We start from the raw sequence: 142,435 nt of genomic DNA on the forward strand, positions 1-142,435 counted from the left end.
TCTTCTTTAGATCAAAAAAAAATATGTTTACACATTTATTGTCCATTTTATCTTCCTAATGTTTTTTTATCTCCTCCCAGCCATAGTAGGACTATATACCCTGTTCCTAAATATTTTATTAACCAGCTACACTTTTGTTCATTGTTACATACAGGTTGCTTTGGGGTCTTTTCCAGCAGTGTGTGGAAAAAATGTTTTTTGTTCCGTGATTACACATTTTTCATACATGATAGATATTCCATTTAGAGAACCTGAGGGCCAAGTGTCTTAGTGCTTGTTAGTGGGTGCTAGCAAACTCTTGAGAATGTGCAATCAGAAAAGACCAAAGCTTTTAATGCCCTTCATATAAATGTGTGCTTACTGAAATACATATGATTTAGTTGAATGTACAGTTACTTGATTGAATGACATATCTCATGGTAGACGAAGAAATCTGTGAAATTATTTCAGGATAGCTGAACTGGTTTTGACAAAATCAGATATAATGTTAGATTTAGGCAAAAGTTTTCAGCCACATTGTTTACTAGCTGAAAAATCAATTTCTGCATGACCTAAACAATCTCCCAGTAGGGAACTAAGTTCAGAAGAAAATTTCCTTCAGGAAAATTGAGGACTTTATCATAACACTCCTTTCCATATTTCATGGAACATTTTCAAAGTGAAAACCTTTTCTCTTTTTAAATCCACATTTTAGATTATGATAAAATTGAAATTTAAGAAAGAGATAACCAATGCCAACAAAAAAGTGCAGCTTTAAATTCTAAAAAACGGCTTTGGGGTTTTTTTAATCTAGTGAGAAGTTGGAGGATGAAATATTACAGATCAGAGCACCTCCTCCAAATTAAGTTTTGTTTATTGCTGGCTGGTTTATGGTTTTAGTCATTAACCCTAAATAATCAATTATTTCTGCATCTCCATTTTTCCAAGTGCTATGATGAAAAATAGCTTAAAAGTTTTGAGACTTTCATTAATTATTCCTACATTCCTACAGCTGTGGATTTTTGCCTTTATACAAAATTGTAAAATAGCGGAAGGAAAGCTGTCTGTCTTTTATGTCTGGGACTAGAAGGATGAGTCTGAGCAACTCATGAGAGGACCTATTTTACCAGGCACAGAGGACTTGGCCAAAAAAAAAAAAAAAAAAAAAAAAAAAGCTGTAAACTTTCAGAGAAGTATTCAAACAGCCTCATCCAGCTATAACTGATTTCTGAGCTTCTCACCTTTTAAGATTCTGCCAACCTTGGATGAACTTGTTTCATTTAAGCAAAAGCAACCTCCTCCCCTCTACTCCTCCCAAAAGGAATAAGCTGTAGGGAAGAATATAAATTGATAGTATTTCTTTTTTGGCCAGGAGCTCAGATTAATTCTTCCATGTGTTTTACTGGAAAAGAATTGCCATTTTAGAAAAGTGTGCTTGATTCTGAAGTGATATAAAATTTGTTATAATAGAAAATCAGTTTCTTTAACTTCTTTTTGTGTTTTAGTCCTAGTAAATACACTGTTTTGGCTACAGTGAGAAAAAATCAATAGCAGGAATTCATCATACAATTTCCTTGTCAATCTAGGTAGAAATTAGCTGTCAGCTCAAAAAAACCAAACCAAAACAAAAAAACAAGACACAAAAAACCCAGCATGCATTCAGGCCAGCAGTAAATAGTACAGAAACACCAGAAAAGCTTATCTGGGACCTTGTTGTTTATCCTTCTGGCTGTGAATCTGTAGAAGTGCAAAGCGCTTTGACATTTCATGGTGGTGGCTGTGTCTACATAGTCCTGTAAGTCAACCCCAGCAGCAAGTTCAAGGCCGAACACCTCAGCTGTCTGCCTGCTGTGAAATTCTGGGAACTGTCATGCAAGCACAGCACCTGACATGCTGAGAGTCCACAGAGGATATTTTAAGTGCACCTTGCCCCTGGTGTGCTGACAACAGGAGCTGGTATGAACAGCATGGCTGATGCTTGTGCAGAAAGGCCACTAATCCCCTGTCCCCTGGAGCACTGTGCTGACCATGTTCCTTGAGAAACTTTGAGCCTTACTGCCCTTTGCCTTACTGGGCAGCCCCCAGGACTGTGGCAACACCAGGCTTTCTGCTGGAGCCATGCCTTTTGCAGGTGCCTTTCCTACTGCCCTCACCACGGGAGAAACATGTCCCATCCACATGTGTCACCTGAACTTGCTTTGCAGCTACAGACCATGGGTGACAAACTACCCCAAAGAACTTGCTACTTGTGAAGGCAACTGGCACACTTCTGAAGGCCTGGGTTTTTTTGGTTTTTGTTTTTGTGCAGGTTGCCTTTGCACAGAGATCAGGTTTGATCAGGGATCACAATCTCAGTGTGTGATCCCAGGGTGGCATTGGCCATCCCCCTGTGCTTTTTTTGCAGATGTGTTCATGCACTTTAGATTATCTTGGGCCTGTTCAGCTCCTTTGCATAGCCATGACTGCTGCCATCTCAGCCTTGCCTCTCTCTCTTCTCATCCTCATCAGCAGACCCCAGTCCAGACAGTCTTAATAGTCTCAGATAGGTACCAGTTTTGCTTCTGGCAAAGAGCTAAAGAAAAGTTTAATCATTATGGTTTTCCCTGACATACACCAGTCGCTCTTTGCCTAAACTGAGCCATGCTCATCTGCTCCACTTCTCTGAGCTGCTACTGGCTTCTGCTGGCAAACTTCCAGCTCTCATCTTCTTCATAAACACGGTTTTGGGAAAATCTCCTTCCACCTCATGGGAGTTAGTCAAGTGATGGGATTGAGTCATACCTATAATGTCCTCAAGAAGCAGGGAAATAGACATTTGTTAGAAGGCTAGTTTCTCACTCCAACTTTTTTTTGTTTTCCTTTTTTTCATTTAATGAAATATTAATTAATTTTAAAAGTGCTGCATCTCTTGCCTGTTTTAGTCAGTGGTACTCAGACCATTTGCCTTTGGGAATCTAATCTGAACAAAAGTTAGGTGGTCCATCCATTCTGAACCAGATTTTACAAACTGAGTAAGCATTTAGGCACCAGCCTAAGAGTCTGGATTTTCAAAAGAGCTCAAGAAGTTGGATTGTGTAAATGTTTAAAATTTCACCACAGATGCTACAGCAGGAAGATGTTGCAAGTTCTCTAGTTTTCAAAACAAACACACAACCAAAAATAAATTCTTTGTCTGGGTAAGGGAAGAGGTAATTTGAAAAATCATCTTACATTTACGGACACTAATTGCTGGAAATGGTACTGCAAATACTCTTGGATTGATTGTACAACATCCTTGGTAAAAACTGAGATCTTCTTATCACTAATAGAGAATTGTAAGCCTTGTGTATTCTGGTAGATGAGAAAGTTTGTATGCCTTTGTTGCCAAGTTTTCTATGTTTTATTTTTCAGAATTTAAATCAAACTTGTTTTGCAATCCAACAGAATAATCAGGTCAGTGCATTTTCACTTCTAGTTTAATTGGAGGGCAGTGTGTCCGGCTGGCTTTTTTTGTCTGATGGAGTTTTCAGTTCCTTGAGGTTACAGTGGTTTGTGATGTCTTTAACTTGTAAGTACTTAAAGGCACAGTCATCATATAAGCTTTTATTCAGGTCTTCTTATTCTCATATAAAGCTACTATGTTCATAAAGGAGTCAGAGCCTATTGATAATGAGCAACAATAAATACTGTCAGGTAGCAAAGCCAACTTCTTCTTCTTCTTGTCTTTTTATCTTGTCTTCAAAGTTCCCTTCTCTCTCCAAATATTGTGTTTGGGCTGAACAGTTGCTGGTGCTCAGTGAACACAAAAATAGTGAGGTTGACCTACAAGGTAGGATGGATCTCTAATCTATCACTGAGAGGGCAAGGCTTTAGCATAAGATTATACAGATTAGATTTGTGCTTGGGACCACAGGTCAGAAGGGTGCTGGCAGTGGGCTACAAGGTTAAGGAAAAGTTGTGCAAGTGTTGATACTGGCTGGAAATGATGACTCACTTCTTTCCAAGCATGATGCACCACAGTCTAATGTTGTTGTGGAGGATCTCCTGAGAGTCCCCTTGATCACAGATTTCCTTTATAGACCCAACTCACCTACTGTTCATGCATCACTACATGGGTATGATGGCAACCCTAAAATAAAAATTAACAGAGTGGAACTTCAACTCCACTTACAGAAAGGAGAAAGTATCAGTTTTATATTGAGGAAATATATTGTTTACACAGAGTGGTAGCATTAAAAAAAAAAAGTCTACATCAAGACACTAAAATGTTCTGTACGCAGCTGGGAGGGAATGGGGACTGGGGAAATGGAAAGCATAGAAAACTGAATCCGAAGATTGTAAGAGCAGAACTGAGTGTCATTTTAGATCATTTTTGATAATTTAAAGACAAATTTTTGAAATCCCTCACTCCTTTCCCTTTCCCCCTTTCTCTTTAAGAAGAATCAGTTCTTCTCACATGCCCTGTTAAAGACATTGTGCTGTTTCTTTGTAGTCTCTGTCACATTCAGGATTCTTGTCTTCAGTTCTTATAGTTGGTATTAACAGGCATTTTTCAGGTGACTTTCTGTAGAGACATCCTCACAGAGGTGCTCTAAGAAGTCTGTTACTCAGGAGAGAATTATCAAGTAGCGAGAACAGCACAGCAGGCAAGCATTTCAAAATGGAGTCGAAGACGTAGTGAAACATTTGCCTCAAGCTAAAATAAACCAGGTAGACTAGAACTAAAGCAATCGCATGCTGAGTAGATGTAGCATTGCTATTTTATCATAAAATCTTCCACACTTCATTGTGTAAAAAGGCATCAGCTACTCAGCACTATCATTCTCTACTCTCTCATGGCAGATTAACACCATGTACTAGCCCAGGGCTCCCCAGGTATCAGCCAAGTACACATACCTATAAAGTCACTCAGAGTGAACCCAATGCATGCTGGATTTATCAGACATACTGTTCATATGGAAGTTGATTCTACAGTGAATGCATCTGTGTTTCTATCTGGGACTATAATTTAGTCTATTAGATGGACATTTAGGTTATATACAGTTGTCCTGGGGCAAGTCTGTCCCACCCAGAGCATCCAGACTCTGTACGTGTGACAGGCATGTGGCTGATGCCTGTAGAAGGCCTGTCCAGACCTCTGGATTTTGTGTAGTCCACTCAGATTTAGTGCCCCAAGGGGAAGTCTGTGTATGTTGAAATCTCAGCAGACTAGCTAAATGCCTTATCTCTTCCTGAACAAAATGTATGAGGGACAAGAGGTCATGCCAGGAAAATTCAGACTCTTGGCAGCTTTTTCCTGGGAGAAACAGGTTCATCATTTAATATACCCACATTATGAATACTCACTATTTTTCTGATTTCAGAAGAATTTTTTTTTTTAATTTTATTTTTAAATTCTGTTGCCTATTTTCTCTCCCCTATTTGTTTTAAACCAAAACTACTGCTATAGGGCAGCGCAGATGAAACATGCTGAGCTTTGGCTGAAATTAATGAGGGCTTTCCATAGCAGCAGGAATCCTGGCATGCTTGTGTGGCTCCACTTAAGAGCCTGTGAGCTGGACGGTGGCTTTTAAGCCAGAGCCCTGGTGTCTAGCTCTTCACAGGCAGTGGGAGTGCAATCTTTTTCTCACCATTAGCAGTTCTCTTCTCATCCTGTGTGTGGACCTGTTGTATGGGCCGTGGAAAGGGTAGAAAGCCCTGTCACTTCTCCAGACTTCCTTAAGCATCCTGTTTCCCCCTCCTGAGAGCAAGAATGAAGGAATAGTTTCTGAATAACCTAAAATACAGGGATTGCTCTTGTTGGATGACCCTCTCAACTGACTGCTTGCAGGGAGGAAAAGTCTGCAACTGAGAGGTGTCAAAAGGGTAGCTGAGGTAGATTTTCTCTTTTTAGTTGGCAGCAGAGAGGCATAATAGCACTTGAGCATATATCTTTCTGGATGATCTTTAAAAATATCCTCAGCGTTTAGCCCTGGAGAGAGACACTTGTACCATTTTACTGTATACATACCTTCTTTCTGCCTGACAGATGAAAACAATTGTTGATTTTAATTGTACAGCAAAAGAGGAAGGAGTATGTATAAATACTTGCTTTTTCCACCTTTAACCCTCCTGTAAGGAGATGCTAGCATTTGAGAGCAATTAAGCTTGTTCTGGTCATACCCTAAAAAGATGAGAGTAGTAGTCGTTTCTAAGATTCCCATTCTTAAATGTTACAACAGTACTTGAAATGACTCAAAGTTCAGTGTAAATGTTATGTGCTGGCTGCTCTATGTTGATATTACTGTGGCATATTTGCCAGTAGCAAAGTAAATAATTAGCACATGGGAAGAGGTTATTTTGTTAATAAACAGCATACAGTGCCAGTTCGTGCAATATAAACCTATTGCATCTGTCTGTCTAGACAGCACATATACTCCATAGGGCCATGGCCTCATAAATTCTAGTAATCTGGATAAGGGTGGTTGCTAAGCGGCTGGAAACTTGGAACAATGCAGAAAGAGATGATTCAATAGCTGTGCTTCTTCCTCAAATTCACCAATGATCCAAAGTAGCTGTAGGGGATACTCTGCCTCTGGACATGCTGCCAGATTAATAACATTTAAAACAAAGGCCCTGATGAACAACAGACATAACATAGTCTAATATGCCTTGCCATGAGAATGGAGTTTTCTACCCATTCTAGTGAGGCTAATTGTATTCATGCCCGTTTCAAGTTCACCTTCCAGTCAAACTGAATGTGATGCAGTATAAATGCCTGTGAAAACTGGATCAGACCTGCTCATGTCAAGTGGGAAAGGGCAGTTTAATTCAGCAGAGGATGCAGTGCAGCACCTTAGAAAAAGATTCCTAGCAGACTCTGTAGTACAAGTAGATTTGGCTGAACAGTTGGTCTCTAACCCTCCTCTGACCTCCTTGAGAAGAGGTGTGGATCTAGCTTTTCATACAGGTGTCGTTGTCTGAAAGGAGGAGCTGGAGACTGAAGCCCACTGCCTGGCCAGCCACCAGGCAATTTCATTCTGAGTGCAAGGAAGGAGACATGATTATCAAGAGTAGGGTGATGAGCCCTGTTAGATCAATCCACAGTGATGCAGACATTAACAGAGCTGTTTCAGCCCCTGAACTTATCACTACTTAATGGTGAAATGAACAAAAACACCAGCAAATTTGCAGAGCATCCAGAGCCCAAAGAGACACGTTTTGAGTTAACATTTGCCCAAATGCGAGACATGAGGAGGAGGGGAGGGTGTAACAGGATGGCAGTGAGGTTCAAAAGAGATACGTAAATTAAGATGGCTCCTTTTCTAATAGGACCAATGGGGACAAGTTTCATTATTCTTGAAGATGCAGCTTTCCAAAATCTGTGACACTCTCTTAGTCTGTGGCTTCTTAAGGCTGTTTCATTTTCCTTCCATCTGTCATGCAGCCACCAGATGAAAGTGCAGTTGCCGCGAGCTTGAAAGTGAAGCTTCCCTTACCTTCAAAGTACTATTTCTCACTCCCTTGTCACGCTTTGAATCACTGTGACAAGCAAAGCTGCTAACCTTAACTCTCCTCCTCCTAATTAGGCAATAGCATTAAAACTCTTTATTAATGCCACCCCTCCCGGGTGGTTGCAGATATATATACTTTCACAGAGTAATTGCTTTCTGTCCCTCATTTTAATTGGAGTCAGTGGGGGGGCCTGTGGAATTCCAAGGCCTTCATCTCCCACCGGCTCATTGTGCCTGTGACACAAATTTAGAAACGGGGAACTACTTTCCAGATCTGCATCTGAAAGAATGTGTAATTGAGGGGAAAAAAACCCAACAACATCTCTGAGGTATATGAGGAATTACATTGGGAAAAAAACAAAGTCTTTTGCTTTGGTTCCTTTTTTTCACTTGGAGGAAAAAAAGAACAAAATGAGGAGGAATAAATTGGTGAAAAAGCTTTCCAGCATTTCTGTTTTCAGGCTTTTGTCTAATGTGGTGCAGCTTGTAACTAGGTTAACAAGATCCTGACTGAGCTTAAAGACCATTTGAGGCTAAACTTTAATGTTAGTTAAGTTTACACCTATTTTGCAGAAATGGCCCTCACTTTTCTGGGTCCTTGGAGTCTCATACAAAGTGGGTAGGGAAATGCAGCATCATGACACAAAGGAAATGTAACATACAATGTTACAAACCCAAATATGAAAGAAACTGCTTCCCCTATTTCAGATCTTCTTAACTTTAGCTTCGGTAAAATGTTTTCATTTTATTGAACATTAATATTTCACTGGAAATGGACCTCTTTTTGAGGAGTGGAAAGAAACCATTTGCCAGAAGAAAACATTTGTGTCAAAGAAACCCCAAGAAACCAAGTAGTTCGTGCTTGATTACACAAAATATAATAAAGGGGGGGGTGGGTGGGGTGTATGTTTAGAGAGAATATAAGTTTTTGGGATATATGCTTTAGCTAGATATTTCAAATGAAATGAATAGTAGTGAAATGGTAACAGTATTGTTATTATCACTCTTCAGAGTTAATATATACTAAGGTAGATTAAGTAATTCATATCCATCCAAGCTATTGTTTCAGACAGTGACTGCAGACACTTCTACTCTGTATAGTGTTCCAATTAATGTTTTCTAAATTTTAGTCATAATCATCAGGGCTAGAAGCTATAATTATTCAAAAAAGTGTGCAGATATGACAGCATGAAAAGAAATTCTGTCTCTTATTTCAACATTTTAAAATAAGAAGTTTTGTTCAATTCTTTTTCTATTAAAGTAGAAGTAACTTCATGAAGCTGCAGGAATATAACTGTCTTTTTTGAAACTTTTTTTTTCCCCCAACATCTCACAGTTTTGACAATTTTCAATTAATTCTGCTAGAATTTACATCCATCCTTCATCTGTCTTTTTGTCCTTTCTCAGTAAGCCTATCTACTGGAGCACAGTTTCACCACAACCTAAAAATTTCCCATTGCCACACACAACGATACACAAGGCTCTGCACCTGAGTGTCATTCAGTGGTAATTGTGATGGTAATGTTTTGCTTCTTGTCTCTGATAAAAGGCTGATTACTGTTGCCAGCTCTATGCCCAGCTGGGTGTTTCTAGAGAGGACAGTAACTCCTCATCACAACTGTCTAATTAGGTTGATTGGTTCACAGTGCCGAGCCAACCTGATTGAGAGGTGTGCTTGGCTCAGTGTCCTTATTTCTAACTGCTTTTGCCTTGTGTTAAATGAACCTTTGCTGAGGTTCTTTGTGAGCCACTCTTCCATCTAGAAGCAAAGATGCCATGACCAATGTAATGCTGAAGAAGTAAAACCTGTCCTGCAGATGTGTTATAAGTAATGCCACAAATATGCTGAGGTCTTAGTTTTCAATTGCAGTGGCATCGAGAGAGAAAAAAAATGTCTGGGGAGATTGCAGATTAAGGATTGGAAGGACCTTCACGTAACAGTGATACGTACATGGAGATTGTGGAGGTTAATTAATCTGATTTTCCATTTAAAGGTAGTTTGACCACCCCAGATTGCTTTAAATCTGCATTGTAGAAGGTATAAAAAAAAAGATCTGACGGGGCTGAGCTTACAACAGATGTAGTTTTGGGCCCCAGTTCTTGCAGCCCTTTCATAATTCAGCGATCCCATTCAATTCTCCTCCGGGGACTGAGACATTTGCTTAGGACCATTGACCTCGGAAATACAGCTTCCAGTGTTGCATAAGAAATAGATTTTGTAGCAGCAGCAGGATGAAAACACATGAGAAGGGTATGCTTGATAAGTTACACTAGAGCAACAAGAAGGATGGGATAGGGTTGTACCTGGAACAACCTGTCGGACTTCTGGGCTGCAAAATCAAGTGGGAAGCAGGTGAGAGGAGGAGACTGCATGGTGTGAAGTAGAATTCATATGTTGACTTGTCTTTTAAATCCCAAACCTTGAGATGTTTAGATTAATGAGATTTATTCACTTTGTGGTGGTGTCCCAGGAGTTAATTCTCTGCTGGCTATAATTCTTGTAATCAAAACAATTAGTACAGCACACCATGCCCAGAAAAGAATTTGCAGCATTCATATGTATACATATAATTGGATTTTGAACTCTCTCCTAAATGTGAGCTTGCCCTACTCACAAAGAAAATGTAGCTCTTACATTACAGCTTTTAAATTATCCATTGACTTTGACAAGCAGTCACGGGAATGCTGTGGTAACATTGAATTTAATATGGGAAAATGTTCTTTTTTTGTTGACCCTTGTAAGGAAAATGGGTCTAAGTGCCTGGAAACCTAAAACTATCAGGTGCTCTACTGGGTGAAAGTTCTGTTACAGTTAAGTTGCAGTTAGTGTCAAGTGCATCAAAATTTGCAGAAATCATGTTCCTCTAAAACAGATGAACCACGTGACAGATTTACATCAAAATCAGAGACACATTTTGCGATTTCCTTTGATTGCATGTGAGAGTGTTTCATAATCTGATATTCCACTGTGCAAATTTAGACTGCTACCATTAGCTTTGGAAGCACTGCAGTGAATTTCACCATCCCTGTACCCGACCCAGCAAAACTAAACCCAAACAGCACATTCCTTTGTCAAGATCTGAGTTCTTAATATTCTGCTCTCTTAACTTTATTTATTCCTAAGAGATTAAAAAAAAATACAAAAAAAACCCCACCAAAATTGTTCCATTTTGAAAAACAAGGAAGCTGATACAGCTGCAGCACTGTGCAACATTTGATCCATTTTCCATTTCAAACATGCATCGGTATGTACAGCTGACATCCAAGAAGAATTTTGCATTCAGAATTAAAAGCTGATTGGAACACAGTATACCCAGTGCATTCCCTCCTTTTATAGAAAGATCATTGCTCTTGAGCAGTTGCCTAAAAAAAGGCTTACTTCAGACACACAACAGATAAGAAAGCAACGCATTTCCACAAGCACACTCCTTCCTCCTTTCATAAGCTCACATGATTTTATCAAACTGTAATGACTCACAGTTTGAAAGGTTTTGTCCACGTCATAAATGACAAATACTGGAGAGATTTGTCTGAAGAAATGAGATAAAATATGCACAGCTATTCTGGTCAAAAGTCAAGGTAGAGTGTAGGTGGGAGAGAGTAGTTTGCACTGGTCTGAGAGTGAGGGAATTAGGAGATATGTTTGGTGATTCAATAAGTAGATCCAGGTATTAGCCATCAGTGTATTACCTAATGTCTTGATGCCAACATGACTAAGGCATTACAACTGAAAGGCTGGGCTTAGGAAAGGCTCAACCATCATTTATAGGATACTTTACATTCTTGATTTAGAATTTCAAGGAGTAAAAACACACTTATTCCTCTTCAGTTTGAATGACAGACCTTGATGACTCTTCTGGTTCAGCTAGGATAGGGTTAAGTTTCCCCAGCAGAGAGGGGGAAGGGATCTCCAGCCAGGTCATTCATACCATGCTGACTTGTGGCTTTGGTGACGGGGAGCACACGGCGGGCTGTCCGTAACCATTGTGGTATTTCTCTGTATACCTGTTGTCTTGTTCACTGTTATTACTGTTTATTGTTGTTATCATTGCTACTGTTGTCGTTCAGATTGTTTATCACACTGTTGTATTAAATTTCTTCTTCTTTTAACCTGGGGTTTGTGCCCTACTTGTGTCCAAGGGTGGGGGAAGGACAACGGCAACGTGATCTCCGGTCCCGGCAGGGCCTAAACCAACACAATGACCATCAAGCCAAACCAGCCAATGACTCTGTGGTGGATGGATAGGCATTCTTTTCTAATAAATAAGAAGCAGTTATTCCTCTCACCTCCATCTAAGGAGGCAGCTAATCAGTGGTCGAACCCCAGTTTTCTCCTAAACTTGTTCTGAAATCTTTCTATGGTCTATTCCTGAGTCCATATGGTGTAAACACAGGTTTTGTGTAGACAAATTACTCTATAACTTCATGCTTTTTCATCCCCACCTGAAAAAGAAGGGAAGATCCTCTGGCCACTGTTCAAAGGGGCATGCTTACATACATTCAGAACCTGTCTCCCAAGAAGCCTTACTGTTGATGACTCTCATGAGTCTTTGATAAAGGCCAAGACACCAGCAGTCCTCTCACTGAGCAGCAATTCACCTCCTCCATGTTGGGAAAACCTGTCCAGCTGGTTACAACACTGCCTAAGCTGACAATCATGCTTCTCTACATCTGCCAGTAAACCCCAATAGAGATTATAGTGTAGTGGTATTCTCTAAGTAAAAAAATTGTAAGTTAAATTTGGTGGGGAGCCCTGTCAAACTGTTTACTAGATAAGGCCCCAAATACCAAAGCTAGCCTTATAGGACTACATAAATCGTTTACCTGTCCAGGACTGATAGTGGAATATAAGTTGATAACGAAGATGACTAATTAGAGCAGAAAATCCTTGTTTCCTGAACTAACAGGTAATATTTGAAGGGAATTAATAGGAACCCCTGAGGCTGAAATAGGGACATGGCTTTTAAATTGTTCTGAAATGCATTGGAATAGTTACACTTCTTTGTGAGACAGACTATACAGAAAAATACAGAGAATAAGAACGTGTGCTAAAAACAGGAATTGTCCTTTCTGAGTAGGAATGTCTGACAGCTAAGACGAATTGGTTCTGCTTTGTCGTTTAAAATAGTAACTGATATTTTGTCAAGTTGCTCCCCCATGGGTAAACTCTTAGAAAATGAGAGCAATGATTCCATTAATTTGTGTCTCTTCTGTGGTCCCAGGTGATGTAGTTAATATAGTTTCTGTAATGTCAAGTTAATACTCGTTCCTCCTTTTGGTGCATTCTTCTATAAATTTGCCCTCAGCTCATATTATACCCTCTGGTAGTAGAGTTGTTGAAAGCTGAGAACGGATACTTTAGGCTTGATCTAAAAAAAATTATAAGAGTTATCAAAATGTAACTTCCACATGTGTCTTCAGATGCAACTTAGGTTCTATCTCACCTGTTTTCCAATGCGACCTCATGCTTCTAAACCCATTGGTGTAAATTAACACAGCTCCTTAAATTCAGTTGAGCTACGGCTGTTTAACCCAGCTGAATGCCAAGCAATATCAGGCCAATTCAATACCACAGAATTTCACAGAATTTTCCCTCTTCTTCCATCCACCTTTGTTTCCACTTTTTTTTTTTTTTTTTTCTCTGAAGTGTTAAATTTTTGAAGGAAAAAATTGTGAAGAGCACAGTCTTATAGTCTCTTGACTCATGATAATGACAGGGTATTTCAGAAGGAAACCTTGGGACAACGTTGCCAAACGCAAACATGTTCTTGACTTGGAAAATGCTTTCCAAGATGCCTGGAGAAATAGCTGGTACTCAATCCAGGGAATATCTAGGCAGAAGATGGAAAGGACCTTAGTAGTAATGGTCATCAGAAGATCTCCTAACTCAGATGTTTCATTTCTTGAATTTGGTGAAACAAGCCAAACACCTATGCAAAGAAAACTTCTGTTTTCAGGAAGGAATTTCACCTAAATGCTAATTTCTGGTTTATATATCAATCACAACTGATGACCTTAAATAGTTAACAGAGCAGTTACTGATATTTTTCATGGCTCTAGGAATTTGTGAGTGGTCTCCTCAGAAGTGAAATGAATGCTGGTATATTTTGTGTGTTTCCAGAGATGCCTTTCTCACACTGACTGTAAAAAAAAAAAAAAAGAAAACCAAACGCACACACAAAAAAAAAACCCAGGGTAATTTGGTATAGTCAGATCGTACAAGAAGCTCTGGAAAAAGTGCATTTGAAAGCAGTATACCCCAGGATTATTACTTCCTTTTTCCTTGCCACTTGGAAAAAAAACCCAAACCACAGTTAAAACAGTCAAAATTGATGCTGATCTCTCAGGTTAGCATTGTCACCGGTGAAAACTTCAGGGAAGTTTGGCTGTATTCCATTTTTCAGTTCTGTGCTCTTTTAGGAATTTTAATTTTTTTCTTGGATAATTAGATCTCTGACATTAGATGCATATAATTAACAGGGAAAATGGTTTGCATGCTGACTATAATAGCACTGTCTGATCTGTTTGCCAGATAACTGTTACGGCCTGTTTTTTCAGAATAATTTTATTCCCACAGATAACAGCAAACATGCCTAACTGGAACCACTTGGATTTGTTTGCAGGGATGAAATCCTGGGACCTTTTACTGACTTCACTGGTCCTAGGATTTTGCATGTATCCTCAAAATTTTCCTTTAAGATAATACTCTCCCAAGTTATTTATTCTTTTGATAGTTGAATGTGAATGACTCCCACTTATCAATAGAATTGTAGGACTGAAACTTCATGTACAAAGCTGTATTTCTCAGGGAAGGTGTTTTTTAGAATTGGCACAGAAGCTTTTACTGTAATTTTCAAAATGTGCCTCTCTGGGTGGGAGGGAGATGTACTCTCTTTAAACTAAAATTTAGCTTTATCTGTCTTTTGTTAACCAAAATTCAGGACTCTGGTGTCATTCATGACTTTTGGAAAATTGCCCTTAAGTCTTTTTTAATAGCCTATTTACCAGCTGCTAAGCAAACAACACCTTAAAGTAAAGGACTGGAAAAAAAACTGGTTGCAGCTGCTTATTATCATGCATTTTATGCTACTTACAATTTACTTTCTACATTTAGATCAGATGAAGTTTTGGTTTGGTAAAGCTTTCAATTCTGACTTTTTATGGAGTAAAAATATGGACATAAGGTAAATGAAGCCATCACAAGATTACCTTTATTTTCATTTCTGAGCATGGGCTCCAGGAGTAGTTTTTAGATGCTTAATAATAATAATTTTTAAAAACAAACAAACAAACCACACAAGGAAAATAGACCTAAATTGTTTTGGGCCAAAATGGTGTTAGGATTTTCAGCTAAGTACTCAGTCATAGTTCAACTTTTCTGTTCAGGTCAAAGGAAGGCAGCTTTCATATCTGTGGAAGAAGAGAAAGCTCCATGAAATATTTTTGAAAAATCCCATGATGATCTGAGCACACTGTATTTCAGTTCATGGACAAACGGCTTTTAAGACATATTGCAAACATCCTTATAACTCCACTGGGTGCAATGGGATTAAAAAAATACCCCAAAGAAGTCAAAACCTTTGCCAACTATCTGCAGTTAAAGCATATCATTCACAGCTCTGCACATTCTTTGCTTTTCTATGTGGAAGATAAAAATACATTTCCTACAAAAAGCTCTCATTAGGGGGTCACACAAATAGACAGCAGACATTTTTTTATAAATCAGATCATTCTCTACACTACTTCTTTTTATGTATGGAGTGCTTACTGCATTGATCTTTCCTGAGCATTACTGCCTATTATTGTCTGTCACTCAACATGACAACACTATATGAAGCCATTACTGTGTTAAGTATGCAGTATATGAACGTGTGTATATATATAAAACTACTGTTTAGCTTCTACATTTTTACTTCAACGTCTTTGTTTAAGCTTTCAGTCTTGAAAATGCCATTTAAGGTTTTTATATTTTTTAAAATAATTTTATATTTCTTCCTCCAGTTTTTAATAATCAGTGCAGAAAAGCAGAACTTTGTTTATAATAACATAATGATAGGGGGGAAACAGAGGGAAAAACAAAGGGAAAATTTTGGTAATAAAATCTTTGAACACAGCCAAATATTGCACAAGTTAGATTTACAGTGCTGCTGGGATTGAGTAGACACATACCCACTTTTTGAAATTATTATTTTTTTGGTTTACTGTAATACCTAAGACCAGATAGAAAGCAAACCTAGCTTCTAGATGTTGTACAAACTCAAAATAGAAGGATGATACCTAGTCTGAAGAGTTCAGAATTTAGATACAACCTTTCTGTGTTTGCAGGAGTTCATATCTAAGGGCTGGTCACATTCCCTTGGAAAGACAATCTCATCTGTTGCATTCCAGCTTCATTACTAGTACTTTCTTTTTCATATTTTCTCATGATCCAAAGGTTTTTCCTGACTGAAGTTATATCTTCTGCATCTCTTGAGTGTTCTGATCATGTAGACTACCAAGTGCTGGATTTCCTTGTATCTGGGATCTCAGAAGAATGCCCCAGTTTGAGACAATCCCTGACATTATGAGGTGATGGTTATCCCTTCTGTTATAAACTGCTGCTTTCTTTAATTGTTGGTCTGCCCAGTTTACATATGTCCAACCACCTGTGCTCAGTTGTGTTAGTTCTGCATTTGGTTAAATCAAAGCATCCCAAATATTAGCCCGCCCTAGGAATTTGTAGTAACTTGCTTTTCCTCTAGATTTCAGCCATCCTGATGCTCATTGTTCACTAGTCTTTTTTTTTCCCCATGGCAAAAGAGACTAATAAGACACAGAAGTATTATGGACTACAATATGAAAATAGAATTTTAAAATCATACAGAGATATATTAGCTAAATCATTGTTCATGTAACTGTTTTAAGTTATCAAAGTCAATTTGACCAATTACATGGATAAATCTACAACATACTTCAGTACCCTGCTTACTCAAAGGCTGAAACCACAGAGCTCAATTATTAGGTATTTGAATTTAAAATAATCCATTCCATGGAAGCAGCAGGAGAGGTCTAGCTCTTACTGGGTCTGGTGTTCAACCCCTTTCTGCCTGAACACTTCAAACACTCTGAGACATCAGAATGACAATTATAGAGTGATACTACTGCAGGTGGTATGACTAACAAACATAAGGAAACCTTGGTTGTTTTTTTTTTCTTAAATCCAATGAAGAATAGAAATAGTTATGAATGTGGAAGGTAAAAGCAAGCATACTTTAGAAAATTTTCCCCTCGTTTTTCTTTTATTTCTCTTCTTTTCTGACATAGCTACTTCTAAAAATCTTTACTATCTTTGCTAGTGAGATTGTTTGCTCTTACAGCTGAGCTTGACCCTTTTGAATAATAAGAGGCAGTAATAGGTACTTATCAAAAGAAGCAGTGACTCCAGATGCTTTGTGTTGACATTTCAAATGCAAGTAAGTGATCACATTCTTTCCTATTGCTTTAAGCAACAAAGTATAACAATTGTATGCACTGGAGAACTTTAAAAAATTGATATTTCTATGAGGAAATCTGGTTGGAAATGTTCCCAAGCACAATGCTTTGTGGTTTTATCACTGCTTGTAGACTTAATAGTGAGATCTGATTTTTTCTATGCAAATTGACCTGAATCCTTTTAAAAATATATTGATTACATTTGATAGGCTCATAGAATAGTGATAATCTTGTCTTTGTCAAGAAGACAAACTTACCTTCCTATTATCATTTTGCACGGGACTCTCAGAATTTTTATTGCTTTAATAAAATAATATAAATCATTATAGATGACCTTTTGCAATGTTTTTAAGGATTATCTTTTTTTTTTGCTCAATTCAAATTTTACTTCCCATTTTTATTTTGAGCTTGTAACTATGTAGAGAGACCAGCTACCATCAATATCTAATTTTGCATCTTATCAAGATTCAAGGAACAAAAGCAATATATTTGGACTGTAAGATAGCCACTTTTCCATCAGATTTCTAACAGGCTGAACATTTATATTCTTTATTCTTGTTTGAGAGCTGTAATAGACCATTATAATAAGTTATGTAATGGTGGGCAGCCCTCATCATACACACTTCTATTCCAGTTGACACATGCACTAATCTGATAGAGTGTAATGTTAATCTTGATAATGATAATTTCTGATATTTCTACAAAGCTTTTCCTCCTACAGGGTCTGCAGATATTTAAAAGATTTGCTGTGCATAACCACGTTCTACCACACCCTGTAGAAAAGCCCTACTTTCCTGACTACGGTCGTTGGCACACTGAGAAATCCTTTTTTCTTCCAAAGCAAAATATGGTAGCACAACTGTTGCAGTTGATGGTAAGGTTCATTTTGCATTCAGCATGCATGTTTGTGCCTAAATATTAGTGACAGACATACTGTAACTACCTAAGACAGGAAATACTATGAATGCACAGCCTTTTAAAAATTGGTGCATAGCCATAAGTTATCTGTATGAAAAAAAAAAAAAAATGCATATACATATCCTTGTGTTCACCACCAGCTATGCTGGGAATGTTTGCCAGATCTTATTTTGGATTCTATTTACAGTCTAAGCAAAACGTTGCTCTCAATGCATTTTTACTGACATTAGTTAAGAAATAGCTCATGATGACGGTATTCAATGCCAGAGTGAATGGAGAAAACAGGAACCTGAGACAAATCCAGTAAAGCCCTGCGAGCTGTAATACCCAGCTCATGCCTGGTAAGTCTTAACAACCAGACAAAGGAATTTAAGGGGCAATTCAGGTCAAGGAAGGTCTAGAAAAGGAAGAGATGATTGAAATCTCCCTCCTATCAAAAATCCTTCAGAAAAACAAACAAAAAAAACAAACAAACAAAAAAAAAAACCAAAACAAACAAAAAAAACCCCTCCAAAATCCAGGGTGGTGACCGTGTGGGGGAACCCTCCCACCTCACCCTGGAAAAGGCTGAGGAGAAATGACTGAGATGGTATGATTATATGAGACCTTTCTGAGTGTTACTGAGAGCCATCAGGAAGAGTTTTAGTGACTACCCAAGGAAACAGAAGTGAGGTTAAAGCAGAATCCAGAAGGAGTGGAGAAGATGATGTTAATTATCATATCTTTTTTATCTCTTTAAATATTTGGAGCATGGATACCCTGAAAGGATTTAGTACATGGCTAAATCACCACTGCAGCAACCTGTTGAACTGGTTCAGGGCATTCCTGCTACAGTTGTATTGGACCGAGTCAGTAAATGGTTATTAAATAGCAGGAATTTCTAGGAGCATCTGTGAGTTGCAGGAAATGGTGCTGCTGGTTCCACAGGCCTCTTCTTTTTATATCACATTCCTATAAAAAGTGAGAAGGAATCATGTTGCCAGCAGAGATGTAAAATCAGGTCGGGACTGTCGCTGGTTATTTAAAGGTATTGCAATGCTTTTTGTAAGACTGAACATATTACATGCTGTATCTTGGCTAAATTCCATCTCTTATAATTACATCCTCTTCTCTCCTTTTCAAACATTTCTTGCTGTCACAAGAGGATGCAGCATTCTTCTTTCTCCTGAACTAGGTGTCTGGGTAGCGATGTTTCGATCTCATCATGATCTGTCTGAAAGACAGATTCAAGGTGCCCAAGATGCAGCATGATTTCTGCATCACTCCCTGTGGCATTACTGCGGATGGAGAGAAAAGAGGAGTTTGAAATTAATACTCAGGCAGAGGTTCCATTTTCTCCCTGCTTAAGTGCAAATCTGTTGGTTTGGCTTCCTCCACCATTACTCGTTTGCTACAGTATAATTACTCCCTTGGAGCAGTGGAAGGCTTGATACCTCAAAAAGTACTTAGAGTCCATTTTAGTCAAAATGCAAACCAGCAGTAACCCATTAGTATTGGGAATGCTTTTAGAGCATTCACCAGCTCTTACTTTCAGCTTGATGAGCTGGTGATTGTAGCCTTTAGATGGCATTTTGATAAGCACAATCCGGGGAGGTTGTTACTATGTTATCTGCTCCATGAACTGCCAAGGTTGCACTGAAAGCAAACAAACGGTGTCTGAGTATAAACAAAAAACCTCAGCCACCTGATAACTATTTTACTATCGTTTCCTTTGTGGATACAATGTTTGCTGGTGAGAAGTGCCCGCAAGCCTACAACTTGGAAACACAGGCAGATGCTCCACTAGAGCAATGGTCTGGTCTTTGCAGACTAGTAGCCAGCTGTGGGTGATAGTAGGTATTTGAGAGGACAGCCTAGTGAAGATGTCCACCAGTGTATCTGGCCAAATGCACCATGCTAAAAGGAAAATTCCCATCAGAAATGGCACTTAGAGGGGTATTCTGTTGCCAGTGTCCAGAAAGAAAAAATTGAATTGACTATGAAATGAAGCTACTGTTTCCTACCTGGAATGCTCACAAATTGGACTAAGGGACTTGCGGAGATGCTGATCAAGTTTCATCGCAAGTGCCAGAACTACAACTTTTTTTCTGTGCCTAAAAGTTTTCTGTGGTGCTCAGTCTGCATTCTCTCGGAAGCTTAAGATTCAGTAGACTTAATTTCCCTTTCCTTCGAGGTGTCTACTTTGGTGGCAACTGGCCTGATTCCTCACTGCTTTGTACATTTCTAGAGAGGTACATAGTGGTTTAAACAAGTGCCATTTATCGGTAGTATTATCCCCATATGCTCCCTTATATGCTCTTTGCTTAGGAGGATGGGATGGTTTATGCACCAAGCAGTGAATAATGACACAGCTCCCTCTCTCTTTTTGACTTCTTACTTTTCTATAGTAAATACAGGGGGGTCTAAAGGGGAATAATATCTTTTGATAAGTACCGATTTCATATCTTTCCTTTGGTGTAATCCAGCTCTACTCATGTCCCTCTTTTACAGAAAAGTGCTTAAATGTTTCAGAGGAATGTCTACTGGAAAAAGAAGGCAAAAGACCCTGGTATGGGCCAAAACCCCTACATCAGCTTAATATTGGCACTGTGGAGCTTTACAGCAGGTAGGACTTGACAGCACAGCAGTGATGTCAGGAGCCTCTGAGATGCTCTTATCATGCTGGCTGCAGCCAGAGTTTAGAAAGGACCACTGGAGTCCCAGCCCAGGAGTGCTCTGCATCACACTCTGTCACCTTTGTGTGTTTGGCCTCTGAGCGGACAAGGCATAACACCCATGCAGCCAGCCTCAGACTACCAGCAGGAGAATGCTGGGCGGTGACCCCAGGCAACATTCAAGTGCCTTTACACAGTGCAACAACTTCATCTGGGGGCTGAGAATCAGCTTTCATGTTTTATTCATCCAAATTGCCTTTTCCCACTCAAGAAATCTACACTCATCTCTTCACTACAGAATCTGTTCAGTTTCCTCTTGTTTAGCACTGTGCTGCAGTGCTCACATTTCTGCTGAGTACCTTCACTTAGAGACTGATGGGGAGTAATCACAAGTCCAACTTCTCCAGAGTGAAGTGTGGGAGAGGGAGATGTAGGTTCATCTAATTTGATCGGTCTGTTTTGTTATACTGAATATTTGATTTTTCAATAGCCAGCTCCTGTAGAAGGAAATAAAAATATAAGAAATCCAGCTTCTACTCCTTTTTGCTTTTTTGGTAAGATTTTAGGTTTGACTCATCTTTCCCAGGCTAATTGTCAAGAAACTGACAGATCAGTTGTGGTTGACAAGTGAGTAATTGGGAGAAGAGAGGGAGTGCAGCAGGTGTCAGTACTAATTTGGTAAAACAACAACAACAACAAAAAAAAAAAAGTAGAGAGTGGTATGATAGTCACTTACATAGTCATGACGTTACAAGCTTTTCATATAAAATGTGTGCAGGATTTTACAACACTTAGAGCATTAACTATTAACCAGCCACTCCAGGTCCATTTCAAAGGAGACCTACAAGTTATTTTTGATATATAAGATATTTTTGAGCCTCTTAACAGGAAAGACTGGTTAATAACAGTGCTGGGGAACTGGACGAAAATTAGTTTCATGATTCTCACCTGTCACATTGCTGAGCACACAGAACAGACCTTGCAGTGGGCAGACCCCGTGCCCTGGCCCTGACTTGGCTGTGCTAAGCTGGACCATCAGGGAAGGATACCACTGCCAGAGCTGGAGCATTCGATTGCTTTTGCCCTGCCAAGTTCTCCATCGCCCACAGCTGCCCTAATTCTACCAAAGCTGTGACTCTGCCTGGTCACCACTCATTGCTAAGAGGCTGATTTCACAGCAAAGCCCAAATCTCACTTGCTGAGTGGAAGAAATGAGCTTTGCACCTCAAGAATTCCTCTGACTCTGAAGAGAACAGTCTAAGACATTGTTTTATTTTAGAAATCAAACCCTTGGAAATAAATTCTTTTACTCGTCTGCCAAACCTGCCCCTCTGAACTCTGCATTTCCTTGCTTCAATCTCAGTTGTCACTGACACTGCCACAACACCAACCAGTATTCTCCTTTTGGTATCTGTAATGGTGTTAGCAACTACAGGCCAAATAATAGGTTCTACTGGCAGACTCTTAAGATTGCCTTTTTCTCTGAGGTAGGTGTACAAATAGCATTGCAGCATTTAATGTTTATTGTCTGATAAAGATTTCAGTATCTTTACGCTCTTTTTCAAGGAAATAAAGCTTTTTTCCCCATTTAACTGCCAGTCCTGAAAATTCACCGGGGATTCAAAGAAAAGCTGATTTTTTTTTTCTTGGCTTCTGCATAGTTATTAAGAATATGGAGGCTGCAGGGTTTTTTCTGCTCTCTTTCATGCGTATAACCCCTACTATCTTGAAAATTTGCCTTCACTTTCACACATGGATTGTTCTAGGTGGAGGGGGCCTGCGAGGCAGCTCCAGGTAGCAGTTGTGTTTCTAAGGGATGGGGCTGGAAGGGAATCTGGTACCCTCTCCCAGAGCTACAAGGTACTGAAGCTTCTCTGACTCTGACATCAGCAAATCACCTCCAAGTACCTGTACCTCCAGTATAGATCAACTAAGCAACGATTTTAGTCTTCTCACATTCCACAATGTAAGTATAGCTTATTTGAAACACGTTTGGGTTGCTTTTTTCTGTTTTCTTTGGATGAAAGAGGTATCTCCACCAGCCATCCAGAGTGGCTCCCACTCTGCAAAGTGTCTATCTGGTGGTTAGCGCATCCATTCAACCTTTCACAATAAGGACCTTAATTCAGCGGGGAAGAGAGCTGACAGGCACCTTTGCAGCAGATTTACATCAGAGGCAAAAACTCGAGCAATATAAAGCAATCTGAGTCAGCTAGCAAAGTCATGCTGACCTTCTGCCAGTACTACTGCAGCCCCAAGCATGACTTCGGGTGCTGCGTCCTCGGGAATGACAGCACTCTTGAGAGACAGCAGGGCCTTCCTGACGGCTACCCCTGCTCGTCCTGTTGCTGCCCGATGGAGTATTATCACTATGACAACTACAGGTATAGGATGTGCACAGTAGTGGGAGCTCCAGCTGACCCTGATTGTGTGTGCATGGCTCAGAGCTGGGCTTCTTCGCCTAGGAGGGGAGCAGAGAATACGTGGATCCACAGGTGACTCTTCCCTGACTCTGTCCTGTCGCTTGCTAACAAGTTTGGGATGCAAGGCAAGGTGGGAGCTTTAGAGACACTGGGTAGCTAGGATTTTAAATAATCTTCTCTGGGATAAGGTAAGGGAAGATGCTTTTTCTTTTTTCTTTTCTTCTCTGTTTCTAGAATGCTTCTTCAGGAAAAGACTTGTAAGAATATAAAGCTGCCTTTAAACTCTGCCTTCTTGAGCATGTTAAAAGGTAAAATGCTTCCAAACCTCATACACAGCGCCTGCCTCTCTGTGTGCGTGTGTGTGCATGCGTGCATTACTTTCTTTCACTACTATGACAGCACATGCTCCTCCAAAGCTATTCACAGCATTAGAAATACAACTCCTCCCTCCAGTGCCCCGTGTGTGTGTGTGCGTGGCTCAGGCTTTCTGCTTCAGCTCACTCCCCTCTGATCGCGGGGCTGACGGTCACGGCTGCTCCACACCTCCAGGCTTCACACGGAGGGGAGGAGGACTGGGGAAAACACAGAAGCAAGCACACAACTGACCTACAGAGCCATCGATAACTTATTCCCCTCGCAGCAGAATTACATAGGAGAGGGGAGGGAGGGAGGAAGGAGGGGGAGGAGGAGGAGGAGGAGAAGAAGAAAAAAAAAAAAAAGAAAAAAAAAAAAAGAAAATCCAGAGAATTCTAGTCTTGCAAATGTAGTGAAACCAAGTGGTCGGAGTTCATTTGCTCAAGAAGAGCAGAGAAGAAACAGGACATTAAATGAAAAAAAGCGAGAAAGGTCTGTAGCTTTTTTTTCCTGATAGTAGCAGTGTTTTAGAGGTAAAATGATTCCTCCGAGCAGCACAACTGAAGTCAGCGTGGATAGTGTGGAGAAAGAGAATGAAGTGGAGAGCACAGAGCAGCCCCCCTCTCCAGCATCAAGTACCAGCCAGGAATCAAAGGTACTCAGAGAATGAGATTATTTTTTTTTCTTCTTTTTTTTTTTTTACTCTTTCTTTGTTTTGAAAAGAGATATGTTGCTTTGATTTTTATTTGGACCCCTGTGCCAGGATCAGTGGTAGAGTGCTATGAGCCACCTCTGATTGCGATGCCTGCTCTGACACTCCTACTTCTGAATTCTCCCTGTCATCTGGGCAGCTCAGGAGTCTGAACTGGGAAAATACCTGTCTTTTGAGATGTTTGGGCTTGGGAATTTTTGCTTGTGTTTTCTCCTCCATTCTACAGTAAGGGCCTGGGGGAGTGGTGGGGCTCGGGGAGGTGATCGATGACAATAGATGTTAGCTATTTTCACATCAAGCATCAAATCACTTAAAGGGTTTTGTTCCTGGTTGGAAAGACTGATTTTTCTCACAGGTTCAGAGAAGAGAATTTTGCCTGGGGGCTTGGGGTGTTATACCTGCCTCACCTTCTCTGGCAGACCCATTAGTGAACTTTCACTAAGGAGCCAGCAGTTGAAACAGGATGTAGGTGACAGTTTTGGCACAATAATCCTTACACACACTACCCAGAAAAGGATTTTTTTTTTTTTTCCACAGCCTATTATTTATTTATTAATTTTCAAATGTGATTCAATTTTCCTTACTGAAAACCAACTTCCAGCTCAAATGCCATGGCCTCCGAATTTTTAATTGACTTGCATATGAAAAGTTTTTCTGCCTGCCAGTATGTTACTCGGAAGACAGAGAGGTAAAGGAAGAAAAGTAGTAACCTTACATAATGAATGGTCTTTACAGCTTAACTGGATGATGTGCTTTCACTCATCCTCTGTTACTTATGGTTGATATTATAACACCCGTCATATCTTTCTGTGAACTTCATAGTGATGCTATGTGCTGTGTAAACATGTAAAAATAGTGAGGTCCTTGTCACTAGGAGCTTACAGATGGATAGAGCCTTAGGAGGTACTGTATGAGCAAAACAGCTACTTGACAGGGAAGGTTTGTGCTGGCTTGAGTTTAAAGGCAGTGGCTGCCTGGGTCTAACGTAGGAAGACTGCTACGTTATTCCGCAGTTATAGCTGTGTTTCTGGAGAGTGAGTCAAAATTATCTGTCTGTGTGGGTAGAGTTCTAATGTAGGCTTTGGGATTATTTTTTTTTTATTAGATGTTATGCTCCAAGGAGGAGAGCTAAGGTATTCCCTATGTAAAACAGCCTCTTCAAAAGAAAAGAGCTCTCCCAGCAACAATAGCATACACTTCACTCTACACATTCAGCATTACTGGGAAACTCCTGCAGTCTTGCTGGTTAATGGGAAATGAAAAGTAAATGAATTATTGGTTTAACCCAGGCTCTGAAAGGATCTGGTTGATCAGTACCTAAATCCCCTCCTGCGACCACTTCTCTGGAATTGCTGAATTGTAATTTGGACAGTGGGAAACTCAGCTGCCCGGTGAGGTCTCAGAAGTAACTGGAGCCTTCACTGCACTGCCAGCACCAGCTCCTCGTGTGTGCTGGGCTGTGAGCAGGGCCTGATGGGCTCTGTGCTCCCTGTGCTCCCAGCTAGGGTCCTCACTCAGCGCCGGGCAAGTGGTTATGGAGCTCAAAGGGCCGCTCACATGGTCATGCACTTCTTTACAATGGTGGTTCAGAGACTTCCCCACTGGGTCAGAGAGTGCCGTGCCCAAGACAAACTGACCAGCATGAATCCTAAACTGAGAGCAAGTGAAATGCTGCATGTAGGGTTCCTTCTTGGTGTTTGTGCATCCATGCGCTCGCAAGGATGACAACAGGAATTAGGCACTTCTGGCCAGAGAACAAATAGGCTACAAACTGGTTTATAATCAAATGTTATTGTCATCAAATTTTCCAGTCTTGTGAGCATTTGAAGCGATACACTGGAATAGGCAAAAGCTATGACTGTACAGTTGATGCTGTTACTTGCATACAGATATTTTTAGTAAACATATAATTTGCATATTTACGTTTTAGAACTGCAACTATGATCAGAAAGCATTCTGTTTTGTCATTTCAGTAGATGGAGTCAAAAGAACGTTCTGATCACTGTAGTAATAAGATAAGCTTTCTTTTTTTGTTCTTAGTAATCAGCAGGATGGAAAAATTATCAGTGATTTCATAAAGATGTTGTCTGGGTTTTTTTCTAAGAGAATTGAGGTACTTCAAAAGCTAAAGACTTTGCCAGAGGTGTAAATCAGTGCATGCCAAGGGCCTGTGTGCGAGCTTTTATCCAGCAGTGTCCCCTGCTGAGGGAGCTATCCTGTCTTTCACAGAGGGCTAAACTTTGTACAGGTACTCTCTGTTGCATAGATTAACAAGTTCATGTCTGCTGGAGTTACTGCAGAACAGTTTGTGCAGTATCTAATTACCCCACAATGACTTGTTTCTGTGGCAAAACACTATTATGAATCCAAATATAGGAACCAAAACAACATGGATAATAGCAACCTTCAAAATGCATTTGAAAACGTTTCAGCAGAAAAACAGTTTTGAAAAACTTGTGTTGAACTAGTCTAGCAAGCTTGCTTCCTGTGTGATCATAGACAACCATGACACATAGTCCCTTGCAGTGCCAAAGTCCAGAAAAACAGTTTTATCTCACACACTCCAGGTGTACTCAGAAGGTGACGTGGAAGAGATATTGCCATTCCTGACTAGCATGAGTTTGAGAAGCAGAACCTCAGGCTGCTTCCAAATAGCTCAAATTTGGAAGAATGACACTCATGTGTTAGTCACACACCCCTGTCACCAGAAAGCAGCTCACTCTTTAATAAATGCTAAAGCCTCCCACCACCTGTTCTTATGGCTTAAGAGCATATTTACAGGTGAGAACACTCGGATGCTGGAAGCTGAAAGACTAGACTCTTATGCCTGTCCTCATCATGAGCATCTTAACACCTGGACTTCAGTACAACTGCTCAGAATGAGGAAATTCAAATACACTTTCAATTCACCACATTATCTGGGCCCTAAGAGCAGATCCATCTACATGGTCTAAGTACATGTTTGCCTTATGGCATGGTATATATGTTGCTATACGATGTAATTGTGTCTTTTGGATTATGTGTCCACAAGTAGTTTACATAGTGTACTGTCTCATTAATACAACTTCAAAGAGGTGTCCGAAGGGTAGAAAATACGTTGTAACTGAGCCATCCTGTAGCACTATATATACTGCTACTGTGCTAAAAACCATAGAGCTTGAACGGTTAAGAATATTGCAAAATGAATAGTTAATTTATTAATCTACTGGCTCTTGAAAAGATTTACTTCACACCTAAGTATGACTTGAGTGGATTCTTAAGTTTTAATAAGAGAATAATTTTATGAGGGTATCATACACATACATGTGTTTGCTAAATTTATTACATTTGTATATTTTTGTACCTATGGCTCCCACTTGTTTGGGCCCTTCACATCTGTCTTCCAAGAAGGCAAGTTACCAGTTTACCAAAGACTTTTGTAGATTTACAACTCAATGAGGGAGGAAGTCATTAGCTAATGAGTCCTAAGGGAAAATTTCCTCCTGGTGGTAGCAACTAAGGACACGCTGCACATTTGTACAATCACGAACTTAGCAATATAAGCAGAAATCTTGTGGCAGCAATCAGAGATCATCTTTCTGACATCTTTTATGTAAAGGAACCTTGGAATTTAGTAAATAAAATTAACATTTGAAGGAATATGTGTCTAAAGAAAAGATTCCTGCACCTAATAAAATTTCTTTATGTTTTGGCACAGTTGGCACATAACTCTGTTAGCTTTATCCTTCTTATATTTAACTGACATTTCTATATGAAGAGGAAAGAGCCCATCTGCTGATTTCTTTAGGTGTGAGTCAAGTCATTATTGCTGTGTTGTCAGTAATGGCTGGGCATATACATAGACAATAGAGTATATCTCAGAAAATTCCCTTACCATTTTTAAGTTTTAGGAGGGGCTTGAGCATCTGTGATGTTTGAGCTAGTTACCAGCAGGGTTGGTCAGCACTGCTGACCTTCAAGCTATTATTGTTTCATTTCAAGTATGTTAAAAATCTTCCAGACTCTCTCATACACTCCAGAAGGGGTATAAAGCCCTTCCCCTGTCATTGCAGGTATATCTGACATGTAAAAGTTACTATTTTATAGATATCAGTAGATATCTGTGAAGACTAAATGTTTTGGGGTTTTTTTCACAGCTTTGCCCATTTCCCATGTACATTTTAAAAAGTCCAGCTGTAATTGACCCATAAATTCATTGTCCTAACAAATTGTGTACACTTAGGTCAGTTAAGTGAGTTAAATAGCTGAAAAAATGGGGGGGGGGGGGGGGGGGGGGGGGAAGAGAGAAACTAGACTTCCAAATAAGTATAACATCTGGACTATATATTTCACAAAATAATTGAGTCTGTTTCAGTCTGAAACTTCCATACACTGACTGTCCCGTTGCCAGTATTCAGGAAAATGCAAGCCAGTATCTTCAAATTCAGGTATGGCAATTCAGGAGACGTAGCACAATTGTTTAAACGCTAGCTAACCTGATATGTAGTACATAAAATGGAAGTTGGTGAAAAGTAGCAAGCCAACAAAAGGATCAAGCACTGAAGTTCAATATGTAGATTTCATTTATGTATATTCCCACGTTGGTCAGGAAGATTGAACTTACTTTCCCCTGTCCTGCTAGTCCAATACATCAATATCGCTTATGAGAGGTTTCAAAACCAGGTGTTAATATTAGATACTGAACTAACGTAAACAGCTTGAAACTCTTTGGATTTTAATAGGATTGCATGGGGTTTAATGTAGGATTTGTGCTATGCTGTTAAGCAGAGATCTTCTCCACTGAAAGAGTTAATGCTTTATAAGGCTTCATAGATGGTTACTCATCAATTAATATTTTAAAAGGGTCGGGAGTATGGTGTGCCGTTAGTGTTTCACCCTCTACACTAGTGATAAATACCCAGTATGTAAACTACTGCTGTAGTCTTCAAAGGAATACCAAACAGCTTTAAAAAATCCTGTGAAAGGGGAAGAAAAAACTGGTTCTCCTTCTTAATCTTACACCCATGGCTCTGCGTAAAATGGTGAGTACATACTACGAAAGAAAGTAAGGGAAAGAAAAGAGCTTAAGTATTTTTATGTGTTTTGATGAGGTGTTAGGAAAATTTATGTACAGGAAGATTTCATTAAGATCAGGAAAGTAATACTCTACCCTATCAATAATTTCTTGAGCAGAGTCTTTCTTGTATTTACAATTATTTTGACTTTTCTCTCTTTCTTACTCTTTTTCTGATTAAAACACTGGTATTGTTTTTGCTTTGATATATATGTCAGATCAGTTTCTAGGCACAGTGAGAAATCTAAAGCAAAATAGAAATGTGATCAATTCACTCTCTTCTATCCACTTTTGATATTGCCAAAAGGAAGAAACATCTATTACCTTCCAACAACTAAAGATGACTTGACTGAAATCTAGTGTGGTAAAAAAAAAAAAAAAAATATTTACTAAAAAATGCAAATTTTCACTAAAACAAAACAAGTTGTTTTCATAGCTGAAAGACACTCCAGTCCTACCATCTCAGTCTATTATGCTGTATTCCTTTTCATAAAGTAATCCTGTTGAATTCAAGATTTACCACTACTTTTAAAAGTTTCTACAACACCTGGATGTTCTAATGGCTAAGGGATGTATACCTTCTGCACCTCATCCTCTTCTAATTCCAATCTAAGTTTATTTCTGGCCAGCTTGTGTGGCACTGTAATTTTTATAATGTTGCTTTAGCTTGAAGAGCTCTTTTCCATCCTTGATGTAGGTTTCCACCATGTAAGGATAGACTTTTAAATCTCTTCCCAGCCTTTTATTTTTTTATACTAAACAAACCAGGCTGACATAAGATAAACTTTCCATTCTTCATCTTATTCTATTAGCAGATCCATGCACCTGTTTCAGTTTTTAATAATCTTTCTTGAAAAAGAGTGACTGAATTTGTGTATGGTATTCTTATCTAATGCTTCACTAACGTTCCCAGAGACCATGCTTTTGATGTTTGTGTCTCCTAGTCACCCCCTGGTCGAATAGAGGTCACCATTCTATTTCTCTGTAATTTCCAGGGATCCAGGATACATTTGTCTGTCTTCACCTAGAGTGGTTTGGATCTGGTCTCAGGTGCACAAACTTGCCTTTCCACAGCTGAACTTCATCACATTTCCACAACACTATCCCTCAAGCCACAAGTCTCCTCAGTTTTGACAATGCCTCCAACCTCACATCAGAGGGAAATTACCTTATGACATGACTAATCTCTGCATCAAATTCAGTAATAAAAGTACAGAGAGTAAGATTGGCTCTAAGACTAGGTCAGTGTTATTCTTTGAAGAACTCCAACAATGATCTTCCTTCAACCTAGTACTTCTCCTTTCAACAGCAACCATCTCACATTGAGCTTTCCTTAAAATTTCTTCACTACTTCCCATCTTTTCAGTCTTGGCTAATAAATTCCCTTTTGGTAGCATACACAATTTTAATTAAATCCGAATAGATAGAATCTACCTTTGACCTAAACTATTTTCTTTGTCTAGAAAATTGTTCATCTTATCAAGACAACTGGTCTAGGAGGATCTACTTTTTTTTTTTTTTTTTTTTTTTAATTTTTGTCAGGCCCTATTGAGGTCAAACCTACAGATCTGTATTTGCTGGGGCCACTTTTCATGCTTCTTGAAACAGACTTCTATTTTCCTTTGTATCATTTCTGGCTTGATAAATCTTGTTAAGAAAAATTGTTCCTAGACTTCTGAAGTAAAATTTTGTAATGGTGATTAACTAGTTTCTTTTCTCCCTTTCACCTCAGCAGGCACACTGAACTGTTTTTTTAATGTCATACCATCCATTTCTGCAACCTCTTTCCTATTATTCCTATTATTTTCCTCCAGGATCATTGTTCTAGGAAGAAAGTAAGATGAAGTGTTGAAGTTCTGAGCCAGCCTTTTATCCCATCCTTACTATGCCACAGCCTGTTTCTTCTTTTTCTTTTCCTATCCAGAATCTATCCACTGACATTTCCTTAAATGCAAGGACTCAGATTTTCTTGACAATTAACATTCCTAGACCTAAAGAAGTCTGTTTGAAAGATACAGTTTTAGTTGCACTCCAGGTTTTTTTTTTCTCGTTTTCTTTCTCTCTCCACCCCACTACCCCCCATCTTCTTTGTGCACTCTTTGCTTCTTCCAGATCTCCTTTTTGGGGTAACTATTTTCATGCCATTTGCCAGGAGACACATTCACAGAATCTTTTTGTTTTGTCTTCCAAGTAGTATTAACAGATTTGCTTTGAAGAAATTCTATGCCTTTTACACATCCAATCACATCCAGTATCTGACCATTTCTGATCAGTTGTGTTTCTCAGTGAAGCATGCCTCTAACCTGATACTTCAAGGCTAGCAAAGACCAAGGCTGTTCCACAAGCTGTGGTCATCTGGGGTCATCAGCACTCAGTCCCTGCTGAGATCCAGCACATATTACCAGAGGCAGTGACCTGCTTACACAACTGTGTTGCTTTCCAGACCACTGCTAAGACCTTCATACCTTCAGACAGAGACTAGCCTGGGTCCTTCTGTGTCACACTCCAAAGTGTGATGTGGTCTAAAATATATCCCTAGGGAGCAGAGAGCACTGAAAGCTTGGAATTTCTTCAAGGGAATGTAGCACATCATTGAAATCCAAAACACGGCTTAAGGGTTCATTTTTCCCTTATACTTTATTTAATTTAAATAGAAGTGAATCATAAGCACCTGATAGAAAACTCTAATTTCTTGTATGACAAGTATTTCTCCTATTGCCTACCTAAGCCATTGCTGTATACTCTTGATAGGTAGAAGACTGTGTATTTGAGAAATTTTTGCTTATGTTTGTCAGGCAGAGGACTAATCTTTCAGATGTGAGGATATGAGTCGAACATTCTTAACACAATATTCAGTCTTGAACAGCTTCCAGTTGCATAAGCAAATGGTCATTCAGTGTTAAAAGAGCACTGCCTTTTCTAGGCAAGTGAATGTCTATATTCTAGCTGAAGCATAAGTAAACTTTGCATGTTCATTAGCAAAGAGGACCAGCTGTGAAAATGAGAAATCTATCTGTGAATGACTGAAATAACTTGACCTTGTTTTCCTTTGACATATGTTTCTGCTCAAGGAAACTCCCTTGATTCTGCAGACCAACTGATATGATGTACACTGCATGTCAGGGAATTCAACTCAGGAGCTCTGCAAGACATATTTACAATAGGTGTCTGAAAAGCAGACTTCTCGCATCCTTGACACCAGCAGTTAAATATGACAAATGGCTTGCATATCTTATTTATTTTTAAAAATTAGTCTCATGTCTGTAGTCTTGCATAAATGTGCTAGATAGTCATAGAATTTTTCCCATTGACAGGTCAACGTTTCTTATTTCTTATGTTTCTGAACTGTTTTTAACAGATGAAAGTAGTTTGCTAAGCACGATCAGAGGGAAGTGTTACAGTTTAGGGGCTGCAGTGGTGAAACTGAAAAATACCATAGCATGAATAACTGTGAGAGAGAGGTGTTTCCCAGATGCTGCAAGTTTGATATGGAATTGCAGACAGAGTCCTTTAGGCGAGTAACAGTGACAACTTGAATGTTATTCTTTTCTGTTAACGTAATATGCTCCATTTCTGAGTGCCATTTAAAAGCTTTAGTAAAATGCCACACATGCACTGCTTTATTAATAAAGATCATTTTAGCAGTCTAGTGTTCTGAATAGAAAAGTAAAATGCAGCTGACCTATAGTAACTGATGATTAATTCAGAAAGGAGCAAAATACTAGAAACTAGTATTCACAAAGCTATTAAAAACCCAGTATTTAGAATATTTTTTTCCTTAATTTATTCATCAGAGTAAGACAAAGAAATGTATGCCATAGAGGCATAGCTCAGGTGAGAGAGCAAAGTCATGCTGACAAGTTGTTATAGTAAATACTGTTGAATATGATCTTAGAGACAGACTTGCATCTCCATTATCCTGATACTTCATTTGTTTTTTACAGAATTGCTCATGCATAGTGAAGGAAGGGATCAGCTTTTGTTGGCCAAGACTCAGATTTCTGGCATGATGCATAAAAGTCACCTCCTCAAACATCACATATAAAGATGTAGAATTCATTATTGATTTGCCAGCATTTTCCCTGCCAATTTACATGCTGTGGTAGTGATTCACAAAACCAAAATATCTTGGGATTGAACAGAAAACCTTGACCCACCATAATTTGCCTTTGTGCATATACATGGCAAGAAATAGGCTTAGACTGGGTATTCCTGTCCTCACAAGTAAACAGAATATACTAAGCAAAATACAATACGATAAATTTGGCAGAGTGCCACTGATTTCTATGCAGTTAAATTGAGGATGCAGTTGTTAGGATGTTCAGATCACATGTGTTTTTAAAATGCACCTACTGTTATTAACCGGTATCGATGAACTCAAGGATCCAGCATATACAATTTTTGTTGTACCTCTTGGTGTACTTATTTATATTATTTTTAAGTGTGCGTAGCTCATTTCTCACTTATGTTCGCACATCCTCTTTTAATTCAAATTATCTAAGGAATTATTTACAAATAAACATAAGGTGACTTGTAATGATTTGCCAGACATTTCTGGGAACGAACATTCCAGTGAAATCTGTGCTTGTCAAGTGGCGCTTTTTTTTTTTTTCTTTTTTTTTTTTTTATAGCAAAACTTCTATTTTTGAGGAAATGTTCAGTTTTATTGATTGTGTAAACTTTTGTCAGGAAGTTTTCCCTGGCTGCAGATGAAATTTCCAGTCAAAAGAGGAGAAAAATGCATCTTAGGTTAAATCATACAGCCTCACCTGCAATTAGAGACCAGCTTTAGGCAGTTAATAATTCAGTCTACCTATGTTATAAATGGAACACAGACTGAAATTGTTTTATCAAAGGTGATTTAGAGGAAAAACCTGTCTTATGTGCTCTAAATTAGCCTCTCTGAGGGGAAATCTTTTTCCATTGACCATAGTAGGCAGCTACAGCTGAGTTAAAAGCTTGAATTTAAGTAGGGTGAACACCACTGTGAAGCTGTCAGAGTGAGGTCTTGAACCTTGCCGACAAAAACTGGTCGGTCATCTGTTCCTCTGGCAGGTTAGTCTGTCTGACTTGCCCACAGCTCTCTCAAAGACGTTTTGAAAGGCTGCAGTTGTTTTTTATGTCAACATGGAACAAAATCATTCAAACTTTGAAAATTTTTGCTAAGTACAACTGCTGTTTTCCAGCCAGCCCTATAGCAGAAAGTTATGCACCTATGACAAAAATGTGAGCCTATCCAGGCTTCAAAATGTGAAGTGCTGCTATTAAACTGTAGCCACAAGATGAATCGTGTACCAGTTTCACGAAGTATGGGCACACAGGAGTTTGGCAGATTCACACCAGTTAGATCTATCTCCTGTAGTTAGCTGTAATGACAAATGGTCTCCATCCTCTTGGCCGTTAAAGATCCAGGCGAACAGCTAACTTTTCTGCTAGCTCACCTATTCACTCTCTGCCTTTCAAAGTTTATTTCTTGCCTCTCTGTTCCTATTCTCACCCCAATGCTTTAATCCAGGACCAGGCTCTCTGATACAATGAGCCAATGCAAGATCTGTCTTTACAGGAAAAACTTCCAGGTTTTCAAGCTTGGCCAAGTTTAAAGATTCCTGTTAAGAAAATGAATGGTGGTTATTCTGTTAAGGGAGGGACCTTCTATAAACACTGTGTGGATGCTGGCACTCATGCCATAACTCCACTTGGAAAAAAGCAAACCCTACAGTGTGCACTTTCCCTTTCACTTATACCCAAGCTGTGCTTACTTTATTCACAAAGAAATGCCTTAAGTTGCATTTTAGTTTCCTTTTGTTGTCTGGTATTATGTGGTCTGTTCCTTGTGTGTGGATGCTTATTTATCTCGATGTAGCCTCACATTTTCTTTATATATATATGCAGGAAACTATACATAAACTTAAAACCTCGTCAATGAGGTAATAGAAAATACTCCTTATGCAGAAGAAATGAAGCCCTCTTAGTTTCCCCTGTCTTTTTAGTCTCCTCTCTGAGTGGGTAGTTGAAACTCAGGAGATCCCTTTTCAACTGCACTGCCAGTGGAGGGCTTTTGAGCTCCTGCCACCCCAGCAGCTTAGGCTCCCACAGACTTCCCTGGGCTGCAACTCTGAGCTTCGGCAGCACTGGCTTTTTTAGTGGTTCCTGCCTGGTATCCAAGGAAAATGCTCTGGACAAATGATTCCTTAGAGATTATCCAAGTTAAAATGAATGCCAACAGCTGTAGTAGACCTACTTGAATCTTGCTAGAATTTAGGTAAATAAAAGCATTTCACAAAGGTTCAAAAAATGACAGCCAAACCTTAAAACAAAAATCTTAACACTGTGATTTGCCTCTGAGGATAACTTAGCTAGGACTAGATGCTGCCCATAAGAAGTGGCCACTCAGTCTGGTAAAAAAAAAAATAAAAAAAAAATCAGAACTTTTTTAAACAAGATGAGAAAGCTAAACTGTTTTCTCTGGCACTATAGGGAACACACTGCAACAAATAAAATATTCCTGATGTAGCAATAGAGGTATCACCATTAGGTCTTTACCAGCTGCTGAGTTCCAGAAAAAAAAAAAAAAAATCTCATTTCCATGAGTTATCATCCCTCCAGTAGTCATACTTTAGCCACTGCTGCATATAAAAAATCCCCCAACCAACAAACAACAGAACACAACAGACCTGACAGGATAAAATAGATATAAATCTCAGAAGTTAGCACTGTGCCTGCTCTTCAGTTTGGCAGTGGTCAGTAGCTCTGATTTCTGCTGTAATATGTCACACTCCTTATAAGTCAGCAGTACTCTGCCAATACCAAAAATTGTTCCTGCTCTGACAGTAGAATACATTAGACAAAGTGTGGCACTTGATGGAAATTCCACCTCTTATACAAGATTCATATTCTTTAAAAACGTGTACTAACTTGACTTTCTTGTCCTCTTCCTTTTCTATTCCTCTGCTCTCCTGCCTGCCTGAATCCTTCATGGAGCCCCATGCAGCTTGCTGTTCCTGTTGAAGTCACTAATATTATTTTTGTCAGACAAGTCTTCACAGTTTTACTGGTTCAAGATCTCTCATTTTCTTATCAAATGAGTAATTCCTCTTAAATCTGTTGGTGTCTATGTCAATACCAACAGCTCTTTACTCTCTCAACACCAAAAATATGAAGTTTAGATATGCTTCATTTATTAGGTGAGCACAACCACATGATAGTGTTAAAAACGTTTTTCTTCTCTTTTTTTTCTTTTAATTAGCTGTTTATGTGCAGGCTTTCATTAGTAACAGTTTAGAGGATTCTGAGGGACTTAAAAAATTTTTTAACATTCAGAAAAAAAATCTAGTTCTTCAGGAAGAGTTATAGTCTTAAATTCTCTACCTTTCTATTTGTGGTATTCTGTATGGAACTATCTTTTTTAGGTGAAGCTAGCTATCTCAGCATACAAACACATTTTTGCAGTTCAGACAGTCATTTTAATCTTGAAACTTTGATAGAGGTAATTTGAGGAGGAAAGTTGTGCAGCTGGTGAGGATAAAAATAAAATGTTTTTGTTTTGCAGGGTTGATCTTGAAACAATAGCTGGCTAAAGATGTTCAGCGGCTTGGAGGTTTAGGAAAAATATAAAGAAATGAATTAGACTGAGACAAAAGGAATCAAAGATGTGTGATAAATCTCATATATAACAACTCTTGCCAATTAACTCTCCAAATATTTGTATTTACATTGTCAACTTTTTGTTCAAATGTCTCTATAAAGTGCCAAATAACTGTATGTCATATATATGACAATATCATCATCAAGCTACACAGATTCTCCATGTGGAGAGTTGGCCTGTTCTTTATGTAGGACACTGCATGCAGTTTTTGCTGCACATGACTAACATGTAATAATAAGAAGACAAAAGACAGACTGAGATGGAAACTTTCAGTACTAGTGACAGGTTCCTTGGAAACTGGTACTACAAGCATAATTTTCCCCAAAATTATTTGGAAGTACTTTTTGAAAATTAGAAAATGACTAGAGTAGATGTGTTGAAAGGGATAAATGCATGCCATAAGTTGCACTCTGAGAAGAGCTTTAACAAAAAATGTGCCAGATCTGGACTGGATCTGGAAATAAACAGGTCTCTGCCATGGTGGACAGTAAGATAACTGGATGCAGAATGAATAATAAGGAAGATGTTACTGGGATATGAAAAAATTTTAATTGACACAGCATTTGTTATGTATCTAGTAGCTGCTATAGGACTTTAGAACTGGAAATATGAGATGAAGTAATCTCGGTGGGTACCCAGGTGAAGCATGGAGAAGTCCAGAAGAATTAACTATCTTTGCTCTACCTGTGCTGTCACCTCTTCCCCCCAAAACAGGGCTTCAGGACAGAGTGGTACCAGGGCAGTGACGTGGCTGCACACCGGGACCATATGGATCCTGTTGGGCTTGTGGTGTCAGAACAGGCTTTGTCAGGGTGGCAGCATGCCCTGGCCTCCAGAGGGGCTGGCAAGAAACAGGATGGAACAGTGTCAGTCTTCAGGAGGGATGCAAAGAAGATGCAGCAAATTTGCTACCAGATTGAAAAAATATGTACAAGAAGGGGAAGGGAACTGTGAAGAAGAAAAATTGGAAGTGAACCAACAAACACTGCTAATATTCTGTAAGACATAAGTTCCTACCCCATCTCCCACTGAGAAGAGTTTGCAATGGAAATATGGGAACAAGTTGTAAAATTTTGATCTGAATCTCTGTGAACAGGCAGCAAAGAAGGGAGTACAGAAACCTGCGGGATCAAATATCTATGTTTGGGCACTTTTTTTAAGCCAATAGGCCACATAGCACCCAAATTGTGTCATTGTGTTTCTGGTTCTTTCTTGGATTGGCAAATGAGGTAACATCATCTCAGAGTTAAAGGACAGTAGCTAAGCAAGAAGTTTAAACAGAATTAATTCATACAAAATATGATTTTGAAACAAGTGCCTAGGACAGACAGAAGCAGCAAAAAATATGTGTCCCCTTGAATCTATCTGTATTTGGTTGTGGAGGAGCAGAGATTGACAGAGATGGCTTAAAAAAAAAAAAAAAAAAAAAGAGGGAACTGAGAAGGGTTGAATAAAGTCATTTGGATAACAGGATTCCAAATGTAGCCAGGTGTTTTTTCATACTGTGTGCGGAAAGCCTCTGTTTTCAATGCACAGTGTAAACTGGTAAAAAACCCTTTCATTTCAAAACAAAAAACAACCCAGCCAAACCCCAAGTCTTTACTCAGGAAACATGCTCACTGAAGTCAGCAGGAGTTAGCGGTAAGATAAAACCTTCAGCTTTGGCCCAGTGACAATAACTTTGTTGTAGAGCTGAGCACTTACATGTTTTCATTGCGAAGCAATTTTAACAGTGTAAATTTGGAACCCCAGAAGTAGGACTGGAAACACTGACAGAATATTAACTATAACAACTCCCAGTAGATTTCAGTCTTTCTTTTTGTTTTAAGATGGTACAAATGTGATTATATGGTATACGGGATCTTGTGCTGATGTTAATTCGTCCTTGGTTAGTATCAGCCTCCCTGCCAGATGTATTTCCATATTTGCTTCAAGAAACACACTACCATTTAAAGTATTATAAAACAGCTCTGGTTTAAAAAAAAAAAAAAAAAAAAAAAGAGGAAAAACAAACGGGTAAAACAAATTAGTAGAAACTATTGCTATAGGTAGACCAGCACTTTTTAGCAGAACATTGTTATATTTTTTAAAAAGTCCAAGGGAGTCATATCGAGCTTTAATTTCTCATAAGATCAATAATGAAAAATAGTGATGCACAATTCATAGATAGAGGATCACAAGATACGATCAAAGATGATTAATCTTACATTCATAACCACATTCACTGCACATTATTCATGAGAAAGAAAAGGAGCAATACTCAGGCTCTATTATTATTTTTCTTGAATTCTGTCAGCAGGTAGGTACCAGTGTAGCTTCCTTCACCTCAGCAGGGCTGCCTGGATTTACATTACTTTGAAATCCAGCCTTTTAATCTCCAAATTCCCTTGTGCCATTTCCACCGCAGCAAAGATTAGTGAATGACTAAATTGCGAGTTACCAAAGGGAAATCACTGTTACATTTAGAAGCTGAAATGGAAAAGACATATCCAAACAGGGCAGTGAAATGCAAGATTTCCAAAAGGAACCTGAGAGATAACAGTCCAAATTCCTTCTATGTCAAGAAGCAAGAGATATCCACACATATGCCTTATCCTAATGGGCATAAAGTATGGAGATGACCGGCTGCTTAGCAACCAAATGCCTGAGGTGAAACCCAAAGTACAAAACAAGATGTTGTAGTACCCGTCTTTGAAAGTACCGGGGGATTTTTGAAAAATGGAAGGACTATTCCTATCCATCTCTTGCTTTCTTCGTTAGCTTTCCTGTTGGTTTCAGGAGGAAAGACGAGAGACAATTCAGTTGCCAGCCCACAAAAGAGAGACAGAAGCCACACAGAGGTTTGCAGTTGGTTATTCCACCAGCCATCTTGCATAACCTGAATTATAAGAGATCTCCCACAGCTGGTGCCAGCTATGTTGGAACAGCTGTTTAGCAGCAGGGAGAATATAATCCTGAATATAAATATGGGATTTGTAGTATTTCTCTCTGCTCCTGAGAGAAGCAGCTCTTCTTTTGCTAGGTGAGGCAAGAGAGGAGATCTAAGGGACAAAACATTTTCTAATCCTGATATAAAACAAACAACAGGCTTTGGTCATGGCTGAAGTGTTGCTTAGTTTGATTTATAATGTGTTTTGATTTATGCACAAGTTCACAAAGGAGGAGGAATTGACAATCATTGAGCTCAACACCATGAACCCAGCAGATCTTACTTTGGGACTGTTAATCTGATTTTCATAAATCAGATTATAAACTTCAGAAAGCTATGGTAAGATCTGAAAGATCTTGTAAGTTGTTAGCTTGAAATGCTGCAAATTTGAGAAAGATTCACAGTTTTTCCTCCTTGCTAGAAGCAGGCTGAACACAAGCAATGGTTAAGCGATATTGTAATCATTTTCCCTGAACTAAACTTGAATCAAACCTCTTAAGAAGCTTGAAGAAATATTAATAGGCACTAGATCTCTCAGGAAATGTAATACGCACTCTTTTCTTTCTAGATAACTCTGATATAGTTTGATTAAAATAAAACCAAGGAATCCACCAATATAGGACTATTCAAAACCACAACAGCAAAAATGCTGTTAGATAAAAAATTTGAGTTTTGTCTAAATTAATAAAGTTATTAAATGTGTCAGGGAGGATTTTACTTGGGTTTTGATTAAAAAGCCCTAAAATGTTCTGGTTTTGATACGCATACAAGTATGATATTTATTTTGCATTTGTTTCCTCCTTTTTACAAGCTGTTTTCAACCATTTAAATGATTGTGAGTCTTTTGAAGTTAATATGAAAATTTATTTGGCAGGAAAGGTAATATGAGCTCAGGGTAGGTCACAGCAGCAGAATATCTAACACAGAATTTACTTTTTTAAGTCTTAAGACTAAGAAGACAGTTCTAAACATAATGGAGACAAAAAGGATTTCCTTGAGATTTGATGACAATTGTTATAGTTAATAAACTGTTTGTGTTTCCTCAAGTCTATCACTCCCTGGAATGCATTACTTTGTCCTTTCTTGTGCTGAATTTTGAAGATATATTAAGGAATTTGGAGCACAGGGGAGACTTCTTCATATTTTCAGGCCGTAAAACTTTCAGCACTTTATTTCATATTTGTCTCACATATTTGCTAAACGTGGTTCTTTGCAATATTAGAAGAGCCACGCAAAACTGTAGGATAATTTCAAACCAACTGCAGGAGCAGTTGTTGAGAACTAGATGAATTTTTCAGCTTGGTATAAACCAAACCAGAGTCTCATACAGGTCTGCTAAGCAAACACATCGTTTGGCTACACATGCAGACTGTACCTCTTGATAATTTAGAGGTCTGCCAATTAGAGATGCAAGCACACAGCTGTCAAGGATGTAGTACATCAGGAGAGGGCCAAGAACGTGTGATTCACAGTGACATTTGTGGGAGCAGTAACAACTGAGCATCCCTTCAGATTTCATGCTTTCAAGCCCTGAGGCCCTTTCAAGGATTTTTGCTGTTATGCTCTGGCATGCCAATCAGAGCATTTCATTGTAGTTAGGACTCTACACGTGAAACAAAACCACAGAAAGAGCCCTGTCTGAAAAGGTTTATATCCTAAATATATTTGAGTATAGTGAGTGGGTTTCAAAACCATTATAGGGCAGGGAGGAGAATCTGAGGATGACAATCAGAGCAGCAAAAGCCAACCAGAGTAGTTGGAGGTACCCAGTAAATCACTAACAGTGTTAGTGTATTCTTTTGTGTAATGTAGGCATTGTAGAAAGTGTCTCCCCTTTGACTGGTCCAATACAGTATTCAAGCAGATGGCTTTATTTATTTATTTTTTACAACAATAACAAACATATTTGTTCTAATACCAGCTATGCAATCAGTTTGCGAAAATACACAAATATAATAGGTAGCAGATTCTGCAATAAGGAACACTCCCTCTTTGTCTGTAGTGGATTAAAAAGATACAGCTTCCAAGAAAGCTGGTTAGGGCAGACACAAATATATGATAGGGCCAGATTCTCAGACTGTATAAATCAACAACAGTTGAAGCCAGTTTAGCTAATTCAGTTTGTACTAGTAGTGTATTTATACTATTTATTATTTAGAAAGAAGGTAGAAATGGAATCAGCTTTGCTCACAAATTTTATCATGGATGTTTTGCCAATAACTACCAAATCCTTAAGTGTTTGGAATATCCTTTTATCTTGTTAATGCTATAAGACATGGTACTTTCTCATCAGTGGGCAAACACACATACTATTTATGAAATTGCGTACTGGCTCTGGGCATATCATAATCTTATTTTTGCTCATTAAAGTCCTAAGGCAGTGTATTTTCAAATCAAATCCAAAAAAACCCCCACCCTTGTCTGTGTTCAAAAATCATTTAGTTTTGTATCCCTCAATTTTAAGAAGAAAAACATTAGACTTCATGACCACAAAAAGTAAGCACTTCTGTTTGAGCTATTTTGCTGTTTGCTCTTAACCAGCATAGCTAGCTGAAGCCCAGCAATGGCACCAAGCTAGCTTACACGCTGGTAACTTTCAGTCCTTCAGCAAATCTAGTTAACATCTGAAGTATGTTCTGAGGGTTGCTAATACAGATTGAATGCTCCTTGACCCAGAAAATGGTCTGTACTCAGTAGAATAGATGCCATTCATCAAGATTTTTGTTTTTTCCCTTATTTGAAAGGCTTTTGGTTTGAGTCCCTTTTGGTAATATCCCATGTACCTGACATGCTCTCCAGTGAATCTACACAACATCATCTGGGCCCTATGCATTTAATTCCTTCTTTTATAACAATGTGGGAGTCAAATGATTTGGAAACTTACTCTAAGAAGCTGGAAGGAAGAATAAATAGTTCATTTCAGAAGGTGGACGTTTATCGCACAATGGAATGAAATCTGCTGACAGCATTTTAGACTGCATAGCTAAACAAAATAGTTGTATAAGAATTGCAGGAATCAAACTGGCTTGATGTCTCACTCCAGCTTTGTTAATACCCTGTATTACTTGTAATCCATCTAATGATATTGTTAACACTAGTGTAAAGAAAGAGATAGAGAAGAGCAAGCAATATCTTTCTTTTTTTTTTTTTTTTTTTTTTTATTGCTAGCACAGTAGCAACAGAGCTTACAGCTGGTGTCTGAAATGAGGGTTTGGTTTGTCAGTTGATATGTTATAGCTGATAAGCCTGGTTCATTTGTTCATTTCTCATGGAAGATAGTTAAGAGTGGAAATGTATAAAAATAATCTCCCCGTTGTCCCCATGCTGCGCAGGGAGCCCTGTGGCTGGCAAGGATGGTTATCAGTGGCTGAGAAGGGAACAAGACCAAGCATCTTGGGAAATAAACTGGTGTGGGCAGGCTGCATGAGGGTTGCTCTGAATGCCAAAGCTGATGGCCATAACATATAACATAGCATAACATACAGTTTGTCCTCCTAGTAACCACCATTCACTCTGAGATCACTAATGAGGGAGCTTCAGGAAGGGGACTGAAGCATTTGTGTGTAGGATGTGGAGGAAGTGAGGCTTTCCCTGAGCTTTCAGTGGTGAGAAGGTGTGATGAAGTGCTAGAGAGATAGTGACAGCATAGGGGACACCTATCTCAACACTGCAGTTTGATTTAGGAGTGTGGTTTCCAAGAAAATCTCCCAGTTCTTGCTGCTTACCCCACTTTGGTCCTTGTTGTGGTGCAGAGCACTGACTGCATCACTTTGGGGTTTGCTTGTTCTCCAGGTGTGCACATGATGCACGCTTGGACTAATGGGCTGGTCTGGCTCAGAGTGCTCTGTGTCCTGAAATGCATACGGTGTGGATGCTGGGTCCGCAACAGCCCCCGTTTCATTCTCCAGATCCACTTCTACTGAGCCACGCTGACTGCTAATGTAGACAAGCTGGAGAGAGAAGGGAAAAAAAGAGTTTCTAGATATCAGGGAGCAGTTAGGAGCCTGAATAAATTAATTTGCAGTCTGTATTATTATCCTTTGTAATTGCAAAGCTAGGGATTATAAAACAGCTCAGTCATAATCACTGATAACTTCCCAACTTCCATGAGAAGTTCTTGAACTAAAGTTGTAGAAAAGAGTTGTGTGCTTTCAATGCTTAAGTCAAATAAAGTTTTATTGAGGGCAGGTGCAATTCCCATTCACATCAAATGCAGTGACACCTAGTTAACACTAGGAATGAATTTCAACAGCTGTCCTTTTGCTGTCTCCTCTTTTCTGGTTATAGCAGCTAAAGAGTTGTAGTATAGGGGAATTAGGAACAGAGGAGGTGTTGATAAACTTGGTCCATCAGAGCTTCCTGATCCCTTGAAGCCTGAACATAATTTGGAGGAAGATGGAGATTGTGCGGGAAGATACTGGGAAAAAAAAAATGTTAATCAAGCTCTGAGGTTGAGCTATTGCACTTACCTCTCTACCTTGCCTGTGGGGTTAGTATGTGCAGTTGCTGAGATTCTGTATGACTGATAAAATGCTTTTAACTAGAGACAAATTTTTTTCCCTGACTCTTAATTTCAAACCACAGGAACATCCTGGATTTGATATCAAGGGTTCATGTTTCTGAAGTGTCAATATTGTGAAGTCTTGTGATGCTATCACAAGTCTAGAAAAACTCTTGTGCTTATAGGAATTTTATTTTTCTTTTACTTAAATGAAAGCTAATTTGTAGCATTCCTTGCAGAGGAGAAAATTTGAAAGTCTTAGGAGATTTATCTCAAATACGTTTTTTAAGCCTTTTTGTGCTTGGTTTGGTGTTGTTTTTTTTTTTCAGTCCCCATACATCTTTTTTCACTGAAGTGTTGAAGTAAGTATTGAGTAGAGAACAAGGCTTTTCCAGAGTTTGGTAGTGTTTCTTTCTGAGATTTAACTTCAAACTCATCACTCTGCAGAAAGAGATTATAAAGTTTTTGTATTTTCCTCTCTTCTGAAAGACCTGATTCCTGCCTCAGGTGAATGCTATAGTAGCTCCATTAGGAGCCAGTGGCATCAGAAGTGCACTAAATCAGTTTAAGGCAGATCAAAATCAGTCATATATTACATGCCTGTATTTAAATACATTTGAAATCTTCCAAGAAAAGAACAGGGTTAGGACATAGCAAACGTCAAAATGAGGAGATGGTGATATTTCAGTAAGGGAAGTGATGCTCACTTGACTGCAGCATAATAATCACTTAGGCTTTTATGGTTTTATAGTTTATACTGTCTGTACAACAACCTGCCCTTGTCCTTGCTTGGGCAAACTTTTCCTAAGTAAACAAACACATACCTGTAACCTATTTCAAATTCTCTCATGGGCCTAGTATGAGAAAGTTGGATCAAATTTTAAAACCTGATGTCAATCTACTATTGCCTATGTTCTGCATTTTTGCATAGTCATTTCTGTATACATATATAACCTATTTGGGATATAATAGCTGCAGACTTTCACTGGAGCTTTAGCTATGCAATACAAGCCAAATACGTAGATGTTTTCCAGCCTGAATGCAAATGAGTATGAAATCTGCATTTGGATGCCCACCTTGTCTGGAAATTATTTAACCACATTAACACAGGACAGTGCTCAGGGGATCTCAGAGAGCGCTATTAGCTTGTTCAGAGATGCCTGCCAAATTTGTGAATGCAACTCGGTCAACTCATTCTTGAATATGTGTCCTGCTCTGAACACTGTGGTTGAAGAAGCATGGAGTATGCACAGTTGTGTGCTCACCTTAATGTGTATGCATGTGTCTGGATATGCGTAGCCTGAATACTGGACTACCCTTTGGAAAACTTCTGGTACATCCCTTGACTGGTAAATGACTGTGTACAGGAGAACAGGATAGGGATAGTAAACATAGAGCTTCTTAAAATATACTGCATACATCGTCCGAACTAGCAGGACAGCTCTCCTGTGATAAAACAAATATTGTATTGCACAGCTTATCCTTCTTTCTGTGGCAGAAACAGCATTTTGAAATTTAATTAACTTCATGTGGCACTGTAGAAATGGGTGGCAAATCAATAATGAATGCCATTTGAGTCACCTTGTGGTGTTGTAATTCTCTGTGTTTTGCTACACTAATTAGGTCTGACTTCAGTGAGAAGCATTTCAGGAGCAAGGGGGTGAATTACTGCTGAGTTCCTGGTTGTCACAAGGGAGATGAAGTAATCTCAGTACTGAGTAACCTCAGTGATTTCAGGAGACACTGACTTAACATCCAAGCAGAAGAGGGAAGATCTCACATTTTGTTGGTGCAGTTGTACAGTGAGTTTTTGGCTCAGCTAGACTTAGGCTTCCACTGAAAGAACTTCAGAAACCAGAAACTGTGCTCACCTTGTAGTTGGCATTTAATGACTTAATTGCTCTTATTTACACATTTCCCTAGAGACTGAAAGTTTCTTGCAAACAGGTGAGTATTTTCTTCATTTGGATCTAGGGCTCCTCCTATGAACCCAGAGAGTCGTGGGTGAGAATGGTGTATGTAGGATGGTCCTCTGGTTCTGATCCCTTCCTGCTCCCAGAGTCACTGTGAAGAAACAGCTCAGGGAGCAGAATGCTGCTTGCTTCTGTGTAGCAAACCTGGAGGTAATGGCAGCTTTTTGCCTGGTTGTTGGACTGGAGGAGTTTATTGTGAGATAGTGAGAAGAGAGCTGGAGTGTCTCCCTTCTCCAAGAACAAATTGCATGTGTGAAGGTGGACGAGGGGCTTTGCCCCAGACTTGGCTTTCTGACACCATGCTTTCAGCTGCATCATAAAAAAAATGGATGAATCAGGAGTAGAATCTAGGGAGAACAAGTGCTCTGAGGCCACTTACTCACGGTGACAGACCAATGTCATGCTTTTTTTGGAAAGTATGTGAACTCCTTCCCTTTATATTAGTGTGAATTATGATTCCAAATCATCATTGCTTCTAATATAAACAGTTTCTAATATAAACCATTCCTGCTGGTTACCACAGACAGCCCGAGCGGCATGGAAAATTTCAGTTGTTACATCACATTCGCCCAGAGAATTGCAGCAGTGACTGAAATGATTTTGCAGTGGTTGGAATAATGCTGAGTGAAAAGTGATACAGAGGTATTACACTTCAGAGACAGCAAACATGAACTGGACGCAGAACTGTCTTTCCTTTTGCCTGTGCTCTACTTGTGGGCTGTTGGAGTTGACAAACCTGCAAATTTGTGTAGCTGATATCCTGATAGCTTCTGTGCCTCACCTAGCACCTTTCTCAGCCTTACATAAAATTGGGGGGAAGGATGAGAGGACCCCTGATAAGGTACAAGACAGTTTACAGGTAAAGAGTTTGAGTTAACAAATTTAAGTTAATAATGCCTTTTTGTGGTGCTTAATAGTCTTTGTGGTTCTTAATAGTCTGACAGTCAATACACAATACAATATACAGGAATATATGTGAATGTATGTTAACTAGTATTAATTAATGTATTATCTATCAATTGGCTAATTAATTGTGCTGTTACTGTTCCTTAGCCTTCTTTCCCTTAAAAAAATAAAAGAAAAATAATTTCTCTGTCAAGACTGCATATAATTTCTATTTCTGCTAAATTCAATAAATCTAAATATATCAAATATATTTACTGAATTCATTCCTCTTGTACTCGTATTTAACAGCTGTTCCTGAAATGACTTTACAGACTGCCTAAGGACCACGTGAGGATGAATAATACTCTAAGTTCTCTCATGCTTGAATACAAAGGATATATTCTCCAATGTGTACATCTCTCTGTAGTACCTCTTTGCTGTTATACCTGAAAGAAATGACCAATAGAAGCTTTCATTAAGGCTATCAAGTTTATAGTCTATCACTAAGCATATGTAGAGTAGTTTATTTTCTGATTAGGATCTGTTTTCTTTGCTCTGAAATTGCTGAAAGTCAATTTTATTGTTCAGGTTGTTCAAGGTCTCCCAGGTTCATTTATCAACAGCACATCCCAAAATCAGAAGCCTTGCCTTGCTGTTGAAAAGGAAGAGACAGTAATTGTAACTGGCTTATTTCTTGCAGCTGCAGAAACTGAAACGATCGCTCTCCTTCAAGACCAAAAGCTTGCGGAGTAAAAGTGCAGACAATTTCTTCCAGAGGACTAATAGCGATGTGAAACTGCAAGTGGACTTGATGCCCGAGGTGAGCACAAGCACTGGGCAGCTTCCCAACTCAGAGAGCCAGGCATCCTCTCCCACCAGAGCCCAGCAGCTGACAGAAAACAACAAGACTCACATCTTCCAGGAGCACATCTTCAAAAAACCCACCTTCTGCGATGTCTGCAACCACATGATTGTTGGTAAGAAAGGATTTTTTCAATCTGAGTGTCCATGCTAGAACTTGCAGGATGACCTTTCCATAACTTATGTGAGCCCAGATGTCGACTTGAGAAGATACATAGAAAAAGGATATGGACTTACATCACATTTGCCACAGGCTAATACAAGTACTATATTTGTTGACAGATCTCTTTCCTTGCAGACATGTAGTTAGTGAGGGTTACAGCTAGAGTCAGATTCCTCTCTCATTCAGGTTATACTGAGTACCAAGCACAAACTGTGTTGCATGTTACACTAGAACCAGCATTTGTCTGCTGTCCTTACTCTTTGCCACAGCGGTAATTCTGTCTTGCTCCTTGTGTCTGCCCCACACCCTGCAGTGCCCTCAGTTCTCATTCACTGTGGCGATCATGCCTACCTCCTCCAGCTGCCTCACATCTCTCCTAACCAACAGTCGGTCAAGAAGTAGCATCTCCTGAGTGGCAGACTCAGAGCTGCTTGTGTGTGTGTTGGCTGTCTAGGACATATGTTTTGGGACACAAGGCCAGCAGAACAAATGACAGCTGAATTCACACTGCAGACTTTCTTGCGGTTCTTCTGCCTGATTCCTTCTACTCACAAAACCTCACACCAACTTTACACCTTTGAAAGATTGCCCTGTCTTCTCTCTGAAACTGTCCACAGGTATGTAAGTTACTGCCAGGGACTGACTGACAGACATAGGGGACAGAGCTAATAATTTATTTTTCTCTTCACTGTGCAGAGAACAACTCCATACTTAGCCCTAAAAAAGCCAGCCTTCGTGCTGCAGATTATCTACGGGGCTGTGCCAAGGAGAGGTCAGAAAAAAAACCAGTAGTAGGTGGCTGGAGGTTTAGGACAGTTGTGATCACCACTGTGGGAAGCTGCAGGAATTGCTATTCAGAAGTCTGGTCCTAGAAATTCATATCATTACGGCTACCTTGTTAGGTACATGATTTGGACTTCTTGCTACTTATTACCTAGTTGCCCCAGCACAGTAGAGCAGGAATAAATTCAGTGGCAGTGTACCAGTGTGAAAGTGAGTGACACAATTTCCAGGTTTGTAGGCAGGACAAGGAATAAAACACTGGTTTAGCTTCATGTAGAAGCAGTGCAAGTAACTACAAGCTATTGTCTGTAATTTGTCTAGTTTACTACAAGAAAACCATGTCCCTTGGCATGGAAGTCACTGCCTTTCAGATATCAGTATGGTAAGTGCTTGAAAGATGCTGATGGGATTGCTCAAACTTTTTCAGAGAATAGTACCTCCTTTTCCATATGAGGGTGCTCAGTATCCCCACTTGTGTAGGGAACTCATGTTCTTTGAAAAAGGCAGCTGTCTGCAGAACATTAAATCTGATGCAAGACAAACCTTCCATAAATTAAATTAAACACATGAGGACTGATTTCATCCTCTCTGTGCCACAGCTCTACTGAATCCAGGGGAACAGAGGAGTTTTGATCCCAGATTTTTGGTGTTATTTTCCACTCTTTTAAGTTTTTTTCTACTTTAAGAGGTAGAACAAGTCAAAGGGAGAAGGACTAAAGCATCAGTATCAGTTCATAGTCCAGAGATTGAAAGGTAGTCTGGAAGATAGACAGTTGAAATATTTTCTGTATGGAAGCAGGCCCAGAACTTGTCTCCTTCTGTAATGTGGATGGACGTTCTATCAAAACTTAGTTTCACAAGTATACACTGCAAATATAAGTCCTTTGCATTTCTGGCAGCTTCTCAAGAAGTTGTATGGAGATTAGTATTATCAAAAATCTGCATGAGTCAGCAGTACTGTTTCAAAACACTGCTGCTCGAGATGGATTATTACTGGCAGCAAACTTTGCAAAGAGTAACTTCAGTTCATAAACACCCGTGCCCTTCTCCTTTGCTGGGCAATCTCTGTCCCGCCTGGGATAGGAAAATCCTGAAGCATAGCCATAAGCTTCAAAACACCAGCTTTAACCCCACCTGCCTTCTGAACTTTTGCTGTTCTTTCCTATCCTCTGAGGGCTCTCTTTTTCTGTTCTGTATCTTAGCCACTTCATTAGAGAAAGAAGCCTTTCATAGTTGCTGAAGAAGCTAATGCAACCTATTTTGTCTGGTGGCAGGCTGAGTCAGGTGAATTGCTCCGACCACCTCCAGCTCATCTTTGCTTGGAGGTATGACAAAAAAGATGTTAAGAGTTTTACCTTATCATGCCTTAGAGTCTATATGCCCTGATTCTCATAGGCAGATGTCTACTCTATTCCTGTAATCCTCTCTCTTTGATCCTTACTGCAGTCATGCCTGGTGTTGCTGTATTGTATTTCAAGCAGCATGGGAGATCTGGATGTTACTGTTTGCAGCTCAATTAATCCATATAAGTTGTGCAACTGTTGGTTGTGGAGATGGTGAAGCAAAACAGGCAGCTTTTCAGGAAACTGTGTCAAGCCTGCTCCCAAAGGCAGACTGAAAAAAACCTCACTTCTGTGCAGGGACTATGAGTTTACACTTGCAACATGGAGCCTATTCGTTCTCTCTATTTGCATTTTTCATGGGCAGTGACATTTGAGAGTAATAAGTCTATGGCTTTAAATTCCTTATTGATGAGAATAAAGGCAAAGACAGATACATGTTTTGAAGACTGGGGGAAAGAGTCCAAGAAAATCCTGGCTTGAATTTAGATGGTTTCAATTTTGCCACCAAGAATGATTCCAGGTTCACCTTAAATGGCTCTCTGATCTATGAACTAATCTGTTCTGTTTGGTACAAGGCAGCATGATGAACTGTGTGTAGCATGAACGTGCAGTACACATTTCAGTCTTCATTAGTGTGGCAGAATCTGAGCCAGGATTATGCCCTCACAGCCCAGAAAGACAACTGTATCCTGGGCTTCATCAAGAGAACTCTGGCCATCAGGTCAAGGGAGGTGATTCTCCCTGTCTCATGAGACCCCACCTGGAGTGCTCTGTCCAGCTCTGGGGCCTCCAAAATAAGGACATGGACCTGCTCAAGTGGGTCCAGAGGAGCCCATGAAGATGATCAGGGGCTGGAGCTGAGAGAGTTGGGGGTGTTCAGCCTGGAGAAGAGAAGGCTCTGGGACCTTATAGCAGCCTTCCAGTACTTAAAGGGGCTACAGGAAAGATCCCTGCATTTGGGGGCACGAATGAAGAAAAATACAGGAAAACTCAACAGATGAACTTGTGGCTCCAAGACTGGTGTTACTGTCAGGGCTTCAGACTTTTCAATCATGTGTTAGTGTACAGGGCACCAGACCTTTTGGCATTAGATGGGATGCACCTGTCCCAGAGGGGAAAGAGGATCTTGGGGCAGAAGTTAGCTGAAATAACAGAGCTTTAAACTAGATTTGAAGGGGGAAGGGGGCAAAACATCGGCCCATCTGAAGTGCATATATCAATGCATGGGTAACAAACAAAAGGAACATGAAGCTGTGATGAGACAGGAAAATTATGATGTTGTGGCTATTACAGAAACATGGTGGGATGTCTCCCATGACTGGAATGTGCCAGTTGATGGCTACGAGCTCTTTAGGAGGGATAGACAAGGAAGGAGAGGTGGCGGGTGGTGCTGTATGTTAAGGACTGTTATGATTGCATTGAGCACAAGTATAGTGAAGACAGGGTGGAGTGTCATTGCGTTAGAATCAGGGGGAAGGCCAACAGGGCAGATGTTGTAGCAGGAGTCTACTATAGGCCACCCAACCAGGACAGGGAGGTGGATGAAATATTCTATAGGCATTTAGGAGAAATATCATGATCTCTTGCCCTTGTTCTTGTGGGTGACTTTAACTTCCCAGACATCTGCTGGAAATACAACACAGCACAGTGACACCAGTCCTGGAGATTCCTGGGCAGATAACTTCATGATGCAGCTGGTGAGTGAACTGGCTAGAGAAGGTGCCCTGCTGGATTACCTCTTTGTGAACAGAGAAGGACTGGTGGATGATGTGGCAGTTGTAGGATGACTAGGGCACAGGGATCATGAAATAATAGAGCTCTCTATTCTTAGAGAGGCCAGGAGAAGGGGCAACAGAACTGCCATCCTGGACTTCCAAAGGACTGACTTTGTCTTGTTTAGGCACCTGCTTGAAAGGATCCCTTGGGAGACTCTCCTGAAGGGTATGTATGTATGTATGTAAGTATGGGAGCAGCAAAAGAAAGACCAGAGAGAGCCTCCATCCCCTGCTAGACTCAGGAGGAAACATGGTAAAGAGTGATGAGGAAAAGGCTGAGGTGCTTAATGCCTTCTTTGTTTCAGTCTTTAATAGCAAGACTAGTTGTACTGAGGGAATCCAGCCTCCTCAGCCAGAAGACAGAGACTGGGAGAACGACCCCCCCACAATCCAGGAGGAGACAGTCAGTGACCTGCTGCATCACACAGACACACACAAGTCTATGGGACCAGACGGGATACACCCGAGGGTTCTGGAGGAGCTGGCTGGGGTGCTTGCCAGGCCACTTTCTATCATTTACCAGCAGTCCTGGCTGACTGGGGAGGTCCCAAGAGATTGGAAACTGGGCAATGTGATGCCCATCTATAAGAAGGATCAGAAGGATGATCCAGGAAACTACAGGCCTGTCAGCTTGACTTCGGTGCCCAGGAAGCTGATGGAGCAGCTCATCCTGAGTACCATCACACAACACATGTGGGACAGCCAGATGCTCAGGCCCAGTCAGCATGGGTTTATGAAAGGCAGGTCCTGCTTGACAAACCTGATCTGCTTCTACGACAGGGCAACTGCTTATTGGATGAGGGAAAGGCTGTGGATGTTGTCTATCTTGACTTTAGTAAGGCCTTTGACACCGTTTCCCACAGCATTCTCCTGGTGAAACTGGCTGCTCGAGGCTTGGATGGGCACACACTTTGCTGGGTAAAAAACTGGCTGGATGGCCGGGCCCAAAGAGTTGTGGTGAACGGAGTTAAATCCAGTTGGTGGCCGGTCACGAGTGGTGTCCCCCAGGGCTCTGTTTTGGGGCCTGTTTAACATCTTTATTGATGATCTAGACAAGGGGATCGAGTGTACCCTCAGTCAGTTTGCAGATGACACCCAGTTGGGTGGGAGTGTTGATGTGCTCGAGGGTAGGGAGGCTCTGCAGAGAGACCTGGACAGGCTGGAGCCATGGGCTGAGGCCAACAGGAGGAGTTTCAATAAGGGCAAATGCCGGGGGCTGCCCTTGGGCCACAACAACCCCCAGCAGCGCTACAGGCTTGGGGAGGAGAAGCTGGAGAGCTGCCAGTCAGAGAGGGACCTGGGGGTGCTGATTGACAGCCGGCTGAACAGGAGCCAGCAGTGTGCCCAGGGGGCCAAGAAGGCCAATGGCATCCTGGCTTGTGTCAGCAATAGCGTGGCCAGCAGGGACAGGGAAGGGATCTGACCCCTGTACTCGGCACTGGTGAAGCTGCACCTCAATTCCTGTGTTCAGTTTTGGGCCCCTCACCACAAAAAGGACATTGAATGACTTAAGTGTGTACAGAGAAGGGCAACGAAGCTGGTGCAGGGTCTGGAGCACAGGTCGTACGAGGAGCGGCTGAGGGAACTGGGGGTGTTCAGTCTGGAGAAGAGGAGGCTGAGGGGAGACCTCATCGCCCTCTACAACTCCCTGAAGGGAGGGTGCAGAGACCTGGGGATGAGTCTCTTTAACCAAGTAACAAGCAATAGGACAAGAGGGAATGGCCTCAACTTGCACCAGGGAAGATTTAGACTAGACGTCAGGAGTTATTTCTTTCCAGAAGGGGTTGTTAGGCGTTGGAATGGGCTGCCCAGGGATGTGGTGGAGTCCCCATCCCTGGAGGGGTTTAAGAGTCGGGTTGACCCAGCGCTTAGGGATCTGGTGTAGTTGGGAACTGTCAGTGTGAGGTTAATGGTTGGACTGGATGATCTTCAAGGTCTTTTCCAACCTCGACGATTCTGTGATGGGGAGGGAGTCTTTATCAGGGAGCACAGTGGTAGGATGAGGGGTAATGGTTTTAAACTGAGAAATGGTAGATTTAGATTAGGTATAAGGAAGAAATTCTTCCCTGTGAGGGTGGTGAGGCCCTGGCACAGGCTTCCCAGAGAAGCTGTGGCTGCCCCCTCCCTGGCAGTGTCCAAGGCCAGGCTGGACGGGGCTTTGGGCAACCTGGGCTAGTGAAAGATGTCCCTGCCCATGGCAGGGGGGTTGGGACTAGGTGATCTTTAAGGTCCCTTCCAACCCAAACCGTTGTATGGTTCTATGATTAATCTGTCTGTAGCTTCGGAGTGAAGAGAACACACAGAGCAGAGGCAGGAGGCCCCCCGTGATGCTCCTTTCACAGCAAAATTAAAGCAAAGGAACGTGAAACATTATCTTCCTACAAAAAATATGTGCATCATCTCTTCTTGATTGTTAGGCACTATGAGCCAAATGTTGCCTTTGGGATGCAGCACATGTGCCTGTTTGTTCATTTGACAGAAGTACAGTCATAACATAAAGGCCAAATTGTATGTAATTGGTTTCAGCATTCAGAGGAAGATGTTTACTAGGATCATTGTAATGCAAACCTACTCATTCAAATGCTTTTCATGCATCTCAGAGTGCAGTGCAACCTATTCAAAAGAAACTCTTTACTGGTTCAATTTCAAAAAAGGAAAAACAGTAGTAGTGTTGTGTTTCATATCTCACATTAAAGACAGGAGTCCAAGTGTTCCTACTACGTCTACTAGACTGGGGCTAAAGTCCAACCTCAGTTAACAGAAGAAAATTTGATCTAGAAACAGTAGTTTTCTGTCAAATGAAATAAGGGAGAAAATTTCAGATTCAAGGGAACTCTGAGGAGTGCATGGGGTATCCATTTTACATTAATGGGGCCTTCTTGCAATGTCAAACACTCCAATACATTCAACAGTTCTAATACTGAAGTCAACAGTAGTAATTCTCATCATTTCAGACCAAATAAACAGTATGTTGGAGCAGACTGTACTCTTTTCTGACGCTCACTGTTCTGTCACTGTGAGCTCCAGGCGCTGGTTAGTTTAGGACTGAGGTTTCAGTTCCATGCTGGGTTACATATTTTCCTTAATATATACACTTATGAACATCCTCTCATGGTATGACTCTTAGAAACTTGTTCATCTGCTGTTCTTACTGGTAATATTTATTACTATTTTAATATCTAACCTCGGCAAGGGAAAATTTTGCAAATGAAGCATCTTGTGGAACGTATCACTAGATCGTTATTTAGAAGATACTGGTGTGTATTTTACATCACTGTGAAAAGAAAATCAAATCGGAACACCTCTGAGTTTGCTCCATGTTATCTACTATTTTCCATGTTTAGCAAGAATGTGGTAAGCTTTGGCAGTGTCCAGTAAGGGAAGGCAAATCTGCTTAGAAAAGATAGAAACTATTAAATTAATGTTGCATCAGATTACAGTCTTATACTATGCTGATCAGAAGCAAGTTCTTGCTCTTCTTCAGTCTCTGGGGTATCAGTCATCTCTGTGATACTTCACTCTTGAAGAAAACATGATGTCAGTACTCTACTCCTGAAAAACATTGTGTATTTTAAAAAAACCTCCATCTGTAGACTTCTCAACATTTCACTCATTTGCAGTTCATTTCCTGTGCTGACTCATATGGAAAAAATGTTATTTTCCACACATTCCAAGCATATTACATGCAATTAATGTATTCCCATCTAAGTCAAATATAAGTAGTGTAGCAAAAATGTAAGCCACTTTGCTTTTAAAAATAGCTGACTTTGAAGTCAATCCTTTAAAGCTGTGTTTTAAAGAAATAACTTCATTTATAACAACATCACTGTATGTTTCTTTGTGTTTCAAAAGTGTACTTAGCAGTTTAATTCCATGCTTAACCTTAACTCCGAAACAGAATTTTGATCAACCCCCTGTTTTATCAACATACCTGTTGGGATACCTTTGCCTGGAAAACGTGCTAGAGGGCCACAAACTTTCAGAAAGACCAGACAAAATTGTGGATTGCAATGTTCAATAATAGTCAAGACCAGGTCCTTCTGGATCATGCCATTGCTGGCTTAAGTACCTGAGATATATGCATTTATATTTGGTCTCAGGACAATCGAATTTCTGGTTTGGATGCAGATGCTCCAGACCTTTGCAGTTCTGGAGGCAAATAACTCAGCACCTGCCTTCTCAGGGAACTAACTAGGTTCCAGTCCAAGAAATCTGTAAAAAACAAACAAGTAAACAAAAAGTCAAAACCCATAATAAACACCTAGCACAGTTTACTTCCAGTCTACTAATCAGTGGTGCTTAAGCAGTGAAACTGTGCTATCCCTTTAGTATTGATTCACTCCTATCACCGTCTGTTCTGGTTTAGCCAGTCATTCTGGAGTTTCAAACAACCAACAAATTGCCATGAATAATTCTTTCTAGCCACATCTTTTAAAAGCAGCCTGTGTTTCTTTATTTCACTGTGCTGCTGTGACTGCTAGAACTTTCAACTGCTTTTATCCCCAAAGCTGTAATGCATCATCCTCCATAAAGCTAGGCTTAGAGTTGATACATTGGTCCAGCTTTTCAAATGCAGGAAAGAAGGAGAGAGATCTGGATAGGAGCTATGGTCCCGCATTTTTGTTAGTCGCTACATCTGAACCTCTTCTCTTAGACGATCAGTAACTGTGACTAATAAGTAATGGAAAAACTCCATAGTTTGAGGAAGTGTTTATATAACTGTAATTTATGTGGATGTTTATTAAATATAGCAAAATTTCACAGGAACTATGACACAGTGCTTTCTGCCTCCAGTCTGATCAGATCCCTCAAGAATATTCTTTTTTTAAGCTTGCTACCTCACTCCATTAAGTAGGCATTCTGGTTTGATCCAAGACTGCCTTTATTCAGCATTATCTAGGATACGATAAACAGTCACAGGACAATCACCACTGCTTGGCAGCTGGACAGAGTAGAAGTACTCCTGGGAAGCATGATTGTAACTGTTTCCAAACCTATGGTAGTTTGGAAGACTCTTACAGAGCTTTTTTTTTTTTGCTTTTTTTTTTTTTAAAAAAAAAAAAAAGGCATTTTTATTTACTGAGGCTTTTCTTGCAGGATAAAGGAAAAAATGTTACTCATTCAGTGTTCACCCTGACCTCCAATCTTCCCAGTCTCTCTAGCCTCTCCTAGCCTTGATGACCTTGGGGGAAGAGATTTGTGTTGCCACTGTGTCAGCATGGAAGTTGTCTCTTGTAGAGAAGGGTAAAGAGCTGCCAATTTGAAGGAGATGCCCCTGCAGCAGCTTGTGGAGGCAGCTTTTTGTCCACCTCTCCAACGAGATTGTGCAGTCACAGCTGAGCCTTCCCAGATCTATTTTCCAGACTGTGGTGGTTTAGGCCGGGACTGGAGACCACGTTGCCGCTGTCCCTCCCCCACCCTCAGACCAGACGGGGCAAGGAGTGAGATACAAACCCTGGGGTTGAGATAAGGAAAAATGTAATACAACAGTGTAACAAATAATAAACCAAACAATAACAATAAACAGTAATAACAATGAACAGGACAAGAAATATACAAAGATATACCACAAGAATAGAGCAGCAAAGGGGAGCGATGATGAACGGAGTGACGATGAACAAAAAGCTGTCGCTGTTCTTCCCGCCCTTGGGCGCCCGGACCTGATGTCAGCATGTTTTGAATAACCCTGGCTAGAGCTCCCTCCTCACTGCTGGAGAAGCTTAACCCTATCCTAGCTGAACCAGGACACAGATGATAGACTATTACAGTATAGTGTGTGTAATTGTTGTTAATTATTAATACAAGAAGGCAAAGAATTTCCCTATGGAAAGAGGTTTTCAAACGCAGCTGAATCCAGCCTCCTTTGGTTTTGATTGTGAGGAAAAGGGGCAGTTGCATAACCTTGTCAGTGACTGGCACCAGCTGCCCTCCCATATGTTATTAAGTAGCCTAAAGTCCCTGTCTCTCCTTTCTCCTTCTCTCCAGTAAATCCACTCCTAGATTTAGGAGACTTAGGTTCTTGCTCCAATTGATGATGAATAGCTCTGGGTGCCTAAATCGTATAGCACTTTTGAGAATCAGTATGAGTGAGAATTACTTCAGTAGTCTCTGACCTGCTGTGCCAGGGTTTAGGGCAAACAAAAACATAGTATTTTTTAACACACATCTGCAAAAAAATGTTGCAAAATAATAATTTTACCATATCTGTTAGCTTGAAATTGAACCTGTTTTCTCCTATGATTTCCTTCTTGAGTTAGTAGCCCTCCATAAGTGTACTTGCCACTTGTGAGAGGAGCCCTGTAAGAAGACCTAAACAAAAGCTTTCTGGAAATAGGAGGTACTACATTAATCAAATCATATAGTATGCAGTCGTTAGTTACAGACTAGTCAGGTACAGATAATGTCATCTGGAGTTTGCAAAATTTCCAGGAAGTGGACATTTTGTCAATTAAAATACATAAAGTGGTGATGAACAGTTGAAAAGGGGTAGAAAAACATATGGTATGTGCAATACAGCTGTACTCCATCAGTACGTCTTCTATCTTTAATAAGCATGACAAAAAGCATCCAATTAATAAAGCCCCACATTTGTAAAGTAGCTACAGAGGGCAACACATCCCTGCATTAAATTAATGCTTTTGTTTGGTATTAAAGAGTTAAATATCCTTTAAAGCAAATATTGAAAAGCAAATATTTAGTCTGTTTATCCTCTGGGAGGGCTTCCTCCTCTGAGATGAGGCGAGAATGTTATCAGTAAATTGGATAATCAGGAACAGCTTAGCTGAGAAAAGAGGGTGGAAATATATTTTAAATTCTAATTTGTCCTTGAACATCGAGCATGTTTCACATTTGTTACTAGATAATTTTCAAGCTCACTGTAATTTTAGGGAAATTGTTATTAATATGAAACTGTGGTTAATCCTTAGTGAAGAGACTTTAAAGATGTTGACCAACATTTACTACCTAATTAGATGGAAAACAGTAAAAATTTCCAGCATGTCTGTAATCAGTATTTTAATGTGATGTTAGCCAGGATGATTTTTGACCAAAAACTACATTGAAAATCACCAAACAGCCTACTCAGTAGTGGTTCCAGAGATCAGCCCTAGTGAAGAACATAATGGTAAGCTTAAGGTTTGTATTTTGCTTTTTTATCCCTAGGTCTTTAACAAGATTTCTTTTTTTTTTTTGTCCTGCTATGTACTTTTCCTGAGCTGATATGAGACATCGAGTGTTTTCAGATAAGCAAATTAAAAACATCTTCTCTGAAGCTGACCTTCTAGTAAAAACATTATTTTTCTACTTAGAGTCTGTGTCTACCAGAGTATCACTGCTATGTGGATAATTACATTGCCACATAGCTGACAAAAGCGTCATCTAGAAGGGAAATTATTAGGAACTTCACCTTACTATGAGTTGCAGAGGCCATAAAATGAGGCAATTAGCAGAAATGTTTTTGCAAGAAATAGAGCATTGTCATTATGTAGAGTAAAATGCCTACCCACAGTTGCTTGTTGCTGTCTTTAATACAGAAGGATGTCTTGGAGAGCAATGATCCTTGTGGCTCACATGGAGCATCGCATGCTCTTTCTGCTTTGGTAGTATGAATGCAAATAAATGAAACTTCAGCAATTATCTTCTCTAAATTGCCTAAATTTTAGTTTTCCAGGTATACACAATCTGTAACTTTTTTTCTTTTTTGACATGTTTAACTTATATGCTGAAGGATGCTGCACACACACTGATCCCCTCCCCGACTTCTAATTCTGAACACACACTCTGCAGTTAAAATTGCTGTTAAAATGCAATAAAATTGCATTGTAGTTTCCTTTATAACAGGCAGGCAGTGATCTTGAAAAATCTTGAAATATTTTGTTTAGGTGACTAGACTATTTCCTGCTTAATAGAAGGCTGGGAAGCAAGCAAGCAAGAAAAAAAAAAAAAAAAAAAAAAGTGGCTATGTCTTTCCCCCACTCTCTGCAACAATTTTACTTTCCCAGCCAAGAGAGGAAATGGCATGACGGCTGGTATAATCCCTGAGCCAGTATGAACCATAACGTCATAGTCATCATGTTCTTGATTGCCTTTCTCAGCAATAACAAAAGAAAGGCTATATATTTAATGCACAGGAAGATCCCTCCAAACGATGACTGGGTGTATTGATGAGGGAAGTTGTATTTGCAGTGCGAATATTGCCTGTTTTTCCAGTTGCACCTTTCAGAAGTGTAGCAAGCTTTCATATCTGAAGATCTGTGGCGCATGAAAATCTCCAGATAGAGAGTTGTGCTGCCCCAGGTCTTTTTTTTTATGAAGCATGGGGATGAATTTTTAATGTTGCTGGTTGCTTACAGAGCTCCATCATCAATGGGCTTGAAATGAGAGGCTGCTATGTGTAACCTCCTTTTGTTCCACCACTTTGCCTTCCTCTGTAAGCCCAGGCACACATAGCATATTGGCATCATCAGGGTTCATCTGCTCATCTGTTTATGACTGCAAGGTGAGATGTCATCTGTCTTGCAGTGTTCGTTACAGCTGGCAAATATGGAGAAGTTACACCAGGGTGCTTGGTCTGTTTTGCAGATCTAGTCCCTCAACACAGTTGAGCATGGAAGTTAATTTTCTGTTAATAACCTCTGGATGGGTATTGTGGTTTAACCCCAGCCAGCACCTAAGCACCACACAGCCACTTGCTCACTTCCCTGCAGTGGGATGGGGGAAGGAATTGGAAGGGTAAAAGTGGGAAAACTCATAGGTTAAGATAAAAACAGTTTAATAATTGAAAAAAAGAACAAAAAAACTCTCAATAGTAATAATAATAATAAATTGTAGTGAAAAGAAAAATAAAAAAGAGAGAGAAATAAAACCCAAGAAAGACAAATGATGCAAATGAAAGAAGTTGCTTACTACCAACCAGACAATGCCCAGCTAATCCCCGAGCAGCAACCCCCCACCAACCTCCCCCCTAGTTTCATTGCTGAGCATGATGTCACATGCTATGGAATATCCCTTTGGGCAGTTTGGGTCAGCTGTCCTGGCTGTGTTCCCCCTTAACTTCTTGTGCACCCCAGCCTACTTGCTGGCAGGATGGTGTGAGGAGCAGACAAGGCCTTGACTCTGTGTAAACATTGCTCAGTAACAGCTAAAGCATCTCTGTATTATCAACACTGTTTTCAGTACAGATCCATAACATAGCCCCATAGCAGCTATTGTGAAGAAAATCAACTCTCCCCCAGCCAGAACCAGCATTATGGGATAAACAGACACTGAGAATGATGGGTCTCAAATGTCACCAGAAGGGAGGACAGAGGATAGTTTCTCTTGGTGAACAGCAGATGAGCAATAGCCTCTGATGAGCAGTTGTTTTCCGTAACAAGCTGATGACACGCTCTGGCAGACTGAACTGATTAGTGGTGTTCTCCAAGGGCAACAAACTCTTTGTTAGCTGAAACAGAGATTTTTCTGAAGAGCAACAGAAAATTCAACACTTCAGACGTTGATGGGGTTTTGGTGCCTATCTCACAGATGTTGTTTCTAAATGCCCCATCTGGAAATTTATGTGGTTTCTTAACCAAAGAATCAAAAATTACACTGAGTTCTTGTCAAGGGTAAGACAACATAAATGCTGATGTGGAGAGGATCTGGATACCAGATTTTATTGAAGAATCGGTGACATTACTGCTTACCCTACTTATACTTTCCTTCCCTCCTTCCCTCCTTCCCTCCTTCCCTCCTTCCCTCCCTCCTCCCCACCAGCATTTCATTCCCTAGATCTTCCTTTCCCTGCAGGGAGGTCGCTGCTTACCTGGGAAGGTTGAGCAGAAAGTCGTGTCAGTTCCTGCTGTGATGTTGCTTGCAGTTACTGGTCTCAGGCACCACTGGCCAGGGTTCCTGGGCATCCCCTGGTATTGATGTCCATGGTTTCCTCATCTCCAGGATCCTCCTCCATTTCCCAGAACTCTGCCCAGGCCCAGATCTTCACCAATTTTTTCTGGGAACCCATCTCTTGACACCAGTTCTTTCCAAGCTGCAGTTCCTCCAGCCTAAATAGTGTATTTGCATAAGAGCAGCATATGATCAGCCTCTTAACTAGTGGATCAGTCTCCTACCTCTTTATTAATTAGAGGATTTGGGATGCATCACTTTTGTTCAGTCAGTGTTATCAACATTTCCAAGCAGCCCATACTGGTTGCAGCTAGCAAATAGCAGGCTCCCGTCTGAGAGTTCAGGAGTTCAGTTTCAGACATTCACCCATGCACATACAAACTGCTGCCTGATCCTGACCACAATTTCAGCTATTTTTTTGCCTGTGACAGCTCCTAAATCTGAATATGTGTACTGACCCACCTCTCCGTTAGTGAGGTCCAGCTATGTGGCAGTACCTTCAGACATACTGATCTTGCTTTTTTTCCCCCTCCAAATCATGCCCTCAGTGAATTCCCACCAACAGTTCCTGTTGCACTGGAAATCATTTCACTAAAAACAAGGTTTTGCTCCACTTTTGTTATAGGCTGTATCATTGTACAGGCCAGACATTTGTAGCTGCCAAGCCTATTTCTACCCCTATGGGTTTCCTTACCTCTAATAGTGGTAACACAATTATGGTCAACGTTAATTAAGGCTTTTGGACAACAAATCACATAGTCATGCTGGTGCAAACCACATGTGTGGATAAGAAAGCTATGGCTTGAGTTGGCTTGGTTTGTTCCTACCCATATCCAGGGTAAATTTGGATAATGCAAATACTTTCTAAACATGGACAGTTTATGAGTGCTTCATTGAATTGTTCCTGTTGATAGACAAAATCTTAGTAAGCAGATTTTTTGTAACTTTGGTTTAATGATATAGAAATAAAGTAAAATTTCAGCTTAATGTCAATTTTTTTTTTTTGTTCCCCAGATTGACCCCCAGTCAGGTAACTTTTGCATTGCTGAGCTGCAGAAACTTCTGTACAATCATTTGGCAGAAGTTTTTCTTATTAATTCAAACAATAATTGGGGCCACTTGGAAGTCTACCTGTAGGTGTGCTTTAGGCCAGCACTGCTATATGTCGAGTACTAAATTCTCTCGGGTTGTAACAGTGAAGGCTGAGATTGCCTCTTTGAGCAAATGACAGTAGTAAATGAAAGTGTTTTTCTTCTCAACTTGTGTGATTTAATTGAAATCAGTAACTATTTCTGGAAAAAAAAAAGAAATTTTAAAAAACTTGCACTTGGGTTGAAAGGTTTCATTTGAATGTTTTTCCACATTTACCATTTCATTTTTTGTTTTCAAAACAGCTGTGGTAAAGAAATTGAAACACTTTGTTATAAAATGTGATTATAAAATTCTGTAAAGCAGCCAGACATTGCGACTAATTGTAAAAATAACTCCCCTGAAAACTGATCCCACCAAACTAATATAACTGCCCAATTACTTATGGTGGTGCCCTGAATCATCTCTAGTCTGCGCAAATCATGCTGTTGCTTACACCTGCAGCTGCTGCTGAGGTCCTCCTTAGCTACATGTGATCCAAGGGAAGAAGTGACTTTGGAGCAGAAGCCTGTTTGTGGCCAGATCTTGACCAGGCACTAGATTTTAGGTAGAGACACTTGTAGTTATGTTCTGCTGCTTCGCTTTCCAGCTCCATCACTAGCTACTGTGAAATGGGCAGAAGAGGGAGGGAGAGGAATTGTGGCCTCGGGAAGTCAGACATCAGCATTTCATGTACAAGGCCCATTGCTGCAGGCCTGCCAGTCAGTCTGTGCTAACAAAGACCAAGAACAACAAGAGGTTGAGCTGATAAGCAAGTGTTTTTACTACAGGAGCGAAGAGCCAAAAACCTCAGTAAGTTTGAAACAGCAGAAGGCCGGAGAGAAACTGGCTATTTACATACCAGTGGTTGGGTTTTTTTTAACTACACCTTTTATAGTCCTAATTGATTGTCCTAATCTTCTGACACATAGCTCTGTAAGCAAGAGGCAATGTTAAAAATCCATTAGCAGACCAGAGAGAATATTAAATCCCCTTGCTGAGGGCAGATGGTTCTTTTCTTCTGTAACTCTTTTCCCAAATTTTCAGCAAGCCTACAGGCCTGATCTTCATTTGCAGCATAGTTTTTGTTTAGATATTGTTCTTCTGATTTCTAGCTCCTCTATAATGGTACGACATTCTTAAAAGATCAAGGTTTTGGTACATACAAGTGGTCCTACAAAATTCAACTGCTTTTTCAAAGCATCTCAAAACACGAAAAGAAAGCTGTAACTGGATGGCTTTTCATTTCAACACATGTAAGAACACAGGTACAAATAACCTGAGCCTGCCAACATGAAAAACTTATTTGAAATCTGGCTTTCATCATCTTCATCTCAAGAAGAGTCACTGTACACAGTATGTTTAGTAATATTACTGAGACTAAGATCAGGCACTGGCCTCTGCTTGTTCTCCTTTGGGACACCATACCAGGGTTAATTTCTCCATATTCCTTTGTCCTGTTCAGCTCTGATACCATCATCATCCCTGGAGCAGTTCAGCATCAGCTCCCCTAGGCAAGTCTACGCCTATCTTCTTTGAGCTATTTTCCTTCTCAGCAAAGCAACCTGGTGCAAAGATCTACAAACACAGGCTCAGCAGTCTAGAACATTTTCTAGAAAAGTAGGTATTGGAATATCAGTGTATGTTTAGAGCCAAGAACATTAGAAATGATTTACTGTGTTTGGTTTTTAGAGGACTGAGACTTTCTTTCGGTAATAGCTGTTAGTTTATTTATTGTGGCTTTCCAGCATCTTAATTAACATTTAGATGACCAAAAACATTTGATGATATTTTAAGTAGTATGGAGGTGGATATTTCCTTTCAGGGACAGACATTTATAGCAAAGCTACTGAATATGTGAAAAGTGCATTGCAAAAAATCCTCTTGTGGCCAAATCTTTCAGCACACAGCAGTTGAGTTTCATCCTCTTCTGATCACCAGACATCAAGAATGAGAATCACTTTTGCACCAAAAGACAGAAAAGGCCTATTTGCATTTTAAGTAAGTCTCATTGGTCCTGAATCACACATAAAAAGTCTGGCAGCATTGGCAGTTCTTTGTCAAGGAGTTACAGAGCTGATTTGCAAGAGGAATAAAGGCATTTACTCTTGTTGATATGTGATTTAAAGCTATGAATTTAGAAAGGACTTTATTTTAGTAGGGATATTTTTCTTCTTTGTAACAGGCTTAAGAAAAACCTGCCTATTACTGCCTCAGTTTTTTCTCAGCATGTTGTTTCTAAAGAAAACTATGTCACTAGGAAGTCAGTTCTAATTTTATGCACTGTTTTGTAGCCTGCCTACATGCAAAGCAACTTTTCTTGCTATTTAAACATTGGACATTGTTATGGGGAAATTGGGTGGAGTAGGCACTCAGACCCACACCTCTCAGTGACATATAATCTAAAATATATCAATCTGTCAAGACAGGTACCATGGTTGGATATCAAGTCCTACTATACACAAACATCCAAGTCCCAGCTTGTCCTCCACACCCCGTTTGGTTTAGACTGACACAAGGTGGACTCAGGGGAACAGGACACTCCAACCAGTCAAGGTGTCAGGTCCAGATCTGGCAGCTTGGTCCCAAATGGAGGGGTTCCTCCTCTAGCTCCCACAAATACCAACACAAAAAAACCCCCTTACTAAAGAGTAAAACCTTTTAAGTCAATCCCATGCTGCCATTATTCATGAAAACTGCCTAAATAAGACTTTTGCCTAACGTTTTGAACTTTTTCATCCTAGACATCTGTTACTCATGCACAGAATGCCTTTTGCCACAGCATTCAAATGAGCGTAGACTGTCTAGTCAGGTCAAATGAGAAGGATATCCATAAAGTGCAATTTAATCTCCTTAAAAAAGGAAAATTGATCCTTCTGAATCATCAAAATGACAGTGCCAAGAGCTGCCATAATACATTTATCTGTGGTCAGTTAGGAACAATACACAGCAGACCACAAAATTATTACATCCTCTTTTTATTACTTTTTTGAACAATCCATCCAGTCCTGTATTTAGCAGTGGAAAATGCAATGGGAGGATTGCTAATATTACTGATTATTTTATGAGGTGAATATTTGTCTATCGGTCCATGTACCTGGCAACTGTGCATCCAGCAACTTGAATTATCAGTCAGTCATCAGGTAGCAATGACTTCCAGCCATTTAGGGTGGCTGAGGACATCTGGTCATCAGGCTTTGATCTATGACTCACCTGATGACCAGCTGAGGATGTGTGCCTCTGTCCTCTCTGCAATGGCAGTGAGGCAAGCAGTGGGGTCCCAGAATCAGTTAAAAAAAAAAAAAAAAAAAAAAAGCAGGAGGATGCCAGGTATTGGGGCAGAGAAAGGGGGCAATTCCTGAGGTGGTGAGAAGCACCCGAGGAGTCTGAAGGCCAAGGAAGGGCAAGCAAAGGGATGACCAGCTCATCTTTACAAACCTAAAGATTTGGGGGAATTAAGCTCAAGATTTTTAACTTTAAAGGTGTAGATGTCCTGCATAGAAAATTTTATTCTCTGATCTACCCACAGCTCTTGACTGAGGCAGAGCAGGGAAAGGAGAAGGACAAGTGCTTGTCCAGCAGCAGCTAGCCGCAGGGGCAGGAAGTAGCCGTAGAGGAATTTTTAAAAATAGTCTCCCTTTCAGCATCAGAGCTTTTACACAAAAACAATTAATTAAAAATGAAGAAGGGGGCAGGAGAAGAGGTTGCACAAAGGCTTAGAGATGACTGCAGGGGCACCAGTGCCATTTCAAGGACTTTTCTTTCTCCTTCTAAGGTGACCTCCTAAACCCTTCACTGCTACAATACTGGCCTGGCTTGTTTAAAGTTCTCCATTTCCCATAAATTCTGGCATGGAGACAGCTTTCTGGTGTGACAATTGCAAATGCACTTGGGGAGTAAGGGGCAAGGCACACATTATTTTTATCAGCCTCCCACAGCAGAAGTTGAAGATCTATGGAAAATATGTAATTTAAAATGTATTTATTTATGAAAGTTTTAAATCAAAACAATTTCTGACTGGCACATTCCTCTCAGCTGGAATGACGAAAAATAGTAGTTGGGTCTTAGCTGGATTAGCTGGAGGTGACAGTCTCTCTGCATCTCTTTTCCTTCTTCTTTCTCTCTTTTATAGACCTGAATCTTTTTATCGTCTCTTTTTTTTTTTTTACTCAAGCATAAGTGCCTAATATAGTTATCTTTATACAGTCAGTGTAACGTCATGTTGTTACCAACAGTTGCAGTTTTCTTTCAAATTTCTCCAGGGCTCATTCTTCCTCTGTAGCTATTCATCTTATGTTGAGTTTTGAAACAGGCAAAAAGCATTAGCCAACAGTGCTGCGGCCATAGCTGTGCTGGCCAAGAGGACGATAAAGGTTTCCTTCGCATGTGTGTGACAAACATAACTCTCATTTGCATTCCTTAGGATAATGTCACTTTCCTGAAACACAGAGTACTAAATTACTTTTACAGGAGAGACAGACATAAAGACTTGGAATAAAATTCTGCCCTGTCTCTTCTGTCTCTGCCTTCAAATCTTTCCTTTTACCTAAGCTGAGATGTTCTGTTTCCATTTAGGCTTCCTCTAAAAAAGGCTTAGATTTACAAAAGTGACGCAGTGTGTCCTTTAGGTAGTATTTAAAGTCAGATTATCAGAACAGTTTAAGATTCAATTTTCCATGGCTGTTCTGAAAAACCTAGCCCCTGTTTTAGATATTCAAATGGCAGCTGACCCAGACATAGAGTATTTCTAGCAAGGCATTATTAAACATGACCTGCTTCTCAAAACAACGCATCCTTCCACTTTTGGGTGTCTGGATGCATTAGCTGGTATCTGAAGAAAATTACTGTGGCAGAACCTCAGATATCCTGACATGAAATTTCCTCATTTGCTTCCAGTGAAACATTGTTTCTTTTGTCAGTTTTGGCTTTTTTCATTTGCTAAAGCAATACCAGCCTTTACAGACTGCGAGATAATTAATAGATACATTAATACATAGGACACAGAGGACATATGTGCAAATGTGTGTGTGAGTAGTTTTTTTCCTATATGAATTTCATGACTGCATTAACAGTTATGTTTATGAGCACCATGAGTCAGCTAACCATGCCAGCATTTTCCATTCTAAACCCCTAGTTTTAGCAGCTTGCAATTTTTACAACCTAAACACCAGCATCTGGGCCAAGTAGTGCCATATTAGTGACACCTCTGACAGTTTTACCCATTAATCCCTCAAATGAGAGCCATCCCATCCAAATTTTGGCAAATGTGCTCATATTGCAAGGCATAAAAAGACAAAGACTGAGCCCATAGGAAAGCCCATGAGGCTATTAATCACCTTGTGTTTGGAATTAGGCTACTGTGATACTCAAGAGGTGATGCTTAAGGACACACACAGAACAATGAAAATAAAAAAGAAGTATTGAATGGAGGTGCCCATTCATTGAATGCTTTCTAACCTGTTCAGTGAATGAAGTAGTGCACCTTGAATAAAAATAATGACTACCACATCCCTAGATTACAATCAAAAAGTGACTGAGACAAACCTTTGTTCTGGCATGCTCAATCTGATTAAGTAACCTTAAGGTGGCTGGAGAAGAGGGTGGGAGGAATGACTACTTTTTGAAGGTAATAACAAAAAGTCTGTCAAAGCTGTCTACTGTCTACTAACCCTTTGAAGAAAAAACAGGAAAAAAAAAAAAAGTAGTTAGGGTACTCCAAGTTTACTTTAATTGCTAAGCCTTTATTTCTATTTCTATTTCTGATACACCACCAATTGAAACGATTCCAGGTGGACTAAGACATTTCAGTAAGTACTTTATACCAGCAGCTTCCAGCTGTGCATTAAGGTTGTCATAGGGGAATACCTGCTAATGGGAATAAATGGTAAGCTGCAATCAGGCTGTCAGCTTTTAAGGGGGGCAGGAAGCAAACAAGAGAGTGATGGTCTGGCTTGCAGGTCATCAGAGTATGTTCAGCAGAAGTCCCTGAGGAGAGTGTTTTACTATTCCAGACTTCACTACTTCTGCAGGAACACTGCCCCTTACAACATTGCTGTGGCTATCTCAAATGTGAACTCTCTGCTTACTTTTCCCCTTGCCCGTGCTTCAGTCTACAGAAAGATTAACCCAGTGGGAATAAGCACACAACAGAGGCTTTCAAATTCAAATGAGACCTAGTGTCCTCCAGCAGATAAGTGAAATGATAAAAATGCCCTCATATAGTCTTCCCCATTGTGGCGGTGGTATTATTATTATTGTTGTTATTATCATCATCATCATCATCATTTTTTATTTTAGTCATTAATACCACTTATTCTCTACTATTTCATGCAGGTTCATACCAAATTCCTAGCTTTCTCATGTTCTCTGGGAGAATTTACTGACAATATTTCAACGCATATCCTGTGCCACTACTTTAGGCATAATGAAATACTTCTTATACCAGCATGACTGCAGGACTCTCACCATACTTAATTAGTTTTACATAATTTGTCTTCAAGTTCCATGTTTTGTCTGCTTTTTCCTCATTTCCAACTACCATGATGCCTTCCAAAACCAGCCCCATTCAGGCAACTGCAAAGTCAACAACTTGTTTACATAGGAGGCTAAAAACTGATGCAGAGGTGCAAACCCTAGTCTCATTTACACCTGTACCAAATGTGGATCTGTTTTTCTTCATAATGTGAGCTGTGGCTGTGCCTCAGTTCCGAATCTTAGGAACTTTTGGGTCAGATACATTGCCAGTATGTAATTGTCTAATCTCTGGCACACAGTTTTGAAATAGTTTAGCCATGATTCTCTGAGGAGGTTTGATTTAGTGTGATGGAGATCAGAAATTGACAAAGAAAAAAATTATCCTGGGGAAAAAAAGAAAAAATGTATCTTGTAGAAATGTCATTTTCAGAGCTTGAGATATGGTAGTTGAGTGTAAATACAGAATAAATGCTGCTTTAAGCCCTTTTGTTATTCCTCAGTAGGAGGCAGGGAGATACATGTAAATTATTTCCAAGCTGTCTAGTCCCACAGTAAACCAAGTAGTTAGAAATGACAATGAATTAAAGATTGAAGTTTTTGGTAGTTACAGAGAATTTAATTTTGATTTACAAAGAGTTCTTGTATACTCAAGTGTGTGACTGAAATAGTTTTCCTCTCTTTGAAGCCCCTACTTACTACTCATGGGTAACAAATGACATTCAGTAATAGAAATATAGTGTTGCTCTTTTGTAATTTATTGTCTTACTCATTTTCACATGACCACCATTCTGAAGAAGCTGGATTTTTATTTTTGTAAGTAGCACAGATACTTCACATTCATTCTGCATGTCATTTGGATGCACAGTTATATCGACAGACGTGTATCCTCTGTGATCACATGGTTATAACATGTAAGAACCAATATCCACCTTGTAATATTAACACTAAAATGTCTGAAAGAACGTAACACAGCTAGCACTGACTGCCTTTTCAGCTGAATCTCAGGAGTAGCTTGATAAAGCAGGTAAGAATTATGCCAGTACAAACCAGAGTGAGAGAACTAGACCTTAAGTATGTGTTGTATAGGCAAAGTATGATGTCATTTTCCTTTTTTTCATTCCACCCGATAAATATAAAACAAAATAATGTGAAGGAAGTCCCACTTTCTTGCTGTGCCAGTTGTGGACCATCAGGAAGTGATTCAGCATTTCATCATCAGTAATAAAAGCTCAAAGCCAGTATAATTTTGAGCATGTGTTATTGAAAAGAAACTATAACTGAAAAAATCCTCGCAGCCCAGTAATCCAAGTGCAACCACAAAGAAAAAAAACAAAACCAAAACCAAACAGAGATGTGTCCTAGTAAATCCTGTGTTTACTAGAACAAAAGACCCCAGGAATGAGGCTAGATGTCTGCACATACCCAAGCAGTGAGGGGTTGTGCATCGGCTCAGCTGAGAGGGGTCAGGCAGGCAACAAGCGGGGAGCAGGCATTAACCACACTCCATGGGAGCCCCCAGGGTGCACCACACACTCAACCCATTCACTCCCCATCTCTCCATCAGTCTCAGGAGGAAGGCAGCAAGAATGTTGGTTCACTGTCCTACAATAATTGTACAAGTGAAATGTCTGAGCCTGGCTCATTTCAACAGCCCCCAGGTGCCTCCAGCCTGCCTTTATTTGGCTTGAAAGTGGCCACTTCAGGGAACTCTTGCCCTGAAATTGGTCCTGTCAAGGCTCAGGTTTTGTCACTGACTTGATGAGCCCTTCCCTGAAGTGCTTCTTTCAGACATAGCATTTCACTAAATGAAGTCAGCAGCATGTATATGGTGTTGACTACTCAAATAACCAAGAGCTACATGAGTGTTTTCAGATGCAGGATCCTTCTGACTAATAATCCTATCATGTCTGACTAATGAGGGCCGGTTGAAATGTCAAGATTTTTTGGGGGTTTTTTACTACCTTGTTTCTTGCTTTCACAGTAGATGATAATGAACTGACATGTTGTTTACTCATTCCATTTATACAGTCCTGTGGGGATAAAAGAGTTGCTGCAGCTTAACTGCTTCTGCATAGTTTAGGAAGTCTTATGAATAAGAGTGATTGTTTCTGCCTGGAAGCAATCAGACTTGGCTCTGTCATTTGAGAGTAGGTCTACATTGAAGATAATACAGAACTACTGTTGCGCAAGTGGGAGAAGCCTGCTTCTGGAAGGCAAAATTTCTCCTGGAGCTCCCCCACCTGTGGCGCTGAACTTTTCCACTGCTAGTGAAGGAGAGCAAGGTCAGACCCATGGCATCCTCACTGCCCTGCTCAGGGGTGTGCATGGAGCTCTTCCTGAAGCCTCTCACCCACAAAACCTGGCCCTCCACTGATGGCCTGGCTCCCCATGGCAGCTCCAGAGCCTGGGTGCTCCTTCAGTGGCTACCTCAGCTGTGTACAGCTCTCATGCCAAGCCCTGTCAAAGCAGCAAAGGGATTTTGCTTGATGCTCATGAGGTAAACCTCACTAATAAGACTATCATACAGCAGAACATACTCCAATATATATCTAAAGGCAGCCTAGGAAAGAGCATGGGGGAGAAATGCCTAAAATAGAGAGGCTATAAAGAAAATATATGCATAAATGTGTACAAAAAACAGTAAGCAAGGTGAAGAATGATGTCAATATTTACTCTACTGCAACTGAACTCCCTGTCAGTTCTTTCAGCTCATTCATTAAATGCATGGAAACTATTGATTTTGTCTAATTAAATAATTTCCGTGCATTTCACAGGGACAAACGCTAAGCACGGACTGCGCTGTAAGGCTTGTAAGATGAGCATCCACCACAAGTGTGCAGACAGTATTGGACAACAGCGTTGCATGGGCAAGCTGGTAAGTGAGCAGTTCAGGGCAGCACATGCAGTGGGAGGCACCAGTTTATGCTGGAGCCACTCATTTTGTGTTCCTGACCCCCTGGCTGGCACTTAGCTGGTGTATTAACAGAACTGATACCAGGTCACTTTACTGACGTGAGAAAAGTAAAGGCAGGTGGTGACCTATTATCAATCCAGGCAACTGCTACTACTCAAAAACCTGAACAAAAATGAAACACAAATCTGGTCTGCTTTGTGGATGTGAAAATACAGTTACATAATCCAAATTTAGCTAAATAATAGAATTAATTCCCTTGATTTAAACTGTGTTTGCTGGAGTGTAAATCTCTCAAGGAATGTTATAAATTAGTCAAAATATTTCAATTACGTTTAACAAATGAAAAATCCTTCAAATTATATTTTATTGGTTTTTTTTTCCACTGTTAAGGCTTGAAGAAAAACTGTAATGCATCTTAAAAAGAAAACCAAAGGATATTTCACAGTGAGACACTACAGAGTTTCAAGCAGTCTCTCAATAGGAGAGGCTGGGAGGAGACCTGCCCCTGTATGAACACAGTGCCTGGGTCACCTGAGATGAAAATTCTCATAATTGGCAGAGGCAGGAAACTGTGTTTGAGATTATTCTAACTCAACTTGATGACTGTTATGGGAATATGGTTCTTTTGGTTACTTTTGGAAAAAAAAAACTTGAAAAAAATGATCATTTGGAATATGACAACTGGATACATATATTCATGTTTCAGATGTTCTCAGATTTGTTGCAACCTGAAGGCATCCGAGACAAATGTGGGCTAAAATCAAACAGTTTCACTGTTTTAAATGATGAAAAAATGCAAACATTGATTTCAAAAGGTCTATAAAACCCACCTTTCACTGGAAAGATCTTTTCTCTCCAAGAGTATCTAGTGGAAGCTATTGTTTATACACCTGATGCAAATCTTTATGCATTTAAACCATAATCATAACCCTAGTGTGAGACGTTCTGGTTTAGGAAGTTGGCCTGTGAAGAGTTGAATGACCTCATTGCAAGCCCTGGAAAAGCCTAATATTAAATCACGTGAATTGTTTCACTCATTTCTTGATTCCAGCCTCAGCATTTGTGGTCACTAGTTTACAAAAGCAGAAAAGTAGAGGCTAAATTTACAGCAGGAAGTCGTTCAGCAGAGTCATGTGAGTTTTATGAGCTCGTGTTGTGTCTCAATCTAGTTTGGGGGCAAACCAAGTCTGGAAAATATAGAATTTATTCCTCTAAGAAACCAAATTTATTGATCCCCTCCTTCCTTCTCAATCTCTACTGCAGCTCATTAGCAAAAGAACTAGTTGTCTACCATTTTACCATGTTTACTGATAGGATATGGAAAATATGCACATCTCCATGAGGCTTTTCAACTTGTCACTGTAACTGGAAGTTTTCACAGCCTGCAAAAAGTAGAAATCTGAGAGACCATTTGTGAGCCTTGAAGGCCTTTTCCAAAGACTTAGATGTTAACCCCTTCATTTTGGGTACTCAGCCTTTGCCTGAGGTATTTGCTGGCTGAGACAGTAAATAGGGAGGTAACAGGAAATGTTTAACCTTCTAAGAATAGTTTTTAGAGTGGTACAGGGCACTGTTATTGGCCATATTGTGATATTCTTTAATGGTATAGCTTGAGTTGTTATGGTGCATTTCTCTAAAAATGGACATTGAGGGGACATCTAGTGATGACACAAGACAAAAAAGCAGTGGAAGTTGCAGTCAGTCAGCAGCAGACCTTAGAAAAACATATAGAAAGGCTTTAAATTCCTTGGGTTTCACCAGTGTATACATGGGAACATGAGGATTTGGAGGTAGGGTGGGGAAACACAGTCACATGTTTAGCAAATTCAAAACAATGCAAATTCACATTACATAAGAAGAAAGGGAGAGGGAAACTTCCCAGAACCTCTAATGATTCAGCACTTCTGCTGCAATTAATTAGTGCTGCTTTTGTGTAGGAAAAAAGAAAAAGGGGAGCTGAAAATGAGCCCCTCCTTCCACATAAGTATGGGAAATTGTTTTTCCAGAAGAAAAATCAAGTAAATCCCAGATCACTAAACACACTGTGACTCAACAACAGGAGTCAAATTTCCAGCATTGCCACACTGTTATGCCATTATCCAAAGAGCTGAGGTTACTTCTACTATGTGACAGCAATGCACTTCACTTGTTTTTGCTTTCTCTCCCTCCAGCCAAAGGGATTTCGACGGTACTACAGCTCACCACTACTCATTCACGAACAGTTTGGCTGCATCAAGGAAGTGATGCCTATTGGTAGGTTTTGATTGCTTTTCTGTTCAGTCTCCCTTTGGCAGTGCTCCGCAACAGCAGCGGCAGACTTCCAGCCATGATATTTACCCTCAGCAGCCTTCCAGCTCCTTTGGGTGACTGGATGTCTTTCTGCCATCTCAGGAAAGGACCACTTCAAAGATGCAAAGCTGGAAGAGAAGAGGGTGTGTTTATTGTGTGTTACACTCAACCCCCTGTACATGTAACCTCTTAGCAATTACCCTGGTTATAATAATAACTACCTGAGATCAAGGTAGGAACTTAAAAAGCAAGAAACGCTGGAATATTTTGGTGAAGATCTGAGCTGGGAGGAACCAGATAAAAGACAGAGAGATCAAAACAGCGGGAGGCATTCAAACCACTGGTCTGTCTTTTGAGGGACATTGCTATTCTCCTGTTCTTTTTCATCCACATTTCTTACTTTCCTCATATTTTTCCTTATTGACCATGTCTACACATTGTCTGAGTATTTAAAAGACCAGATTTTTCTCACTGTAATACCAAATACCCCAAAAGAAACATTTTGAAATGGAGAAGTTGAGTTGATTCTGGAAAATATTTCTCCCCACCAGTACTCTGACCAGGCAAGCCTGGCAGTATCAGAAATGGAAGCCAAAACTAGGCAGTCAGTTTAAAATTACTTGTCTGAGGACATTTACTTTGTTGCAGTTAAAAAAAAAAAAAAAAAAAGTTAATTACATAGATTTCATCTAAGTTTCTCTTTCTAAAAATACATCCATAATTTTTGTCAGAAGTAATAGAAACATTTTGAACAAACTCTGGCTAAAAAATGAGGTGTGCTTTGCTCTCATCAAAATTCAAAATTCTATTTATTTTCTCAGTACTTTGGCCAAAATCTCCCTCCTCCTACACAGTGCTACAAATGTACATTATTCTACACGTCTACTGCCTTGTACTGCAAGGGAGGCTGAGTTCTAATAATGCAGTATGTAGAAGAAGATTTGACATTAATTTGCTCATGCCAATTGAATTAATCCATTTCTCTGCCATGGGAGATTACTTTTGATGCTACCTATGAGGAAGGGCGAGAGTGAAAATTGAATGGACATATACCAATGGGGGTGGTGCCCTTTCTGGCTACCCCTAGAGTGAGCTGAGCAACCTGGACCACATTCCCAACAGCAGATGCTTACTCACACCTACCTCCAGTCCCCATAAGGCCTTATAGTGGGGATGTTGGTACTTTCAAGGCAGCTCCAGCCATCCTTTTATCCATATTAACCAACCAGGAGCACTGTGAGGGTAGATGGATAAAGGTGATGGTCCACCTATACCACAAGGATGCTCAGACACAGTGTAGGGTTTTTCCCTTCCAGCATCTACTTTTGAGAGCAATCCAAGAGGTCAGTAGTAGAAACAGGGAGCAAACATGGATTAAAGCCTCCTGGTACTTCTTCTTCCTTAACTCAGTGTAGGCAGCATCAGCGGTGATTAGAAAAGGAGGATGGCAGGAAAAGAGAGACAAGGCATTGGCTGGGACCTGAAGAGCTTGTATGATGGAGGATGATCTTTATGAGAGCAGAGAGGCAGAAGAAAATCACTATCAGAAGTCAATTCCACTAAGTTTCTCAACACTTTTTATCAGGATAGTGTCTCAACTTGTGTCTAAGCATACACCCCAATATGTTGGTAGACAAGTGTTTCTCCAAGTGGAGCAGGAACATGACCAGAAATACCTTCAAGGGATTGATGCACATTTTGCTCCTTCTGTTGCAGCCTGTGGAAATAAGGTTGACCCTGTGTATGAAACTCTCCGCTTTGGGACTTCTTTAGCCCAGAAGACCAAAAAGGGCAGTTCTGGAAGTGGGTCTGACTCTCCCAACAGAAACTCTGTAAGTATCCCACATCTTTCTTCCATTTTCTTTCTGGAGGAACAACAGGATCAGAGTTTACAAAACTTGTATTTCAAACTGTAAAAAAAAAAATCTCACTCTCAGTTTCCAAAATGGCACCAGAAATTGTTATTTTTGCAAACTCAGGTTTTAAGTATCTTTTAGATGACGCTTGAGAAAAAGAGAAGAATACATATTAAATGAATAATCAATCTTCTTATATTCTTTTGATTTTACATATCTGTGTAAAAGTGGAAAACAGATATGTAATTGTCATGCTGGAGTAGATGCATACTGTCTGGTGGTGGTGGTGGGCATTTACCCTTCATAAGAAGTGATAGCAATGGGCTGGAGTCCTCTGAGCCTAGATTATAAAATACAAGCTCCACAGGATAAGCCCAGACAAAATTAGGCTACTGGTACTGAAAAAGGCAATGGACTGGCACCTCCACCCCTGCCCAGTGTAGACTCAGGAGGGAGGCATCACAGATTTGGGGTCCTCTCTTCAAAACCCAAATACAGGCAGGTGTACTCAGCTTGTGGTATCCGGACAGGGAGATTTTAACCTTCATCTTAACCCTTGTCAATCACTCTTTACTGTCATAAAAGTCACTTTTTTCAGGACCATGGCAGAAGAGCTGGAGAATGAGTACAAAGGAAATGATAGTTCCCTTAACCCTGCCCTTGCTAAATCCATATGTAGTTCAACGTTAACAATTACCAATTTCTTCCGTACAGAAATGGTTGTTTCAACAGTATTGGGAGCCACGACATCAGGAGCTCATTCATGGTGTTGAAAGAGTGCATACCCACTCACCTCTCATAAACAGGCACTTAAACCTATGTTTGAGGCTCTCTTTTTCCCAAGAGATCCTCACCCCTCACCCCCCACCCCCACCCCCTGGAAAAAAAAAAAAAAATCACACCTGAATACACTGGAGGCTAAAACTGATTGTCATGTATAAAAATCAGACCCACATTATCTGACAATCTCTCCCACACTCACCTCAGAATAAAAATCACCAGGCACAGAGACATAATGAGGCTTGGTCTCCAGGCCTCAGAGCAAATACTTACATGTTTAATTTAAAGTTGTGCTAATATCTGTTTATGTTTGGTACAATATTTCCCTGGTGCTTAAATGTATGCTCGCTCACATGGCTGAACTGTAACCTCAGGTGGTATAGGTGGCCTCTAAACAGATGCCCGTTTGTGTCAGATGGGAAAGAAGACAGACAAATTTAAACAAGAACTAAGTGAAATCTGCAAGGGAGTGATTAAAGGACATGTCCTCTATCCACCCTTGTTTGTGCCTTAAAAGGAAATTTCCATTCTTTTCTAAAACCCAGAGTGACTCTACCACCTGTCGCATTGTGATTACCGTTCTTTCTTTCAATGATTTAATTTACTTTGAAACAGAAGTTCTACAAATGTAATTATTGCTTTCTAAATCAATAAAGCGTTCTGTTGAATTATGAATGACAATGCAAGCGTAGAAATCTCAAATGCTGTGTCAGCTTGCCCTAGGGAACTGATCATAACTAGGTGGGGTGTGGGTGTAGAATGAGGAATGTAAGTTCATTATGGGAATTTCTCCAGGGTATTGAGGCTGAGAGAAGGTATAACACGTGTCAGCATACAGAAAATAGAAAACATTAGAGAACTGAATAAACAGACATGTGAAACCAACAGCTTCTGTCAGTGCAAGTCTGTGGATTGAGACAAAGATAAAAACCAGGGGCAGACACAACCCTGATCCAAATGATGGGACCATGGAGCTTTACGACCATGATATGTGACCCAGGAGCAGGCACTGACCGGTGACCAGAACAGGGACATGACACAGCCCTTAGAGCCCAGGCAAAAACGCACCAGAGCATGTGCACTAGCAGCACATGCGCAGTTAATAACGCATAGCGACTAAGATCTTTCCCTAGAGGTCCTCAGTTCTGTGCTGCTCTGCTGCTTTCACAGCAGAAACAGCATTGCAGCCGTGAGGCTCACAGCAGCGCAGAAACTTTGTGGCGAGGCTGTGTCCCAGCCCTGGGAGCCGGGGACTGCTTCAAGGTTCTGCCAAAACAGGGACACCAGGGACGTGGTGACATCTGGGATCCTACCTCATAGGTGGTGTCCAAGCTGTTAACGGATTAGCTCTGAGTCAGAGTAGGTGCTGCTCCTGCTGAAGGTAGTTAAAAGCAAAGCGACTAGCCTAGGAGCCATGCCTTGCCTCTACAGCCATGAAGCTTCCAGGACTGCAGTTCATGTCTCTGTGCAGCGTAGAGATAACTGTCTTGCTCTGAACTAGCCAAGGTATTTTTAACATGACTGAACAGTGTGGACGCACCCACTGTGATTTTTCAGCCCGGATTCTGCATTTCCCATAAAAGAAAGTGGCCATATGCTTCAGATTTACTACCTACTGCTTCCTTCAAAAATGTGCTTCTGCAACCCACATTTATAAAGAAAGTCACTTGAGGTGATATAAATGTGACTCCAGTTCTTGTTAGTTTTTCTTGGATCAGCTCCTCTCAAAAGCAGCTTTGTACCTCTATCGTTTCTATTAAACCATTTATCATATAGCTCTTGACTGAAAAAACATTAAAGGTAACTGAGGCGACTTCAGGAGGTTTTGGATGAGGTGCATACTGAAGGGACAGTCACTGCACATCCCATATGCAGTAGTACCCAACAAAATATTAAGTTAATCATCAATTATGAAGCTAGTCTATGAAGACTGAGGAACATCCCACAGCAATGAGATGAAAAATAGCTTACTATTTCAGCACAGTCTTTCCATTCTCCACCCAACAACTAGAAATCCCTAGATACGCTCTACACTGACTCCGTGTTAGCATTGCTACTGCAGTGCCTTCTCATCCAGGGGTCACCCATTTGTGAAAGATGTAAGACAGGCGTGACCTGCTGCAAAAGGGCTAAGTCTAAAAACAAGGCAGTAGAGTAGAAGACTCTTAAAATAGCAAAGGAAATGAGATAACCACAAGATACCTGTGGCATAAATCGACTTTTAACCTCTTTGCTCATTAGTATCCTTGGATGGAGAAGTAGCTAGGAAAGTACTAGATAGGGGAAATAAAATTGTCAAAGTACTTTCTAAAAAAAGCTTTGTTGTCAGCACTAGTAAAAGGAAAAAACATATAAAAATCTATAAAGCAATTCAGATTTTGTGCTCCCTGAACAAAAGCAGTGAATGTTCCTTGTTTGGCTTTTCTTCCTGTAATGCAGGCAAAAGTCTGCAAAGCAATGGACAGAGCTATGTGTACAGTACAATTGTAAAGTGTTGTGGAATAATGAACTTAAATCCTTCCATGTGTCTTAAAGACCTGTTAACAAGAAATAAATAAAGCTTAGGAGTATATAAAGATTTAGTTTTTCAGATTAGAGAGAACACCTGATTCAAGGTCAGTGTTTGTGGTTTTTATGGTTATTGAAGATGTTTTATCCAAAAGAAGTCACATGTTGAGAATTCAGAAACTGAAGTTCCGTAAGGTCAGATTCGGACAGAGTTGTTTGGAACAGCTCCTGGTTCCTGTCAGGCTATACATGGAGAAGCTGACTACCCAACCAAGGAATCTGGTGCCTTATGCAGACTACACTTCTGAGGCTTGAGATTATGTCATCCCATGTTTTCCTACACCTTAGAACAATGGGTCGCTAATAATAATTGACATTAATGTAATGTTTACAAGTAAGAAATCATAGTAATTCTAACAACATTTGGGTTTCATTTTTCCCTACCCATACCAGCCAGATGACTGTTCAAAAAGAAAATGAGGGCGGATATTTGAAGACTGACTTCATCAATTCCATCACACTCCAGCTCCTTTCATAGCACATTAGCAGAATTAAAATCACACTTGCATTACAGTTATTTTACTGAATAATGTATTCAGTAAAATAACTCTTAATAAATTAAGAGTTTCAATTCATGTCCCGTCTCCTTGATAGATAGCTATTCAGGTACACCTCCACAATCTACAAATTCCCCCAAGCCACTTCTATTGTATACAGAGCACCACATTGTTTAATGTAATCCTTCCTTCCTTAACTTTCACTTCGCTTTATACTGTAGAAATCCTTTGTACTCCAGACTATAAACCTGGTCCGGGGTTCATTCTGGGCTTTCACTGCTCCCTGTGAAGTAGGTGGTTTTTGTGTGTCACCAGATACAATGTTTTTTGCAATCCCGTTAGGCTGATTGGCTCTGCTCTGACAGCACCTAAGTACTGCGTTCTCCAAAGGCTCTCGCGTGGTCTTATTTCACCTCATCACTCCCTTTTTCTGGCATATCCCATCTCATTTGCTCTTTCTGTCCCTGCAGACAGCTGACCTGGCAGAAGTTCCTGAGGAAGGTGATAGCTCTGCAGGCACCCTTGACATAAGCAGGAAACGCAGCAACAGCGGTGAGTGCTGCCAGGCCAGGACAGCATCTTCAGATGTGTAGGCCTGTGTACAACATATTTCAGATTTTTTTTATGGCATGTCCATGTTTTAGCAGCATTCTGCTTTTCAAAGTGGGAGGTGAGTGCGGCATGTAGTTGGTACAAGAATTTGGGGAACACTTTTTGCCATTCAGATGAAATCCGAGCCACCAGTTTTCTTAATTTGTGGTGTCCAGACTTAGCATTGGACAAGGTTCAGGTCCATTCCCTATCTCCTATGTTTCATGAACATGACTAGACTCATTGCTTAAGATGCTTCAGTTCCACATTAGCAAAATGGAACAAAAAAATTACTTTCTTTTCCACATGTTTGACTTTTCTACAAGTCTCTATACACCATAACCTCTTTGGGTCAGGAAATAAACCATATAATATCCATATGTTTCTAGAATATCCAGAACACTGAATCTTGATTATAATTGCAGCTTCTCAGTACAACTATAGTATCCCCAGTAATATCAATAGCCCAATTCCTTTGTCTGCTTTGCAGTACAAGAGTAATGTTTTTACTGGTATGATGGAATTTAAAAATCATCATACCAATCAAGAGCTTAGTAATGAAATCTCAGCCACCAAGGGATGGTGTATGTGACCCTGTTCTTGAATTCGGTCATGGTGTGGGAAGCAGTACGTACAAAGGGATTTGGAGCACTAAGTAAAAATTCAGGCCCAAACCATAAGAGCAACTTCTCTAGCAGCACCTGAAGGCTGCTGAATCTCACATGAGATGTATACTACTAAAATAAATCACAGTGAGCATAGCTTTCTTCTTCATAGCACCCCCAGTGGTCCTTACATGCTGCTAGCAATTCATGTAGGTGAAATGCCAGCTTCAGCTGTCCATTCTCATTTCATGCTACCTCCTTATTCCTTTCCTCCCCTCCTGGTTCTATTACTTCTCACTGTGTTCAGTCATTTCCTCCCTCTCACTTTGTGAACATCCCATCTATGTTATCTGCTTTCTCCTGACAATTTATTTAGGTTTTCTGTCTTGAAAGTTCAAGCTGACCTGACCTGGTTAAAGATAAAGAATTTAGTCTGCTCCACATTGTTTAATCCTGCCTATCTAAGATTAATTTGGCCCTGTTTGAGTTTTCAGCTAAATTTTTATTTCATTGTCGATCAGTGGTTTTATTTCTGAAACCCAAATATACTTTTTTCTCTGAGATCTGTATTCACTGAATGCACTGGGAAGCATTCAAGGAACTTACTCAAAGAGATTAGTTTAAAAACTCAGCATGTGTCAAACCTCCAAATAACTTCCGCAGCACATTAACAATTCCTTTGATCAGCACTGGCTTTTTTACAATCCATCCTTCAGAGGCTCAGGGTATAAATTATGCATCAGTCACTCCAAAAATTTCCCCTTGGTAGATTTTTAATAAACTGCCCGCACTGTTTGCACAAGCTATGGAAAAGGTAAAATCCTTTCCAACTGTAAAAATCCCTGGGTTTTTGTTTTGTTTTGGTTTGTTTTTTTTTTTTTGTCTGCTGCTGCTAGGGCAAACAAACATGAAAAAAGATGGATTTTTGTTGTGTGGAGATGTGAACTACATACCTCTATAGCCTTCAGATTCCTGTGTCTCCTAGAATATCCAGAGACCATGAATTAAACAGAGATTAAAAATGTAACAAAGAAAATTCAAAATGTTGTTACAGGGTGATTCACCACTTCTTTTTCCTCCGTTGTCCACTGCCTCTTTAGCAGGCAGTTCCACATTATTACCTTGATGAATCCAGCCCATTCCAGTTATTTTTTTTTTTCCCCCATTAAAAAACTGTCTCTGCAAATAAGATTTTAGGAGAATGTACGTTTGAGACTCTGCTTAAAGTGAAACAGTGGAAAAGACACAACCTGCAGAAGAGTGAAAGGACCCAGCACATGTGTGGCTACATAATTGTCCCTATACACTCCTATGACAACAACTTCAAGGGAAAATTCTTTCATTCAGGCCCTGGCATACATACTATGAAGCAAAGCTTCTACATTTACAACTGTAAAATGGCATATCTAATTTAGAGCCCTTCACCCTCCTCTAAGCCAGTTATACTCCTTCACTGCTGTGAATTGCCATCTGTAACTGAAGTCCCACAAGCCAAAATGTTCTTGAAGTGGCATGTATGAGCCTGTTATCAACAGGGATTTGAGTACTTTTTTCTTGACTCAGGTTCTGCATGTACTCCCTGGAAACACAGGTTTGGTGAGCACTTCTCAGCAAACACAAGGACACAGTCCAGCTCCCTCTCCACCTGCTGGGTCAGCTCCACAGCTCATGAGGCCATACATTAGTAACTTCGATTTATCTTCTGACACTGAACAGAAATTACTCCAAACATGATAACTCCACTTTGTCTAGTGAATGACTTTCTGCAAGTCCAAAATACTCCTGGTTACCCAACTCATTATTCATCAGAATTTTTCTATTTGTCTCCCTAACTCCTTTTCCTCTGGACACAAAAACCTAAACATAGTCATTTGAGCAGGACTTAAAACACTGACAGATTCTACTGGCAGTATTTTACACCTCTTTATACAGATGTCAGATATACAGATATCCCTCTACTAGAAGATACAGGAAATGAATTTTATTTTTAAGGTTTTTCAGCTGGTACTCATAACAGTTTTCAGGGTCAGAGTCCCTCTATAACAGGACTTGGTGAGAAGCACAGTGAGGCCACCAGGTCAGCTGCAGTCAGACCACCTGGACACAACTTGGGGCATTTTCAGGTTAAATGCTGCAGGCATCAGCTCACATGCTATCTTCACATTCACACATTGGACTTTATGACTTCAATATTTAACTCAAGGAGCAAAGGAGACTTTACAGCTTTTGCAAGAAGGCGCTAGCCACTCAAAGTGATAACAAAGATGCTGTGAGGCTATGCAGGGTGGAAATCAGGAGGTTTAAAGCCCAGCTGGAAATTAATCTGGCTTCACCAATCAAGGACAACAAGAAATGTTTCTATAAGTATGGGAGCAGCAAAAGAAAGACCAGAGAGAGCCTCCATCCCCTGCTAGACTCAGGAGGAAACGTGGTAGCAAGTGATGAGGAGAAGGCTGAGGTGCTTAATACCTTCTTTGTCTCAGTCTTTAATAACAAGACTAGTTGTACTGAGGGAATCCAGCCTCCTCAGCCAGAAGACAGAGACTGGGAGAACCACCCCCCTACAGTCCAGGAGGAGACAGTCAGTGACCTGCTGCATCACACAGACACACACAAGTCTATGGGACTAGATGGGATACACCCGAGGGTTCTGGAGGAGCTGGCTGGGATGCTTGCCAACCTGCTTTCCATCATTTACCAGCAGTCCTGGCTGACAGGGGAGGTCCCAACTGATTGAAAATTAGCCAGTGTGACGCCCATCTATGAGAAGGGTCGGAAGGATGATCCGGGAAAATACAAGCCTGTCAGCTTGATTTCAGTGCCCAGGAAGCTTATAGAGCAGCTCATCCTGAGTACCATCACACAACACATGTGGGACAGCCAGATGCTCAGGCCCAGCCAGCATGGGTTTATGAAAGGCAGGTCCTGCCTGACAAACCTGATCTCCTTCTACGACAGGGCGACCTGCTTATTGGATGAGGGAAAGGCTGTGGATGTTGTTTACCTTGACTTTAGCAAGGCCTTTGACACTGTTTCCCACAGCATTCTCCTGGCGAAACTGGCTGCTCGCAGCTGGGCACATGCTTTGCTGGGTAAAAAACTGGCTGGATTGCTGGTGAATTTGTGGTGAATGGAGTTAAATACAGTTGGCAGCCGGTCACGAGTGGTGTCCCTCAGTGCTCGGTGTTGGGGCCACTCCTGTTTAGCACCTTTATTGATGATCTAGACGAGGGGATCGAGTGTACCCTCAGTCAGTTTGCAGATGACACCCAGTTGGGTGGGAGTGTTGATGTGCTCGAGGGTAGGGAGGCTCTGCAGAGAGACCTGGACAGGCTGGAGCCATGGGCTGAGGCCAACTGGAGGAGTTTCCATAAGGCCAAATGCCGGGGGCTGCCCTTGGGCCACAACAACCCCCAGCAGCGCTACAGGCTTGGGGAGGAGTGGCTGGAGAGCTGCCAGTCAGAGAGGGACCTGGGGGGTTGATTGACAGCCGGCTGAACAGGAGCCAGCAGTGTGCCCAGGGGGCCAAGAAGGCCAATGGCATCCTGGCTTGTGTCAGCAATAGCGTGGCCAGCAGGGACAGGGAAGGGATCTTACCCCTGTACTCGGCACTGGTGAGGCTGCACCTCGATTCCTGTGTTCAGTTTTGGGCCCCTCCCTACAAAAAGGGCATTGAATGACTCGAGTGTGTCCAGAGAAGGGCAACGGAGCTGGTGCAGGGTCTGGAGCACAGGTCTGATGGGGAGCGGCTGAGGGAACTGGGGGGGTTTAGTCTGGAGAAGAGGAGGCTGAGGGGAGACCTCATCACCCTCTACAGCTCCCTGAAAGAAGGCTGCAGAGAGCTGGGGATGAGTCTCTTGAACCAAGTAACAAGAGATAGAACAAGAGGGAATGGCCTCAAGTTGCACCAGGGAAGGTTTAGTCTAGATATTAGGAAGCATTTCTTTACAGAACGGGTTGCTAGGCGTTGAGGGAGGTGGTGGAGTCCCCATCCCTGGAGGGGTTTAAGAGTCGGGTTGACCCAGCACTTAAGGACATGGTGTAGTTGGGAACTGTCAGTGTGAGGTTAATGGTTGGACTGGATGATCTTCAAGGTCTTTTCCAACCTGGATGATTCTGTGATTCTGTGAATGTTTTCTTACATTTTATTAGAGAACATATCCTTGTATGTGCTTGTGGATGCATGCCACTTTGTACAAAATCTTTCTCATGCATGCTGTGGCTGCCATTTTAGCTCTCTTTTCACTGTTATGAGAACACTACATTTTCTTAATGTCTAAGCACAACTATCTACAATCAAGGAACCTTATTTCACTCATAAAACTTCTACAAAGATTCTTTGCTTGGTTGTCATTTACAGTGTAGAATAGCCACAGAAATATGTATTAATGGAAGAAAGGGTGAGCAACTGAAAGAGCAGAGGGGGAAAGAAATTCAGTAGTTTGGTGTTCCCTGGCACCTTCTTTCCCCTGAACACATGTAAATATCACAGAGAAACAAAAAGAAAACACACTCAATCAATCTGCTACTTATTACCATTTTGGAGATTTCCAAATTGTTAGAGACTACAAAATCCAGCTTCTGTTCTAAACACCTGCAGAGGTAAATGGTGGGAGAAGTTGCTGATGGCTTTCGCTGCTCAAAGATCCCAACTATTAAAATCATACTCAGACTTTATCCAGAAGCAAGGAACACCAGGCGATTATTAAAATGTGAAGGGAGAATTCAGTCAATGTAATAAAGCCAGTGTGGTCAGTTAGCTCATGAAGAAATTATAATAGAGGATAAGTGATTAGATACCTGTTACGTTAGGTGCTGTGCCCGTTGGTTTAGTCTGTGAGTTTCTGATTTAGTAACTTAGAAGCAAATTTTTGCACATACAGACCTGTCTCAGATAACCCATCCCGATCTGAAAGTAATTCAGGTAGCTCCTACAAAGTCAGAGAGAGAGGTTTCGTATCCATTGCCCCCTCAGGCAGGGTCTACGGGAGAGAGAGTTCAAAGAAGGCTATCAAACATTTAGAGACAGAGAGGAAAGAAGAGGGTTTGCATACAGACTTCTCACAATATTGCTCATATATGGTCATCAGGTTTTGCAGGTGCTTTTATACAGAAATACTGCTTGCCCTAAACATGAAAATACAGCATTCAGGCTGCTGGACTTTAAATAGTAATGTAATTAGGAGACTTAGGTTCTATTCCCACTGCTGTATTTGTGTATATTCATCTAATCAAAATGAATTATTTGTTACAGTTGTAAATTTTTCAGCACAGATTGGTTTTTGCCATGTGCCAGTGATATACATGGTTTTGTTGGGGATATAGAAGGGTTCAGAGGAGAGCACAAGTGATGAAAGAAAGTAAGGGGAAAAGGAAGAGATTAAGAAAATAAAGGTGATCCTGATGAGGTGAAGAGTCTTAAACTACTCCTAAAATGTCATGTATTTGCTTTATTTCAGTGTTTACATACTCCGAAAATGGCACAGAACACTTTGGAGAAGAACCAAAAAGTATACATTCCTCGGTATGGGCATAAGTTTTGTGAGAATGCAATGTGAATGGGAAGTCAGTTAACAGTCTTGTTTTATGGATTGGTGAGGACCTTGAGTAGGTCTGCTGGGGACCTGCTGTTCTGGAGAAGCATTGATATCTGACTGTCATGTTTTTATACCATTTTGGGGCCACTGGCTGCATCTGGAAACAATATACAGGACTGGATGGCTCTTTGGTTTACCTGTTATGGTCCTTCTCTTTATTACAAATTGATTTTGTGAAAACAAAAGACCAAGTGTGTAGGCGATGTCATTACAATAGAACTGCAGGAACATAAAAATCACAGATTTGATTTGGAAACTTATTTAGGGTTTGTTTTATGTGTTTTTTTTTCTTCGGATTACCAGTGGAGAAAGTGTAGAGAGTAGCCAGTCTTCTTTGTGGGAAGCCCAGCACAAGCAGCTTTCTGTTTAAGACAGTGATTTTCCCACCCTGTTTTCTGGACCTGTGCATTGTACAACTCTAGCTCTATCCATAATGAGGACTGTATAATAGACACCTTACATAATGCCAGTAATACTTTACTGGGCTTGTAAGAGTCATAATTAACAGAGAGTAAAAGGCAGAATCCTTTTTTAAGATCTCACCCAAAAGACCAACTTGTGCAGATTTCTGATTCTGTTCTATGGAAGCCTGGAATTTGATCTTGGAGTTCAAAGAATCTGATATCTAAATGAAGTCGTTTCTGCCTTAGTGGCTATAGTCCTCCAAGGTGTGAAAGCAATGAGATGATTCTGGCTCATTTCTTGGAAGATCAGGCCCTGGCTCCTCAGTCTCTAAAAAAGTGTAGCAAATTCCTGTACAGGACAGATATTTAAATTTTCTCTTTCTCTTTTTTCTTAAAGGGACCATTTTATAAAAGCACGTTACAAATGAACACCTATGTTGCCTTGTACAAATTTGTACCACAAGAAAATGAAGACTTGGAGATGAGGTAAAGACCCAAAATGTTTGTTAATTGATTTGACCCATGCAAACTGAGGGTCATATGGCTGAATATGACTTGGGGGGAGAGAGAGTTCATTCTGACATTTATACTAAATATTTTTTATAGAGGTAGACACTTGTAGATACAAAGATATTCTCATAGATAAAAAGCTGGTGGCCAGTTTTTTTGGCAAGGACACAATAGATAAGTTTCAAAAACACTTATGTCACTTTAGGAACAAGATGTCTTTCAGCTAGAAAATATTCAGTTTTCAGGTGCTTTGTTTTTTCATCCAGAAGCTTTCAACTAGGAATTCCTCAGCACCTCTCATGCTAATGATGAACATTTTGCCAGTCCTGTTTGATTTTTCCTCACATTCAGGTTATGTCTGAGAAAAGAGAATGATGTCAAGCTGCTGGATGACAGTGTTTTTACAGGAGAAAGATGCATTCTGAGCTTTGCAAAGTAACCTTGTTAATTATCATTTTTTAGCACTTCCTTCCTCAGTTCTGCATTCATTGTACAAGGTCTAATCCAAGCACGCTGAAGTGAAAGCCATCTTTCTTTTAGTGCAATTAGTTTGACTCGTGCTACTTGCATTTTGCGTGGTCTTGCTAGAGCTCTTGTGAAATGTGTCTGTTCTCTTCAAGGCATTCTCTACATCAAAATAATCATGCACATGCCACTGAATTTAGGGAGTTGCTAGGGAAATGCCCCTCTCATCAGCATTTCCTTCACCAAAAACCTTTTTCCTGTTCCCAGCTGTGCCTTCTCATCTCTCTGGAACAAATGGATGGGATGTAAGGCAGAAATTCCCAATCATTCTGCTTTGCTAGCATCAGGGTAAGGTGACGTTTAGTGCAACTTGCCAACTATTCTGAGGGACTGAGGGATTCCATTTTGCATCCTGCTTCTTTAGGGGTGTATTCCAGCTTGCGTGCTTGTTCCATGAAGAGGAACACTGCTCAGACAAGCCTGCACTGGGCTCTGATCCTCATCAAGACATAACAATCCAGAAAACACATCATTCTCCAAAATTCTCCTGTTCCTCATATTAGGGAGAAAAGGAACCTGTGGTCTGCAACCTAGACCTGTCACAACTAACATGTTTTTTCCAGAGACACCAGCCAGGCTTTAGAGTAGTGTTACTCAGGTAAAGCAACGTTGTTTGTCCCATGGCCAGAAATTCAGTAATACATGGGTTAACACTGTTTCATAAGGGATGCCAAAAAGCTAGTAAACTTCAGGGCTGATGAGTGCCTATCTTACCACATACTGAAATCTAGAGCTCTGATGTAGAGCAGACAATTTATCCAGGGTTTTTATTTACAGAAAAAAAAAAGATGAGACCCAAGAGTGAGTTCAACCAGTAGTGAACAGCAAGCAGGCTGCTGCCTTTTAGGGATTAGCAGCCTAAATCTAGGCAGCAAGAGTAACATAGGCCCAGCTGGGATTTATATTCTGAATCCTTTTTGCAGATTAGAGACATCATGTTAGCCCCGTGTTAAAAAAACATCAGAAAGCAAAATCTGCAGGTCTTGCATCTAAAAATCCCAGTGCTCAGACCACTGACATGAAGAGACTTTAGGTTCAGTTGCCATCTTTCTCTGACAGCCAAATAAATTTATACTTTGTAGGTTAGTTTTCTAATAACCATGCTGAATGGTATTTGGAGCATGGGGATCTCTAAATCCTTTTTGCTGAAAATGTTCTTCCTTGCAGTGTAAGAGTTCCAATGGTGTTACAGCCTATTCACTTTGAGGTGGCAATATGGGCTCCCTCAAAACCTCGTAAAGTGTTTTATATTAAATATTAACAGGAATCAGATGTCCTTTCCCATGGAAAAAATCTATTACCACTGGGATACCAAGTTGTCCTTTTTCTCTAGCTTCCTTTCTCACCTAGAAACACTTAATTATTCCAAACACGCTGGAAGGGCTTCCTCAGGAGGGCTTTAGGAAAATCCTACCCTGTTGCTATTGATAGCATCTTTCTGTGAAAGCTGGAAAACACTGATTCAGATCGCACAGGGTTATAAGACAAGATGTCTGTTTCTCCAGTTGTCAGCAGCAACGATAACCACTTGGGAAGTGGACCAAAGAGGCCCACCACTGCCCCCACCTCCAGCTGCATCCTGGACAGGTCCACATCTTCTATGCATGCTCTGAAAGAGTTGGTTAAATTGGACCTATTATCCAGATGTGTTTGCAAGCTCTTGTGCTGATACCTCAACAATACAGTAAGCCTAAGAGAGAATGTAAGGAAAGCTGAATAATTAGGGGTCAACCATTAATTTTATTAAGATCAAAGAAATGCCTGTTATCAAGCAGACAGAGCTTTCTGAGGTTAATCCATTTGGAAATGGGCTGCCACTTACTTCCTACAATGCAGCGCTATTATAATTACATAATAACATTGATGAAGTGCCACCAGTGGGGGGAAGGAGGTCAAATAACTGTTCAACTACCTGCACAAAATCAGCTCAGCACATTTTTGCTATTAGCATTTCCAGCCAAATTATTCTCCTAGCTCTGCTTTGGAACTAGTCAGCTGGATGCTGATACTTAGCAATTACAACCCTGCACCACACATTATAAAGGTAAATATGTCCCATTCAAATCAAAAAGACATTCTTGGGCAGAATTATATCCCTGCTGACTAATTGCCTTTGTCAGTTAAATAGAACTATTTTCCTGCTGCCTTCCTTCTGCAATCACAGCTTGAAAACACAGATGATAAAGTGCTGTGTCCCAACAATGTGAAATGTCTTGAAGTAACGTGATAATGTCTGTAACAACTAGGGACTGTATTTTAAACAGTTTCTTATCAAACAGGAAGCAAAAATTCCAGTTCACAGATGTTGTCTCAAAATAAAGATCTAGCCCCAATATACAGAGACTCTCTTTCTATATTACCATGTATGACTGAAGAAACCCTTGCTGTCTCATTGAGTTTACCTTCAGCAAATACTCATATAAAATAACCAAGAACAGACCACCTTCCTGTTATAAAGTAGTTGTGGAAGCTGATGCAGCATTACAATTAAAAGTCATCTTAATTACTATTTCTCTTCTAATTACAGGCCAGGGGATATGATCACTCTTCTGGAAGACTCCAATGAAGACTGGTGGAAGGTATGTGCTAATTATTTTATATCTGTTTTCTTTCCAAAGGGAAAAATATGTTCTTTTAAATGCTGAACTTGTATTAAAAATAGTAGTGTTAACAATCTTCTTCTATCAATATGTTTTCTCCACAGGGGAAAATTGATGACAGAACTGGATTTTTTCCTGCTAACTTTGTTCAAAGAGTGCAACACGATGAGAGGATTTACAGGTGTATCAGGACATTCATTGGCTGCAAGGAACAGGGACAGATAACTCTGAAAGAGAACCAGGTAAGTTCCCCTGTGCAGGATCCCCACCAGACTTGAGCATCCAGCAGTCTGACCAATGACTGGAGGGAAAGTGGTGCAAGATGAGCACAGGCAGATGCTCTTCACTGCAATTTTACTACAAGAATTATTATTTGTACGATAATAGTGTCTAGTAGCCAGTTAAGACCAGTGTTGGCCTTCTACAGACACATAATCCTTGCCTAATGTAGCCTAAATTTTCAGTCTCACAGATGTTCATAAATATACTTTATATATTATGAACTCTCCTACTGATGTCAGAAGGACAGCTTGAAGAACACACAGTCTTGGAGTTAGATATTGTGTGGCTGAAAAATGATCTGGTTTTCTCCTCACTATTAGAACTAATTAATAAAAGACAGGGGCTTCCTCCCCAGACCTTAATTTACCTAAAGATCTAAACATAACTTATTGTTTTGGCTTCAGCAGGAACAGAGTTAAGACAATACCAAACGAACCTGTAAATCTTAAATTTAACTCTAGTTCACCAACTGCAAGGTATCTTTAATCATTTATTACTTGTGTCACCACTTACCCTCTTCACAGGCTATATTTTATTCTAAACAAGAGCTGCTGCGAGCTAAAGTACACCAGGTACAGTGAGGACTCACAGGGTCCACTCTCCCTGGTTTACTTTCATCAGTTCCTTCTACTTGGTGTCCTTCAGGTGGGTTCACTAGGCAAAAGCCATGGCCATCATTATGAGATTTGTCTTTGATCTGATTTTAAACATGGTTTTTACACAATGTTTACCAGATGTTTAATACATCTAAGTGTCAAGTCTTATGATGTTGCTATAAATTCTTGCTGTGGTAAAGTGAGAGAAGACTATGTCTCAAAAGCTGCCTTAAGGGACAGTCAGGTTTGTGGTATAAGCTCATGTAAATAGAATGATGGGTGTTGCACAGCTTCAGTTCTCTGACACCTGGATGAAATAGAAAGTTAGATTTTTTTCACTGCCTCTTGTGAAGCCCAATGTTCTTCCAACTCATTAGGCATTTCCTTTCCTTTGGCCGTTGATGTCACATCACCAGGAACTGATTGCCTTACAGTGCCTGGACAGCCACTGATTTTAACAAAGTAGAGCAGAAATCATCATCAGAGGGGATTTCAGGGCCATAGATCTTTCCATGCAGAATTTCTGTAACACTTCACTGGTGAATAAGAGTAACTTATACCATTGCTGCTGCTGTCTTGTGGCATAGCAAAACACACAAATGCTAGCAACCCTTGGGTATACACAGCTTTTTAAGGAAGGCACAGCAATACAGTGATCAGAATATATTTTAACTGTCCTTGTGTACATAATACACTGGGCAGCCCTGAAGTTGATAGAAAGAGATAAAGGACTTAATTTTGTTTTACCCAGCATTTCTTTTGATTGTTTATATATGTGCACACAGAGGGAAAAAATATTACCAAAGCAGAATGAGAGACTTTGCACCCTTTGTGCTCTAGAATAGCAATACACAAGGGCAAAGCTTGGGGCAATGATAGTGTGGGAATATAGTGTGCCACCAAGAAAAAATGGTCAAGGTCTGAGTCTCTTGTTGTCTGTGGGCATACCAGATCCTCTCTGTTAGTGTGGCTGCTGCTGCAAACAGAAAGGGCCAGTTTCTTGTCTTACTTCTCACCAAACCACAGTTTCCAAGTGGGCACATCTGGCAGCTTCATCTAAACGCAAGGACTTCCTATTGTCTCTATTTCATAATAGACTCGCAAGGGAGCTCGCAGTCAGGGGCATGTCATCATCTCTGGTAGGGCAGGAGGTAAAGAAAGGGATAAATCCATCCTGCCTGTCTACTTTCTCTTTTTTAGCAAACTTATTCAGCTCTATCTCAAATCCACTGAAATGCTGAGGATGAATGCGGATGTTGTCAGGTCCTCACTCCACGTGGGAGATGCTTCAGAGGAAGAAATAAATAAATACTTGGTATAAAACAGGGGGCAGAGTTCAGACTGAACAAATACATGAATGCAGAGACATGAGATAAAAGGAGCGGAGCCAACAGATCCCACTCTACCCTCGCAGAAATTATGCAAAAAGGGAACTCTCAAGTAGCTTCAAGGCCATTTTGAGTAATATCCAGGTGAGAGTCACAGCAAGGCTATAGACACTCATCTTCTTCCCGCTGTGCCTCCATATAGGGTTTGAGCCACCCATAATAGCCCCCAGTAAGAGCTGGCAGCGTGCACAGGGCCAATGTGTAGAGACAGCATGGGGACAGGAGGCCCCGAACTTGACCTGTGGGACGTGTGCCCACCATGGAGATCACTGCCTGAATGGCACAATTTTTATTTTTTTTTTTTTTTTAACAGAACAACTTTGCCTTCACTGTTGAAAAACATTTTAATTGTTATTGGGAATTTTTTACTTTAAAAACTTACTTTATATTTCCAAAGTCAAATTTCCTTCCTTCTTGCTTCAGCCAGTTATCTTATTTTCTGTCTTTTATTTCCCCATTGTTTTCCATGTGAAGAAGAGAGAAGGGTGCAATAGGGAAGGCATAAAAAGAAAAAAGTATTCAAAATGACATTTTTGGGAAAAGTTTGGCAGAACTTTTTGTTGTTGTTGTTCTCTTTGGGTATTTCTGTGAGATGTAACCAGCCATTTTAGTTGTCTCTTGTCACAGTGTCCAGAGTCCTGTGAGTATGATATATGTACTATGTGCATAGCACTGGCTTGTTCCAGATTAGCAAGAAGGGAAGATTATTCATTGCTACCAATTCCTGTCAAGTCTAATTTTACCTAGAAAAACTCATTAACTGGTTTAACAAATTCTTGTGATGATAGTATGGCAAATTGTCTCAATTTTATACTGTTAATTCACTGGGTCAAATTCTGCAGGATCTAACGAGTCCAGAGACATTTTGACAACACAGGCAAGGATGATACGTCAACGGAAAAACTTACCCAGTGACAATAATATGAATTTGCATTATATTGCTTGATACCATCCATGGTTTATACTGCAAGTCTCTATCCCCTTTGTGCCTTATATGAATGTTCCCAGGTAGAGCCTATTCTTGTGAGGCAAAAGACAATACATTCTCATCAGAAAAGCCACATGATTAGCCAAGCAGAGACATTTTTGAAGTCTGAAACACAGTGGGTGGGGCTTTCTCTGGAATTGCTTGGCAGTTTCATGTCCTGGGAATAATATTTTGAGCTTCAGCTTCAAGTAAACCTTTCTGGCAAAGCCAGTACTCAGGGAGAGGACTGAGGGAAAAACAACACAATTTGATTATCCATCTTGAGCAATATGCACGAGCTAGTCTTCACAAAGGATCCCTTGAAAATTTTATTACGAAATATGAAACCCAGCCCTGGGGGAGGAAGAGTGTACCGCTTCAGCATCTTGCAGTTTAGCATTCACTAACAGACCTGTGGGTCCCGAAACCATTTCAGCAGATGACTGGGCACCACAGGGCTCAAACAGGAACCTGTGGGAAGGAAGCAGACATAGCCCCTGACATCAATAAAGCAAGATTATTAACAGGGAAGCCAAAACCAGCCAATTTCTGTGGCTTTCCACTCTTTTAGGCTGTCTCACACACAATACTGGCTACATAATTTTCAGCTCTGATTGACTGTACCATCACTTGGTTATATAAAGTTTTCTCCAGCTTGTAACTTCTGCTCTAGCACACCAGAATTCAGTACGACACATTATACAAATGCTTCTTTGCATCACTAAAGGCTCTGATTTGACCTCTTTTCACAAAAGAAAAGGTCACCGTATCTAATATATCATCAATGTTTGGAAAAGCGTATTTTAAAATGCCTCTAACATTTTTGCTTACCCTTATTTTTAAAAAAGTCATAATAATCTATTGTTTGAATATCTGTTTTTATTCCTCTGGTAACATCCTACTTAAATAAAGGAAATTACCTTTTTGAAAAAAAACCTACTCACACCCTTCACCAGATGCCTCTCTGAGATCTACAGTCACACTAACACAAACCACTTTAGAGTTGGGCTTTATGTGATTAAATAACACAATTGATTTTAAATTGCATAACTGATCTTGTGCAATAGAAATTACCCTAAGCCATGACATTTGCAATAAAGACTGTCAGTCAGAAACTCTCTGCCTCATCCAGATCTGGACTGTGAGTTTACACAAAGATCAGTGCAAGAGATCCATTTTGTGATGGATGTGTTTTATAAATGTCACTGATGTAAACTAGCCCTTTTACCAAAAGCATCTCTCAGCCAGCTTCTGCAGTGACTGCAGACAGGTCACCACTGTTGTGATGGCCACAGCCTCCGAGCCTGAGCTGTCAGCTTTGCTGTCCCCTTGGCACCACAGCTCGGGAAAAAAATTCCCTCCTGCCCCAACACCTAATCACACGAATTTCAAACAGAGTGGCATTTAGGCCCATGTACATTAGCAGCTCTGTGCAGATATGATCCAGCAACTTCAGGAAAGCCTGGGCTTAAACATATCCACAAGTCTAGGCTCAACAAGGCAGAATTGCAGCCCAGGTCACCAGCCCCAGGGGATCCACCTGTCTTGGATCTTCTTCTGATTAGACTGGACGCTTTGTTGCTACCTGGCTTTTCACCTCACTGCCTAGGAATTACTTTATGGCCCCACATTTTTCATCCTGGGATGAACTTCTAAGAGCATGACTCAGCTGCCTTTGAAAATCTGTTGCATCACAGTGACTTATGCATTTGGACTGAATCATTTAAAACACAAACCCAACACAGAAAGTGATGTTGCAGTTTTTTATGTGTTGCCCAGCTATAACTGCTACACTTCACAGCTAGGCTTAAGGGGAAAAGGGTCTTTTTCCAGCTAACTCTGATTTTCACTGACATCAGTTTTGCGGAACAGGGATGGGTTTCCCCGTTCATTCAGAGACACTGAGTGGCACCCAAGTTTTGCAAAAGTCCAAAACATGGGCACGGCCCATTATGCATCCAGATTAGTCCAGATCATCTTTCAAACCCTAAATAAGTGCCGTAGGTAAAACAAGATGATGTTCTCAATCCAAAAGCTAATGACAGAGCTGACATAAAACCTGTCATCATCATCATTTGTGCAATGGCTGAAGGGGTACGAAAACTGAACGACTTATCATTTCCTTCCACAAAGCTCACATAGGCAGCAGCAAATGTAGAATCTCACAGTGTCCCTGTGCTGTGATTCTTACAGACAAAAAGAAAACTTGAGCTTTGAGATCTCTTGACTTGGCATTGTCTACAGGCTCCAGTACAGCTCATGAAACTGTACTGTCCTCATAACCAAACTCCTACTTCATCAGAACCAGTCTGTGGTGGACAGACAGGTTAAATATATAGGAGAAAGAAGATATGTAAGAAACAGATGTAGAAAATCAGGGCAAGTTCACTATTACTCCTGGACAATTACTCCTGCCACTTGAGCCCAAATTTAAAGCACAGGACTTAGAAGAACAGGAGAGTATTAATGACTGTGCAGCTTAAAGAATCATTTCCTAATTGCTCATCTCCCTCATCTGCTCGGGGCTGACTGATGAATAAAAAATCCTCAGGGCAGATGTTGACAAGTTTAGACAACAGCCATATTCCAAACAGTTGTTTAAGTGTTTGAGGATTTTTTAAAACAGAATGAGATGAAAGAATGGAGAAGTGACTTTATAATATTACATCCCACTTTCAGCCAGCTATGAAGATCATTTGGTGATTGAGAAATAGCCTGAGATGTTGTTTCTTACCCTGTGCGTTACTCCACTACTAACTTCTTGAGCCAGTGGGCAGGGAAAAAAACAAGCAAGTTTGTCTCCGTTTGTGTTGCTACCAAATTCACTGGAGAGTGGCTGCTCAGTGGCTCAATAGCTCACTTACTTTGTCAGGCCAGCAGCCTTTCCCCGAAAAAATGCCAGCCTGAGTAGCTGCCATTTTAAGCAGTTTCCAATTTGATACAGAAAACTGTGATCACCTGATGGGGATGGCACCTTGTGCCTTCACAACCATTATGTTTGCTGTCTGTCACCAGGGCTAGTCCTGAGTAACAGTTGATTCATCAGGTGGAGTCCACAACTCTGGATACTACCATACACTTATCTGGGGTTACTCCTGATTTACACCCACCTAATATAGCCAAGAGACAAAAGCCAAGGCTACAACTTGTGGGTGAAGTCCATGGGAGCACTCACAAAAGGGGATGAGGTCAAAAGTGGCCAAAGATGATGTTGTGTTTCCTCTCTTCTGACACTGCAGAGTTTGGAGCAGCTCCAGGGCTTTGCAAAACTCCACCAGCTGCCACAGCCTGAGGAGACTTCCTTAGTCACACAGGATTAGGAAAGTGTGTCATATTGTGGCCAAGCTTGCTCCGCCCTCAACACTTCTCCTTCGGTGGGAAGGAGAGTTTTTTTCTCTGCCATCTGAGAGCCAGCACATGCAAGGCTTAGTATATTAGTGTGAGAGAACTGGAATTTGGAAGAATTGAGATCAATGTATTAGCATGTAGAATGAGAGACATTCTTACAGAAAGGCCTTGTACTCCTCGTGTCCAGTGAAGATCTAAAATTATTGCTGTAACAGAGCACTCCCACTGATATGAAGGAACACTCAAACCAGCAGCAGAACCAAAAAAAAAAACCTCTAAAAAAAGACCAAATCTGTCTTCCTTTTTCACTCCAAAGATAAAGAAGACCTGTGTTCAGAAAGCTCACTATTTTTCTTTTGTCCACAAATCATTCTGCTGACAGTACAAGACATCAGGGAAAAGCACTCTGTTCTTGTAATATTTTCTGCACAGTGCCAGAGATTAAGGAAGAAATGCAGCATGGCTAGTGAGCAGTGCAGACCTGCTGGAGGGTCCTTCTAGAATTCTGACTATTTGGGGCATTCTTTGACCCATGCAAAAAGTTAGTGGTCTTGCAGATACCTTTAATGAGGAGGAAAGCACAGTGGTGGAGTCAGGCATGCCTTTTAATGAGCCAGGTCTAGTTATGGAGAAGCTGCAAAGGCTCATTTTCCCACACAGCAGCAGGGATCAACCAAGAGGCATCTTTCAACCAAGATGCTCTTTCCCATTCTTGGATACTCTGCCATGCTCAGCCATCCTAACCTTGTGCTCCTTTGCAGGCCTTTTCTCTTCTTGTTGAAGTTTTCTTAGTCTTTCTGAGAGACAAGTCCAACATCTAGTCAGAAACACTTGTCTGTACATGTGCTTCATACCTCTCTGCTTCAAATGGTGATGTGACTACAGAGGAAGCAGCTGCTGTGCTAGGGATTCATGACACAAATGAGCTTGGTTGTTTTGCAACAGAACCTGAACTAAACATCATCAATTCCATACTTCTCCCATGCTCTCTATGTGATTTAGCCCAAACAATACTTTTTTTTTTTTTAGTTGCATGTCAGCTCTGTTGATACGCTCAGTCATTCTGTCCCAGGGGATCCCATGTGGTTAGTGTGAAGTAGGTAGTTTGAGAAAATTAATGAGACCATTTGGTTTCCAAATCTTTGTTTACAGGTACAGAGACGTGCTTGACCATTTCAAAATAGCGGAGATGGCAAATATGAAGCAGCTTCACCTCCTTCTTAGGACCTTTCATTTCCCTCTGGCAGCATCAGTGGTCACTAGTAAATTTCCTGTATGTAACAGGAGAACAAGCTGGCCCAGAATTCAGATGTGGTATTTAGGTGTCACCATACAATCCGTAAAAGTTATGCTGATATGGATGTAGCCAGGAACACTTAACAGCCATTTTTGTCCATTTATTGTATTTAAGTATTATAATTAAACACTGTAAATACTTACCAGAGAGAGCCTTTGTGAGTGTTAGTCCAGACAGAGGGCATTAAAGACCTGGTACTGACATCATGAGAAATCAGTGAATTGGTCTCAATAGGACCATTTGTTTTCTGGCTATTTTTAGCCTGATTTGATTAGTAGGAAATATATGGTTCTTCGGCACAGATGTTTGAAAACAATTCTTTATTTTGTGTGGCTTTGTGCTCAAGTGCCCAGTGTAAATTACCTGTGCCCCTAGGTTTTCAAACGGCTTGACTATTACCAGAAGTGTCTCAGGAAGGCCCTAAAGTGGAAATACCTGAGATCACAAAGGTCTTCAGAGGATGCAAACCTTTACCATGATGTAGCATTTGTGCTATTGTAAAGATCACACGGTTTCACCACAACTATCTCCATTTGGTAGGTGCTATGCAAATATATTTGCAAAGCTGGATCCAGATCACATACTTTGGTATCCAAAACAGGCAACTGTAGATGCAAGCTGAATAAATAATGTAACCTACTGCTCATCTGAGAAGTACCTGGGCTCCTTAAACATGCAAAAGAGAATATGCTTGCATTCAGATCAGCTGCTACAAGTGATCCACTTTGGCATCATGATTACTTTTCTGTTGTAATCCCAACTATTGAGGGAGCCAGCTAGCTCATGATCTGAAATACCCATGCCTCATACACAGACAACTAAATCACAAACATTACAGTAAGCTGAAGTCATAATTCAAGTTTTAAAATCTTTGATCCACCACAAAGTTCTTAACGATTTTAATGTCCCTCATGTATATGTGGCACTTCAGGGAGGCAAGGGAAAGGTAACTCTCTAATCATGAATTTTAGTTCCTTACCAAAGCAGTGAGAGTCTAAAAAGGATTGTCTTACTTATAGAACCCACCTGATAAATAGCCTGGACTAATTTGTCGCTTTGATCATGGCAAAGAGCTTATTATTTTTGTACCTTTTTTGCATTCAGATTTGTGTGACTTCTGAAAAGGAACATGATGGCTTTATCAAAGTATTCAGCGGGAAGAAGAAAGGCTTTGTCCCCATAGACGTCTTAGAAAACATCTGATTTCAACAGCCCACTTGCTGCAGTAGGAGCCCTTTGTTGGCAATGCCTGTCTGCCTCATCTCACACTGTGTCAACCCAGATGGGCTGTCTTGCAGATGTTCAGGGAAATAGTGAGAACTGCAACTACAAGAAGAAAAAGACATTTAGACTGCCACAGCAACGCTAAGAAATAAGAAAAGTGGAATGTTTGAAAGAAAATATAGTCAGAAACCTCTAGGGAAATGAGAGGTCCTTGGATACTAACAGGAAAAAGGTAAGGAAAAAAAAAATTCTGGGCTGATTTCTGGTGCAAGATGGCTGCTACAACCCTGATGGAGATGGACAGCTTGTTCTGAAGGACTAAACTCATGTCCCGTTCTTGTGTCTTAGAAAACTGTTGGACTGCTTTCTTGTCTGAAGTGTGTATTTAGGGGGGAGGGGGGAAAATACCATTCAAACTGTCCTCATACTACAGTCTGATGCTTGTAGTAAAGTGTGACTGTAGTTCTACAGTTTTGTCCCCGGTATCAACCGATCAGTTTAAGCGTTTAATCTTGGTGTTTAGTCTCATAACAAATCAGTTTGGAGACACCATGTGAATGTCAGTTCAAGAAATGCACTGTGCCCTGGAAGTTGGCAGCTTTCTCTTTCTGTGCAAACTTCCCATATGAAAGAGTAGCGAACTTGTGTGTCCTTTGTTTTCTCTGTATACGAACAAAAGCTCTCAGCGGATGTTGGGTGTGATGGCTACTCTCATAGCTCACAAAAATAGCCAGTCCTCCAATTCACAAGCCTGCTTGGAAGCATCCCTCTGTGTTTCCTGCAGCTTCGTCTGGTGATACAGAAAATGGGCAAAATGCTGGGAGAGAGCCACAGGCTTGAAACGTTTTATATTTTTCTGTGTTTATTGCACTTAAAAGATTTTATATATTGATCCTATTTATAAAAAATAAAACAGTTAACTAGCCCCCAGAAGACTTAAAATGCTAGGAAAGAACAGACTGCACATAGAAGTGAAGTCTGTAATTATCAAAATCCAGAACTCGTGACAGAAAGGCACTGAGTGTCTTAGCATTGTGTTCACACACCAAAGGTGTCTTCTTCATTTGCTAAATAGAAGTTTTGCAGATTCAGCAGTAAATACACTGACATGAATTCCTCCTTGGCATAAACCACTGTAAGCACCATGTAAATCTTCTCCATCCTAGTGAGACTGTGCAGACACCTCTGTTTTGTCCATGTAAGCCTCCATCTTCAAACACATATGAACCTTTTGGTACCTGGAGAGCAGTCTGTGGGACTCAACCAGTGCCAAAACTGTTGTAGAGCAGGGGCCTTAAGATGTTCAAAGATGGGGAACCAAATTTCCAAATATTTAATTGGATGTAATTGCATAAAATACACTTAAACAGCTTAGCTATGATGTAGAGATTTAAGTCCTTTCCCAAAGCTCCCTGCTAAGTCCATGCCTTATTTGACCAGCTTGAGACTGAATGCCAGTCTTTAGTGCGATTAACCCCAAATTGATGTCCTAAATCCTGGTACTTCAAGAAGAAATTCATACGCTGCCAGGTTAGCATAGGCTTTTGCAAAGTTGACACTGTCCGTAAAAACAAGGTACCAGTCCTGCGTATACTGAGGCAGTTTGAATCTGTGTTGCACAGCCCAGGTGTCAATAGTTGGGTTGCCCTATTTGAATAACTGATCTTACTCAAAGCCTTATGAAATCCAGTGCAACCCTGCACATGAACAGAAGTTCACAGAGCAGATCAATCTTCAACCTCTCAAAAACACATTTTGCAGCTCTTTTGTATCACTTAATTGCAGAGGGGGAAGTTGCAGGGGTGTCAACTGCTGAAACGTGGTCCTTCGTAACATAACTGATCTATACCAATTATTAATGTTCTCCTGGCTGATCAAATGTATCTGAGGTCATATCTTCTGTGGGAATATCAGCAATTTATAAATGTTTTGGGGGTTTTTTTCAGTTCAAACAATGAATATTTGCTCAGCTCATTTTCATAAGTAACTAAAATTTAGTGGGAGGACAGAGAATTCTGATAAGCCTTAAAGATCAAGAGGAAAAAGTGTAGAGACATATTAATCCACTCTGCTTTATAAGATATTTTTTTTTATATTCACCTGTTCAAAGGAAATACTCAAGTGTTTGTTAGAATTAAAATATTTGCTACTTTTGATCAGGCCTGTCAAGTGGACAAAGGAAATCTGTATTAATCTATACATGTGTGCTATTGTTTACATGATTGCATCATACTGTGATTCCCTTCTATTTCAGTCTTCTATGATTTCAATTTATCCCTACAATGTGCATTGTACTATTCAAAGAATTATATGAATATTACCTACAACTCACAATGGCCTTTAATCAATGTCAGTTTGATTCCTTTTGATACTGAGCAATAAATAATAAAGTGACTGAGTAAAAACAAAACAGACCTTATGTGGACTGTATTACATCTGAGAAAGCATTGCTTCTGAACCAAAGCTTTCATGGTTATCTTTTCTTTGTGTTTTTTGTTTTGTCTTTTTACTGGGCTTTTGCTGCCATTTGATATGTAGATGTAATTTATGCCTAATTTAGCAAGAAGCAGATACATGAGTCTTACTTTAAGCATGTGATTCATTGGCTATTTGCATGCTTAAAGCTGAAGCACTTTGCTGAATTAAGGTCATTTTCCTCAAATTTATTTTGGATGCCTTATTCTGAATCCAGACAAGTATCCTCTAATTTTTTTTTTCCTACCATATGCAGTTCGCAATAGATACTGCATTAGCAAGCAGTTAAAAGTCAGACAGAAAATGGAATGGACTTTATCTGACGTATGCTCAGAAAAATTGAATTTTAGGAGATATATGCTGTTCAGATTTAATTTAATATTCTGCTTAATAAAGACTATGTGATGGTTGGAAGAAGAATAGAAGTGTATGTGTCTTGGCTTCTTTGCATCAGACTGTATCCTTTCCAGATATCCACCTTCAAGAACATTCACTAAACTCATCAGCAACAGATGTTGAGCTGAGCATTTCCATTTAAAATCTATAGCACTTGCATTTGCCACATTTAGCAAACCATTTCTAAAGTAGTTCTGCAATGTATGTAGCATGTGTAGACTTGGAGTGAAGTTTTGTGGTGGGACCATCCTGAACATTTGTTTCTGGCAGATCAGAATGTATTTTAAGCCATTCAACATCTCATCACAGCATAAAACTGGCTACAGAATATTTTCATAAGTGCTAGGAAAAGTAGATCAACATGAGTTGAGGATGAGCTGCCTGAATCATAAACTTCTCTCACCCATAAATAACACAGTATCTCAGTTTCTTGTTGTCTTTCTCTAGACTTGGCCATTTTGACTCAGTGACTTCCTTCAGAGACAGATGTTGCAGAGCACAGACAGCTGTGGGCTCATTGCCCCAGGGCAACTGAGACATTCATTCCTACAAACATTTTGTATTTTCAGGATTGCTTATAGGCCTTTTTTTTTTTTTTTGTAATTATTAGTTGAGACTTAATGGACTAAATATAGCACCCAGTGCCATCAGAGGAACCTGCACAGCAGGCAGTGACAGTGGAGATTTGGAAGAGCTGTGACCTTCTAAAGAAGCCATCGGAGACCATGTAGGTTGTCTAAAATGGCACTAGACAGATGTCTTTGGAAAATGAACCCAGATCATTTATTTTAAATATGTGCAGACAAGTCTGATTTATTGAGCACTCAAACGACAATTTTCTTTCCCTAAAGGACACTGCATAAATGCAGCAAGCCTTATCAATCTTGTCCCCTTTAAATCCACGATAAAAAGAATACTTGAATGCCACAGGGACTGGAGTTCAGCTATCATCTTGGAAAAGGCTAGTCAGTGTTACCATTCTCCCAAAAATCTATGATCTAATTTGTCTGATCTAACTGCAAATGTCTACAACTAAGTTAGTAAATCAATTTGCTTTCATCTTTCCCTGGAAGAGAGTAACGTGCACTTCAGTACTATGGTTCATCTGACCAACTGAAGACTTCTGCTTTTGCATGAACTACATTGTGTCTCACAAGTTCCTGTTTCTACCAATTGACAACTGAAGGAGCAATGGATAGCTGGGTCAGATGTAGATCTTGGTGGACGTAACATCTGTATCAGGGTAGCAGAACTTCCTAGCCCTAATTTCTGGATATGTAGCTGTAGCATATATATCTTTGTAACAGATACACCTGACTACCATGTGTCTTTTTATGGTGCCTCTGAAGTTACTAGTCATGGTTATTATTATAAATGAGGAAAGAGATGCATTTTTTTTTCCCCTTTTTCTTTCTACAGAATTTCATTTACTGGCTGGTGGATAAGTTTGTCTTCCTAAATAGAACATTTTGAATTCAAATATAAATATAACTTTTACATTGTATAGAACTGATCTTATCAAAGACATTGTAAATTAAAGTACTGAATAGGAATAATATTAGCATGGCCCTATCCCTGCCTGCAAAAATACTGACTGTCCATAAGTTCTGACAGTAGCAGCACTTACTGTATGCCTAGGGAGGTAGATTTGTGTGTGGTTCATTTTCTATTAACATTTCACAGTGCTTCTACTGGACAACATTCTGAGACTCTATGAACCATCAGACTGGCTTGGGCAATCAGACCAGGATGGGTGTTTCTGTGCTCCTTCATACCTAACAAAAAGCAAAATGCAGATATGTATTTTCTATGCACTGGTGATACGCTTTCAAATAGATCATACAGCAGTGAAAACAAGCACAAAAGAAAGTACACAAATACTAAGTATGTCAGGTTCTGTTTAAAATATAAGGAGGGAGGAGTGTGAATGATACTCCCATGCATACTCCTTCTGTACTTTGCTCTACTACAAATAAGGTCAAACCAACACAAATGTTTAATTTCATATTTGAGGCATTTCATAAAAAATGCAGTCCCAAATTATCATCCAGATTGTGTGCACTACATTTTTTAAAGCAAGGAGAATAAATACTTTCCCCAGTAGGAATATATGTCATCACAATGTTGAGTTTTCCATGGCTAAAAGGAATATCTGAATCTAAGAGGTACATGAGAGTTATTTTTAAAACTATTCTTTATATAGAAAACTATTATGTGCCTGAAGAATGAACACTTGGCAGGGTCGCCAGAAAAGAGGTCCAGAAAAGCTAGTAGGGCTGCTTCAGGTCAGCATGTATGTCCATCTCCATCTCTTAAGTGGCTTAAGGAACCCTAAATTAATGTCATATGTTCAATCAAATAAGCTTAAATTAATTTCATATTTTGTTTATATACATACAGGAAACACATAAACCTATATAGACATCTATATATATCTTATATTCATTAACATCAACCCAATGGCAAGAGCACATGCTGTTAGAAATCTGTCCTGACTGAATTTTTCCTTTTCTTAATGTGTTCAGCACCTAGTTAGGATGGTAACTGGTGCCTGATAAATACCGAGACAGATGGCTATACGGACAGAGAAGTCTAGCCTTGACAAGCTTTATCTGTGTTAGACAAAGCATATAACATATAAACCCAGAGTTACGGACAGTTGAACTGCAAATATGCAATACATTGAGCACAGTCAAGATACCTGCTGCTCTGAAATGCATGTCATTCATCAGGCAAAGTTAGGACTGCACGCTGCATACAAATTGGCAGCCTGCAAACATTGTCAGAACAACATGTAAATCATACCTCTTTGACCTGGCTGCCTCACAATAATGGGATATTGAAAACAGAGAATAACTTCTCCTTGGAGGCCTGAAGGAGAGGAAGACAGGAGGCATTCCTATGGGCTTAAAATGAAATTTTAATATAAGTGCTAGTCAGTCCCACATACACACATGATAAGGGCACATAAATTTACCTTCATTAGAATGAAGAAAATCAACATCTGAGTAATTACTATTCTACCAACAGTTTGCCAGCTGACACCACAAAACTGAAAGATTGTGAGACTTGTTCCAGCTTTGTATCACAAGCAGGAAAAAATGAGAGGTAGCTGTGGGTAAAATCCAATTAAAAAAAAAAAAAAATCATGCGGCAGTGGTACTGAAGCAAACCCTTCAATCCTTTCCATGTAGCCCCCTTTCCCTGGCAGGGCTGGTTGGGGTGGCCTCAGCAGTGGCTCCCACCTCATGCTCTTGCCCGAGGGCAGCACTGCAGGTGTGCAGGCACAGTCACAGAACAGACCTCTGAGCTGTTCCCAGAGTGCCCAACCCATGCCAGCAGAGCTTCTTTCCAGCTGCTATTCCTTCCAGGGATCATGCCGGTTTTGTTGCTGGCTGGCCACTGCTTGCCCTTGTGTCTGGCAGGAGAAAATAACCAAAATTATCCCAAGCAAACAGAAGCCAAACAAAGCAGCCAATGTGGCAGCAGTCCCCAAAACCTTGGAATCTGTTCTTCCTGCACACACCTGCGGTGTTGCAAACTGCACTGCAAGAAAATGGTCATTCTTTGTGCCTCCCTGAGAGGTGCTGCTCCCCTCAACTTCTTGTGGTCCTTCTCTGGTTGGGCAGGCTACAGCACCTTTCTCACCAACATACCAGCCATCCTCATTTTACATCCACTGAGTGTCACTCCCTGTCCCGCCAGGAAAAACCTTTTGGGCCCATCCAGTGCATCTGCTCTGTTAAATGCTTGCTGTCAAGCAAGTTGCCCCAAAAAAGGCAAGGCTGGCATCAGTCCTGGCTTAGCAGCCTTCCCACGTGGGCATCTTCTACAAACTGTCTGGAAACCCTCATTCAAAGAGATAATGGGACTGCTGTGACCCACATGCCTACCAACACTGGCGATGGAGAGGGTCCACTCCCATGTGATCAAGGATGGAAGGGGAAAAAAGATGCTACCTTATTTTGACCCTTCGGAAGAAGTCTGGGTCTCTAAGGCCCAAGTATTAGGTGAGTCATGGGAGAACAACTTCTGGTTTTAGCCCATGCACATTATTTATTACTCCATGTCTCCACATTTGGGCTTAAGAAATGCAAAGTGAATGCAAATATCTCCGGCTCCCTCTTTCACTCGCTCTGCATTCTAATCCGCTGCTGTGTTGTGTCTTTGTGCTCAGTCTTGCAAAGGTCTCCCCTCCTTGGCTTTTTTCCTCCTGCCAAGGGCAATGCTTCCTGTGGCTGTTATTCAAGGGACAGTGAGAAATTCCTCTCTGCAGGATTGCGGGGACAGACTTTTCTGTGTTGATAGTGTCCTCTGGTAAACAGCAGTTCCTTGAAGACACCCTTGTTCATGCCGTGGACACCAACAACCAAGCAGAAGGAAGGGAGGGAGGGAGGGTAATGATCTTCATTAGCATTTTTTTGTTTTGGGTAGGGCCTGCAGTGACTTGAATGTAAAATACCTGATCTCCATCTGGGCAGCATCCATCCCCATTGACATACCTATACCACAGCCAGGTCTGAAGATGGTCAGCACAGCAACAAAATTTGCAATTCATTCCTGCTGCAAGCAAGTATAGGGTCATGTTTGGGGTTTTTTTTAAACCATAGTAGGCCACTTAACCAGAAGTCACTAGACCCTAGATGGATACTAGAAAGGTGAATAATTTGATTAGTGGGATTGAGTATGGTCAGGCTCCTAAACACCTACAGCAGACTTGCTTGCCACTCTTTCATGTTTAAGGCAGGTTTAAATTACATCATCCTACATTAGTAGGCACAGGGGAGACTAAGTTGACAGTCTGTGTGGCATGTATTACCTAAGCACAGCTATCCACATTACTAAGTATTGGCTGAATTGACCAAGCTATTTGAAACTTCAGTCCTGCCAGGGATGAGGTATCAGCTACACAGGAAGAAGTAAGCCCAGACTATTACAGTGCAAAGAGGTTACCCCATAAAATTAGTATCTAGATCCCATGTGTTCAGTTTCTTGCTTGACTATGGACAAGGCAATTCATCTAATTGGAGCTAAAATGAAAGTTAATACTGTGGTGGTACAGTCTAGAAAAGTATACTACAGTAGATAGGTTTTTCAGTATTTATATAGTTTGTGGCATTTTACTATGTAAATAAAATGGCAAATACACAAAAATAGCCCAAGACAAAACTATTAGCCTACTCCTACCCATCATCTTATACATGCAGCTTTTAAACCATCTGCTGTAGTTTTCCTGTAGGGACATATACAGTCCTGTGGTCTCCAGAGACTACTGTAATATGAATTATTAGTACAAATGACAGGCAAATCTGCTTTACTGACATCCTGAAACTAACTCACAGGTGCTTTATGGAAGGAACAGAATATCAGTTTAATTCCTGTATACAAATCCTCATTGGACAGGAAGATATTTCCTATAGTCCTCCTTAGAAACATAAAAGGTCCCACATGCCCAGACTGTGGGAGAGACAGATTTCTTCTTGAAGGCTGCAGCACCAAGAACATTGTTATTCTCCACATTGTTTGCAAGGCTTTGCTCTTTAAAGACTTCAGAGACACCACGAAGAACTCGTGCTGGCCTTCCATCCAAATACCAGGAGTGCAATGAGACATGCAAGCCTGCACACACTGTTAACTGGGACGATATTTGTATGCTTCATGTTTATACCCATTTTGTGAAAAAAAAAAAAAAAAAGATGGCACGCTGGGCATACCTGTATCTACAACGTGCTTCATGCAGACATAAGGAAGCCTTGGTTGTAGGCTAGGTCTCGGCTGCTCTGCAGCACCGCCAGTGTACAGGGTAAGAGCTAGCTGTGCAGAAAGCACCACTTCCCAGTCTGTGTTCAGGCAGTGTCTGCCCAGTGTTGACTGTATTATTTTCTCAGGTCATGATGCTCGAGCTTGGTTTCTCCAAAATCCCAGTGGCCTTTACATTGGCTTGTGTGCCACTAGTAAGGTTTGCAAAAATACAGTCTTCTATTCTGTATAATGCCCCACCCCTGCAAAATGCAAGCTCAATTAACATAATGTGTCAGCTGAGAGATCAGATGCTGGAGCAGACACACAGTTCTTCACCTGACAGCACTGTATATACCCCTTAGACTTCGGTTACACAAAAACTGCTAATTGAGAAGGAAGCTCCATAATTTCTTGAGTTTTAAGAGCTCTTTAAGAAGTCTTTCTGCTTCAGTGCCCCAATTAACCCCTTCACAGATTTAGCACACTTGTCACATTTAATGATAGCAATTCATGAAACAATCTGCAGCAGGCCAGAGGGATCAAAGAAGCCTCTTGCCTGCAGTGCTGACTCTGTGAGTGAACTCCTCTGCCTGCGGCATCAGAGCAGCCATGGGTGGTGGAGGTAATAGGAATGGTCATTTTTGTTCTCATTCCCATAGGGTGGTCCCACCTCTGCACTAAGTGAGGTCATCCTCAGCCCCAAAGAGTAATTTTTGCAGGCAGGCATCACCAGAGAGTGGTCTTTGAATATTTTAACTTAAAAACTGGGGGGATACCCCTTGCCCCTTCAGAGTAATATCACTTTCATAGCCAGCTTTCAAAGATGTTGCCCACTTGTAAGTAAGATTTCAGCCTCTTTTAAGCAAAGACTGTGCCTTTGGTCTCAGACCAGTTAAGGAAAGACCTGACAAATAGATTGGAGCAACATCTAACATAATGTTGTAGCCTCTGAGACTCTCCGATAAAGACTCAACACCTGCTTAGCGGAAATCCAAACACAGATTTGTAAATGCCTTCCCCCCGCTGTCTCCGAAGCAAGGGAAGGAAGTGCTGTCGGTGCTAATGAGATATAGACCAGGTGATGTAATTATCATCCGAGAACCTGAGTAGGATGAGACAGATGTTGCTTTCAGGGTTCATTGCTCTATTAGTGATACCTGCTAACCATCTTGCATGTTGGCACCCTAGCCACACCAGATACAGTCTAATATAAATTGAACTGTTTTGAGTAAAACCAAAACACTCTAGGTGATATCAAAGCCATACTCATGGCTACCCTGAAACAGTGGGAGTCCCAGCAGGAGCTGAGAACGGGGCCATAAATTACTCTTAAATAAATATGACATTCTTGTCCTGGAGGACAGGTCTTATAAAAAGTGGCTGAGGGAACTGGGGGTGTTTAGTCTGAGGAAGAGGAGGCTGAGGGGAGACCTCATCGCCCTCTACAGCTCCCTGAAAGGAGGGTGCAGAGAGCTGGGGATGAGTCTCTTGAACCAAGTAATAAGCGATAGAACAAGTGGGAATGGCCTCAAGTTGCACTAGGGAAGGTTTAGACTGGATATTAGGAATCATTTCTTTACAGAACAGGTTGTGAGGCATAGGAATGGGCTGCCCAGGGCAGAGGTGGAGTCCCCATCCCTGGAGGGGCTTGTCGGTTTGACCCAGCGCTGAGGGATCTGGTGGAGTTGAGAACTGTCAGTGTGAGGTTAATAGTTGGACTGGATGATTTCAAGGTCTTTTCTAACCAAGATGGTTCTGTGGTTCTGCTTCCTGAGAATCTGTGTCCAAGCCTGTACATCACCACAAAGCCCTTCTTCCCAAAACAAGATCATCACGTTTGCACAGAGCTGTGGAGGAGTGGTGACTCTGCTCATATGCAGGCTGAGAAATAAGCTAGTTAACCATGGGTTTGAGGTAATGGTAGGAAAGAGGCTTCAGATGACGTTCACCCAACCAGATTCAAGTGGTGATGAGGAAGAGAGGCAGGTCCCATCAATGGTGGGAATGGCACAGGGAAACTTTGGGTATCTAAAAACCACAGTTGCATGTCAAACCTCAATTGAGCACTTGAAATAAAGTTTGACATGACAGATCATCACGCAAATATGAAGGATATGTCTGGGAAATTGGTTTTGCCCTAGGGAAGATGAAGCTAAGCAGGAAAACCTTCTGGATCAATTTAAACCCCTGAGGCCCAAGTGCAATGGCATAATAACCACTGTATGTCATGTGATGCTTGGATCCATGTTCATCTATGCTACTGAGGGCTGAGAACAAGTGGACAAGGGTGATAAAAATCCATTAAGCATAGGACAACTGAGCTAAGACAGGAGTGCTTTGAGAATCTTGTACCACTGGAACACAAAGTGTTACCACAACACAGACCTCTGTAAATCACTGTAGACTGAATTACATTAAGTTCAGGGGCACATGCGGATAGGTCTAAAATCACATCCAAGAAATGTGTTGCTCTTGCTCTTAGGCTTGGATGGATTGCTGGGAGCAACATCAGATCTTACTCAAAGGGAGAGGGTGTTAACAGCGTCAGCAGGCACAGAAGAAATCTATTTTTGCCACCAACCCAACTTGACAAGAGAAAAGACTTTTTCTTTTCAAGTTGAATTCACTAATTTCAATATTTTTCAGGTAGTTAACACCAGGCACCAATAGAACTGATGTTCCTTTAGGAAGAGTGAAACATTTATTACCCTACTTCCTGACTGAAATGACTAAGGTGCAAGAAGGTTAGAAAGAGAGTATTTTCTGGGTTGTCTTATTTCTCTTTTGTCTTTCATCATTGGTTCCAGGAATAGAAAGTCATTAATCACCTATCAAGATGGCAGATAAGAGTTGCCTTGGGGTTAGCAAGTATTGGAAAAGATCACTTAAGCATGGCAGTTAATTGAAACGAGTAAGATGGGCACAGACTCTTTATTCAAAAGTAAGTAGCAGGTGATAGGCAACAGATTGGGACTGGTATTAAGAAAAATTGAGTGAGGAATCTTAGCTGACAAAGATGAAAATTAGAAAATTAGTTCTAAGGTAAAAAGAAAAATCAGTAAATGAATGGAGAAAAAAGATTTATAGTGATAATCCCATTTTATTTATTGTTTTAAATTATTCAGCTGGAAATCTGACTCTGCCTTTCCTCCTAATTATGTTATTCACGTCAGTACTATACAGACAAAGCAGTGGGAGCAAAATATCAGCTACTTTTGAGGCTCCAGAAGAAGAATGCTTCAGACAGTGATTGCATTATGCATCTCTGTGACAAAGTTTTCTCTCCCAGTCAGACTCTGGGGACACTACACATATATATCCTGGAATACTGCAACTGCCGAGTTGCATGAGCTCTTGTTTTATCTTTTGCAGGTTTTATGCATCCTGTGCTTTTGGCACAGCCACCACCAATTCCACCATCCTCCTCCTCATACGAGCCTTCCTCTGTGTGAAGGAATCCCCGGGAAGCTCCTGCTTACCCCTCACCTCCCACAGATACGCTGCAGCGTTGTTTTACAGGGACAGACAATATCATTAAAACACCTCCGGCTTTTATCTCCTTTCTGAAGAAGGTGCCAATAGTCGATGAAATAGCCTGCTTTGAAGAGCCAGCACAACACAATAAAACCTGCCAACAACCTAAAAATACACAAAAGATTCGTGAGGCCTTTCCTTTGAAAAGTGTTACGGTCAGAACAACTGGGGCTGAAACACTTTTTACCATGTTCAGTGGTAAAAAGTCTGCATTCATAGAAGTCTCTAGAAGATAGGATTTGACCAACATACAATCTTTTAATGACACTCAGTTTCCACATGGGTTATGTTATAAATGCAGAGGCAGAACCAGAAAATAACTTTTATGAATTTACTGAAATGAGAACAAGCAAACCAAAAAATTGCTCTGTACGCCGGGGAGGAGGACCGAGGACGCCGCATGGATGGATGCGCGACGACAATGCGCAAACAAACCCACCGCTCTTTATAGTCTTTCTTATACATATTCATAAGATGGGTGCATTTTAGTTTGCGCAAGCACAGTGGAGTTTCTCCAATCTTCTCAGCTTTTCTGGCGTTGTTGGGGGTGTTTTTTTGTTATTTTTCCACTCCTCGCTAAAACGAGAGTCCTTCTGACAGGGGTTTTTCCAGTACTTTTCCACATTTGCAATAACTGTCCATATGAGTCTCTATTTACTTGATAAAAAACCTCCAAACCATTTTGTAATAAACTATTGTAACTAATTTGCTAAGTTAAGCAAGGCGGGTACTGTAATAAACTATTGTAACTAATTTGTTAGGTTGGGCAGGGCCAGTACGATAGACTTGAATGATCTGTAAATGTTAAACCATAAAAATGTAAAGTGTGCCATTTGGATTGGAACAATGTAACCGTGTCTCAGAAATCCCACCTAGAGCTGATATGTAACTGCCGTTTGAAGAAAAGCCCCCCAAAAAGCTGAGATCATGAGGCTTTTAAAAGATCCAATAGGAGAAAAGCGTACCAAGAGACCAAGGCTTCGAGACTTTCGAAAGACCCAATAGGAGGAGGACACGCACCCAAGCAACTCAAATAACCCAATGGAAAAGAGCAGGACAACTATCTGATGGGAGAAGATTGGTTAAAGACGATGGCACAAGAGTATAAAAAATGCTGCATTTGGAACTCGGTATGCGTGTGGCAGAGCTGTGGCTCTCCATGCACCCAGCGCTGCTTTGCCTATTGCTTCCCACCCTAAATCGATTGTACCCAAATAAAACTATATATATTTTTATAAAAATTGGCTTTGTCTGATTTTAACAATTTTAACAGTAAAACTACAATAAATCTCTTTCAACATGTACATAACAAAACATCAGCAGCACCCATGGTCCTCATGTTAAAGTAATTCTATTTTTAACATGAATCATCACCATATTCTTCACAGGTTACTTCTACCTCTTTGGTAAAATACAAATACCTTACAAGGTACAATACATTCTCTACTAAAGAAATCTATTGTCCCATACTCATGCAAAAAATTTCCCAATGGCATATTCAGAGCTGGAATTTCATCAAGATAAGTAAAATCTCAAATCAAATGCTTTAGTTTCTACAAATTGCCATTTCTATGAGAAAATGGCATTACAAAAATTTTAACTCACTCAACAGACATGGCAATGAGCGCTGCTTTTTATATAGTAGGGCGTTGTAAAGATGCAGTGGAGCTATGGGGTGTTGTATCCCATTGGCAGGGTCTGCATGCTTCCCTGTTGAGCCTATTTAGATTTTCAGCAGAGGTCTGGTGCAACATGGTGAAATCACACTGGAGAGTACGCAGAATCCCAGTTTGCTACTGGAGCAGCTGTCAGAAAAAGCTTTGATCTCAGAGGAAACCTCAGGAAGGGAAAGATTTCCAGGAGGAAGAATTAATTAAATTCACTGATATTATCAGCTGGCTCAAATTGTTACTCTCTAGAAGAAAGGAGGAAATAGGACTGAAACTGCATTTCAGAGACAGTCATATGTTCAGAAGTCAAAATATCTCTCCTAACTGAACAACTCACAGCCTTTAAATGGAGGCAGAGGCACCCAGGACTAAGTTTTCATCTTCCCTGTGCCCAGAATGTCCATTTCCTAGTAAATCCTGACATCCAACCACCAACGGTCAGGGCCTCTTGGAAGCTACCCCTTGGAGCAGACTTTTGTCCTGGAGTGGTGGCTTCCATATATATTAACAGCCTTTCAGACATCACTCTCCCTTTCACCTTCGTTTAAACTAAAAAAGTAAAAAAGTTTCAAAAGGGTCCCCCTTGCGTTGCGACAGCTAGCAAATTTAAAAAGCACTCATCTCCTGGAGCTGAAAACTGATCCCTGTGCCACATGCGTGAAGCATCCAGTTATGACTTTTTAATTCCGGCTGAATAAAAGTCCAATTTTAATAAATCTCTGATGCCTTCTAATCAAAACTCAATATTTGGTGCAATATTTTTTTTGCATAAATATCCTGTTCAGATCCTAGCTGGAGCACGCAGCATCAATCTTGAGGAAACTGAAGAAGTTCATCATAAACTCTCAGTCATATTTGCGATACAAGATTAACACCATTTCTGCTTGACTTGGCTCAGACAAAGTCCTGAAAGTCCAGTAACACCCAGAACAGCTGTGAATAAAGCACACACAATGGGCTGTCGTTTAGTGGACATTATATTAATTACAGTCCTGCTGACTTCAGAGAAGAATTGTTCTGCTGTCCTTTAAGATACCAAGGCTGTTGTAGTCACATATATTCCAAATAAATCTCGAAAAATTGAGAATAAATCTTAAAAAAATGAATGTTCAAGTAGAAATTTCATTAAGATTGGGAACTTGAAACTAGCTCTGCTGCAACAGGGCAGATTCAACTTTCTAAAAATTATGTTTTCTTCAGATATGCTGGCTGGTACAATTCTTTTTGCATGCACTGTTACTGCTCAGTATATGGGGCATGACTCATGATACATCACAACACAGAGTGATAGCTAGAGAAAATTGAGCTTCTGAAAACTGAAATTAAAGGGGAAAAGTCACAGGAATAAATAATACAATAGACAGATAGGGCTAGATCATACAAATGAGATGTCTCAGAACAAGTTTTGGCCTGTCATCTAGTCCCTGGTAGTGGGCTGTGGACAGGCTTTATCTCCCTGGCATCCTAAAGGAAGTGTGAGATAATGAAAAGAAGTGAAGCATGAGGCTGCCTGCTACCGAGTCCAGGTGTGGTGGTACTTGAGGATCAGAGATCTGTGTATTTTCCAGCATCCTCTCGTTTTTAGTCCTCTGATAAACAGCCCCAGGCCACCAGTCAGCTTTGCCTACCCACAGCCTGCAAGGACACCTGCAGCAACTTCCCTGAGTTTCAGCACAGTGACCCATTCCTGCTCAGCAAACCTCCCAATCGGTTTCTGCAGCTCTGCCCTGGATCCAAGCACAACCACACACCTCCCTTGGGAGGAAAGCTGCCGTCTGGCTTTGCCCCCTCAGTAGAGACATTTGTGGTACAAGTGTTAAGTACCGCACTCCTACTAATTTTTTTTTTTATTTTTTTTTTTACTTAGGAGTCTGAATTGAAATTTTGTCTCGCAGTTCTTCTTAAGAATTTCATATTTCTTGGGTGGTGTCTTTTGTGGCATTAAATGATTTCAAGTTCTACTTGCAACTAATCTCTTAGCAAACTTTGCTTTGGTTTAAGGAAAAGATTGCGTGTTCCTTCCAGTGTTTGGTACTCCTCCATACTTTCAAATGCACGTGCAGAGCATACTGCATGAGCCAAGCAGAGCATGCTTTACCACCTCTGCTGCTTCCTTTTGGGAACAGAAGAGATGGCAAGTTTGGCAACTGGAAGGAAAAGAAAGAGGGGACAGAGAGATATCAGAGAGCAAAGAGAAGGAACAGTCCTCTAAAAATCTCTTGCTGCTGCAGATAAACATGTGTATGTAAGTTAATTATCGGGCCTTTTTTTTCCCCCAAAATTACTATCTCTCAGTAGTGAGATGCAGAGACTGATGTTATAAAAGGGTGTATGGTTTTAAATTAAATTAAAAGAAGACAATAACTTTGTAATGGCTTTTCCAGAACATAATCTTCCTTCCAGCAAAAAAATAATCTGATGTTGTTGTAGAACTGGTAAGCTTTCACACCCAAATAGCCACAACATTGCAAACTAAAACCATGAAACTCATGTATTGTTTGTTATTCTTAGACTTACTAGTGCACTAGTACTAGACTTACTATTGCACTGGGCATGCCACCTGCCCTTTTATTCTGCCTTTCTTTCCATACTCAGAGGCAAGCTGCTGAAACACTTATCAGACATGCTGGGATATACATGCCCAGGAATGTGTTGGCCCACCCACACACCCTCCCACTTGTCAGACATCTTTTGTTAAATCAATACCACAGAAAAGCCAACAGAAAAGATCATGTCTTTCTTTGTGCAAGCGCATATAGCACTTCACCTCTGATCACCCTTGAAACCACTGGGAGCAAAATAACACTGGCAATGGCCTCTAGTTTCCTGAAGAAAACAGTGGAATTCCAGAGGTTTAAATGAAATATCTATGCTCCATTCTTGATTTTAAATGATGGTCTTCATCCCCAGTGAGTCAAGTCCCAGTGGTGCTGGAGGGGTTTTGTGTGGGCAAGAAGTTTTAACTGCCAATAGCTCACGGCAGGATGGAGTTCAGACTAAACAGGTCTTAATCCTGCTTCCATTGAAGTCAGCTGAAAGACTCCCATGGAGAATATGATCCGACCTCTCACTGCCTGTGTTCTAGTGTTGAAAAGAATTAAGGAGCAAGTTAAACAAAGATTAAGAACAATTTAAAAAAAAAATGCAATGGAAGAGGGAGAGAAAGAAAGGACAGAGATTAATGCATCTGGGAGAAAATGTAAAATTCAAAGACAGCAAAAGATAGATGAACTAAACATAATCATTAATAATTAGAAGTTTTAAGTTGAATGTCTACATATGCGTTCCTTAAAGAAAAACATACTGGATCCAGTAAAAGTCATATATGCCCACCTAAGGAGATGCCACAGCCAGGGTGAGGGTGATGCTGTACAGACTGTCAGTAAAGGAGAATGAACTTCCAAGTCACTTCTGTGTGAGGCAGTATGTCCTGGATAAAAGGATGCTAGCTCAAAGACACCATCAAATCCCTGTCTCTGACTGTGGGAGAACTCTAGTGCAACAGTGTAAAAAAAAAAAGGTTTGTTAAATACCCTCCCTGGTTCTCAGACAAAGGATGTAATTGCTGATATTAAAAACAAGAAGGAAAAGTAGAAATCAATAGAAATTGATATGGAACAAATTACAATAATAAAAATTGATTCTAGATTTTTCCTTAGCGTCTTTAATTTTCCTTTTTTATGTTCTACACATTAAAACTTGGAGTTTATGCTGAAGTTACCAGTGAAAGATCTAGGACTGTCAGAACTGAGAAAGAGGAGTTTTCAGAGTATGTTCAGTACAGCAGAAGTTGTATTAAGAACTGTCAGTGTTGATGCTGAAGTTCTGGTTCAACACTAGGCAAATACTTCTCCAATCTTTCTGGAAAGTCATGGCAAAAGCTACTTACAAGGAGGTGAGTCATTTGTAAGCTGACCCATTCAAACATGTTGTGTGCTGGCACCTGTAGACACAAGATATCTCCCAGATGGATAAACAGAGACACTTTTTCTCCAAGACAAAGAAACCGCAGACCTTCAGATCAGGACAGTCGCATCCTGAAAATCACTGAAAAGGATATAAGCCCTACATGTTTCCCACACAGTCCAAAAGAAGCTTCAGCAGGATACTGTAGGAATTTAAAAAAAAAAAAAAAAAAAGATCCTAGGATACAGTAAAAAAGAAATATGTGGCTTGCTGTAAGGGAGATTGTGTTACAGGCAACACAGGTAGGATGAACACCAACCAACAGTTACAATTTAGGTGCTGAAAAAACCTGGTGATGGAAAAGGCATCAAAAATGATACCAGACATCAAAAATTACTTCCAGCCAGGTAGTTATTCAGAAACTCATCAAAAGGGTGATTTGTGAGTAATTTGTTCACCGGGTGTTATTACTTTCAGAGAACAAGGCCAAGGCCAATGACAAGTACTTTCATCCAAGAAAGACATAAAAAGCACCAAGGACTCAGAGATGAATGAGACAAATTCAAACCAGAAATAAAGCCTATGTTTTGAGAAGGAAGGATAACTGACCGGTTGGACACGACACCAGAAGAATGGCAGAGTTTCAGTCTGAGAAAGAGGCGACTTAGAAATAACCTTCATCTTGCACTGAAGCTATTAGCCTCAGGACAGCAATAAACCTGCAAGACCAGGAATAAGCCAGGAAATGTGGGAGATGGTGTAAGGGTCACATCTGAACTTAACCTCTCTGAGCCTTTGTTGAAAATCATTGTTATTAACCTGAAACATAAAATGGGAATGAATCGCTAGAAGACTTTGAGAGACCTTTCATTATAAGTATCCCTGCACCAAGTTATTGAGTGTACTTCAAAGAAACAGAAAGGAGCAATTGTGCTATCCAGGAACAAGGAGTGGAAATGATTTTAAGCCTTGAAAATGGCACTTACTATTTCAAGAGGTGTTGCCCAAGTGTTTGCAGCATTAGTCAGAGTTTTCAATTGTCTAATCACAGTTAATGTCAACCTCGAAACCAGTTATTAGTCAGCCAGCCGCTGGGAAGAGGAGGGGAAGACTTTGGTGTCACACAGGTGTCAATGAAAAGCAACTCTAAGGAAAGTAGAGGAAACACAATAATGTAAAAAAACACATATAATGCAAAACACACATATTCTGCCTCTGGGGATTGCACCCATGCCAACGTGACCCGCACATGAGCAAACACTGAGAAGCAGCCCTGTGTGCAGCTAGACGCCTGCTCAGCCAGCCCTGTAACATGCAAAGAGCTTCCCCAAAACCCACTCTTAGATGGTGAGCAGCAGCAAGTAGCAAAAGTAGCATCCAAATGAAATACCAGATAGTAATCCAATAGCCACTTGTGCTCTCCTGTACCCCGAGGCACTGGTTTTATGGAGGAAAAGGTTGGTGAGCTTAGGCCGGTTCCCTTGGTGGCCAGCCCTGTGACCACACCTGGAACCATAGCCAACACTTCAGAGACCCACCTGCTGACCTGGGCAGATGTGGACCTGCAGCAGCAGGAGAGAAAAGAGTAACAGCTGCTACAAGGAAATGATCACCTGGTTTGCAACTTATAATGATTTCTGGATATTGCTTAATAATCCTGCTTGCCCTGACTGTTCTGTGGAAACTTACCAAGGGCTACTGTGTTCATCAAATCAAAGCAGTTTTCTGTGGAAACTTACCAAGAACTACTATGTTTGGGAAAAATAAGAGACGTGTCCTTGGAAAGCAGATGTGTTCTAACAAGTTGAGTTTGTAGTGGATAGATAGCCATATATGGGTGGTAGAAACTAATATACTGGTGCTTTTAGGCAAGATAGAGGTGGTAAACCAGCTGGAACCACTCTTGCTGATCAAGAAAGTGGCTAAGAGAGTCTGCGTGTGCTCCAAGGAAAAGTATAAGCTGAGAAAGACTACGAGCCTTCCTCCAAAAAAACCCCCAAAGATGATAACCAGGAGGCAATGCACAGGCACAAAGATAACATAAACTGCTGACAGTCGCCTTTTGAACTAACCCAGCCTTACTCATGCATATGGATATTTGTATTATGTAATCCAATGAATATGTATACCCACACTCTAGAAATTTCTGGTAAAATGTGCTGTTGGTGTGCAAGCTTTGTGGAGAAATCCCCTTGCACCCCAGCGCTGGAGTAAAAATACCTGCTTCATAACTCTGAGTTGTAGATTCTGTTTCCGCAAATCACTGTCACCATTGATCGAGGGCATGCCCGTGTTTCTGTCACTGCTACTATGTGTGCCCTCAGTAACCCACGCGTGAGACTAACATCTGGCTAGTACCAGTGTATTAACTTTGCAGTTGCATTTTGCAACCTCAAATATCAATGACCATACAGAAAAGCTGAACTGTGCTAATGGAGCTACCACTGGCTTAATCTTTTAGGTTAAGGAGACAGGCACAAAGAAGTATGACCCTAATTCTTCCAGATAAATTTCCTGTCAGGGAAGAGGGTTGGAAAAAAATTATTTTGAAGAACTACACTACGAAGACCCACCTGTTTCTTAAAGGTGGACAGACTGGCATGTAGTGATCAGCCATATGAGTTTATATGACCCTGGTGTGAGCAGAAGATATGCAGGTGTGTGTCTGCTGGAAATGACACAGAACATTCCTGATCAGTACTTTGAAAGCAGCTTTTCCCCCACATAACCGTGTAATCTCTCAGCACAGTCCTGGGAATGATCCTGTTTCCAGTACCCCATTTGACTTTGTTGTTGATGTCATGGAAAAAAAGCAGTCAGTTGTTTACCAGAGCATTCGATTTCTTATCAGCAGATCTGGCTATGAATAATTATACCACATATTAATACCATAGTAAGCCAGCTAATGGGCTACAGACACCTAACAAATAACAGGATGAGAGAAGAAAGGGCAGATTGGCAGGAGGTTGTTTGCTTTTGCGAGGGTTGAATTATAGAACTGGCCAGGCTTCAAAACTATGAATCATTAAGAACATGCACACAGCAGTTTTACATCAGTGAGCTCTATTGACTGTAGAGGAGCTAATATTGATCTACTAAACATATGGGAGTGGGGAAGCAGGTCCCACATAGTTAAAAACGTGTTTTAATATCTGTCCTTTGAATTGTGCTGGTTCCTTGAAACACCCCCATATTTCTGACATCATGACCAGACCTTTATCCAAAGCCTTTGAAATGATAGATGTTTCCTTTCAGGTTGACAGTGACAGAAATCTTTGAAACACAACTGAAAAAAATTATTGTGCTTATCATATCTTGTATCTTTCTTATCACATTAACACAGTTTGCAGTACCTACACTGATGTCTATATCCATAAAAAAAAAAAAAATAAAAAAAAAAAAATTAAGTTGCCTTTCCTTAGTAGTTGGGATTTATCTTCATTTGTGCAAATGGGGCAAAAGCATTACCTCACTGCTCTGCAGACATAACTGTTGTAAAATAAAACAAGAGCAGCAAGAGGCCACTGCAGAGCACTTTGTTCTTCACTCTTGCAAGGAAGGAAGAATGAACGTTGTAGACCACGAAGCCGTGCTGACCCCAGGGATAGGAAGTCAGACTATGATTGCTTTTATACCCATAAATACACTTTGTTGTCCATTATTGGAGATAGCACAAGTTGGCCCATTGGCTATTAGAAGCTATTTCACAGGGCAGCAACAAAAAAACTTAAGCAGAAATTATATTCAGCCCGTTCTATGCACACGACTTAAAGACCCTGGACTAACATCAATCAGACCATGACCATATGGGCTTTCACTGGGATGTTCTATCATATGTTTGGATACAAATGACAAACCAACATTTTGCATAAACATTTTGCATGCTAGCATGTAGTAGGTAACCACTGAATTTGGGACTTTAACAATAACATAATTTTTCTTTATGTGCTCAGTTCATGCTGGTGGTCGTACATGAATGTTTATGAAATATTTCCATCTTTCACCAAATCTTAACATTTTCTTGAATGTGTTCATAAGACCTCTCAACTAACAACCTCTGACTTTAGTCTTCCAAATATCGCAGTCACATCCCTGTCACTGTGAGCCATACAACAGGGCTAAAAAAATTGGAAGCTGAACATGGTCCTCCTCTTTCATTCTGACAAGCAGGTGCAAATCCATGAATACTTAACAGTCTTGGCAGCCTCCAGTATTAATAATCAAACCTGCAGCCTGTTGAAATACAGAGAAGAATCTCTCTGCAGGGTAGGGTTACGTGAAACACAAGGCATTCTTCCATTCAAATGCTGATTTTCCACCTCTCTGCTGTAAAGAAGTAGCGAGTGTGTGATATGCATCTGTTTCAAGGAAAAGTCTGTTTGCAACATGACCTCCACACATTGTGGCCTGTGCATCAGTAAGCAAACTAGATATGATGGGAATATATAATTTCAGGTTTGGCTATTGAAAACCAAGAATATGTGTCATTTAATTTTCATCTGTTTACAACAAAGATGAACAAGGCACAGAGCTCTTTTATTTCTCCTGTTAATCCAACCCACTTCATGGAAAATCTGAGCTGTGGCCCTTTGTGACCCTTTTCCTTCACTTTTATGTAAGAGAAAGAGAGGGAGACCAGAGGAAATTAAAAGAGCAAGGGAGATAAAGTAATGTCTCAAATGACCAAGACATTGAAAAAAATTCAAAACCAGCAACTCACTCTGAAGTTTCCAAGTCTCCAGTTTCCTGGACCCTTCCAGACAGCCAAATTTCATACCCTGCTGTGGAGAACAACATTATTGGACTCTTCTCCTTCAGAGAAAGCACATGTGTTTTAAAATGATAAGGGACAAATAAATATTTGCTCTAAGATTTATCTTGACGTGCAAGATCTCAGGGAAGGACCAACTTAGGGCTGATTGGCTGCCTCCCTTACATGAACATTTGATAATTTAAAATTTGATCACTTTAAGTCACTCAGTCACAATAAAACTGTAGGCCAAATTGCATCCTTGTTTTCCCTAAAATGCTTTTGGAAACAGAAGAGATCACTGAAAATATAAATAAGAGCAGAATATATTAGTTATTTACAATCTATCTATGTGCGGTCAATAAAAAGATTTTACCACAGAAAGGAGAGTGTAAGCTAATGAAAACAGACTGGGCATGGCAAAAACTTTCATTTAATATCAAGTGTATTTATGAAACTATTTTATTATGTATTTCTGAATGAAACACAGTCTTTCTGACTGAAGTTGACTTGCACCTGGATAAACGAGAAGAAAATCTGGCTTACAGAGCAAGGGAGAAAAAAAGTATCTAGCAATCCTTATTTCCCTGAAATAAATTGTGAATACTTGAATCTTAAGGAAAATCGGAAGCTTCCAATAACTGGAAGTTATTTTTTCTACTTATACAATGATCAGGTTCACACCTTTTGCTTTATGATACACTTCTGATCATTGTTACTCAAAACCAGTTTGATTAAAAAGTGATCTTATATATAGTATGAATTCTTTTCTTTGGATGGGGCTTCTAATAATTCCAATAATAATAATAATAATAATAAAGCCTATTAACCGTCCTCCCTTTCAATTTCACATTTTTCAGTGCAAACAAAATCCCAGTAAAGGTTTCACATTGACTTTTCTCAAGCATCATGTCTATTGTCTATACTGCCCTGCTTTGTATATCCTCGGTTTAATGGATCTTGCACCTGCTGGACCTTGAGCAAACTCTATAGAGGAAGTCAACCAAGTCCAATAGGAAAAGGAAACTGGCTCTGCCTGGGGCTGTGAATTATCTTCTGTCACAGTGCAGTTACTTGGCTTGCTGGAAAGGAAGAACTGAGCTTCAGGAATGGTGGGCAGAAACCAGAAGAGAGTAAACTTTCCCAATTTTGCAGCACAAGGCAATGCAGTCCTTTAATAACCACAGGGTTAGAGAAGACTCACTTTGAAAGGGATACCAGAATTTCATCTGAAAGAAGAACCAAGCATTCGAGTGGTCATGAAGATGTGAAAGAAAACAAGACAAGACACCTGTTCTGCCCCATCTGAGCTCTGGTTACCATGAGGCTGCCCCATTTTAAGTTTTGTATTTCTCACTGTCAGTCAATTTATTCAACGCTGTTTGAAGTAATAGAGTCCACTGAAATAATATATCCCCACTGCTTCTTTTCACACTGATCCTGCACTCTGCTTAGAGCTTGAATTTCAAAGTTTCATATTCTTTCCTTGCACATAGAGCTAATTACCTTGGCTAGATGACAGACCACATTACTCGCAGAGTGACACTGGTGAACCCAGCGAATTAACTGAGGATCACATAACTTCACAGTCCCCATTTCAATGAGATGTTAAAGTGGAAACTCTTTTCAGAGTTGTCATTCTCTGTTCTATCTCCACCTCCCAAAAGAATTTTGCCCAAGAAAGGGGCTGTGGAATGGAGATTGCTATCAATAAAATCAAATTTGCAAGAGAAAGGGCTATGCTGTTCGCTTCTTTAGGAGGCTTCAGTTACTTACACTGTTCATTTGTTTATTTTAATAGCAATAAATATGTGGAATTGTAATAGAGATCTGATCATAGGAACTAAACTGAAAATAGGAGCCTGCACAGTAAGTATTCATGTGGCATTATCCATAATAGAAGCAGAGATACTGCTGCTATTTGAATTAATGACCAAGAAAACCTGAAGCTGAACCCCCAAGGAAAAGGATGTACAATGCTGTCTCTCCCTGCTCTCATTTTAAGACTCAAATTGGTTCAAACTGTTAATCAGATAAATATTCAACATTTTACTTTCCTCTACCATCTACCTCTCCTATTTTGGGGAGAGGTAGATGCCTGCCTTTGGTAGGCATCATTACCATAAGATACACTCATTATCTTTTTCATTGGGCCCAATTTTGAATGCTTAATAAGAAAACCTTCTCTTGTCCATGTACTGCTGTTGAGCCCAATAGGACTATTTGTGGGGTAATTATTTACATAATTAAAGGTTGTGCTACAAGATGTGGAGCTGACTTAACAACATGTTCTATGTTTTTAATAATTTCTATTAACATATTTATTAACCAAGTCAATATGTTGAGGCTTATCATAATCATTATTATTTCACTGTCTTACAACAAATGAGGGAGTCAGAAGGGAGGGGGAGAGAAGCCCACACTTACAATAACCAAAGACAGGTCTCTGAAAAATAGAAGAAATGAAAGGAAGGAAGACCCCAGGTTAATGGGACACAGAGGAGAGTGTATAAGGGAATATAAAAAAAAAAAAAAACAAACCAGAATGGATGATGGCAAGAGAGTAACTATGATATACAATAATTTTGCAAAGTATTTAATACCATGTCACAAAATCTTACTGTCAAAGTTAGCTCAAATTGCTTTGGATGTGAACACTGTCACCTGGACAGAAACTTGATCAACCATCTATAAATTAAGGGTAATGACAGTAAGCAGCAACGCAAAGCCACGAGGTGAAGCATATGGTCAGATTCTGCCCAGATCTGAGGTTTTGTGAGCTTGGATACTGTGGCAAGGTACCACAGAAGTTAATTTAGAAGACTGATTGATTGAAAAAACTGAATGGCAATCGCTGATTTAGAATAAAGGGCAAAAGGTTGATGAGGAAACAGAGCAAATATTACTTAATAGAAACTATATATGCTGATCAGGATGAAAGCACGTAGATCATTCACCATGCAGGATTACAGCAGGCACAAGGTAGGAATGGCATTTTGGGGTCTGACAATCCAGTGAGCTCAGTGACTCATTTCCAAAAGGGTGAGGACTGATGAGAGCAACAGTCAGCATCCAGTGCTTGAGGAAGGCAGGAAGGTCAAGGCTTGCAAAGAGTGGTCTTTGCCCTGACTTCAGCCCCACTGAATCAAACTTCTGAGTCACCCCTGGTCAGAGCAGTCCCACTTCTTACACATTCCCAGGGAGGAGAGGAAGCTGGTGAAGGCCTGGAGAATAAATCCTATGAAGAGTGATTGAAGGAGCTAGGACTGTTTAGTTTGAAGAAGAGAAGGCTGAGGGGAGACCTCATCACTCTCTACAACTCCCTGAACACTGTAGAGAGGCTGGTGCTGGTCTCTTCTCTCAGGTCATTAGCGACAGAACAAGAGGGAATAGCTTTCAACTGCAACATGGGCGGTTTAGACTTGATATTAGGAAAAAGTTTTTCACAGAAAGAGTGGTCAGACAGTGGAATAGGCTGCCCAGGGAGGAGGTGGAGTCACCATCCCTGGAGGTGTTTAAGGGTCGTTTGGATGAGATGTTGGGGGCTATGGTGTAGGGAAGAACTTTGTAGAGACGGGCTGATGGTTGGACTTAATGATCCCAAGGGTCTTTTCCAACCTGAATGATTCTGTGATTTACAGCATGCCTCCACCCCAGGCTGCAGACAAGAGTTTGGGTAATGTTTTCCAGGACGCAAGAAGAAATATCTCTGGTGCCTCCTGACCTCCCCAGGAGCAGAGCTACCCCCTGCAGCAGTGACTCTGATACTAAGATTTCTCTGATCCTCCTGAATTTGTCCCATTGCCTGATTCAGGTCTTTGGAGAGGGCTTGCATTTGCCATCCCAGTTGCTGCTGTGTTTCTGGGGACCCAGGCCCCTGTGTTCACAGCACAGCTTAAATCTGACATGACCCTATTGAAATCAACTCAGATTCCTGTCTGCTGGTGGAAGTCAGAGCAACCACAGGCCCACTGTGACCAGCCATTGAAACCGCACATACAGCTCATACCCGTACAAACAGACCAGCTCTGGAGACCTGATCCACCCACATTTGCTCTGTGGTAGCTCTAATTAGGCTGAAACCCAAGAAACAAAACCAGCTGTCTCTCCTGAAAGTCACAGCTCCTGGGCACAGTATATACCATTCACAAACATCTGGTGAGGATTTAGACCTGTTGCAGTATGCTTGCCAGTGGGTATTTCAGCTCTTCTAATATGACAGCATTACATCTTATTTAGTTCTGTAATTGGAAAAATCAGGATTCATGTGCAGTAAACTATTTTAGTATACACTTTAGTAAAATAACCTTTGGAAAGGAAAGTCTGACATTGGGAGTGGCAAGAAAACAGGTTTCTTAGCCAAGTTGTCTAACTGCCTTTCCATGGACTCATGGGGAACCACCCCAGACCTGAAAGCTACACGTGCACACTGTGGTGGCAGGGGGTTGTGTCTACCTCCCACCCCATGTCTGCACTCATTGAGGCACCGCTCTGCTTTCCAGGTCAGCCTCACACCTTTCCGTCATGCCTCACACACATGTTTCTTGTCACCTCTGCTGTGCCTTCCCTCTCCATCACCACAGATCATAAGGACTGGGTCAGTGCAGGAAGGTTCATCCTCCTCCTTGCCCCAGGAGGTGCTGGTTTGGGATGGGGGACAGGATGTCTTGATGAGAGCGGGTGTGCAGGTGTGTGCCTCTTTTCCAGCTTCAGCAACTTCCCATCACTGGGAACTGAAAGAATTACTCCTGGCTGGCTCCTTCCACACCTCCCCACTGGAGGGGCAAGGAAAAGAAACAGAGAGAAAACAGAAATTAATTCCAGCTTGACTTCAGTGCACTTGCTAAGTGCTCCCTGCCTGCCAAATAAAAGCACCATGGTAACAGCAACAAGCAAATTAATGAATTAGAAAACACTGATCTTTGCAAATTGTAGCTGTAGCCACAAAGCCCCATACAAGGGAAAAAACCTTATAAACCAAAGGCATGCAACACATCTAATACAACTGCACAGGTTCCTTGCCCAAGCCAGAGAAGGGTACAAAATCACAACCATATGCAGGGATCTGAAGGCCTGATTTCAGATGGGGCACTGGTGTTTTGTCCACTCTGATTTTGCTTTTGTTGCCATTAGACTCTTGCCATGGGAGTCCTTTGGGGGGAAGAATTAAATCTATTGTTATTCCAGAGTATATTCCAGAGTAGTTGAATTTATAGTGAAAATCATGAGACTGTTCTCCATTCCAAATCACACTGTTTTTACAAGTGCTAGCTTCTTGCTCAACTAGCAATACAAGCAAATTTCAGAAAAAAAATCTGAATAATCTAAACCTCAGTTTAGGAAAGACATAAGGTCCTTGCTTCTTTTTTTTGGAGGGACTTTTTGACCTCCCAGTAAAAGAGGGTTTTATTGGAGGATTCAACAAAAGATGAGAGATCACTTTTCCGGATGCTTAAGGAGTACCTCCTGAATGGTAAATGGCAAATGACAAGCAGAAGCCCCAAAGTATTTGGAAAAATATAAGAAATGGGCAACCTACCAAACAGCAGAACTGCCCCCCCAAAAAAGAGGGAGAGATTGTTGATTAACAGCTAAGAGTTGCGATGAAGGATGAACAGCTGAGTTTTAGCTTTCTTGAACTGGAGCTGGGGATGACACATCAAGAGGAAATGCCAGACAGACAGGCTGAGATTTCATTTGGACACAAGCAGATGGGTCTGGAACAGAGAGACTGATCTGAGGCTTGTCCATATAAAGACAGTAATTAACTTTGTACTTACAGATGACTCAGGTACAGGAGAAAAGAGGAAGAAACCACAGGCAGACTGCTCTACAAGACTCAAAATGTGAGCTAATATTTTCCTTCCCTGTTTACATGCCCATGTAATAACGTGTGCAAATTTCACGTCACTTGCTTCAGTGATCTCTTATTTTAACACAGAAATCAGATTTTCCACAGCCCTAAACCTTCAGAGGCATCCCACAGTACAAAAATATGGTACTGACAACAGCACACATTTTCAGAAAAACAAGATGTATTTCAGTTTGGGGAATCTAAAGGGTTACTGACATATGTACAAACAGTGAGTTATGTATTAAATATTGCACATGAGTGAGAAACATTTTATATGACACTTTGAGAGGAGAAAAATGAAGTCTCACTGGTGTACCTTACTGACAGAACTGAAGACTAAAGCTACCAATCTTCTTTTTACTGAGCAGATCTGCAGCTTGACTTGAAAGTTGTTTCTAGAGCCTGACAAGAAAGCATCACGCTGATTTAGATGACAGAGGGTAATTTCTTTCAACACAGGATTTGTGTGTGAGACATAGATGTTCTTTGGTTCCTGCAGACACTCCAGAAATGCTGCATCCATCAGAAGACTGGGTCTAGAGTGCTCTGTGGCCAGCTCACCTTCACAGAAACATGGCTACTTTGATGTAGTTCCCAATAAGACATGAAATATGTGGATGACACTTCATACTAGCTGTAGGACACCTTGGCTGCTACTTGAGACAAGACCAACAACTTATTCAGTGATGTTTCAACAGCTGACACTTGCCTCACTCACTGGTCAAAATCAGTGCTGCAGAACTCCTTCTTGGAAAGCTCGGAGATAAAGACTGTCTTTAGGTTGGTGCTTGAAAATGCAGTCCAGTTTCAGTACCCCTAAAAATCTACCCTCTGTCAGAAAGAGCCACATCCATGCCAACTCTCATCATTTCATTGTAAGCTTCATGTTTCTACCACAGCCCCAATATCCACTAAAACATAGCAGCCCTCAGCTGAATTTGGCAGCTGCAGTCCTCAGTAGCCACCAGCTAGTCAACAGCAATGAATATTCTTATTGCTGTTACCCTTCTGCCCACCGTCTTTCATGCCTTTTCTACCTGCAACATCTTTGGGTAAAGGCAACACTGGTGTGTTTGGAGTGCAGACCCTTGTGTGGATGAGATGGCATGAGGATGTGCGTTATCCAGGCAGTACTGCAGCAGCCATAATGGCTGTCCGATGGATAAGGGTATATGTGTGTGTGGGTGCACCTGTAGACACAAATTGAAAGGGAGATTCTCTTTCTTCTGAATTTTTCAATGCATGTTTTATCTCCTGAAAAAAACATCAGTTTTACCAGATCCGAATTAAGCATATACTGCTAATTTAGTTTGCCATTAAGCACACTTTGCAGTAATCTTTATTAGGATATGAAACATTATTAGAACTGTGTTGGCTAAATGTCGCTATTTTCACTCAAGTACTAGAATTTTCTTCAGCTTCTTTGTCTCCTTTTCTCTTCGGGTCATTTGATGATTGACAGCTCAATGTACTGCAAGAACATTGGAGGGTAAGAAATTACTGTGTGCTGCAGTCAGAAGGTTCATGCTGCATAGAAATATATTCTCTTCATTATTACCTATTTGACAAAGATTTAAGAGGGTTTTATAATGAAGGACCACATGTAAGAGGTCTACAGATCATTTCCAGAAGACAAATTGCAAAAACCCTGGGTAATTTGCAGTGAGATATACTCACTTACATTAAGGAGTTGATGAAAGCACATCTTCAGGGTACACCACTGGTGAACACCACATCAGGGGAAGGTAATTGAAAATAGGCAACAACACATCCACATGAAAATTTTAGGAATTACATATTCTCCTACTGGAAAATGGGATTTTGTTGAACCAGGAAACAGTAAAATCCCCAATGTTTGTTTGTTTCTCCATTTGATTTACTATTAGCAAAAGGAAAGGCATACATTGTGCCTGCAGCTGTCTGAAAAGGAAAATCTGCTGCTTTTGAGCTGCTACAGAGCACTTCTGGAGTCGTAGTCATTTCCCCATTGCTCTCACTTTTCCCTTTGGTCCTGGGCCCCAGCTGGATCAGACATCCCTGGAGCCACATCAGCCTTTCCAGAGACACCACTGATGCACCACCCGCTGCATCGCATCTTCCCGGTGAGGCAAGGGAGAAAACAGGGCATCAGAGGCACAGCACATCTGCCACTGGTGCCAGGAGTGAAACACAGTCTCCCACCCTGCTTTCCTTCTCTATCCTCACCTTCATACCCTGGTGCTGGGACTGAGTGCTTGTACTTCATGATCCTGCACAGCACAGCCTGAGAACCAGTGCTTGGCCAGAGAGCAGAGGAACAGCAGGGAGGAGGGGCAGGGAGCTGCATGTCCCATGAGGGTAGTTCAAGCAGATGGAGGAGCTAATGACAGCTCATAATGCACAAACCACTCAGAGAGAAAGCCAGCTTTACATTCTTGTGTGTTGATCCAGATTTTGGGAACCCACATTAATCTCCTATTTGATGCATGACTGATCTGCAGTACCAGCCATTAGGAGCCTTGTACGCTCCCTGGTTCATCTATATAATCCAAAGATGCTGGTAGTGATTTTTGATGACCAGAAAGGTCAAAGAGATACTAACCCACAATGCAGTAAATCAGCTTATATTTTACAGAAAAGTAAAATTAGCTGGTTGGTTAATGGTCGGATAACAGGCAAGAAGGCTCTATCAACAAGCTTTTGAATTCAAGATAATGCCAGTGATACACACATCTTAGTCTGTGGGTTCCTTTGGAGAGCATTCCTGTGTTTAGATAAGAGACACCAAACACAGACTGAATGCTCCATTAAACTAAACACACCTTTGCAGGGAGCCATGCAAAGGTTGTACTTGCTTTCCTTTTAGTGCTTGGTTTTGAACTGCACTGACAATGTGTGCTTGCTTCTTTGCCATTTTGAAACGGCAAAACAAAAATGATTGCTATAATCAATATTATAAATAAATGCAGAAGAAAATATGTATGTCATTAGGAAATCCCCTCTCTTGACTAAATGGGACTGATTCCCCTCTAAAAGTAATTCCCATGAACGGGGTTTCCAGCATCTCTTTCCCTTAGTGACTCTTTGATGCCTGTGTAGCACATGCTTACGGCCTCTTCTCTTTGGATGTACCACGGTCCTCCACCCAGAAACTTACTTTCATAAACCTTGTGGGAAATTTTGATCTTTGAGACAGATACACCTCTGTCAGATATGACTGATGTTGGAAAAGAGTTAGTAGGTAGGGGGACACGTACTCTGAGCATGTGATCACATGCCCTCATTTCCATAGGGAATCAAACTGAAGAGGCAAACCCTTAAGATGGGAGGCACTTGCAACCAGACCATGATGCCACCCCATCAGGCTACATGCCTGAAGGTGACCTACTTGGGGAACCTACAAAATGTGTAATATAGGGGCAGAAAAATGCTGAGAAGGCAGAACGAGCAATGATTTGGTTGTTTGCTACGTCACATGCAAGGAAATCTACAAACCCTCCTTGCTCACAGCACTCCCAGTGCCTGCACCAACAGCAATTTTGCCTCCTAGACCTTAGCTAACCAATGTCCATCTCAAGGCAGGAAAAGGACAGGTAGATCCATTGCCTGATTCCCTGCTGTCCTGAGGGGCCAGACCCTATACAGAAAAGGGGCAGTGGAGAGCTGTCAGAGATGACAACACTTCTCTCCCTCCCTGCTTTGCCATGCCAGTGACTTTTCCCAACGCCAGCTAACAAACTGGAAAGGGAACATCTGCTGGGGGACTGGTGGTAAGACTGTGGCTGGTGAAGCAGAGCTGCAAGGCCACGGAACAGCAGGGAGGACTGGCATGATGAGCGAGACGGACTGTCAGAGAGTGGCTGTGCCAGCTGCTCAGCGGCGCCAGGGGAGGCACAGGAGTCTCACATGCAGGTACTGTCTTGCACAGGGATTTGTGGGAGGGTTTTGCTGGCCTGGGACCTCCTTCTGTTCTTCTGTTCATCTCTGACTGAAAAAAGGAGAGCACACAAAGAAAGAAAGAGACAGGGAAAGAAGAACATCCTTAGTGAAAAGCAGTCACTGAGTAACTTGGGTGGCCTCATCCTAAGACAGAGGACCCAGTTCAGCTCCCTTCCAAGTCACTGGAAAGGCTCTCATGCTCTGATCCCCTTCGCCCTTGCTTAGAAAGCTACAGATCTACAGTCTGGTTCCAAATATTTCCACTCTCCAGTTTTTAGAAATTTTCCTATCATCCTGAAGTCAAATCAACAACAGACAGATGTATTGAGACCTTCTGAAAGTGTTACCCTACAACCCTATGGCCTTAGGGTTCACTAAACAGGTTTCTATCTTTCTCATGTTGACTGTGTATTTCTGTCTAAGAATGCAGTCCTGTCCTATCCTTTCCCCCTCCCAAAGAGGTGTAAGTAAACAAAAATGGAGTGGTTGTATTCTTGGCAGGAGAGAAAGCACTTTTTTCTGTGAGCCACCAAAACAAATCAAGTTGTCTAAAAAAATCCCCACAACTCCAAGTTTAGTAAGTGTCAGAGCATTGCTTATGCAGTGCTCAGCTGATGGATGGGATGCTGAAAGAAGACCAAACCTCAGTGCCATTCTGAATACCTTCTACTGAATAAACTACTCATGTCATCGACATCAATAGGCAGCTACATTAAAGGCAGCGCCTTGCCTTGCTTAAATCAGGGCCAAGCTTTAGTCAAGCAGGGATGGGAAGAGAGATTACAGACTGAAGGTGCTACAGCTTGGAGCCAGAGCCCAACACAATGGCCTTACAGTGCAGTGAAGCAGTGTGGAAGTGATATCCTAGCTTCATCACAGGTTCAGTAAATCTGTGCTCTAAATTAAAATTATGTGATTCTGAGCTAATCTTGACAGGACTATTTCACCCAGGCAAAGAGACACACTAATGCAGATATATTTGCTCTATTATTGGAACATATATAATAAATGCTATGCAGAAACAACCTTATCTTAAACATGCTTGAGTACTCAGTCACTGAAACAGAAGGAAATCTGAATTTTCTCTGCACCCACATTACTGTTTCTTCTTTTGTCTTAACACAGAATTTGGTAACAGAAAGTAGAAAGACATTGAGTTAGGTCCAGTAAAAAAAATACTGAGACTTATTAATCTTTTACCATTCCTTCTCCACCATCTTTGCTGGATTTTGGGTTCCATGGAGTGCTGCGGATACACTGGCCTAAGCATTGGACACATTGGACTGCCCTAAGAAGTTCCTTGTTCAGTGACCAAATTAATCCCCTGAGTTGGTCTCCCAAGGTTTTCAGATACTTTGCAAGAGAAAAATACATCTGACATTGGGTCTCTGGTAGGAATAAGTTAAACAGAAATGCTATGTAAGACCATGCAAACACACTGAAAGGGTGAAACAGAGGCTCAGATGTTGTGAGAGCAGAAACCGATGTCTTGTCTGCATTGGTGCACATTACCACATACTCTTCTGGTTCTACAGTCATCCAAGCAGTTTTTGCTATCATTACAAAACAAAAGGGAATCTTGTAAAACTTTAGACTTTGCCAGAGAATAAGATTAACCAGTGTTAAAAAACTGACAGCCTTAACAGAGAGTGAAGAGTAGGAATTCAAGCAGTGAATTAGGATGGATTGGTGGGGAAGCATAGGCAGTGCACATTACTGCTGATGGTGCCAAAATTGTCAGAGCATGTGCTTGACCGAAGATCTATGTCCAGGGCTTTCCTGGACCTCTCCATTCACACACCAGAAAAAGCGAAGAGATGTACTAAGATGAGAAAAGTACCAGAAGATTCACTTAGAAGAAGAGTAAAGAATGCAAACATGACCACGGTAGTGCTTTCCATTGCCTAGATGACAGAAAAGAGATACTTAGTAAGGGAAGTGGAGAGTTTTAAAATTATGTCAGAGACTGTGATTGTCATGTCCTCTTTGTTAGAAGCCTTCAAGTCTCATCAGGAAACAGTTCATTAGAAATTCCTCCACAGCTAGTATAAAATGTCTGCTCCAAATGACCCGAATATTCTTTAACCTTATTAATAAGCTCTGATATAAGAATAGTGTGCCTAGAGTTGCAGTGGCAGACATTGTAACAGTTATTACAGTGCATGTATGAGCTGCTATACAGCAGGTATTGCAACGTTCGTAATTAATCAGAGTGCTCCTAGTGATGCAGTTCAGACAATGTGATAGTTTGAAGTTTGGTACTTCTAGAGGGCAATTTATCCTTTTTTTGGACAGGTATCTATGATATCACCATCAAAACAGTATATCAGCTAAAAACACTACTGGAAATCAAATGGTGGTTATTTTTAACATTCTTTTTCTTGGTACTAGTATCAGACTCTCGAGTCAAGATAATTCTCTCAGGTCTTTGACAGCATGAACCACATCTCAACCTCCTTGCATCCAGAGGAAGGATGTGGACAGGGGCTAGTAGCCAGTTCAACAGACCACATTCCCAGACACACAGGTGTCAGCCACGTGGGCTGTACACCGGGAAGTCTGCTTTGCCAGCTCATCCTTTCATTCTCTTTCCTTTCAACTGTGAAAGAAAATCCAAGTCTCACTGCCTAACCTCCTGGTACCTACCTCTACAGAGCAGCTTTACACCTTTCTTTAGCTCTGCTGGCATCTGTCAGACACCTCTGCTACATCACTGATAAGCAATCTCCAGGACCGCAACTGGCACAACTGCAAACTTGTACATCCTTGACCTTCCTAGATAGTTCAGAAGAACAGATCTCTATTTCTTATTTGTCCTTGAGCAATGAAGATAGTGGGGTGTAACCTTTATAGGATGGCATTAATGTTTCTCCAGATTAACTTCGGCCTTATCATGTTTTGGAATTTTTTTCAGTTAAATGTAGCACAAGGACTCCAATGCAGACATCTTCATGCAGTAGAGCTTACAAAATCAGATCCTGTTGTCATTCATTTTATCTGTCCTTTTCAAAGGGAAAATTACAAGCAACAACTTGCTATGGTTAAGGGTAGAATGGACTGCTATTCCTTGTAAAGAGCGCTTTTTACACTGCATTCAGACTTCTGTCTGCTGCAGTCTCATTAAGATTAGCAAATACCTGTGTTTTCAATGAAGGTTCATCTCATTAGCCACCAGAAAATTAAATGCATACTTACTGCTCAAAGATATGGGTCACAGAGTCAAACATCTCCTTTGCTCTAGCTAGTCATTGTCTGACAATCAGGAGCCGAAGCATCAAGTTTGAAGCTAACGTTTTTCACATATCTGGAACACCAATGCTTTTTCCTTCCCTGTAAACAGACCACAAGGCAATAGCAACATCACAGCCTTAGCAGCTTTCACAAGTTACCAGTCTCCATGCCTCAGAGTTCAATGAGCTCTGGAACAGGCTGATGCCTATGCAATGGAGCATCAGACACCTACTTTGGGGGGGAAGTGTAGTCATCTTCCATTTCAAATTATCTCTAAAATATGAATATTGCATATTTTACCTCCCTCAGCACTAGCCGATTAGATTAACAGAGCAGGGGTATATCAGTCATCATTCCTGTAACCTCTATGGAGACTGCTGGGTAAGTTTTGCTCCTAGATGTGAGAATTACCACACTGAACACTGGAAAATCCAGGAAACAGAATAAAACTCATGTGAATGGCAGCTACATGACAACTATTTAGACCAAGACATGCAGAGAAAATTGGATACAGACTAAACTCCAGTGGATGTTAAATATGGATGGGGTACCTTGAAAGAGAAGAAACAAGATGATGTGTCACAGTCTTAGAAAATACACTAGGTTGAAAGATTCACTGCTAGAAAAGAACGTGTAGTCCAGTACAATCAGACACTTGCTGCATTATCTTGTGAAACATAACTTGACGGTCCTTTGACAGATTTCAGGCAAGACCTATTCATTCCAAAAGGGTGAGGCCAAAAAAGGGAATAAAAAAAACCCCAACCTGGAGAGCTTTTTTTTAGTGCTTGCCGTTTCAGAATGATGACAGCTAATTATAGCAACTTCTCTCTTTATAGGTGACCTCTGCTCACAATGAGTGGTACCTTGTTATTGGAGCAAGCCAGGGAAATGAATTAAATCACTCAGTGTAACACCTCACCTCTTCAAAGCATAGCAGAATCTGGACCCTGCTCAGCTGTGCAGCCATCCTGTATCCCCCCCAATTTCCTCTAGAAAGGACTTACTGCTGTAATGGAGAACACTGCAGCAGTACATCTCTGTGTGGGCTATATGTGACCTATCTGAGCCTAGAAAACTACAAAAAAACCCCAGAAAAACCAACAAAAACTTAACAAAAGAAAAGACATAATCAACACACCTATAGTCTTACTTCACGTTACTCTCAGGGATACACTCATGGCTGGTTTTCTACTAATGTGCTAATGCTTAAAGGAACGTCTGTATTCCTGGCTTGTTTTCATCTCCATGAATTAATTCATGTCACAAACAGCTCTGTTAGCTGACTACTCAGACATCAAAGGAGACATGAAACTTTGAAGAAGGTGGGGGGGCAAGACATCAGGTGCGCAAGAGATATTTCTCTTGCATCTCTGCTAAATGGTCATGGGAATAAAATTAAATCAAGTTATCTCTTTTCTGTACAGAGGAGGAAAGTTTTTCCTACCTTTCACTGAGCTACAGAATCAGAACCCTTCTATCATAGTGTCGTTTGCATATTCAAACACTTCATAAGAAAAAAAATTTCTTTTAAAGCCCAAAATATAATTTTTTCTGGAGAAATGTTAAAAAGGTTATTTAGATGATGTGACATTTCTTTCTTGATTTTCTTCTATATAGAAATTTTTCATCTCTGATGCAATTTTTCTCCAGTCCATTTTGGCCTCCATTTTTTTACCATAAGAATCTCCATTGAGCTCCAGGCTTTACTTTCTTATTCTAAGTCAAACATTAATTGAATCACTGTAGCTCTTCTTCAGTATGGCAAAAGAACTATGATAAAGCTAAAGTAATTTGAATCCCATGCTACTGTACATCAAATTACTTTGCTAGCAGAGAGAGGAGTTGAAAGGCTGTACAGTCTTTTTTTTTTTTTTACAATACATGAAATTGCTAAGAAGCTTTGTGCCATGCTCAATATCTGTATTCAGTGATAAAATAGTCAAATATGATGAGCACACATGAACTTTAAAGTAGTTTCAAAGCTTTCTCACTTAAAAGACCTTGTGGTCAAGCAATGAGAAGGGTTAAAAACTCTGCTACTTTGAGCAAAAAGGGGAACAAGAATGCTTTTTTATTTATTGTGCTACACAACAAAGCAATGTGTTTTCTCTTCTAGAAAGGCTGAGAGCAATATGTTCAGAAAATATTAGCAATACTATCACCCTAAAAGGTTAAGAGAAGGATTTACTTATCTGTAATGATTTATGGAACTGACAAGTCAGTGTACAAATGGGTCTAGGAAACACAGGGGCAGAAAATCTTAGAAGGAAGTCATTGTGTCAGGGCACTGAGCAGATAGATCCTTTCAGTAATGAAACAAGTGTTCTAATGCATAAATCATGTTTGTCAGGAATAAATAAGAACAGAATCAAAGTTGGTACCTTCTGTCTTTACCACACACTGAACAAATGGTTCTCTCCATGAAGCATAAGAGAAGAAGGAAGCATTATTTGTTGATCTGCTCCAGCAAGGCATGTCGGAGTGATGTTTTCCACCCTTCAAGTGTTGTTTGTGCGGTATATTATCAATATTGGCTGCTGATGCCAAGGTCCCAGTTGTCAGCTAAGTGCTCCGATGTGACTTGGGTTTTAAGCAGCAAATTGTGATTGTCCCTCCCAGAGATGGACACTGCAGTAAAACCTGTCATTTACTTTAATGGCCCAGATATCAGAGAGAAGTTTTTTCATGACAGATGAAGCTGTTTGTTAATCTTCCCCCTCCGGACTGAGACCAATGGGATTGCCATGATTACCCATGTAACAGAGCTCCCCACATAAATTAACCCAAGCAATTTCCAGAAGTGTAATAAATAAGCATCAACCTTTCACTGACGTTCACTGGAGGGCATTACAGATGAGACGTTCCCAAGGACATATCATTTTGATTCAGCAAATTTCAGCCTTGGGGCAAGAGCAATACTTGACACAATGCAAGAACTGACAAAAAAATCTTCCCAAATACACCACTATTTGAGTGGCATACTCTTTATTGTAAGCTATAGCATTGATACAGTTTAAATCTTGGACAAGTGCTAGATATTCCACTGCCATTAAAAGAGAGCAGCTGATAAATGACACTCCAAAAAGGTATCATCTCTCCTAACTTTTATGATCTAACATTTAGGCACCTACATTAAGGCGGTTATCTTGTTGCCCTCAATAACTGACACAGTTATCTCCCCAGAACAATTCATGTCACCTGTTTTAGATATTTATCCCAGAGTGTTCTTCAAAGGTGCCTCCCTTTTACCTTTAAGGAGGAAAAAAATTCACCCACGGTGTTTGAGGTGATTTAACATAACAATGTAACTGTGCACTTCAGTAACAGACACATTTTGTTTGCCTGAGACTGATAGTACTCTAGAAGTCTTCAAACCAGAAGTGCAAACAACTATGCTGAAGCTATTAAAAGCGAAAGAACCAAGATACTGGGTCAGACAGAAAGTGTAGCTAACATAACACCCTGAATCTAACAATGCCCCCAGGAGATGGTCAGGGAGACATATAAAAAACCAGGACATAGTCTGCTATTTCTCTGATTTCTCTAGCTAGCAACTAGCATAATTTCATCCTAAGTACAATGTTACCTCTCCAGATATTCTTTGTGTCACCAGAATTAAAGCAGTGATGTTTTAATCAAAGCATGTGCAGATTTTCTGTATATCTAATTTATCAACAATATAATTTCTTGTCTATACAGGCAGCCTGCACCAGACCCTCAGTGCAGTTACACATTCAGGTAGGATCAAATGTGGTGTAGATGTTTCTAAAGGGCCTTGTTTATGGAATAGGATTTTATTCATCTCCATGTCCTGACACAATGTAAAGGTTAAACAGATTAACTATACACTAGACCTCAGGACAGTACCATGATCTCCATACATTCAACATAATCAGCAGTGTGTAAATGGGAAACCAGTACTGACAGAAAACATTAAAAAATGCAACTATCCTGCAGTGGACCTTGGTTTGGATGTAGACTCAAAGGTATTTTCACTCAAAGGGTATTCACTGTGCATCAGTCTCAGATGGGCTCACCTATTATAGGGAATTTAAAAAATAAGTCATTCAGTGTGAATCTCAGCTTCCAATTGGGAAAATAATTGCATATCATGTGAGCCATAAGTAACAGGGGAGAGAGAGGTTTGTGCCGTCAAGAATGACCCATTTTTGTAAACCTTGTGCCTTCACTGGATTTGTCACTCTAACTAAGGGTATACCTTTAAAACCATAACTTTGCAGGTTTGTGCATGTATTGCATACATTTCTGTGTAAGACAAAACTGAGAAAACTGAAGCAATGTTCCCCTTCATTGAAGGAAAACTTCACATTGACTCCTGTTAGCTTTGGGACAGGTCTGTCTGAGAAGTCACAGAAAATACTGTGAACACATATAGATGTAGACCTAGCTTGAGCTGAAGGTGACAGTTCATCCTGTCTTTGCTCAGAACATGAATATGTAGAAAAAGGGCATACAGTTTGATGCACCACAGGGACAGAAATAAATGTAAGGGGCTTAACAATGAGAGCTACTAAGAACTGACACTTTTACAGGCAAGAGACAGTAGACAGAAGAGAAACCGGATCTTTGTAGAAGTTTAGGCGTCCTTGGTCTAGACAGAGGAGACATTTGTAAATCAGGGCACCATCTGCATGTTGTTTCAGCTTGCTTCCTCCAGTAGTGGTGACCCAGTTCACAGACCCCCTGATGCTCCCACGGATGATTTACTGAGCTGTTAGCAGACAGTGTCAACTAACACGCATTACACTTGTCGGTGCAGGACCAGCAGAGCCGTTACAGAGAGCCATATCTGTCATCCTTCTGCTAGGCACAGAGCTCCGTGCTGCGCTTGCAGAGAGCAGGTGAGAGAAGTGAGGCTTTTATTCCCTTCCCTCTCCTCCTTAGGAGCTTCCAAGATTTAGCAAAGTTTATTTTTTTATTTATTTATTACTGACTAATGCAAAGAAGCAGAAGTGCTTTTGGTTGACAGTGTGCAGGGATGCTCTGTATTAGTTCTGCCACTAATATGTCAGTTCCATTTTTTCCAGCTAAGAAAACATTTTTTTTCCCACTTTTAAACTATTCTAAAAATCTTTCCTTTCCCCAGGGCCACCAACAACACATTGGTCCATAGCATACATCACTGCCTCTCAGTGGCCACTCCATTCCAAAGAACACAGGCCAGTTTCAGGGGTGACAGCTCAGTTAAAAATTCAACTCACGCTTAAAGTTATTACAATACTACACATTTCATTGGCATTTCAGAGCAAACTAAGTTGATTGATGGGGGAAAAGAAAGATTTGCCTGATGTATAATAGCATCTCTTTTCTACATTTCTTACATTTCCTACAATACTTTGTGTCTAGAGAACCCAAGCTGCTTTTCAGATGTTAATAAATTATCTTTATTCATCCTAAATAATATATCTTTCCCCATTTTGCAGAAACATGAAAACATCAAATGAGCTTGACTGATTTCCACTTCTGAAAGAGCTAAGAACAAACTTGGACTATTCCAATTCTCAATCCCATCCTTGGGCCACATGGAAATATTTTTGAATAAAAATGCAATATAGTATTAACCCCCTTATATTACACCAGATCAAAATGAATCCTTCCTTTCATGTCAGGAGTAGGCTGGAAGATTCCTTTGTTCCTTCCTATCTATCTCATGTGAAAGGACAAAGGAAGGATAGAAATTGCTTTGTCTAGCCTCAAGAAAATAGTTCCAGTTCCTCAGGCTCAACTGCACACTGACAACAACGGAGACAAAAAACTCTCTAGGTCCAAGATATTTGTTATATTTCACTAATTTCGCTCCTATCCATGCATGTTATATATACAAGCAGAAAAGGGGAAAAAAAGTAATAAAACTCTTAAAATAAAAACGCAACTCTTTTCAATCTAAGGAATTGAAAGCTTTAGAATTCAGTTCATAATGTTCAATTTACGCTGGTTTTCAGTATAGGCATGGTGGTTCATCCATTTCTAATCCTGCCTTGTGAACTAGCAGTGGCAGAACTTCCTAGTTTTCCATCAATGGAAAGCAGGAATCAAATTAACAGCTGACAGTTTACATCTTATATGTGCTCTCCTTCCATTTTGTACTTGAACAATAGTAAATATATGATCTTTATGCATGGTTCATCAGATAGAAACTGTTTACCTCCTCCTGAATTAATTGAATAATTGGTTTTCCAATTAAAAAGCCAGTTCTGTCAGATACAAGAAAGTACAGACTGCAAAAACATTAAGATGCCTCCAAATCTCCCCTTTTGGCAAGTGAATGAGGACCCTCTTCCTTCTTCAGAGGTTTCCAAAGACTTCACAGAGGAAAATTATATTGAATCAGGAAAGAAGATACTCATAGCCCATTTTTCCCTGATATCTTTTTCATCATTTGGCAAACACAAAGTTCTAGATGTATATTTTTATGACTCAATCAAGGTAGTTCTCCACTAATACCTCCATATAAAAACCACCCATAGTGCTGGAATAAAATAACAAACCCACTAACTGCACTGAAAAAACCCACACAAAAAAAAACACACGCACAAAAAAAAAAAAAAAAAAAGGCCAGAAAAAGCCCCCAAAAATGTAAAAAGCAAACACGTTGTACTATTTGCATCTCTTTGTGGACAGCTCTAAGAAATTATACTCTGTCCATCTTAAAGCTCACACAACTCTGGTATCATTGCAAAATACTAAGGAAACTATCATTTCTGTCAGAGATTCAGTTA

The 142,435-nt window shown here is 40.5% G+C and overlaps 1 protein-coding gene across 3 annotated transcripts; it reads left to right on the top strand.

Annotated features, from left to right (window-relative positions):
* The first annotated feature begins 23,651 nt into the window (after positions 1-23,651).
* On the top strand, positions 23,652-103,089 carry STAC (SH3 and cysteine rich domain). 3 transcript variants are annotated; one of them, XM_074898147.1, is made up of 11 exons: positions 23,652-23,926; positions 47,670-47,946; positions 72,153-72,253; positions 74,464-74,545; positions 76,298-76,413; positions 80,753-80,834; positions 86,938-87,002; positions 87,877-87,965; positions 91,042-91,093; positions 91,219-91,356; positions 100,097-103,089. In XM_074898147.1, exons 1-11 carry the CDS (start codon positions 23,810-23,812, stop codon positions 100,193-100,195), a joined length of 1,218 nt encoding a protein of 405 aa, XP_074754248.1. In that variant the 5' UTR covers positions 23,652-23,809; the 3' UTR covers positions 100,196-103,089. The 3 variants fall into 3 exon arrangements, with proteins under 3 accessions (XP_074754248.1, XP_074754250.1, XP_074754249.1); XM_074898148.1 differs by lacking the exon at positions 23,652-23,926 and adding an exon at positions 28,906-29,004; XM_074898149.1 differs by lacking the exons at positions 72,153-72,253; positions 74,464-74,545.
* The last annotated feature ends 39,346 nt before the right edge of the window (positions 103,090-142,435 follow it).

The sequence above is a fragment of the Athene noctua genome, chromosome 2 (assembly GCF_965140245.1).
Source record: "Athene noctua chromosome 2, bAthNoc1.hap1.1, whole genome shotgun sequence".
In the NCBI taxonomy this organism is placed as follows: domain Eukaryota; kingdom Metazoa; phylum Chordata; class Aves; order Strigiformes; family Strigidae; genus Athene; species Athene noctua.

What these genes read in the sequence shown, in the direction of transcription:
- STAC (XM_074898147.1), top strand. Translation starts at nt 23,810, where the DNA reads ATGATTCCTCCGAGCAGCACAACTGAAGTCAGCGTGGATAGTGTGGAG. An exon ending in CAAGGAAGTGATGCCTATTG is followed by an intron (nt 74,546 to 76,297) that starts GTAGGTTTTGAT and finishes CTTCTGTTGCAG; the next exon opens with CCTGTGGAAATAAGGTTGAC. An exon ending in AATGAAGACTTGGAGATGAG is followed by an intron (nt 87,966 to 91,041) that starts GTAAAGACCCAA and finishes TTCTAATTACAG; the next exon opens with GCCAGGGGATATGATCACTC.